At 39.6% G+C, this 144,179-nt stretch overlaps 2 protein-coding genes across 6 annotated transcripts; both read right to left on the minus strand.

Moving 5' to 3' along the window:
- Nucleotides 1–4,064: 4,064 nt before the first annotated feature.
- Nucleotides 4,065–22,690, minus strand: LOC127364092 (transmembrane protein 164). Of its 3 annotated transcripts, none has more exons than XM_051401252.1 (6): nucleotides 21,779–22,690; nucleotides 13,037–13,086; nucleotides 10,331–10,397; nucleotides 9,111–9,189; nucleotides 7,737–7,837; nucleotides 4,065–5,372 (listed from the first exon to the last, which is right to left on the minus strand). In XM_051401252.1, the coding sequence occupies exons 1-6, from the start codon at nucleotides 22,214–22,216 to the stop codon at nucleotides 5,166–5,168; spliced, it is 942 nt and encodes a 313-aa protein (XP_051257212.1). In that variant the 5' UTR covers nucleotides 22,217–22,690; the 3' UTR covers nucleotides 4,065–5,165. The 3 variants fall into 3 exon arrangements, with proteins under 3 accessions (XP_051257212.1, XP_051257213.1, XP_051257214.1); XM_051401253.1 differs by lacking the exon at nucleotides 21,779–22,690 and adding an exon at nucleotides 21,268–21,357; XM_051401254.1 differs by lacking the exon at nucleotides 21,779–22,690 and adding an exon at nucleotides 21,163–21,264.
- A 12,454-nt stretch (nucleotides 22,691–35,144) lies between these two features.
- gabra3 (gamma-aminobutyric acid type A receptor subunit alpha3) lies at nucleotides 35,145–120,556 on the minus strand. 3 transcript variants are annotated; one of them, XM_051401944.1, is made up of 11 exons: nucleotides 120,001–120,556; nucleotides 94,568–94,674; nucleotides 74,880–75,001; nucleotides 71,142–71,209; nucleotides 58,840–59,060; nucleotides 54,696–54,778; nucleotides 53,934–54,077; nucleotides 50,831–50,983; nucleotides 48,150–48,355; nucleotides 42,630–42,668; nucleotides 35,145–42,487 (listed from the first exon to the last, which is right to left on the minus strand). In XM_051401944.1, the coding sequence occupies exons 2-11, from the start codon at nucleotides 94,651–94,653 to the stop codon at nucleotides 42,167–42,169; spliced, it is 1,443 nt and encodes a 480-aa protein (XP_051257904.1). In that variant the 5' UTR covers nucleotides 94,654–94,674; nucleotides 120,001–120,556; the 3' UTR covers nucleotides 35,145–42,166. The 3 variants fall into 3 exon arrangements, with proteins under 3 accessions (XP_051257904.1, XP_051257905.1, XP_051257906.1); XM_051401945.1 differs by lacking the exon at nucleotides 120,001–120,556 and adding an exon at nucleotides 96,605–96,673; XM_051401946.1 differs by lacking the exon at nucleotides 42,630–42,668 and having other exon boundaries at nucleotides 120,001–120,554.
- Between the last annotated feature and the right edge of the window lie 23,623 nt (nucleotides 120,557–144,179).

Below are 144,179 nucleotides of genomic sequence, written 5' to 3' on the forward strand. Positions count from 1 at the left end.
ATGGGACCCTGCCACCCACCCTGGCCAGGTCCCTACTGCTAGTCCAAACATTACAAAAGCGTGTGATGCCAGAAGTCAGTTCACATTATGGTAGGAAGAGCACTGATACATCAATGCACAGTGTCAGACGGTGGCAGCAGGACTGAAACAGCCTCATCATATTTTAAGGGCTGACATACTTTCTCACTTATGCTGCATTCAGGCAGATGGTAGACGGCACCTTCCTCACAGCTCGGGAAAAACAACGTAACAGTCAGATGGAATGGTAGGACGACAAGATGGAGCATGCATGACAATATGTTGCCATAAATTTACTGAAATAAAAAACTGATAAAATACATTAACGGCCTCACCTAATTTTACCATCAACAAACATGGCGTCCGGTTTGCCTGACTCCAGTTATGTGCAGCACTATCCCTCCAGGTATCTAGGCATGCAGATGACTTTTTATTTGCCCAAGTTTTGAGATATCCATCTCCAACATAGCTGCCACTAACTCAACAGAAAATTAAAAAAAGGTTGTGCTGCTCAAAGCATTGGAAACGTACACAGCAGTGTGTCTCATGTATTCCTTTATAGTAGCCTTGCAACAAATGCTACATTTAAGAACAGCTCTTTTGGCCACTCTACCACGCTAGCTGCTAGTGGCAATATCTGTCCACCATCTTTGTCCAAATTGAAACATCTCAACAAAATATCGTCTTTGTTATGACAACTTGACATTAGCCACGAAAGTGTAAAATAAAATGGCCAAATCAATACGTATTTTACTTGATACACTCCACTATAAAGAAATATATGGTGAATGTAGACCTGACAGGCACATAATGGAGGGACAGGGCATGTTACTTTAGGAGAAGACAGTGTAACATTGAAGGGCTTGTATTAGTATGTATAATGCTCTGGGAGCTCAACCATGAATGTATAATAATACCTTATAATACATCCATGAGATCAACCTGTGGCTCAGCTCCAGTCCTGTATAGCATATAGCTTAGCTGTGGAGAACAGTGTAAAATAGACAGAGGTGTAAGTCATAACAGGAAATGATGTATAACTATAACACTGCACGACTGTTAAAAATAAAAGACATGCCGTATGAATATGCTTTTCTTTCTTTTCTTCATTAACGTTTTTTGTATTTTCTAGGCATGTGTTGTATTTTGCACATGGTGCCATGTCAAATGAATGTATTTATTTTATTTTATTACACGTATTACACTACATCTGACTCATCTCTGGGGACAGTTAGCTTACAAAGCTCCTGAAGTTAGCTGAACTCGCTAGCTGGAAGCAGACTACAGAGTCATCACCTAGCAACAAACACAGCAGCGCTTAGCAACTGTTGGGAAGGTTTAACTGAATCAGACAGATATTCGTCTTTATTAAGTAACATTGTGTTAAAATGTCAAAACAAATGCAGAGAGAGTCGGTGAGTCAGCGATATTCTGATATTTGAGTATGAGGAGAAACTTTCTGGTATAAAAGAAAATGGCCGACAACACAAGCTGCTGGCCGCTGTTTTCAACCCCAACGATCAGTCACACAGGACAGGTTGGTCCACTTTCATTGTTCACACCAATTTTATGTCAATTATCAACAGTTTAGTGTCAGTTACTCCAGCTAGCTAATTTTAGTAATTTAACATTTTGTAAGACTAAATTCACTTCTTTCTGTCTCTATGTTTTCTACAACAGCATGATTATATGTTAGCATGCTAACTAGGCTTGGGAAGTAATGGATTACATGCAACAGAGTTATGTAATCAGGATACAAAAAGGTAACTGTAATCCATCACAGCTACAGCTGATTAAAGTTACATTTAGTAAAAATGGGCATTATTAGCAGGATAACAATAAAAAAAACATTTAGAAATTAAAAAGTAAAGAATAAGTTACCGTGCACGTGCACAGTGTGCACACGTTACACCAGTCTGGTCTTCAGAGAAACTATTGCTAATCTTACCGATTCTTTGTTATCATGGCCTCTGGTGAAAGAAGTGCTTTCACTGGGTGGAAATTTCACCATTATTTTTCTTTATAGCAAAAAAAAAAAAAAACAATCAGGAGAGGGAGCAGCTTCAAGGGCTGGAGCAGGCTGACAAAACCAAGTTACCATTCACTCCTGTACCTGTGAAGAGTCAAGCTGATGAAGAGACACCTGAGGACTGTGGAGGATCAGAACCAACAAAGAACTTAGATCCACATAAACATTTACAACCAGATACAGATCCCTCTGAGACTGAAGTCAGTGTTGATGATTGGTAGAAACCTTTGTCAGGTTCTGAACCTGAGACAGGAGACTCTGACAGGGGTTGGAGGGTGACCATGGCACCTGAGTTAACTTTAAATGCTCCATGTAAGTGAAACGAGATGTAATCGTGGCAGGAAATCTCTCAGCTGATTTGGCTTGAAGGGCCACCTGCAAACACACACAGGAGTCCATACCGGAGAAAAGCCATTTAGTTGTGGTGTTTGTGGGGGAAAAAATTACACTTCAGCACAATCCCAAGAGACACATGAGCATCCATACTGCAGAGAAACCTTTTGGTTGTGGGAAACTATTTACAAAGCAGGAACATGTCAAGACACATACGAGTCCATACAGGAGAACAAACATTTAGTTTAAAATTACAAGGCAGGAACTTCAAAGGAGACACACACCAAAGAGAAACTGTAACGTTTGTTAGTGTTTGTTTGTTGTTGTTGTTTCTGGTTGAGCTGAACTGTCTAGCAGGAACAGTTTGTATGACGGTATAACACAGCAGTTTAGCTGGAACATTTGTGTTGTGGTTTAAAGTTTAACCCTATATTATTTTCTCTCATATTTGTATTTTGAAATGCCCTTGTGTTGCCCCTCAGTGATGAAGCAGGCAATGCCATGTTTTTTAGGGTAACTTACTGTGGATGATAGTTTATCTGCTGTTGATCATCCCTGCCTGGACTCTCAAAGAGATGCAAACAAGAAGGAGGCACAAAATGACCACAGAGAGATGGAAAACGACCAATAAGAGAAGCCAAAAAGAGTAAAAAACAAATGACAAAAGACATTTATTGTTATAGCACTGAATACTGAACAGAAAACCATACCATACTGAAAGCCACTGTGGAGATTTATAGTAGTAACCAGTGTGAATATGGGAAGGATCCTCACATGCTTGGCCTGCCTCTGTGCCAGTTCCTCCACCGAATCCACTCAGCACAACATCAGGAGAAGTCTGAGCAGGTGTATCTGAAAATACTTTGCTGCTTGTTACATGATATTCAGGACTGAGTGCTCGGACATAGCTGAATGGTTCATTTTGCTGCCTGTGTGTAACCACACATGAACCCAGTGCTGGCCTGAGATCACATCCAACCAGCACTTTACTTTCTCTCCTGAGTCCGCCTCTGGGCCTCCATCTGTCTGAATAAATGATACTGATGAGTGAATGGAATTAAAACTGGTGTTGTAAAAGCATTTCCATTCAATTCACTTCATTTCAACAGTTCACCATATCGTGCAAAAATGTGGGTGCCTTATCAATACCATTAGTACTATGCAGTGATTATGTGTGTTTTGAAGAGGGAGAGTGAGTGAAAAGATGATTTTCTGTTGCCTTTCCTCTACTTTGAAATAACAATAGAACCTAGTCAAGTTCATATTACCCAAGATTTCCTATATTCACTGCTGTTTCTGCATCTACAGCGAGCACTTGAGAAGAGCAGCATATTTTAACATATTTTCCCTCTTAATCTGCAATCACCTTGAGGCCTCTTTGCAGCCACTGTGGTGGTATTAGATCGACCTCCTCTTGACTGTCTGTAATGATGAAGTGCTACAGGCCTGTGAAAACTCCCTGCAGCCCACTTCAGTCAATACGCTGCACTTAAAGCTTTTCACCCTGTCTGGCCTTACAGGGAACAGTGAACCCAAACATACAGTGCAAAAGCCTGAGTTTTGTACGAGTCTGGCAGAAGCTTGGCATCAGTGTGGATTTGTGGTGTACTGTAAGTAAGTATTTAACACTATATCCTGAACATGGTTAGAAAGGAAAAAAATGCTAAATATACACAATCAGAACTTTGGTCAACTGAAATCACTTTTATTGTCAATACAGCACATACACTCAAATCCATAGAAATACAAAAGTTTGTCTTATCCCTTCTTTACAGTGAAGTACAGTATATGCTACAGTAATACACACGCCCCTCACACTTGAAATGATATGTACCATGACATTTTCCAATTATCAATGCTAGTTAATACTTTCTTTTGATTTGGTAGTCAATGATCTACTCTATCTTGGTAAATATCACATTCATCCCGTTTATACCTCACTGAATATGGTCTGATATTACAATAAAATAACAGACAGAAACATAACCTCCTTGGCAGAGGTAATAATAACATCCCAGTGTACATCCATAAATCCTCATTCATCACATCTCAGCACGTAATATACCCTTGTGTCCCCTGATTATCAGAAATGGAATGATCTCAACGGGCTGGAGACAGAAACGCCTAAGAGGCCACTTACAAATTATGTTTTCATAACCTATAGATGTGTGTAGAACAGAGGGACGCCATAAATAAGTTTCTATTTTTCAGTCATGACAACACTAAGACGCCTCTCAGTGTTGTCAAAAACCCTCCGACTATAAATGAGCAATAACTTTAACAACATTCACAATCTTTTTCAAAACGCACTTGAGACAATAAAATGGCAGCTTTACCTACTAACATATGATCTAGCAAAACTACCACATAAAGAACTGAAACTGTAACAACTGCAGATCAGTAGTGACATTTGGGTAACGCCTATTTTTCGATCCTTAAAATTTTACAAAAAGGCAGCTTGAGAAGTCTCCCACAAATTCACTTACATATTTCTGGAAATTATAAAAAAATAAAAAAGAGGTTAAATCTGTCCAACTCCACAACGCTAACCAGCCTTAAAATGCCTATTATGTTTGTGCATGCAAGTATGTATGCGAGCCAACTACAACACTAAAGAATGACACATTGATTCACTGGCCCTGAAATGCTCACTTGTTTCAGTAAAACAGATGGTAAGTCTCAAAAGATGCATTAAAATGCTGATATAAAATAAAAATAAAAATCTCCACGATGAGAGCAGGCATTAAGAATGAAAGGCTAGGTCTGTGCGCATCTTCTTGGACATTCAATCGACTTTCTTGCTCCGCAGTCGAAGCGTGTCCAGCAGGTATCTGCAGACGGAGCCCGTGTGTTGCGAGAGGAGTGTGAGGACCTTCCCGTGAAGGAGGGTCAGCAGGGTCTGGTGGCCCGTCGCCCAAACCCGGTACCAAGGCCCGTAAAAGGGATCGGACACGGCCGGGCACAGCATGTTGTTCAGGTTGACCTCAGTCGCCTGGAGGGGGAGAAGAGATGGACAAGCTGAGTAAGTCCTAATATGATGCTAAGGTCAATCAGAATAATAAGTACTGCCCAGTTGGATAATGAGGTTTTGGCAAGTGGCACGGTTGACTTCACCGTACATATCTTCTGCTCCAAAAAACTGTCACTAAATTGCCTGAAGGATGAGTTCATAGCCTGTAAATCCTCCTCGACTTATTATCTGACTGCATAAATAGCTGTGACTGCGGAATGACTCACTTCATTACATTACTGATGTTTGCATTCGGGACTCTCTACCTTAGTTAGACGTATATATGGATGTTTTTAGTGTTTTTCTGATTGTTTAATATCTGCAGACGGTGGGGAAAAATGACAAACACCTTCCGACATTATGCAACCCAATGCAGCGGCACTGCAGTAAATACTGACTCTGTGAAGCTTATAATGGTCACAATTCATACACCTTGTTTTGGGGAGAGTGACCATTGTTACTTTTTGCTAATGCATAGGTTTGATGTCTACTACCATGTGTAATTTTGCAATCACAAAACCAATATTTGGCCTCTTTTTTAATGTATTTTGTTTACCTCTATTAACCATCTATTAACTATTAACTCCCCTTTAGACTTCCAATCGGTATAGAACTCATTATGACTCACTTCTGCCTCTAATTTCAATGTACAGCAAACGGGGAAAAAAAGTAGTGTCACAAACATTCATTTTGAAGTAACTAATATGAATATAAATCAGGAGAATATACAGTGCTGCTCAAAGGTTTGTGAATCGTGAGTCTGCCTCACTTTTGTTTTCTTTTTTAGATAAACTGCTTTCCCCAGACAAATGTGCCGACGCTACCCTCTTCCTCACATCCTCTGAGATTGATTTTCCTCTCAGCTAGGGCGGCACAATATGGTAAAAACACCATACTACAATTATTTTGACAGACACTGCCATTGCGATATGATTCACGATTATTGTGGGAATGATCATTTTTGCATCACAAATTTAAATTTTCACTGAAAAAACTATTAAAGTCATGATGATGATGTGAAATGTGTTGTGGGGGTCTGCACCAAACAAACATGTTTTCTTACATCTGGGGAAAAAGATTTGCAGACCGGGACATCTCTGCAGTCATACTCTCGGCATGATTGACCTGCGTGGGTTCACTTCGGTAAGAATAAACTGACCTAGTTTGATCCGTTTCAATCAGTGCTGCCCAATTTCTTCCCTAAAGATCTCTCATTTCATTGGTTAATTTAGCCAACAATTTTGTGCCACCTGATAGTATTGACCTGCTCATTTTAAGCAACGCAGCTCAGGGTTCACTAACTTTTGTCCCAACAAAAGTTTACAAAGAAACATTTTCAATTTAGTCTCTTCACATACACCTGTTATTTCATATAAAAATACTGGTTCTGATTAAAGAAATGATGATAAAACAATCGAAAACTCCAAAATGCTCAGGAGATTCACATATCACTATCACTGTATCAGCAAAACAGGAAAACTGACTTAAGAGTCACTAGTCTCCAAATAGACCGAACAACACTGGTCTCTAATTGTATACCTAGAACTTGAATCAACATGTACAGTACAAACACATTGCAAAAAAATCTATTATAAAAATTCAAAAATAGATGCATTCCAGTAAAAAGGGATCAATCATTGAAACAAGATCTAAAATTGTGTAGTACAAAATTAAGAAATTCATAAGAATTGATGATCATCATGTTCTGTGTACGCAAACAATCTTGTTTGTTGTTCTAAATGGTAAATGGTGGCATATAGCGCTTTCATCCGAAGCGCAGTTCAATGTGTATTATGTGTGCTCGTCCTGATGCTGATATTGTGCCTCTGTGTATCACAGTGCACTACGCTTTATCACAGGTGATAAAATCCTCCCTCACCATTGTGTCTTATATAAAACGGCGTGCTGGTCCTCCTCAACCGATAACAGGGAGTCGTATTGTATGTTATTTATCTGTGAGGCTCTCCTACAAGAACTGCCTCGTTACCTCCGCTCTCATATAAACTCAAGTGTTTACAGTATATATAGTGCCACCTCACAGGCTACTTTAACATTAGTTGTACAACACGTTCAAACTGAGCTTAGAAGAATTTTTGTGTTTCGTGTCTGTCCAAACTCTATATATTTATTCTTCTCCCATGATCAATATATGTTCATTATAAGCTAATTGTATTATTTAAAGCACAGTAGTATTACACAGCTTTATATTTCACTGTATTCCTGATGACTGCATGAATAAATTACTTATTATTGTCCCTGGAAATGAAACTAGTGACACAAGTGATGGTGTGCTTACATGCATGTTGTCAAATATCACACAATGCCCACCAGAGGGCTCCATCTTACCAGGCCAAGGACTTGCAAGAAGATGAAGTGGTAGAGGAACAGGATGCCGGTGGAGAGCAGTGCCCACCACATGTCCCCCAGAGGTTCAGGCTTGTACACACCTGCAGAGAGAAGCGCTCTTAAAACCACTGAACCAGTTTGTGGGTTAGAGAGGGATCAAGCACGTATGATTTAACTTCTGTGCCAACCTGTTTACTACAGGCGGGTTCAAATTCTAAAGTACCAAATGCTACTTCTATTTACCTCCCTTATTTGTGACACATCCGTCTAGTCAACGGATGAAACAGCCTTCACAGTTAAACCAGTAACAGGATGTGGTGTCAAACTGGCTTTTCCTGTTTCCTCACTGCTGGCATTTGCTAGAGTAATTCCAGAGGAAGGCATAAATGTGTACCAGTCAGATCACTTTAAGGAGAGGAATGAAGACTTGCTTTTATGTGGCTCCAGTGTAATGTTACTAATGAACAATGAGGCACTGCAGGTTTGATAACTGAGCTACACCCAGATCTATCTGACATAAACCACAGGTACCAATTAAACATACTTTTTTAGAGAGCTCCAAACCTCGCGGATGTAACCGGTTATTGGAAACGTATCTGTCGTGTTTGTAGTTTGTCTTGTTTATGGTTTAGGTCTGTTTAATCTTTCTTTAATCATTCAGGAGCAAGTGGTTTCGTTTGCACCAAGTTCCTGCTTCACATTTACACCTTTCCATGCAGTTACACCTGGGAGCTGCCCGGTACAACTTCTGTCTTCTAACATTTGCCACCAAGTGACTCTAAAGGCATCTTGACAGTAATTTCTGAAGGAAATACTGTAAGTGCAGCTGCACAATCTGGTTCCTGCAGAAATGCCTTTGTGTTGTTACATGGCCCAGCAGTCTGAATTACGTACACAAAGGTGAAATTCTGCAGAGTTTGACGTGCTGTTGGTTATCTAAAGGTTAAGAAAGCTGCATTTTTTACTTGAGAAGTCAAAATCTTTGCACTGGCTCCTGCAGGTATACCCACAGGAGGAGTGGGATCCCTCCCTGACAAACAAAGTAATCTTTTGGAAGACCGTTGGAAAATAAACAATATATGGCTCTCTTCTCCCACTTAAACAGTGTTGATATTTGCTCTTCATGTAAATCTTTACAGCAAACGGTTAAAAACAATGAGGGCATTATACAAGAAACAGCAGCAGATGTTTGTTTAGAATAAACAAATGACTGTGTAGCTGAGTCAACACAGTTAAACAGACAAAAAGCAGGAACAGCAACACCAACTTTGTCAACAAAAAACAAAAAGAGACATTGTGGTATTATAACTTTGCATTGTCAGCATGTGAAAGTTATTTCACCGTGGATGTCAACGTGAATGGAATAAAACATACCTCCTTTCCTGAAAAGGTAAAGAGGCACCAGGTATAGCATGGAGTGCTGGATGTAGTAGATCTCCTTCTCAAACGGAAGCTGTGGAGAGACAGTGACATGCTTAGAGCCTCTTCTGCAGGCTCAAATTGAAATTTCATTATTTTAGAACCCAGCAAGTATTGTTTGGATGTTTTACTGTGCCAAAGATAACCTAGGATCAGCCACTTGGAGAAGAAAATGATCGAAATGTGCACAATATGGATAACACAATGAAAATAAAATGACAATGGACTATAGCAATTCCTCTACCTTTTTAATGGAAAAAGAAACACACCCTGCATGACTGGAGACAGTTATTAAGGGTGTAATTTTGAATATAAATTATTAAGAATTTTTGTCCACAACGTGTTTTTAATGAATAAATAAAATGTTTACATTAAAGATTTATGAGGACATGATGTAAATTGCCTCCTCAGTTGAGTTAGTTTAATGTTAAAACGGATTAGTGTGCATTCCTCACACTTCTGTTATGGTATATCTACTGTGAAAACTATTTTGGAGAGCAAGCTGCGCAATGACACAGTGCACAGTGACGCTATAAGCAGGCCCCTTGTTACACACCTCAAATGTTCTGTGAAGACATACTTCCTTTGTTTGCAAGTTCTTCGTCTAATAGGGAAATAGAGTTATGGCTGAGGCTTTACTTTGGTAAGACTCGTATTAGCATCATATTGGAATTTTCAACCTGTCAAATCTTGATGTCACTTAAACAAATCGAATTTAAAGTTGGAGCATTATTTACTGCATCTGGTCCTCGTCTGCAGCTGTTAGTGGAAGCCTTAAAAGCAGGCAGTGATGCTGGCCTCCCTCGGATTTCCTTCACTAAAACAGCAGATTTCCATCGTCAATCAAGCTAGTACTTTCTGCCACTTGGGTCCGACATTTTGTCTTCTGCATGCTGGAATTTAATTCTTCAGATTCAGGCTCTAGTAGAAGAACTACATTTATTCAGTCACCACATTCATATTAACGCCCCATTTTTGACAAGAAGGAGATAAAATGTCTGAATCATCTCGAAGCTAAGGGATAAAACTCGGTCTCCTGTTGAGCTGTGATAAAAAAAATTAAACACAAACAAGACATCGATCTATGTTAAGATCAGAGACAGAGCAAGAGTGTGCAAGATGAGAGCAGAAGCCTTTCTGACAGAGATCTTTGATGAAGATTACTGGTTACTTACCAGTCTAGTGTTGACTACAGGGAACATTAAAGCCAGTAACGCACCGTTCAACATGTGGACCTGCAGCCTGAAAACAGAGAAAATAACACATCTTCCATCACACCTGGCAGAGATTCCCAGGATCGTTTTAACAATCATTTCCCCACTGAATGCATCATTCACATATTAGTATGAATTGATTAGTGCTGATATAAGCCAGAGGAACAGGTGGAGGTTAGCGCGGATTATGTTGTATGTTGCTGAAAACCAATCAGGGTCCTCCCTGACACTGTTAGCAGCAGCTGTCTCTCATTCGCTGGCAGGGTGAGTTCCTAGCGGGCGTGTAGACTACCAGAAGTCAGGTCACTGATGGTTCAGGCAATTACCACCTTTCACCCTATGTGTATGTTGTACAGACTTCACATTTCTGATTAAGAAATCACACAAAGTTGCTGTCATGATTGTGACAAATCAGTAACTCTAGCTATTCATTCATAATTATTGTACGTTTAGAGAGAACCCAGTCTTTAGTTAGCACTGCTTCCATCTCACTCACCATTCAGTACACACACAGCCTGTCTGCTCCTGCAGACAGAGGGAGTTGTGATGCTTGTTCAATCAACTTCTGCACATCCAACATGAGGAGAAATGTTTCTTTTAACCAACAATTATTCTAAGAGCCACAGCACAGAAAAGCCCAAGAGCTTATGTGTCAAAGTGTGGACCTACATCTATATCCTCTGACTGCTCACTTTGTCAAATGAGCCAAAATAACTGTTGTGACAGCCAAGGTCACTGGGAAAACAGCAGTGCTGTAGGAATGTCAGTTCAAATGAGCCCAGCTGTCACTCTAGGGGCCTCCGGACCTTTTTGAAAACACAGTCTGCTTCATTCAAATTCATATTCACATTTATTGATCATTAGCAACACTTTGGTACATCTAAATGCCAGTCCTTGCCATATTTGTACATGTATCCACATGTTTCCATTTACTGTCTTCAATATTTACTTTAAGTTTGAGAGTTAAAGCCAGATGTACCTATAGACTTGAATGTATACATCTTAGACTGCATGAAGATAATGGTATTGGTTTGCTTCTCATGCAATGCTTCCCTAATGAACAAAAGGAGCTGAAACCCAGCAGAAGGGAGGCTCAAGACAGTGGTGGTCTCCCACTGTTGAATACAGATGCTGGTACTGTGTGTTGATTTCCATGATACGGTCACACTGAAATAAAAGCTGGAGCTGCATTTATGCATAAAGAGGAGGCAGAGATTATGAACTGAAATGCAAACAAATAAAGAGTTATCATGGTGATTTTATTTTCTTTTGACAGAATTGTTTTTTTCTTAAACTTATAATGCTTAAGACTGTCATGATATCAAAACCCATTTTTTATCATGTTTATGGTTCCTTTTTTGCAACAGCTATTCAATGTATTTACATTATCTCTCAATATAATAGTTTCCACTGCTTCTGGCGGGGTCCACCAATCCCACACAGGATATATCAAGATATATATCAGCCTCTGTTTACTGTTCACTTGTCTAATGCTGTATCCGGTAGCTGTATTAAGTTACTACTAATGCAAACCAAACTTTTTCTACTGCTGCTGCTTCACACTGAAAGTGTAAAGTGACTTTGTCATGTAATTTTTTGACAGCAGATCTGTTTTAAATATGGCAAGGAGAGACAGAACAATGTGGAGCAACCCTCCAACTTCTCAGCAAGGTTACCAACTCCTTTTACTGTGCCCTGCTGTTACGTGGAAAACGTGGTTCCTCATAGCATTATCGAATGAGGCAGATTATTGATCGACTCCTTTTTTAAAACATGACTTTGTGTGGGTGTGCTGTAAACAGATACAACAGTAGCCTGTTTCTGATTAAGTAGCTGCTCAAGGAGTGTTTGGTAACCACGGGTGTCGCCAACAAACTACAACTGCTAATCTCCTGAATCAGGATACAAATCAATAAAAGCATGTGTCGTGGGAAATCCTCATGAAATGGCCGGTAAGCTGATACAGTATTATGTAAACCAGTCTACTATGTGAATGGACATCATCTTTTTCAGAACTGACATACTTCAGTATTTTGTTTTTCCAAACAAGAGAGATCAGTTTCATAAAGCTCAGAATTTCATTTTTAGTTGGATACTTTACAGTCATTTCATGTACGACACGGCTACAGCGCCTCCATAAAACTGCTACCACTCACTGCAGCTGTTCACTGCAACTCCCATGGGCTGAGGCAACAGAAAGTGACCTTCTTTGTATTTATTTCTGAGTAAATTCAACTTTCTGTTCCCACTGGCAAAAACAGTCATTCCTCCTGAATAATTAACTGCCCAGACCAGAGCGGTTGTTGAGGAGAGAAGACTATAAACCCCAACAAATTCATTACAATAAAACATGCTGAAAACCCAATACACTCTGAAGAAGCCCACAAGTAATTACCAACAACGTGGCAATTGCTTTTATATAAAAATAAAATCCATGTTTAATTTGGGTCTGTTTGCCCAATCATGTTATATTACATTCAGGTACTTCCTTTGGCAGGTTGAAATGGAGGGCGGAAGACTTAATGATGCAAGAAACTGAGAGTCATAGCACTAAACACTTTAGCTCAACTAGAGATCTATATTGCCGAAATACATTGTTCCGTTTCACTGAATATAACAAGGGTAAAACACCAAAGATAGACATGAGCCAGGGGCAAATATACTCACCTAAATACAACCATTGCTGTTTTGCATGGCGGGCAGGCCAGCAGGAAGATCTGTTGAAGAAAGCACAGAGAACGATGAGAAATCACATAATCGCATTAAACTCGCAGTCATTACGGAACAGCTTGAACGCTTCAAGAGCTTCCAGCGCTCGGTGCTGTAAGTAAAGAAAATGAACATATTGCTTTAACAAGTTTTTATTAATATAATAAGAGCAGGAGCCGTGAACAGAGCATCCCACAGGCAACTGTAAAGTGCTTGCTTCAAATAAGAAAACAAACTGCAGAGGTACGATGGAGCCCAGGAGGATGGTCAAACAATTAGGGTAGACTTTTAAAGCATTCAATGGCTGTCAGGTACTGGCATTGATGTATTTTATTGCCTGATTTCAAACAGGACTGTTGACTGAAACAATCTACAACTAATTGCTCATGGAACGGGGGGGAAGAAAAATAATCAATTCTGATCAATTCTGTCAGAGAACAGCAGGGATTGTATCAGCTCTGGACTCAACACCCGCCAGGCGACAAGTGCGGGTACATTTTTGGCTTGGCAAAAAAAATCAATTGGGGTCACCATCCCAAATAATTTGGAATCACAGCATAGGGCCAGATATGGCTACTTCATCTGAGACTATTGTGACCCTCACTGTCCACCGTACCCATCGTGACATCAGCAGCTCAAATCAAAGAGCAGAATGTGTTAACAAAGCAACATCTGCGTTATGTTATTAGAGATGTGGCGACACATTCCCGGTGTACCCGTCGTGATGTCAGCGACTCAATTCAAAGCAGCATGTGCATTACGTTATTGGGAATGTGGCGACACATTCCTGTTGTTAAGCAACCAACAAACAAAACAAAACATGAAGACCTGGCTAAACTACGAAGCTCGAGGGGTCAGAAAGGTTTAAAACTTGAGGTACTTTTGTCAATCTTTCTGAACTTTATGATAATGAGTGTGTGACAAATGTAAACCTTGGATCACAAATGATTTACCAAAAGACTGCATACATTCACAGCTCCAAGCGAAGGCTGCTGATATTTGGTTGAATACACGTGAGAACAAAGGTGAAGACAGTTTAAAATGTGTCAATAGTAGTTAGATCTTAGAGAGGATGCGCATTCCCAGTATTTTGTGTCTGGTGCTAAACCAAAGTCTTAAGTTCCAGTGTTGAACCCAGGATGAACACCCAAAGGCATAAAAGGCAGCACACACAGATTTCCAGGAAAAAGTTGACTAATCTCAATTATACCAATTTATTTTGGCCATGTCAGAAAAACATGCCAACGTTATAGCCTCATGGCCTTCTTCAGAGCATTCATGTCAATGTTGGCTTTATAACTAAATGAGAGTATAGGCTACAATGTGGATTGTAATCCCAGTTATACATCTCAGCTATTCTCAGTGACTGTGCTATTAGGACCTGGAGGATACTGCAATTATAGATTGGTTCAAAACACCATCTGACACAAGAAAAGAGTTGGTTTGCCTGAAGGGCAAAGGCTGAAAACGGCATTACAAGAAAGCAATTTACTTGAGATCTGTTGTACAACTACCCACTGGCCAGGGGACATGTCTTCAGGATTGATCTGCTGTGCACCCATCAGCTCATAGTAACCTGCACTGTGAACACAACTGAAGTTTATTTCGTTTTGCTCCATTTGTAACAAACAAAGGGACAGGGCAGAAGTAATTAAATGTATAATCCTGAACTTCTGATAGATGAATACATTTTCCAGAAGAAACACATCTTAAATCTTTCTCAGACATTGTTTTCATTAGGTGTGTTTCCTTTGTCCAAGCAAACTCCTGCAAGCTTCCTCAAGCTAGAAAGCTTCAACAACTGCTACAACAGTTAGCCAGTTAGCTCCTGTTAGCTAGAGCAACAAAGTATTTCTACTCTTCTCTTAGATTCTTAAAAATAAACCACGCTCTCAACCTCACCTCACTAGTTAGCCAGCTAGGGAGGTAGCATGAGCAGCCCTGTTAAGCTAAATAAATAAAAGGAAATGTTAGTTTCTTAGACTGTGTACTGTGTTTTATTTAAAGCAACAGCTAGACAGTTCATTCAGAATGGCTTTGACATTGTTGGTGCCCTAGCTAGCAGGAGCTAATGGGCTAAATCTGGTAGCAGATGTTGAGCTTTGGTAAAGAGGCAGGGGCCACGTGGTTTGAAATGTGACATTACAACATAAAAGAAAGAGAAAAATGCCAGGCTAAAATTTAGCTAATTTTGAGCACTTTGGGGCTCTGTACAAAATAAGTGGATACTATTGCCTATGTTTCAATATGAACATAACCTGATATGCTGTTAAAACATTTTTTAGGTCATGTGTAAAACATATTCTAGTAATGGAAACGGTTGCATGTGAATGCATTTCTTTCTTGGAAGTGGTTACATGCTTTCCTGTTTATGGCCGCAATGCAAGTCCGGGCTCCAGCAGTAACATCACCTCGACTGTACACCAGAGAATACACACAGAAATGGATTTCATGCAAATTACTGAGCAAGTTGTTTCTGTCAATACAGACTGGTCTGTCGTGTGGTGTTTGTCAGTCCACAGTTTAACTGACCAAATAATCCATGTGTCACCATTGACACACTGTTGTCCTGGAACAACCAATATTTCTTTGAGACTGTGCTAAATCTAGACCTGTCCAGGAAAGCCAATTTGAGTTAATCACCACTTCAGTATAGAACTAGGATTAATCCCTATCTAGGATGCTGGCTCATGAAGTTCCGATCTTATTCATAGGTGAGAAGCACTACTTAACTATAATCCAGTGCTGTATATGTTAGAAAGACAGATTCTGGGCTTTCACTAAATAGATAAGACATCTCTTTGCATATTATATATGCAGGGAAGTGCTTGACACAGGCACTGTGTCAGCTAAAGGGATTTATCTAGTGTTTACGATATTAGAAATGTTAGTGTTATGTAACTGACAAGTCCTCCAAATGTTTGGATTACTTAAACCAAGCAACGTTCTGAGATGTTAACAATGTCTTGTGTAAGTGAATGCATCGTGTGTATGTGCTTTTATAGTTTGTTCCTCTTTAACTGCCAAACCGGGAAATATTGTTCTTCACTGTATATGTTTTTATTATGTGACTCTCTTGGGGTGCACTTTTACTGTCATCATTGTTAAAATGTGTAGTGTCTGCTAAACTTTACTTTCAACCAGCAATAAAAAATGGGTTTAAAAGGTACAGAAAACTAAAAACTGTGAATCTGTAGCTAAATATATGTTAATTGTGTGTATGTTTAAATTTGATCATCTTTATTTTCTCAGACTCAGACACTGGGTTTTAAAACTAACATCTCCTTTCATCAAACAGGAAACACCACTCCAACCTGGGCAACACCTTTAATGTGCAGTCATCAGGCTAGTTAGTGCTGACAGGAAGTAACTTCTGTGACGTGTTAAACACCGTAGAATGATTACAGGTGAAACGTGGACATTTGGTGGATTTTTCACCATAAAACTTTATTCCAAGTGAAAAAGAAAAAGCGTATTTGTGTGCAACACAGGTTTTGGCTGAACTGGAGACAAAACCAACAGCTGGTAAACAATTCAGCGTGGTCTGAAGTTTTTCATAATTAATGTAAGAGCCTGTTCTGTTATTCTTGGGGTTGTTGAATCGATTGGATGCATGTGAGGCATAAGCCGGTCTATTCCTCAGCTGCACTGATACTCTGCCAGGGTTCAACAAAAACTTTTAATTTGGTTTCTCGCTGGGTTAAACTTGGTGAAGCTGCTTGTTAGTATTTCCGCTCTTGTCATTAGGGGCTGTGGGATTCTTGCTACTTCTTGTTTGCACTGTGTGCCATGTTTGTATATTGCCATCAACCTACGCTATGTGGCTTTGTTGTTGATGCGGTCCCCTGATTTTATTTGCATCCAAGGGCTCCAGCATGCTTCATGCGGTGACCATGCAGGCAATCTCCTCTGAAGGTGTGTGCGCACAGTCCGCTACAAATTATGTTAACATGCTGCAGAGCTCTCGTATGTGTGCGAGTTGCCGTTGATCTGCTGTAGACCAATCTAAAGCAGGCTCATGTGAAGGTTGCTGTAGAAGAATAAATCAGGAAAAAATGAACATGGCGTCTTTTTTGTTAAAACTTTTTCAGCAACAGCATGTCACAGCATGTGCTATGTTACGCGACTCAAGAGGAGTCACCATTTCAATGGTCTACCAAATTCATCAATATCCAGCCTTGATACTGTTGTTATAGCATAAAAGACACAATTACCTCTATTGGTTGTTTCTCCTTATTAATTTACAAATGAAATAAAAATTTATCTGGAGGTACAACAGACTGAGGCATAATGCCATCATCTTACAGTTGACTGGGAAAATACGTGAAATACCAAGAGGACCTCTATTACATAATCTTACAGGTGGTATTATCGACTGATACTTATCGGCCCCAATATACACCATGCAGCCCTAAAAGACATTTTTCTAACTGAAATAACAGGGCTAGAGAAATATACTAGAAGATAAACAGTAAATGACTGGAACTGAAAATGCACACTTCAGTGTGATTGGTTTGATATGGTGGGTACTGTTGAGTATGTTTTGGTACCTGCTGGTTGCTCCCTGCACTTATGTCTGAATAAAAAACTGAAATTACCCTAAGGTGTTTAGCCACAATTAGTCACTGGTTAAGTTACTGTTTGTTTGAACGATAAATGCATCACTGCAAATGCAAATACTTATCTGTTTCCGACAACGATGGAAATGTACCTACACACATTGACATCACTATTATTTAGCCAAATAATCACAATCTCACTACAGAGACATTGTTTATTTGAAGTAAAAAAGGAACAATCAACAAAGGGAGGGAGAAGATCAAACAGTTCAAAGTATCTATTTACATATAAGCTAACTTAATTAAAATGATATATATTCCATGATGCATACACATAATCATTTTTCTCTACTGACCCAGACTATACTGCTGTTTCTACTGTCCCTGGGACAACGGGGCATCCTTCAGGTGTTGCTTGTATCGTTTATGTTCAATTTTAATTGAACAAAAACATTTTCCACATTGCTGCAGAGCACTTTCAAAGTAAAAGTACAGCTGTGTGAGTGTATAATGATCTTTCAAACTGTGAAGGAAAACTGTTGAAAAAAGATTAATAGCCATTTCACAGATTGACATAACTCATTACTGATAAGCCACACTTCCTTTTTACAAGTCTAGCCATTAAGTAATACAGTATAGGGCCTTCAGCGGAAACTGACCTGTTGTGCTGGGTGTTGGCTACAGCTGATAAATATGGCTATATTTGAAGATAATGCAAATACCATTGTCTGTTGTATAGATAGTGAATGTTTGTTGCCCACTTGTTAACAGCACTGTACTTCAAATTATAGGCAAGCTCTCAACCTATGGAGCAAAGACAAAGCACAAAGTCTTTATGTTTATTGCTGCAGTGTGCAACCAGGCAGTATTTTAAACTCCTATTAAACCCATTCAAAGGCGCTGCAGAAGTGCCAGAGGGCTGTTTTGAAGAGGGATGATTTATTGTTTCCTGGAGCCTGGACCGATATTTATCATCAGCCTGCCGAGTATCTGTCAGTGTTTTAAAATGATCCGCATGCTCGGTCACACCGGACCCTTGGCAAGATCTACAAGGGAAGAAAGTTCACTTGATAAGGGAGTTGTGTGCCTGACAAGAGCATGCCAATCATCATGTGTTAAAAGGGAACTCCTATCTCAGTGGAGAATCCTGTAGGACGCCACATGGACTGAAAAACTCAATTTCCCTAACCAATTCTATCATCCCGGAACATCCGCATCCACAATGTCGGGCAGCATTACAGTACACAGTACATACAGTAATGGTAAGTTTAACCATTCAAGATAGCAGAGTGAATCATGATTATGGTTAATTAATTATACCCATACAGAGCAATGCCAAGCCCACCATATCCTGATTTCCCCATCACGTCTATACTGCGTGGTATCTGCTTTTTCTTTGTTAATGGACCCATATCCACTGCACTCAAATGAAAATGCATGACAGTAAATTGATCACTCTGTGATTAGTCTGTCAGTGTAGCAGCGTGACTGCCCATGTTCCATGCGGACGAAAAACACAAGGGACATCTGTGTTGTCGGCTGTGCAGCATCAACTCATCAGACAGTGAACTCTTCACCCCCAGTGGGCTCTCTCACCTTGCTCTGACCGATGCTTGCTCGCCTGGTGTTTCTGATATCTGCGCAATCTCTGCAACATTGTACGCCACACAGAGCTAGGACAGCAGTTTTGCTTAAAAAGGTGCTGAAATTTCTTTCTATTCAACATTTATATTTTTGTACTTAACAGCAAGGTGCAAAACTGCACTGGTGCGATCTATGACAATTACTGTGCAAGTATGTATGTAGTAATACACTGTTCTTCAACCCACTACAGGGTATGGAGAATTTAAACAGGCTGCTGTATAATGACACTGCAGGACAAGTAACCTGCTGCAGCTTAGCAACACAGTCAAGTGGTTATATTGTTTTTAACAACACTCAGGTGAAGTAGATGCCTGTGCTGATTACTCAAGGACTGTGTAAACTTCAACAGCAACACTTGACTGTGTACATCTCAATAGGCACCATGGGAACTCTACGCAGCCTACATTTTTTAATCAGCCTATAAAATGTACTCATAGTTCTGGATTCTCACATTTCCAGATACGCTGGCACAGTTGCTGGGTTAACACGCTAACAGGAGAGAGGCCAGTTGAAGATATTTGCACTCCTTATTAGATGTTTTGATCTAACGAGGGATTAAAAAGGTACCACACCCCTACACAGTAAATCCACCAACTCTAATGACCCGGTGGGCGGAGTCAAATCATAAGATGAGTCAATGTAAGCACATTTAAAGCTGAAACCTTCACTGTATCTTGACAGTAGTACATGAGACAAATAATCTGTCTAATGCTCCTAAAGGCATCTGCAAGAGCTGAGAAAGTTGTTGAGTCTCATTCCCAGGGAGTCAAATAACGATGCTGGGAATGAGACTAAACAATCAACTATCTTCAAGCAGCTAGCCCATAGCGTCTGTTCTTCTTTCTCAGCTCTGATTGGCTGTTTTCATCCTGGCCCTGGGGATTCTTGTAAATGCCATTAGGAGCACAAGGAGGAGCCAGAATAACCTGTTTTTGTTACAGATTATCTGTCATGTGTAGTTCTGTCAGAATATAGTGAAAGTTTCTGAAAATATGACAAAATGTTATCTTTATAAAAATTAAATGTTTCAAATACAGCCAAACAAAGAAGGAGAAATCCCCACTACTAAGCTCTCAAACATTCAACAAATATTAAAATCTCCTTCCAGCTCTCTTGTTGAGAAATCCTAACAGCGGACCATCGAGCGCACAAACATCACCTTCAATAAAGTAAGAATGCATAACACACTTCCTGTTCAACCGATTTTCCTCATATCACACTGTCAAGCCCCCCGGCCCTATTTCACTGCAACAAATAAACTCCTAGAGGCAATCCCTGCAGAACCGTCCTGTTGATAGAAAAAACCTCCTTCCTGTTATCCTGTTTCAACAGTAGAATAGAGACATTACAACAAAACTGCCAACTTCCACCTACTCTCAGTGCACCTCTTCCTTTTTTAAATGCATTGCTTCTTTGCTTTGATTTCCTCTTCTGATCACACTCAAGTGTCCACAGGCATGAGGAATACCTACTGTATAACCTTTACCTTAGTCATCATACATCAAGGACATTTTGCTACCATCAGTCAATTCTTCATTACAGCAGGTCATTAATCAGTGTCCACTAGCTATCACACACTACCACCATGCAATCTGATATAATGACTACACATCAATATTACTGGTTCACCATAGTTCATGTGTATGACAAAGACATTACAACGCAGCAGGCAGTGACCTGTTACCATGACCCATGGTGTGCAATTATGTACCATGAAGGTCAGCCAACCACGAGGCGTATAATAATAACATGCAGGTAGTGTACAGTATGTTCTCATAGCAGAGAGAGCCGTGGCCTCTGATTCAAACTTCCTGAAATGCAACACAACATATACATCACCCGCTTTAAATACCACGTTACATCAATCAAACTCTCAACTACCTGCCTGTGCAGTTACAAATTCAGCTCCTCAGTAGCTTTCAAGCAGCCTCTTCTGGTCATAAACAGTCATATGAGAAGAGATGACGCCCAGCTCCTGTTGCATACCTCAAGGGCTGAACTTGAGACTACAGGTCTTATTTTACAGCAGCACCTCCTCTCCAACACAGATGAGTGTCCCATCAAGTCTCCAAAACAAGAACTCAAACTCGGATTTGTTAACTGGGCTTTCTCTTTTTTTTTTTTGGATTGTGAAGCATCTTTTCCTTCCTCTTTTTAATAATAGTAGTGCCATGATGTAAACACTGTACAAAGTGTGCACCCACATCCTATGTGTCCATCTCCAGGAAGTAAAAAGTACCTGGGTAACTGTTTCACCATACTGTAGATGGGTGAGGCCAATGCGTAGTTCATCAACATAGTGCAATCAAAGTCAGTTAACATGTTACAATACAGATCATAAACAGACAGTACACTATATATGTATAAAAAGTAGAACACAACTATGTCTCCCAGTACATTTGATGGGTGTTGCTTTCACGTTAGCAACCCACCCTGGGAGTGCACACAGATACACGTAGTCTTAACAGACACAACAGGCCCACAGTGTTATCCTTACCTGAACCATGGTCATAACATGGCAGGGATTCAGGAGGTAGATCACAGTTTTGGTCGCGAATTTGAACCCAACCTCCACTCCAAAAGTCATGCAAAGGGCAACCAGCAACAGGTTCTTGCCCAGACTATCCGCCTTTGTCCTTGAGCAGTCTTTACCAACCACTCTGAGGTCTCTGGAGAGGTTTATTTTCCTCAGCGCCACGCCAATCTCCACCAGGGAGATGAGGACGATGACCAGACTTTCCCCGATGCGCTGCTGGGGCGCGATGAAGGCGGCACACTCGGGCCCCCCGTTGCCCTCAAACTTAGGGTCCACCCCGCCGTAGATCCAGTCCAACAGGCTGTATATGTTATATCTGGACATATTCCTCTTCTCGTGTTGGAAAAGATACGAACAAGATGGAATAAAAGACGTCACACTGACTTCTTGGCGAAACATGAACTGCGAGCTTTCCCTTTCGTCGTCGGTCTCGCGGTTGAGAGGTAGACATGTATCCACCGCCTTGGTGTGTTTTAAGCTAACGTTAGCTAAATCGCCAAACTACCTCATCCACAGACGGAGGAGGAACTTCAGCTAGCAGCAGGAGGCGGCTGTAGTCAGGACCAAGTTACCCGTAGCAGCTGCTGCTGGTGGTGGTGGGTAGTGGCAAGCCTCTCTCCTCTTTCTTTCACGCCCCTCTTACCACTACAAACCAAGCTAGCTACCGTGGACAGTCAAACCGGCAACGGCATCCGGTGAAGCTAGTAAACGTGCCGGCTGGAAAGTAGCCTGCTGGCCGTTGGTTTGGCGTATGTTAGCAACCGTACAGACACCGGATAGGTAGCTGGCTTAGCTACCAAACCTTGAGGAACCGAAGTGGTGCCTACAGATATGATTTTATCCCGGGTTTAGCCTCTCAGGGTGAGAACAACTACCACGGTACATAGAAAGAGGGTGCTGCATTCAGGGACCGCTGGAAGTTATCATTCGTGTCAAACATTGGATAAATAAGTACAAAAACTAAGTAAAGGAGGCCAGTTTCTGCTGATTTCCCCCCTAATATAGGCTGTTACAATCATGTGCACACATTGAAATGGAGATATTAACTGTACAACAACTCATTTCATAAACGTGAGTATAATAGCACCACTGATATTCACAGATGGTATATAAATGCAACTTAACGGAGTAGATGTTTTTATTTTACTTCTGTGATTACTCCAGATCACTCTAACCTGCAGACTGTGCAGGCTATACCTAACACTCGTTGTAACCTGCCTGAGAGGCAAAGCGGAGGGCACAAAGTAACGCCGTGCTACCAAGCAGGGCACCCAACACACGTGATGCTGCGTTCAAGACAAATACGGAAATTATTGTTGCATCTGAGAAATGTGAATGCAGTGAATGCAGCCATGGTAATGTTTCTATTATAAACCTGCATTGCTTCATCACCATAGGGGCTCCTCAGCCAAATGAGTATTACTTTCATTTCACCACATGCTGGAGTACTGAGAAACTGTATAATAACAATAATTTCGTTAATAAGTTCCCTTCTCCACAGGGAAACATCTACAACAGTTATTCAGTCCATGTTAATCATGAAAAAGATTCTCAGTCGGTGTTCTTGGGATCTATTTTACAGCAAGAGGAGTTCTGTAGAATAATTTTCATCCTGTATTAGCTTCCCTCTCTTTATGAAGTTTATGTAAGTGAGCCAGTTACACTTATTTCAGAGCAATATTTATCAGCTGACGTTGCCACTACACAGTAAGAGCACAGTAAAACCTCCATGCTGCTGCACACAGGACACATACGCTACTGTACAGTAACAGTAAACTCTCCTAGCATTAGTGGGTCAACTAAAATCGAATAAATAAAGAATCAGTCCATCAGAATGACCCCCCATCTCTACCTAACAACACTACAGCTTTTGTTATCTGAACAGTCGAAGTTTCAGGGATGCATGGAGTTCAGACTTTGATAGGGACCTCAAAGCTCTTCCTTTTAATTATAGTCAGTATATGGTAATAGAATGAATAGTAAGTATAGCCAAGTAGGTACTGTAGCTAAATTAGAGAATAGAGTTACTCTTTAAACACAGCTTTAATCCCTTCACCAGCCGGCCAGTTTATCTTGAAAACTAATGAGTGGATCCGCATGGTATTTTCTGTGCACATTTATTCTCCCAAGAGCAGGAACCCTTTTAATGTTGGCAACCCTCTGGCCTTTCTTCAAGCACCGCCATCGGGCCAAATTCAAATCCATTGTTCCGAATTAAAAAACCAAATTGATTTTGGTGAGCCCATGAACCCCTTTTTCACAGTGCTGCCATCTTAATAAAAAATGTTAAAGTGAAAGTAAATTCATTTGAGTTAATGATTAGCCATTATGATTCTGGCGAGGTGTCACTAGAAAAGAAGAATGTTCTTTACTGAGGAATATATAATAAAAGAACTGCTAACTGTGGGACACCTTCATTACTGTCACACTTCATCAACAAGTCCCGGGACCCCCACTGACACTGACTCTTACACATCCCTTATTATACCTTGCACACTGCAATATCATTATGTGTCACACTGCTAACTTGCACATTCCCTGAACAATGCTTTGTGCATATTGTCTCTCTTTTTATACTTGTATATATAGTCTCTTATTATTGTCTCTATTTTATCTTTATTTACAGTTTTCTGTTTATTTTTATGCACCAATTTACCAGGAGACTAATTCCATGTATGTGAAAACGTACTTGGCAATAAACCCGATTCTGATTCTGATTCTGATCACTGTTGGAAGAAAGCAGTTCACACCTTCTCTAGTCTTTTCAACTGTCCTTACAAATGCATGACACCAAAAAGTAACTGTAGGCGATGACATTTATCTTCCTAACTGTGGACAAACATGATCAAGGGCCACAGTAATTGGTCAGTTGTATGATTTATATTATGTTGGGACCTTAATGTTTCCTTTGATATCACTTCATATGTGAGGAAAAGTCTGATTGAAGTTGAATCATAAAATACATACTTGCCAATATCAAAGTCCACAGAGAACTCATTTGTAAGCTGGTTTCAGCCATGCTCATTTGGCATTGTGTTTCCATCGTAGTCGGGGGTGGTGATGTACACGCTCCCCTCACTAATTGGGATTCACTTCAACTTGGCAAATATTTTACACAAACGCGCGAGGGGAGATGGAGTGGACTGAACGAGGGAGCAGGGAATGTACCCTGACGTGGGCTCGTGAGTGAAGAGAAAAGAGGAGAAGTGAAAAAGCTTTGGGAGGCATCTAATGTTTCTCCCACAGTGCCTGCTTTGGTTGGCCAATGCTCGCTTTTTGAAATAATCACACGCTGACATGACTCCATTAGTGTAGGGGTGTGTGTGTGGCACTCAGTGTGGTGCAGGGCCTGTTTGAAAGCAGGTTCAGCATTCTCAGTGCAAATGACTCTGTGCTAAAATGTTGTAATTATGGCCAAAGCATATGCACAGTGAGGGAATACATAGCAATCTGGTTTGGTTGTGCTCGTGGAATAGTGGTGAAACTGAGCTCGGGTGTGTAATCAGTGTCTATCTGTTTAAATTATGGCATAAATACGTTTTTACATCAAAAGATAATTTCTTAATGACAGAATTTACTGAGTGTGTAGAGAAGATTCATGAGGAGGAAAATAGAGGAGTTACAAATTATTTTATAGAAATATAAATAACAAGCATGGGCAGCAATGCACAGTACCATGAAATGATCCAGTAGACCTCAACACAAACATATTCCTGATCCCTTCATATATAGTATGAACAGGATTTCATGTGACTCATATTACCAATAGTTTCCATCTAAGACGCAGATGGACAAGTGTCTCGATAGTTCTGGGTGCCGTGGCTAGATCTGACCAACAAAAAGTGACCCCTTCAATTTCCTTTCTCGAGGCGCATATTTGCAAAAAAAAATGAACATTAATTAATTAACATAGTTATGCTGGAAGACTGCAAACAGGTTGCAGAGGTAATTTGGGCCTCCATTCAGGAGCTAGAGGGCCAGCTGTTTATTTGATAAGAAAACTCTTTGCTATCACTTGCTGCCCAGGAAAATAAAATGGACCCCATTTTTAACATTCTTAAAAGGGTAATACAGTTTGTTCTCCTGGCCCCATGAGGGAAAATACTCTGACTCAGTTTACAAGCCAATGCAGGACTATAAAGTCCAGGCTTCACTTCAGGATGCGGAGAGGAGCAGAGAGAAGGCTAAAGATCAACTGGCCTCACAGCTCTTGATCCTGAGGGATAAAGAGCGAGTCGGTCTCCTGGCTCGAGATGCTGAACTCCTCAAGTAAAAAACTGTCAGATAGCAGCAACGTAGTGGAATCAAGGCCCTTCAGGTCTGGTGGAAAAAAAGCCAATTAACTGAAGAGGAGAAAGAACAGCTGGACAGGGAAAAAAACAGAAGCACAGTTTCAGATACACAGGAAGAAAACCCGCATCAAGCTTCTTAATTCACGATACATTTATTCATATAGGTTCAAGGCTGCAGTGTTTGTTAGGAAACAGAGAAAGCAGAAAATCACTGCCTGTGTTTCTGACAGTTTTTCCCACCTAAAAGCTGTTGTTTTCAATATCAGCCTCAGTTTTCTGCAGTGAAGAATACATAGTTTTTGATATTATTCTCTAAAAAACAAGTGTAACTGTACCCATTTGCCAGGAACACTTTGTGATTGTACTACAGTATGCAAATTCTATATTTGTCACACTTTACATACTTATGTTAATAACTTTTTCTTTTACAATACCGACTACAGGATCTTCAAAACATTGCCCTAGTCCTCGTTGCTATGTCGACAGGCTCTGTATGTGTCATTTCTCCCCATGTTTCTTTAGTGTTGTAATAATATTAAAGTTAGGTTATTGACTGTCGATAGCTTTATTACTCTCCATAATAAAGACAAATTGTCCTCGATGAAAGTGTCAGTTTTTGAGCTCACACGCAGCTGCATGTCAGTTTTTAAGCTCTGAGTCAACCCAAAAGCATTAGGATTCAAAGCTGGTTTGACTCTGCAGCTCTCCATACTGCAAGAAATTATGAGCCAAGTGTTGTCACAACTGAATCAACCCCCTGTTCAAATATAAAATGGATTATGTCTGACACAAACACACACATAGAGAGATGCACAAAAATCCTGTATTTGTCAGTGCTGTCTTTAATGTCTGCGCTTTGCTGTTCTGAACACTGTAAGCTTATAGCTGGACTTGAGTGAAACCTAACACCAAACATACAATACCACTATCTTGGCAAAATTTATTTTAATTTAGAATTTGAATCATGCTGAAATCCAGTTCTCCCTCAAAAGGACAAGCCTTTTCTGAGTTAGTGCTGTTAGTGTCACCAGGGGGCGATATTACCATTTTTCCTCCCTGTGTGGATTTCTGCATTCATGCCACATGAGGCTTTTTGGAGGATATTTGAAGAAGCTCCACTTCATTGCAAATCACAACAATTGGCTCTGGCTCTTTTAGCTGTTTAATGTGCACTGATATTAAGGATTGCAAACAGCATTTTGATGCCATAGTCAGTATCATTTTCACATTGCAAATATAAAACAATAAGAAGCTAGCACTATGCAGCTGCTAGACCACATTTGGATACATAAATCAATGCAAGTCAACATAAGTGTTCATGTTGATTTTGTTTGTTTTGATTTTGTTTCCACTTATTTCATTATGCCTCTTATTATTGCTTTGAGTGGCTATCTTTAATGCTGATTTGTAAAGTTATATGGTTTTGTTTATTAAATATTGATTTAATCATGTTTACTGTGTGGGCTGCAGGGAGATTAGACAGCTACAGAAGACGAAGAAGAAGCTACTGCAGCTCCAACCCGATCAAATAGATAAATAAATAATAATTCTAAGCAATGTATTTCTGTATATTTTCATAATTCACATATTGTATAAATTTAAATAATTAACTCCTAAGTGGATAGAAAAAACAATAAATATCAGGCGGTGGACTCTATTTTGCAAACACAGGCGAAGGACAACCAGAGCTATTTTAAAAAAGCAGATGTGGACAGCTTGGCCCGAGGAGCATCTAAATGGACAACAAATAAAGCATTTTGTGGGTCTAGGAGGTTTATGTGTGTCAGAACGGTGCGAAAATCAATGGAGTCCTGAGGGGGCGGCAGTGCTCTGATAGGCCTACTCCTCTCCTCACCACGAAGCAGGAATCAGTCAAGGATATTAATCTAAACATCAGTCATGCATGGGGAACACCCCACAAGGAGAATAAGCCTGCTCATCCATGTATCTCCTGGGGGAGGTAGGGGGGCTTTGAGGAAGGGAGTTGAATGGGTAAGTACGTCAGGGTATCATCTATCAGGAGATGTGATGTGGGTTGACTTTAGGCACACAGACAATAAAACCCAAACTCAAGCAACCATCAAAACTGAAATTTGTGCATAGCTCACTGAGGCACTTTATAATCTGTATTACAATGTCAGAAAGAGCTGAGATAACCACGCAGTGACCAACAAAGAACAACACACATCTCCACTGTGGGAGAAGAAGAAAGCGATATTTCTGTGTTATATGTTAATGTGATTCATCTTATTGCTATCTAATCCTGCAGCCATTCTAATGAGCCACACAAGTAGCTGCAAGTATTAAAATTCAGTACCAGTCGGTTTTCTTATTACCTACAATATGCTGTATTTCATTTTCTCTCATCACCTTTATAAAATGTCAGCTCTGCCTCTCTCTTTCTCCTGCTCGTGCTGGGTTATCTTCCCAAGGACAAGTACAGCTGTCGAGTTGTTTCCTCCATGAAGATACCCCATACTGACTGCAGGGTATCTGAGCTTTCCACTCCACGGCTAATCTAATGTACCACGACTGTCAAGTGTGCTAGCAGCTACAGAAACATGCCAACACAGTCAATTTTAACCCGCTAATCGATGGCATAACCTAGGCTGAAAATCATGGGTGGAATTTGAAATTAAACATACAGCCAGGCTGAGAAGAGGCATATTTTAATCAATTCCATATTCAGCTATACTGCTACCACTGGATATGTTATAAGTCAGTGGTACTAAACCCAATACATTTGTTGAGAATGTTACATAGAGGTTTCAGTAGAGTCAATCCACATCTCCCAGTTTTGTTATGTCTCCTCCTCACTAGAGTATGAAAAGTAAACTTTTCTTCATGTAAAGTTTTCTTAAGGTCATATTTATTTCCAAACCCATTTGTTAGTCATCCATAGTCTGAAGCCATGGGGTCTTTGCTTGTCCCAGCAGCAGAGTGCAGCACCACGACTGAAAGGCAGACGAACAGCCTCATCGTACTGTTTAGACCAGCCAGTCTGCTTTTGTATGCTTGAGAAATCATCAACGATTATGAGGCAATTTCATCCCAGGCAGATAAAATGACAAAACATCAGACACAGTCATCTGAGAGAGGGCTTCATTCAAACGCAAACAATACTTTCTTTTCATAACGGTTGTTTTTTACTTTAAAGTGTACAGTGATACGAGACAGAGCGATGTAACAGCTAGACTTACCGCCCCGCAGTCAGTAAAGCTGCAGTTTACATCCCCGTCTGTCCAGACACAGGAATTATATAAAAGGGAGTAGTTTGGGCTAAATGGAAGTTATCATGTGTGTGTGAAATCTAGAATTAACTCTTAAATTACGGCAAAATACTTTTTTGAGGTCACAGTGACCTTTGACTGTTGAAAGTGAAACCAATTCAGTGTCCAACCAACTGTGAAATATGGTTACAATCTCTCCTTCTGTTCCTGAGTTATGGTGTTGACTAACAGCCAGAGAAGTGTTTTTCCAGGACACTGTGATGTCACAGTGTAGCTGACCTTTGACCTTTGACCACCAAAACCTAATCAGGTCATCCTTATGTCCAAGTGGACCTTATTTTGTTCCATGTTTGAATCCTCAGATTTTGTGTGCATAAGAGTGGGATGGATGGACACAGGGACGGACAGCCCGAAAACATAATGCCATTAAAGGTGCAATGAGTAAAATTAGACTCTTTAGTAAGATCTAGTTACAGCTGTAGGAAACTACAACAACATCAGCAAAAGCATATCCTCCACAATTTACAATACCTACACAAAGGCAGCCCCAAGAAGACTTTAAAGTTGGGATTTCACTAACAGACTTTAGGTTTACCAAATGTTAGTTGCTGTAACTGACACAGCACTGCAGATGAAAGACAGGGAACTGCATAAAGTATCCTAGTCATAATAACATTTTTACACTGGCGAGTACATTGTAGTAGAGTAGAGTAAACTTCACAGTCTTCGAGGGGAATTTGTCTTGGGCACAGTGCTACAATCTGCTGCTTCACAGGAAAACATCAGAACATGAAAGAGACATTTGACGATACTTTTAACACGGACAATATGGCGGCTTAAAAAGAGACAGTGAGAATTAAATGTGCTGGAAAGTCCGAATCAAGGTATGTATCCAGTAAATGTATCAAACCTTCAACTTTTTCAGTTGAGTCTTGTAGTTAATTAAGCATTGTGCACCACTTAAGGCACTAGAGGGCACAGCACACTTATAGTTTGTGAGTGTAGAGGTTTGAGTGACCCTGTAAGGCAATTTGATTGATTTGATTAATATTTATTAATTTTCCAGGAAATGCAAACCCTTTAACACTTCTGCATGTTGTAGAATGAGAGTATTTGCCAATAAGAAATGAATGGAGACAATTCAAATGTTATTTTCACAAGAACACAAAACAAGCAACCTAATTAACAACAACAAAGCCTGCCCCGACAAACCCTTCAGGCAAAGTGTCTGCCTGCAGGGCTCCAGTACCTGAACTAATCGCTGAAAAGCAGCGTACACCGGGGGCCAGCGGTATCTCGTTCGCTGAGAAACCACCGAGCTGAGCCGAGGTTCAGTAAAGCGCTAATATTACAAGGTGTCATCAAAGTGGAGGGGCCCTAGGGGGGGAAAGAAGTCAAAGTAAACATTGGGAATAGTCAGGTTTTACCCACACATTCAGATGGGCTGACAGCTTCCATAGAAAAGGACAAAGGAAAAAGACTTGACAATGACTTACACTGTTATTACTGTATTGTAGTTAGTAGTAGTTATTTAATAAGTGTTGGACAATTCCTACATTACTATTATTTCTATATCATACTGGTTAATTACTTTTAGTACCAATAATTACCTCATAATTATATAAGTCACTGTATATTTTATACATACCATATTATTGGGAAAGCACTACAAAGGACACTGTAATCTACAGCAGACACAGAGGACAGATGCTCTCTGGATAAGTAAAAGGTTATTTCACTTGTCTAAATGACAAGTGGCTGAAAGAATAATGTCAAGTCGTGCCGGGCATTATGCTCACAGTGGACACTGGGCCTGGAAGAGACTAAATTGTTGAAAAGGATCATGTACAAATTTGATCTCATTTGTATTCTGATGGAACAATTGGTAAGGATTCACCTGAATGGGCAGGCTGCAGTGGAAGAGTCGCAGTTGACACTGAGGAGGAACCGCTCCAAAGGCTTGAGGAGGCAGTGCGCTTCCTCACTCACTACATGGCTACGATTAAACACAATAATAGCCTTACTTGTGGTTGTCACAGACATCAGTAGGGAAAAAGGTCAGGCTTTTACAACTTGAAAGGTGATTGACTTATTAAATGTCAGTCCACATTGATGCATGTGATGCTGTTGTATCTCTTATGAACACCTCCACGTGCATTTCTAACCTGCCTGACGACATTGACAACTTCCAAGCCGTAAATCACTTTGATCTCATGGAGGGATCAGTGTTTTCGATCCCCAATAGTCTTTATTGAGAGTGTTTCAAAAGTCATTCCATTATTACATCATATTTTCTTATCATTATTCTCTCATTTGTTTCTGTAAACTCATGTGTATAAGCTATAGAAACAATACAAAATGAAATAATACTTACCGGTACATAAAGAAAAACAAAAGACAAGAACAACCAGGGGAAAAAAACACTTAAACAAACAATCAAAACAAAAATAAACAAGACAGAGAATGGAATAAAGATATCTTATTTACAAGACACACAAAGAAACATCACATTTATTGATCTCCATTAGGTGACAATGATGACAAGGTTATTTAGTCCATTATTTACACCCTTAAACAAATAAAATATTACTTAAATCTGCTTACTTGCAGCCTTAAAGGGAAGGTTAATTTCTCCATTACATAAATATCCTTGAAGTAACTTAACCATGTTAAAAACTTCCCATTCTATATACACTGTGTAGAACAAGTTTGCTATAGTCCCAGATTTTGGTCAGTGGCACTAAACTGCTAATGTTAAGAAAAAAGCTCTTTTAAAGTCTGTGGCGGTGATAGGTATGACCTATATACATACATTCTGAATTAACATTATAGCACATGGTTGGTCACATGGTGTGGATGTATTGTACATCCCATTTGGTTCGCCTGGAGAAGAGATCTTGTGAGCAGCTGTGATTGTTGGAGTGTCCTTTAATGGCTTGGACTAGTATGCTTCTGGCCATATTGGCGGGTGGTCGGTGCAGTAGTGTGCTGTTGAATGACGGGGTCAAATTAGACCATTTAGACTTTGAGTTGGGAATGTACATTATGATTTGCCTTTACATGACTCCTATATTAAAGTAAAAGTAGCAATACCACAGCTTAAAAATACTATTTCTTGCACTGGAAATTCTACTTGAGTAAAACTGTGTAAGAATTATCAGCTGTTCTCCCAAGATAAAGAGAAAATGAACCTCGTTATTGTGAGAGAACTACTCTGTTATCCTGAGATGACGAGTTAAATAACTTGTAATCTCGGGATAACAGGGTTACAAAATGATTGTAACCATGGCCACTATGGATTTCTGCAACCATCAGATAAAGTGGAGTGAAAAGTAAAACACTTCTGGCAGAAATATTATACAAGTCTAAATAAAAAGAATGTCAAATGAAAACAGGATTATATTTCATTAGTCTTATTGGGACATTTGAACAGAACAGAAACATCTTTAATGTTATTAGCCACCAGTGTTGGGTTAGTTACTCAAATAAATAATTTATAACTCATTACTCTTTTAAAAAGTAATATTATTACTTTACTTATTATATTACTTTACTTATTACTCCACATTAATTAGTTAAACTACTAGATATATGACTTTTCTGCCAGCCCCCCCACAAAATTGGTGACTGTGTCCCTTTTCCCCAAAATTCAGACTTATGGTGATTCAAATTCTGTTTTGTTTGTTAAAATCAAAGTAATGGAATATTTCCAGTTGCTGAATGTCCAAACTAGTTTCCTCCACAAAAATGAATCCAAGCAGCAGAGTGACAACAAAAGTAATATTGTAACTAATTACTTTTTGGAAGAGAAACTGTAATATTATTACTGAAATGTATTAGTTATTAGTTACACTACTACTACAAAGTAATATCATTACTGGTAATGAGTTACTGACCAACACTGTTAGCCACACCTGCCTCATCAGTTCCTACTGTGAGAGGTTCAAATGCCCACTGTGAATAAAGGACTTTTGTGTGAACCCTTAATGCTAGTTCAGGTGACAACTCTCAGCTGCTACACACTGGGTTTGCCGACACATATATCAAACGCACCCATTTTCAAAAGGTGGTCCATTTAAAGGTGGGGGACACACAGATTGAGGAGTCTCATTCCCAGGTCGTCAAATACAGAAGTTTTAGATTATGGGAATCAAACAAAGAGGCTCGAGCCACACAACATAACCCAACAGGTGGCGCTCGAGACAACAATCAACTATTCTTCTCATCTTCAAATATCAATTATCACCCACCTACTGTTTCGCTAGGCTACTATCACTATGCTAATGAGCAAATTAATGCTACAAACAGTTGCTGCTACCCCTGCTGCTTGTTACCTCCGACTGAAGATGTCTCCAGCACCACTTTATGGAGGAGTCTTCACCATTCAGAGAGTCTTCCTCACGCTGCACCTGTGACCTGTTGGCCTCAAACACAAACTTGAAGCTGGGTAAGCTTAGTATTTGGTACCTGTGCTAGCACGGTTACATACTGTGAGTGACTGTTGTCTTTTAGCCTCTTCAGTCTGTTTATGTGCTCAGCAACATGGCTGCTGCTCTCTTCAGAGCTGAGTGTGGTCACTTTCTGGACAGCCGCTAACTTTGAATTCTGCTACCATTTCATTTTAGTTGTGAATGAGTTCTAGTCGTGGTCTTTTTTTTTGTGGCTGATGCTTTCTTGCTATTTATTGTAAATACTAAATATTGGTGAATTACTGTATGAGCACTCCAGTGTAGGAAGTTGTGAATAGAATTGGTTTTGGAGCTATTTTACTCTTAGCTTTGTTGTTGTTGTTGTTGTTGTTGTTGTTATTTTGGGGGTCTTTGCTTTTGGTTCACTGGGAAATATCTCTAGTAGAGAGTAATACTGTAAGTTTTTAGCTTTCAGGATGTAAATGTGACTGCTGTTTTAATTCATTCACACAATTATTTCCTTGTAATGTTGACTGCATGGGAAGCAAGGCTTTTGTGGCACATTCAAATTTTCTTCATATATTATGCATACATATTTCAAAGTAATGGGTTAAGGTGGCTGCTGCCTTCTCCTAATTCTATTAATGACATCTGAAGTGGTGAGATTCTGTTTTATAGTTTATGCTGCTGCTGCACTTATTGCCAACTTAAACTCATATCCACATAGCTTATAAGGTCACCTGCTGCTCTACAACACTGCATAACATTACATAAGAAGAGATTGTCTACTTCAAGCCATATTTTCTTTGCAAGTTTAATATTCTTTAGTTAATACGTATTTGCTGCACAGGTGACATTTGCCTGTTGCTGCATTTCAGCCGGATTGATGAGATTTTTCCTTCTCAGTTCATTAGTTTATTCTCTGCAATGTTTGGACACCGTGCTTTGTTGGGTAAAGGCCACATGACAACTGGTGTCCTCACTAAGTGGATTCCATATAATCTGGTGTCAGGTTGTCTAATGTGATTGTGGTGTGGTGGAGTTTATTATTGTCTCCGTTACTTCTGCAGACTGACACCAAATGACGAGGCCATGGCTTAGATATGAAGTATCAACCTTGTACGTTCTGCATTCATATTAATCTGCTCCATGTGAGTTTTCCGACTGAATCGTTGAGATGCATTTCTGCACCTTTTGAACTACATCACGAGTGCCTGGCCAGCTGGCTGCAGTGTAATGGTGTTATCCTCTGTGCAGAACTGCAGGTCTGTGAGATTGAAGCCTCCCCCGGGTGGATTTTGGTGAGCCAGACATCTTTGGGCTGCTGTGTGCTGCTGTAATGATTTTCATAAACTTTTGTTGTGTGGTTTACCTAACAATCACATTAACAGACACATGAAAGCACTTAATCTTTATTCACTGTAGAACAGTAATTCCTGGACAAAAAAAGATGGAAACAGTTTATCAGTAGCCCCACAAATAAACCTCAGTAATAGAAAGGTGGACACTTTTAAAACGACGGTTAACAGAGGTTAAAAACAAATGGGAAGCATCTTTTATGTCTGACTGGACTGCCCAGCGCCACCCTCGTAAGTCAGTGGAGAGCAAATATCTGCTTCCTTCTTCCTTCTCAGCCTGGTTTGCACATCAGTGGGTCAGTGTACACACTATGGATTCCTTTCTACACAATACTGACTTCATGTCATGGAGAGAACCACATTAGCCCTATTTGCATGTGTGGCGTTAGCATCTATTGGCTTATCATAATAACTGAGGTCTTTAGTTTGTACAATTTGTACAAATTATACACATAAACAATTGCATTATACTTTTCTCATGCATGACTATATATGACTTATGATGGCAGCCTGTGATGACAGGTTGCTGCTTATGTGTTCACTTAATACAGCATATATAATGATAACACTTTTATTAGTTTTAGACACTGCTTCTTATTATTTCCTTTACTCCTGTAGTGTGTATATTTGTGGCATTGGCTTTTATGTTATGATTATGTCCATGTTGCCATCTTCTACCAACCAAACAATAATTCAGTGATTTGTATTGAAGGTTTGTGTCAGTACTCTAATTTTATCCTGCATGTTATTTAAGTAGAGCTATATCCCAGCAGAAGATGGCCTTTCACCTGACTAAAAATGAACGTGTACAGGTCATTAGTCTTATTGTGATCAATTTCTCAAATGTGTCTGCTTTTTCTATGTTTGACTTCAGGGAGATAAGCACAACAGTGGTGGTCACAAACACAAAGCACTGTATGGTCCTAGAGCTGGCATGAACCACAGCCTGTAAATGTATAATGGATTGTTTCATTTATCATAGCAAGCATAAGCAAGCAAACAACCTTATACGTCCATGTGGGGGGCTTTAGAGAGCTCATTTTTTCCCGGCGTGCTGAGAAAAATGAGGCGTTTTAGCTTTAGACATAATAGTGTTCCCGTGCAGTTGAAGGCACCTACAGGGCAGTCAGGACTGGACCACAGCCATACGGCAACAATAACCTTCAAAGTCTGTAGACAGCAGCACAGCCTTGTTTATTGAAAATACTCACTAATGTTCACATTGAAACCCCTCTGCTTTGTTCATTGCTCTGTACAGACTTTAGTAGATTTCATTTTTTGAGCTCTTTATATCTGTTCCATTGCAGTTTGGAAATCTCAGGATTAGATAGCGATAGTGTGGATATTATTAATGCTACAAAAACCAAAGCTCGTTGGGGATTTTTGGCAGTTTGCTCATAGAGAAGGGCTTTGAGGATTTGCGGTGCTAAATCATTTATGAAGTCAAATGGGTGAGTGAGTTGCTGCAGCACCTTCTGGCCAAAGTTCACGAGTGCAGCCTTAAAACATGTTTACATGTTGGGCAAAATACTACTTTCTGACTAACAACAGTATTCAAGATTTATAATAGGTTTCTACCAGCAGTTTTCTAGGGAAAACCCTGACCCTTAAAATACCTTTGGGATAAACATTTAATGCTGTCCTTAGAAACCGATTTGGACAATGAATTACTGATGGACAAGGATCAAATGTTAAGTGACTGTAATACCGAGGCACACCATAAGGGATATAAATGGTGAGCTTGTAAAAATGTGTACATGTTAAGGTATAGGTTGTGCCCTGGGTACTTCACTTCTTTTGTGTGCAATGTACAATAGTCCTAGATGTTGTGGGTTACATACGTTGATGCGTAACTTCACAGAAATATCACAAGACATTTCAATTGGCTGTGCTTTGATTTGAATGTTTTGTTCCCTGTAGGATGTCCTGTACCGCCTGATTTTTATCCAAAACAAATCACACCACAAACAAAACGACTTGCATGCACGGCCCCGACAATGACACAAAGAATCAGACAAAAACACTTTTAAAATGAGCCTCTAAAGGAACATCAGATGAGTCCACGGAGTTGAAAATGTGCACCTTTGAGGCTTGAATGTGACCAAGAAGGGCCTTTTTAACTCCAAGACAAAATACAACGTCCTTTTTAATCCGCATTTCCATTCGCTACATCTCATACAGTAAGAACACAAACGAGAGAGAGCAACATACAGAGTCCAGTCACTGAGCATATACTGTAGAGAGCAACTTCCCAACAAAAACACAAAGTCCACTATGTTCCCGGAGCTGTCTTTGTGGAGGAAGTCTTTGATCTCTCAAATGCGTAGGGACATGCAGTGAAATTGCTCGAGAGAGAACACAGTGTGTACAACTCTGCTTGCAGACAGCTGCTAATTCACAGTTAGGTTTGAAAAGTGCACACAAGGTACTGATCTTGTAAGTAGCTCGATTAATATTATCTCTACTGTACGTCTTTAAGATACCATAACACGTAGTGTTACAGAGCTCAATGTAAGACAGCGGTACTTATCAGATGTAAAAATAAATGACGTGACATATCAATATTCACAAAAACTATTGGAATTGATTTCACAATATCTACAAATTATAATATTCACAACTTGGTAACACTATTCTGAGCAATTAGAATTGTTGCCATTTAGTTTATAATAATTTATTCAGTTTATCTATTTGTCTACGGATCTCTACTCATCACTTGTATCAATGCTGTAGAGGTTATGTCGTATAAAACATATAATATTTAATGCTGTACTGAATAGCATAAATATACTCCTATAGTAATATACTCTTAATATACTATATGTTATAGGATGACATGTTTCTGCTGACGTTAACTCTGGCCCTGTGAGGAAAAGATTTACCACATGAATCACACAATCCTAACCCAACCTATATGGCAACAATACAGTAGAGTCCTGTTTATCAAAACCCATCAGGAATGATGACAGATGTTAAAAAAATCCTGAATTACCACAAACTCTGGACCTAATATGCCAGTTGTACATGCATATTCTTCAAACTATTATTGTTTTCTAACACTTTTTTCTTTTAAAGTCCATCAATCATCTCTTATTTTTGCACTTTTGCATGTTTTGTTTGCTATGGCTATCAGTCTGAGCAGTTTGGATGACTGAGATTCGACTGTAGATTCTACTTCAGCTGCAGAGTGCAGATGTTGTGATTGTGGTTGTCTGGAAGTGTTTTTTCCCCCTTTTTTTGCAACACACAGACACAAGATACATTATGTGAATAAAAAAGGTAATCCTGCATGTTGTGCTCAGCAAATATTCATTTTAAACAATTTTGACCAATCAGGAAATGGTCAAAGTGGTCGTCTGACACAAAGTCTTAAGTGTCAAAGACTTAATACACAGAAGGATTAAGTATAGATTACATTCAAGAGTAACATCACAAATGAAACGGACAAACTAAACGAATCTGCTGGTAAACAATCTTCTGAATGATGTACCCACTTGCCTTTCTATAAATATTTTGGTCTTATAACGTTTAAGGGGCACATTGCCAAGAATTGTTTAAACATGTAAAAGTATTGATTATATGTAATGAGTTACCCACAAGAATACGTTTCAATGTGGATGGGATGAAATTGGATTATTTTCAACTAACACCATGTGAATGTGTATTTGGTCACCACATTATACATGATACAGATCATGTCAGGCACACGAGAATATTGGTGATATTTCTGACTGAGAAGGTTGTGTCACTCAGAGGATGACTGTCTTTGAGGCAAGTAATTTCACAAAGGCTATTCAAATACTCGGCGTCTGCTGCTTCTCATAACTGCTTACCTACAGTACCTTGATCGCATTACTCAGAGGAATCATGCATAAATATTAGCGCTCTGTGTCATCAGATCCTGAATTAGCAGCAGCCAGCAGGCTGGATACACCCTCAGCTGATGTGTATCATGAATCAGTTTGTTTGAGACAGAATGATAAAAATCACATCTGAAAAAGAGACGGCGCCTCGCAGTAACAGTATATCAATTCATGAAGTATATTTGATTCAAAAACTACACTGTCACAAGTATGTCTGTTATTTTCCTATGGTGTGGTAATTATGAATTCCTCACAAATCTCATCCAGAGTTTATAGTGCCATGATTTATCATGTCAGTCTAGTCATTGTTCAAGTTTTTAATGTGTATTGTTTGAATATGGCAATAGTTTACCAGGAGATATTCAGTCAGGCTGAAGTGAACAGTGTGTCCTCTAAGGTCTCTATGGTCCACATATGCATGTGGGATGAAGACTGTGTGTTTTGAATGGATGTAATGGTTAAGTCATTCTGTCCTCGACAATGGATAATTTATGTCATAAAATCACAGCGAAAGTGGAGTAGGTGAGACAGATGCAAACTACCACAACACTGAATTGTAATGAAATGAATAAAAAATGTGATCTATTGTTCATTCTCTTTTAAAATCTATTTTTAAAGAATGACATGACAGTATAATTATCCTTCATTTTGTTATATCTAAGTTGGACCTGCAATTATTAGTTTGAAATGTGATCTGAATGTGTATGAAGGTTTGAATGTGTGTTGAAGATGGGAACTAAATGAAGAATTGCAGTTTGTGAGGCAATGCATCTTCCGAACTTGTAGGCAAACGGGCTTCTCTTTTCCTCATTTTGTATTTTAATGTTTCTAACAGAGATGGATGTAGAGCCAGCTCAGGTGTGTGTGTGTGTGTGTGTGTGTGTGTGTGTGTGTGTGTGTGTGTGTGTGTGTACACACTGAATTAAACCTAAAATCTGTGTGCTACCAATTGAGGGTAAAAACACTTTCAGAACTCTGTGCCAGCCGTAAATTATTAGCATCACATCAATATGCACAAATAATTGGAGTTTAAGTGTGTTTATGCAGATGTTGCTGAGGTTATGAGTAGGTAATTGATGAGTAACTGGGATGAACCACAGAAACATTGATACTAAGCCCTATTTCAGTGTGACAAACACCATTATTGGAGGTTGCAGACATACACGTGTACAGATTGTCATGCATTAACCTATGACCGATACATTGTACATGTTTTGTGTTATTAACACCTTTTTAAAGAGGCCACAACACAGTTCACTCATTCTCCTATTCTTACCACTGAAAATAACGTTTAAAGAGATCCACTGCATGTTGGCGTCTAAAGTACAGTGGTCTATACTTCAGTTAACGCAAAATATCCAGAGTGCATCCGGCAAAAAAGCAACAGAAATTGCTTTAAAATCATATAACATCTGTATAAACACGTACCAAATTCAACACGTAACAAAAATACAGATGTCACTTAACAAACGGAAAACAAAAGTTGGAGACAGTCACCACAGCTGGAGACAAATCTGATTTGCAACTTTGAAAGCATCACTTGCTGAAAAATAGTTAGTTTGCTCTTCAGTGTGATCACAACAATTAAATTAAGTTTATTATTTTATTGTTGGATAGATCAGACAGTCTTTTTTCTTATGGATTTTGGCAGCATTTTGCTGTATAATGGTCTCCAGTGATGATAGCGTCTCAGACATTTGTTATAAGTACTGTATGACTGTGACATATTGGCCTTTGTTGTCTACTTCAAAACACAAAAACAGTACGGCATATGTAGACAATCAAAATTAACACCAATATACTTTACACAATCAAGTATAAAAGGGCAAAAATACAACATGAATCAAAATCTTGCTTATGAGAAGGCAGAAATCATAATGGAGCCAAAAACAGCTACAGTGACCGATGCAGAGAAAAGAAAGAAATACAATATACTTAACGAGTGTCTAGTATGTATAAAACATCTAGTGTTATTTGCATTTCCATGGAAAACATGTAATAAACTGCGTTTCAGAATTCGACTTCAGTCTGAGGTAATGGTGGTAGTTTGTTTGGACTGCTCGGCTCATGGAGATGCCGCACCATGAGCCAAAACATAAATGCACATGATAACTGTTCTGGACTACGCTGGATCCTTTAATCTCTTGTTTCATTTTTTTCTCACGGGCAGAGAGGTCTGTTAACCTTCCACTCTAATGAGCAATTTTACACTGGGTGCTCATGCCCATGGGCCGTGGGGTGGGTGGGGCACAGCCACATACTGCGGTGCACGGAGCCTGTGGACACCAGTTTGCATGTAATATACACACAGACCGTTCTGCATATGTGTGCTGTAAATGCAAGTGTGGGGGCGTGTCAAAGCCTTTTTCCTTTTTATCATGTGTGTATTCACCAAGGCACATAGCTTCTCTGTCATTGAACATACTCAGCCAGTTAAAACAATAAGAGCCACTGGACTAGAAAATGTACAGGCAGCCCCATGGGACGCGAAAAGCAATTCCAGATGATACTGCATTGGGTCTGTTGAGATTCAGCGCGAGCTGAAGGCCAGACACTGACGATTATTAATGATGTTCCTATGGAACTATACAGGCTGCCCTCGGCTAACTGGGCACAGTAAAGCAACCGGCGAATGCATCACTGTGCGTCTGTGTGCGTGCGTGCATGCATGTTAACTCGATGGATGTGTCAAAACCTTATCATTGGTAATGAGCTACAATGAAAACTTCAAAGGCATGCTTGCTCTAACTTATTATAAGCAAAGCGCAAACATGTCAAAACATAGTGAAAACACAATTTGACTACTCTACAAAACAGCAAGCAATCAAGATACAGCAAAGGAACACTTGGTTACTCACAACAGGGAACAGGGCCAAAGCTAAGTGTGGAGGGGAGAAAAGAAATGCTACACAAACACAGCCTGATGTGAGAATCTGCTCCCTCCAAGGTCCACTATTATATGTCCACTAATCTACTGTATGTTAAGATTTGCCTTCCATCTATACAGACGTGCAAAATATCAAAAAACAGACACACAAAACACGCACACACACGCACACACACGCACACACACGCACACACACACACACACACACACACACACACACACACACACAATAAGATGTAATGGACTTGGCCTCTTGCAAACCTGTCTACCCTCCGAAACAAACCAGATCAAGCCTAGAATTTGGTCGAATTCAGTTTAGGTTGTTTGCCTTCATGATAGCGGGCTTTCTGTTGACATATGTGGCCCAGTAGCCTAAGTTGAAGATGAAGAACAGAACTGGGAAAATGATGCGCGATATCTTGTCCACTTTGCTGACACGGTTGTAGGACTTCCTGGCCTCCATGTAGGGGTCATCCATTTTGTGGAGATAGGGTAGTTTGGTTGATGCTCCGGCGGCACTCTTGGAGATGGTCGTTAAACCTTGGTCTTTAGCTACGTTGATGGCGTAGGTGGTTCCGACAATGTTGAAGGTGTTGTTTGCCTTTTTGGACAGAGTTGCAGATTCTCTTCTCTGAAAAGGAAGAAGGCAGTAAAGTAAAGGTTGTCAGGAGCGAAGCACCAGACTCAACAATACTTCCATTTGAACTCATAAAGAGGAAATAGAAGCAACACCACGAGACACGACACACACAAGAACAAAACAAAAGCCTAACCATATCTTTAATCCTGGCCATGTTAGCCTGAAACGGTTCCTGAAAAGAAAAGTAGAAAAGAAAAAAAGTTTACCAATTATATTAAAATTACCCAACTTACATACTCTATTCATCAGTATCTAGCTGGAAGTACTTTTGAACATTTTACACTATTAATATTGTCAATTCAAATCTGCATCATACAAATCTGGACTGCAGAAAAAATGTCATGATAAAAATTCATGACGAAAATGATCAGGCTGGTAAAATTAAGAGTGCGGAAATAGGAACAATTATATTTTGCGTCATTGCAGAACCAGGCTGGACTGGCGTCTGATACTGCTAACAGTAGCAGTAGCAGCACAGAGCAGGATTAGAAACAAAGCAAAAGAACGGTGCCTGAAAACATGTCTGACAAACTGTATCAGTGAGAGCAGCCAGGCCTCTTCAGGCAAACAGCTTGCAATAAAACAAACACGACAAAGGCTGTGTGTGATAAAGCTGGCTGGAGAAACTGCCTTCTTCCTTCTACTAGAGAGAAATCATTAGGCTGTCTTTCATATTGAAGTCGCACAGGGAGACAGGATTTTATTTGCTAAATTGGTGCACTCAAATAGCTAAACTTGCATCACCAGAGGATCCTGTCAGCCTTAAAGTGTACAGTGCAGTGCACGCGGTAAATGTGAGAGAACAAGTAGGGCACCAAGATTGATCACCGGGCAGAGTTTTAGTTTCCTGTGTGGCATGCGGCGTGTGAGTCTGTACGGGGGTCATTGTCTTCACACCATTCATCCCCACTGTGGCCACTTTAAGAAATAAAGCAGTGTGCGTCATGTAACAGCGTTTCACTTTCAGTGCTCCCTGTTTTCACTTTTGCTTTGAGCCCAGCTTTAATTTCTGCTCTACTTTTTCAGCTTCATTTAATTTTCCTTCCTTTTCCTTTGACTCCATCTTTTTAATTAGCATAACTAATGTCCCCTCTTTCCCCTCCTCTAAAATGCTTCACGGCGGATCTTCTTCCGCACACAGCTCGTCACCAAATGTTTTGTTTGGTCTTTATCCCCAATATTCACATCTCTTCACTCTCAAAATGGAAGCATAAAAACGTAACCACTTTTTAATGTCAAATGTGACCAGCAGTGGAATGATACTAGCAGTAGGTATCACACTGATTAAGTGGTTGATAAGCTTTAGACTATCTGTCCGAGGGGATGGAGGCAGAAGGATTGAGGAGGTAACACATTCAGTGTGATCAGTGTTTTTCCTCCTCAAGCGAGCTGGACAACAGGAGGACGATGATCCTTCAAGCTCCTCTGCAAAGACGGCAAGGGTTGTGGAGAGCTAACAAAGCTGGCAGACAGTTGATTGCATTAAACAGAGAAATGGTGAGCCGCTGCCTGAAGGGGTCTATCTCAAGTCAATTAGTATGGGGAGAGAAAGAGTCGCACTGATAGCCTCTGGATAACCAGATCCTTTCCCAGGATATCGATTGCTCCACATCTAACACCACCACAAGCCTCCTCTATCACAGCGATGGCTTACATCAGCAGGGAAAAGCCAATGACTGCTATAACGTGTCATATGACCTTAATAATAGCATGCTAAACTCTTAAGTCCTTGGCATTGAGGATGTTCTTTGGCCAGCAACCTGACAAACGGGCCAAGCAAAGTAATTTTCTATCACTTTTTAGCTGGGCTGTATTTTAGTATTTATATGGTCTAATTATTGGGAAACCGCATGTGGCATTGGGCTGTGTGCATGTTTTTAAACTAAATGTGAAACTCATGTGACACAGCACATAATTTGCTTCTGGCCAAAGATTTTTGCGCACTATTCAAAGTCATTTGGCTAGCTGCGGGCGCAAATACCCCCCCGAATACAGTGCATCTATTGACCTTGTCTTTGTTACTTCTGAAAATTGTTGCATCAGAATTTCTTTATGAGTGTGATTAAATGTCCTGGGGGTAATTGTGCCTCGCTGTGTCCTGCTGTTTGGAGCTCAGTGTGTGCATGTGTGCGTGTAACCGAACCTTGTGACAGTCTGTCCCTGTCTAAGATTGGAGATGAGGTGTTGGCATGTTTAATAGCCTCAAGTCTGTGAGCATGTGGGTGTATGAGCGTGCAGACCGCTGTTCCTGTTTGTGTGTGTGCCTTTTTTTTAAGTGGCACTAGCACTACCAAATTTCCTGTAAACCCGGTAGTGGTAGAGGCCTGAGATTGATCAGATAATTGCAGGTTGTGTTACAGGTTGCCTGTGAAATGAGTGTTAAACACATTTGTAATCCCGAATCAAAGGAAACACTGGTTCCTCTGAACACTTCTTCTTTCCTTGTACTTGTAGAGTTTATCTTTTTCATTTCCTCTTTTTCCCACTCAGACTTCCTAAAACAGCAGCAAACATATATCTGCTTTTCACCAGATCTCAAACAACCCCATTTGTTATACTGCAAATCTCTGCATCCAGGCTTGATGGTGCTAATACGCAATAGATTTCAGCTAGTTTAGGATCGTTAGTCAGATATAACCACTTCATCTTGCTGTATTACAAAGGTTATTCCTTGTCACAGCAGTTAGAGGAAACCAAATCAAACAACAAAGCCCTTGAAAACATGCCTCTAGAAATGGCAGCTATGGTTTGTTTTTTCCATCGGAGTACACAGAATTTCCATTCATAACTTGGCTCCAAAAAAGTTTTGTTTTGCTAGCAAACTTCGCCGTACAACTCCCTGTTGTTCAGTAAATTGAGCAGCAGTGTCATGCTGGAATGTGACTGCTAGGTATGATGATGATGACAGGCTGTGTCTCCACCATTTCCTAACAAACTATTGTATTGAAATGTCCGTAAATGTAGTCACTTGTGCTCCAGCAGTGAAGCCCACTGCGCAACGAGCCAGTGCTCCAGCCTCTGCTGATGAAACCAGCACATAATATCTTCCACAGTAGTGTCCAATCCTGTGTCATGGAGTGCCCAGAATATGCAGGCTTTCATTCCAACCAAACTCCCCACCGGCTAATTTCTGTAATAAGTACACCTTCAGCTGGCGGGGGGAGAGCTAATTAGGTAGATCGCTTGTCAAACAGAATGTTAGGCGACAAGAAAGGAAGAAAATGGCACAGAAGCTCCATAACCAGCAAGGTAAATTAGTGCACATTGACTCGTCTACTGCTCACCATTTCAGTCCTAAAAAAGATGGAGCCTGGGGGTGCTGAAGTCATCATTTGGTTCTGGTAAGAGTGGTGGCTGAAACCCTGCTTCTGATGAGTGGAGACGCTATTTTCAAAAAAAGGCATTCTGAGCTAAAACTTCTCTCTTGAAAGACACTCTGTCCTTATAGATTCTCTTCTTGTAGATCCTTTCATTTTATTGTAAATATGTTAAAAAGGGGTAAAAAAAAAAAAAAGCACGTGTAGTCTGCTTTCCAGTAGCTCATTCTGGCAGGGAGCGTGATGATGGGAGTGCATTGTCTCCCTCTGTGACCCCATTCTTTTTTATCTATCATGACAACTGCATGCTCAGCACAGCCCCCGAGAACGCAGCCCAGGCTGTTGCCATTAAGACGAGGCATCAAAAGAAAGCGGGGGGAGGGACCCAACCCTCCACTCTGCTGCAATGTAACGCTGCAAATTATCCCCACCGACTGAAAAGTTCTGTGGCAGCAATATGCATTTCTGCCAATCACTCAGAGGACCAAATGTCAAGCTATAAAAAAACTGGAAAGGCTGTACTGATTGTGTCAAACAGTTTGTACATTAGTAGCAGAAAATAGATTTGTTGCACTGTCTGTCGCAGCAGAGGAAATATGTTTTGCCCTATGTTGTGTCTGTGGCTGATGGAAGCATTCCAGCAATTCCTGTGCTTGCAGCAACATAACGGCTGTTACCTAGCTACTGTTTACCACACTGACTGTGGTTTTTACAAACTTAACACCCACAAGTCCAATTTTTTAAATTTAATATTACCTCGTATATATTGCCACTGTTCATATGTCAGTAATGAAGGTATACCTTTTCTTGCACTTCAGTTTCTAACATCTGAAGTGCAAATATATGGTGGTGTTTGCCGGCTCTCTTGCTGTCAGTAATCAGTGTGACTTTGTAAACCCCACATGTGGTTCTGCAAATTGTACACAAAATCTGATTTGATGCTATTCTTTGACATCTTCTCGACACCATGCGAGGATCTGCATCTGAGTTAACGGATCTTTAAAAAAAAAAACATCTGATCAAACCATTCATTATTAATTCATAGGTGTAAATATAAATATATATTTTTGACTGGAGCAAAACAGATTTCATAGTCAACTTCTCAGCACTGTCAAACCACAGTGGTTATCAACACCTGATTCTGTCAATCATGTGATCCATGACAAAAATAACACAAATAACTTGTTCCTGCGATTACTGGAACGAATTAGCCTCTTTGAAGCGATAGGCTAAATTAATTCAAGAGAAACATGAGTATTTCACACATTTAGCACAGGAGCAAGTGCTTTCATTTTCCTCATTGCTTCTCTTTGCCTGCTCTGATACTTTCTCTTGCCTCTAATCTATTTCATTTAATCAAACATCATAGAAATCATGGTCAATTTAAGCGCTGAGGTTATCATGTGGAACGTATTAGGTTTTATTTATGTGACTTCATCATAGCTTCAGAGAAAAAGCATCTTGTTAAGACCCCTGCACCGCTGAAGTAAAACCACACTCCTTAAATTCAAGTCAAGCCCCAAAAACGACTATGTGCCAAAGTACTCATCTATATTTCTTCTTTCCTACCTACCTTGATGCAAATTCACTCCCCGTCCTGTATTCTCATAAACAACAGCCCCCAGACTATTGACAAATTAAAAATCTGTAAGCTGTGATTTATTAATTTCATGCTTAAAAATAAAAATGTCAGCCTCAGGTGATTCATTTTAAATAATGCACACTCACTGTTTAATCAGTGTGTCTATAACATGCAGACTAGATGTAAGGATGCCATCTTTTCTGGAGAAAATGAGCCAACACTGACTTTAGGATGAGACTTGAACATATGCTGCCGTCATAAATCAGGGCCAGTGTCTCTGGGAGTTTACCTCAGCTTCTGCTCTCACTGTTCCGCCCCGCTGTCCCTGTTCCATTTGGCTGTTAATGAATAAATAAAATCTCTCTTTATAGTCTTTATAGAGTACTCCGGGCTGCTTTAAGGAGGGAACTTTCTATCAGTGTTTCCAAAGTGCAATTTGCCCTCATCCCTCCTCCGGTGTAAAATGGGGACTTACTGAGCAATTTGGAGCATTTTTTTAAAAAGGTTATCAAATCAAAAGATGTGGGGAAATTAATCTGGAATTTAATGAGCTGCATTTAAGTGGAGAGTGACTCCTTTCTGAAAAACTGTGTTGCATTTTGTTTTTTAGGATGATATGTTTGTGGAATGTTGATGCACGTGTGTCATATCCATTAATAAAAAAAATAAATAATAAAATTAAAAAAAAAAAAAAAAAAAAAAAAAAAAATATATATATATATATATATATATATATATATATATAATCACTCACCCTTATTTCCATGCCCTCTTTTTTCCCATCCCATGCCCAGCTGCGCTTGGTGAAGTAGTTGACTGTGGCAAACTCAATCAAGGCAGAGAAGACAAAGGCATAGCACACAGCCATGAACCAGTCCATGGCAGTGGCATAGGCCACCTTAGGAAGGGAGTTTCTAGCACTGATGCTCAAGGTGGTCATGGTTAGGACAGTGGTGACCCCTAAGGATGAAAGGAAAACATCAGTAAATAGACTATTTTTTGAACAAACACTTAAAACTTAATTTCTTTACAACAATTTTTTTGGGTGTTTTCAAACCAGCCTGGTGTATGTGTTTCATGGCATCAGATGCCTTTGTAAAGCTGTGTCTAGTGAAGTTGAAAGATTTTTAATATTTACAATAAAAAAACATTATAACCCAAGTTGTAAAAAAAAAAAAAATCTACATTTGCTTCCTTATACACAGAGATAGACTGTTGTCCTGTGTACATTTCATGCAAGCAATCTCAAGAGCACAATTATGTGCAAAAGTCGTCTACAATGAAGACTTGTTAAGTAAATAAATTGCAACACCTGTGAGTGAAAACAGACTTCCATCTACAAAAATTAATTCATCTGGAAGTGAATCCTTTGGTGTTTTATCTTATCTAACTTTTCGCTAATAATTTCAGTGCTGCTGGGAATTAAATGTGGTCAGACAATGGCCGTCCATCCAACCAGATAAAAGCAATCACACCATCTGTTCCAACCTATCTGATCTGATGAAAAATAGATACACGCTGGGCTCTAAAAATGAGTATTGTGTCGCAGAACAGGGAGGTCAACTCATTCCAGTTAGTCATGGGTTAGATATTAGAATTTGTGACAAAAAGATTGATGGCTAACTATTCACTTTTTTTAGGGACAGGGATTTATTTATGATTTAATTTCTGGTGCTGCATTTTGCATAACTTGACTATATTTCAACATTTGAACTGCGTGCTATGTTTCTATTTATCTCCTAACAGAGTGGAAATAGTCTTTATTAGCACAATATTTAAGAAAAAAACTACTGATAAATTGGGGGATAATTCGAGGACATAGAGATGCTTGTAATATTAATGAGGATGTCCTTAAGTAAAATACAGGTCATTAAATCTTGATATGACATAAAACCTGATAACCCCCCCAAAAAGTATTTAATCATGTCTACAGAATACAACCTGGCATCCTACCAGGGAGTAGAAACTGAGAAACTAATAGAAATTTAGCTGCTGATGACCTATACCGGCTAAGAACACAGTAGAAAGATGGCTAATTCAGCTGATCAATGCAACTGCGTAAACAAAAAATACAAATATATGTGAACGCTGCTGGAGACTGTGTCCTTCACAGACAGTGTTTAAATCATTCCACTGAGAAATGACACTGATTACAGCTCCTCTCCTCATGTGAAGGAAATTGTTCTCTAAAAATTGAATTTCTTGTGTGATCGAAATGATTTTTAGATGTCTGCTCAAAGAAAAATTATCTTGACTGTGTGTGTGTGTGTGTGTGTGTGTGTGTGTGTGTGTGTGTGTGTGTGTGTGGAACTGAAGGAGCTGTTATTATTCCGAAGAATCAATGAAAACAGGTAGCCGTACCAATTTTTATTTCCTCACCAACATGGTAATAACTGCCTCTTGTTTGGCATCCTATTCAACATACAGTGTACAGTGTGTGCTATGTGATGTACATGACGTGTGCTTCATTACCTAATCAAAATGCTAATTATTCAACAAAAACAGGTTAAGGGGCACTTTCATAGATTATGCAACATGACAACAATTGAAGGAAGGCGGGCAAATTACAAGTCATCTTTGAGAGTGTGATGATCTAAGCAGACACAATGTTCTTAACATGGACAGTGCTAGACGGACAAATTGAGTCTATTATTATTATTATTCACAGTACAAATTGAGGATAACACGGCCAAGTGTATGCAGCTTCCACCTTTTTAAGTATCTATTAACATTTTGTTATTTATTTACTGTAAGATATTCTTATAAAAGCATGGCTTCTTTATTAACAGTGACTAAACTGATGTGATCCTCTGCCATTTACATTAAAACCTAACTGTTCCACGAGTGCAAACGTGTGATTTGACCCTTACTAAGAGTCCATGGTAGCTTTGGTGGGATTATCTCTGTTTTTAGACTTGATGTGTCTGGTTCTTTCTAAATTACCTCGAGCCCAGTGAGTAATAACACTTCAGACCCGGCTGGCTGTTTATAGAGTTGACAAAGCAGCCGAACATCCTCTTCAAGAGCGGCAACACCTCGTCCATCACCTGCCACCCTTTTCCAATTTTATACTTTCCAACTTTGCTTTGACTTATCTTTGATTAATTAGTGTTTGCAGTTACAGAGGTAGGAGAAAGTCAATACTGTGATAAAAGCTTTGGAAAAAATAAATTACTCATTCATGCCTATGTGCACCTAAATGCACCTAAGCTATGTTTCATGCGTTATGTTAATTAGAACTTTTCAAGGGGAACCTTTTTTAAACCCTCTACTTGTTATGCAGTTTGCTGAATCATCTGATGATGTGAACAAATGCACCTCTGAACATTTTTTTTGCTCTTACCTCATACCTCAAAAAGCAAATTATCTAAACCATTCAATTAATCATTCAGTGCATTTCTTTGAGTTGGATTAAAAACACAAGATGCCACTCACCGAATACAGTGCGAGCAGGAACTGATTCTCGGTTTAGCCAGAAGGAGACTTGAGACAGTATGACAGTCATGATGCACGGGAGGTAGGTTTGAATCACAAAATAGCCAATTTTCCTTTTCAAATGGAAATATGTTGTCATCACTACATATTCTCCTGAGGGAGAGGAGAGAAACATAGAGAGACACACAGGGTTATAATTATTAATACAGCAATGCCCAGTTGGGAGCAACACAAGCTGAAATATTCAAAGTAACATTTATTAAAGTTAGAACATTAACATGTACGCTTCATCAAAGTAGCTCATAGGATTGTCTTCAATCCCTTAGATGATCCAAAAAAATGTCAGTTAAAAGATGTCATGTGTTTAGAAATATTCCAAAGAGCTTGTGATGTGCACTTTGTGTAAATAAAGTCACAAAGCTGACCTCAATTTCACTTCAGTTTAAACTAGGACTAGGAGGATGTGTATAGAAAAGCACAGAAGAGGAATTTTAAAGCGCAGAAACAAATTAAATGACAGATGGCATCACTGACTCCAATGTGTTGTGCAGATTTGATGATACAATTGTTGTTTCTGTGGAAGGAGTTAGAGGGTCATGGTAATGCAGCACCTGTGCTATTCCTCACATACTAGAAGACTATTTGGCAGTTGTGTGTCAGAGGAAACCTTGAGTTGAGGGCCAAATGTTAATCGAAAAAAGGAACTTGAGAAAGGTCTTGAAAATGAGGTTGCATAAAGTCACTCCTTTCAAAATTTCAACAAATCTCTCTGAATATCATCATAGTCAGAGAGTTACAATGCTGGCGTAAAATATAGCGCTCAAAACAAAACAAAAAATAGTAGGACTAGCACGATATGCTTATCTTCTGATTTGATACCTGGTACTTTTTATACCCCGGGTGCCGGTTTGACATATATATATATATTATATACTAAAATTAAAGTCTTTCTGACTTTAATTTTGGCAGTATCATTGCTATATTGCACTGTTTCACAAACTTATTATAGTCCCATAGCCCTTCAGACATTCAACCTCCATCTACGTACCCATTTTTTCCCTTTTACCCCAGTTTGGGCATAGTGGCTATACTGCATAAAAAGTGATACATGAAATACGTTTTAAAGTAAACTGCCACATTTAGCTGTTCCTGTTCATCAGCTTAGTGCCATAGGAAAATAAGAAAATAATATGTTAGGCCAGAATGAATAGAGCCCCTGAAAACTGTACACAGCACAAATGTGAGCCTTTAAATGACCATCCTTCACATATGAAAATGAACTTGGAAACTGTCCTTTCAAAACCCTGGCTACAACAGTACATTAAGGACACGGTAATCAGAGCCACCTGTCAAGCTAATGCCAAGCCTTCAAAGGACCAGTGTGTAGAATGTAGTGGTATAGCAGGGAAGTTGTAGTTTGCAGCCATTTTTGGACCTTTTAAATCTCAAATTATAGATTTTCAGTGGAGTATTCCTTTAAATACAGAGGTGTGAGGAACATCTGCCTGCGTCATTCCAACCCATGATATTCAACATTTCCATCAGCTTAGATTTTGTCACTGACGGCAGCAAATGGACAAATTCACAGTTCCCCTAAGCACCAGCTCTCATTGCCATGTCTGTAATCTGTGTTGCAAAGATATGAGAAAAACAGCCTCTCATTCCCCGAGGTGTCCCCCCCCCCTTTTTTTTCTGAGCAGAGTCTAACCAGAGCTGAACTGGCTCAAATCCTTCCATTCCCTCAGCTCACTGTAGTCCATTAGACTTAAAGTTTGAAAAAAAAAAATAGATTTCCACATCCACAAGCTGAACTAGTTTATGAAAGCAATCATGTTGACTCCACCTTGGATTTTTGCACTTATTTCCAGACTTTAGTTCAAAATACCTCTGCAATTTACTTGACTTAAGGTTAAACCACTGAACAGAACAACAATAAAGATGGGCTCAAGGAAAGTATCCTCTGTGGAGTTCTATGTGTGCTATTATTTCAACAGCTTTCCACACACTTTTTGTTTCCTAGGAAAACAGTGCCATGCAACAAAGAGGTTTCATAGCGGTTTAGTCTCCAAACACAAGTGAAGTCTGACAGATCTCTGCAACTCAGTAGCTCACCTCCTGAGAGCAAACGGCTCCACTGCAGAGGTTAAATCCCTCAAAATGGAAAGCCACTGTGGCTCAGTCGTAAGCTATGCACTCTTTCAGTAATTACCAACTGCCCCACTGAAGCAACCTTTTATCTATAGCTTTGCAGTAATCAGAACATCTGCACTTCATCCAGTCTTCTTGCACTGTTACCTAAAGCTGGTGATTGATGTTGAAAATGCTATGCTGATGTTATTTGCTTCTATAAAAATTACATGGCAACTTACAATTTCTGGTAAATTATAACTATTATAATAGCACTTCGTCTGAGGTGGTTGAACTCTAAATATAATATTAGCATGTAATTGCTGTGAATTGTCTTGTTTCAGCGTGTATCAGTACCCAGCCCTTGCCTTGTTATTTTTTCCCTTTATGTTAAAGTGCTACCATAAGCTTTAAGTCTCCCAGTGGGGAAATAAAGAGAAACTGATTTGATTGTGTGTGACTGATAAAAGGTTTCGGCAACAGTTTTGACCATCAAATGAATATGTAATCAACACTATGGGCTGGCAGATTTTGTTTTATTTAATGCTTATTCAAGTTGACTCTGGGATATAGCTCAAAAACAGAATGGGAATAAGACTTTCACCTCTGGCACACCTCTTCATATTATCTTTGTAAATATGCTGAATAGTTCCCCCCCCAAACCGAGTCAGTCATCATTTTCTCTCTGGACCAAAATAATTCAAGCTGAATCCAAAATGACAGAAACTGAAGAAAAGTGCAGACTGTTACTTTACGAAAACACACAAAAGAGTGCCAGTGTATGTCAACAGAAAAGTAGGATGGCGATTTAATTTACTTCAAATGTTATGCAGAAAACCTAATAAGAGTTTATGTTTCAAAGGTAGGAGTTTCATCCCACTAATTTTGTTTAACTGCTTGCAGTATCCTCCATCAAAATATTCGGTGTGTCCGCAACATCTGTCAAATTTGCTGTCTGGGCTGGCATGTAGTGTACCTGTGCTGGAGCTGATGGTTTCTTTGCCAATAACGTGTCCCAGTAGGTCATACTGGTTCAGCCTGGAGCCATCCTCTGCAACAGCAACGGACCTCTCATCTCCCTGGGTCCACAGATAGATCACCTCGTTATTGGTGTAGGCATCTGGGTAAAAGGGAAAAAGGAAATAAACAGTAGAAAATATGGATTAGGAATCAACAAGGCATCTTTTTTATGTTATTCTCATATCTGTCCACACTGTAGAACAGATTTGGTAAACACTTTCATGGTGCAGATGATGTATTTTGTGATTACTTTAAGTTTTCTTTTAAGGTCAAAAATTGTATTTGTCCAATACTTCTGTAAAACTGATGACATTACAATCAGCCTCAGGTGTACTTTGTGTTTACAGTCAGCAATTATCAATTGTTCGCATGCTAACATGCTACATTAAGATGGCTAGCATGGCAAACATTACCTGCATCCGTATGTTACTATTGTCTTTGTAAGCATGTTAGCTTTTAGCCCAAAGCACCACACTGCAAGGAATTTATCAAGGGAACTCTCCCTTCAAGCCAGTAGTTGACTCCTTTTGCTAGGTTGCTAAAAGAAACAACACTTATGACAGTTATCCCATTGTATCATATCTATAGTGGTGAGTGAAGTTTGAGTCTTCTGATGTTTGTCCAGTTGCTAACACCTGCAGAGAACAACTGGCACTTTTTATAGCAGTGCAATTTTATATAAAACTCTGTTTTGTTGTGACCATCTGGACTGACTTACAACTTCCAAATTTCAGGGGACAGGCATGCGCATCCATCGGGAAATCCTCAAGGTGCATGGGGCACTCGGCATGAATGGTCAACCTGAGTGGGGGGCAGAGAGAGACGGGGAGAGACGGGGGAGAGACAATACCTCACTGGTCAGACTGCAGTATGTATGAGGCGGCTGTTACAAATACATCATACCTACATCACAAGACACAAAACACAGAGTGCACTTTAAAGAAGAAAATCAATGTATTGTTTTTTACACGACACAGTGACCGCTTGCGTATCAGAGTACTCAAGTCATTTTAAATCCACAGTCTGTATATTTGAAGAAAAACGGGAGGGAGGGCAGACATTGCACTCTCTCCTCCCTCATATAGCCACCAGTGCTAATGAGTGCTCGGCTGACTGACAACAAAGAAAAAATCTCCAGAGAGCACCAGAGTTTATTTCATTTGGTCAGATGGGCCGAGCCACGAAACGCACTCTGTAAGTAAATAGGGAAATGGTGCATATTATCTCACTCATACATGTTTAATCATCATGGGGATTACATTTGCTGAGTTCAAACAAAACAGCAACCCATAAAACTGTCCTACAGTGGACTGAGTTACTCATAAAATGGACCACAAACTGGGTTATTGTAACTCAATTACAACATTTATAGTCCATGCATCAATCCAAAATTGGGTTATTTGAGCAACCAGGATAGGAACATCTGAGCAAGTAAATGTAGTTATGTGTAATTCTCATATGTCAGCTGTGAATATAACTTGATCCTTTCTACAGTTTCATGCTTGTATTTTTTTATTTTATTTGTTGTATTCCCTGGTAGCGTGTACAGATTTTACATGTAAACGTGTATACGTGTATACGTGTATACGTGTATATGATACGTAGTTTCATGAGTAGATTCATTTGGTCTCACCATTGTCAACACGGGTTCATGTTGCATGTTCCATTTATGAAGTTTGTTGCAGCCCCAGTATTAAAACTACTATTATGGGCCACTTCTACAGACAAACTTATTGTTCCTAATTAGCTCCTTGTTTTGCACTTGCAACAACTCTGTGATCCTTTTTATTACACCCTCTTGGCTGCTCTCTGGTGCTGCCTCATTACAGATAAGTGGCTCAGTAACTACGACAATGAATGCAATACAACATCAATCAAATGTGAGCAATGGACGCTGCATATTATACAGCACTTAAACCAGCAAATAATCGACGAAATTCATCTCATTCCTTAGCTGTTCGGACAATTCTGACAGAAACTAAACCAAAACATAAAATAAATAAGTCAAATAAAATAAAAGATTACAGATGACAGAATAAGAATTACCTTGATCAAAGACAACAAAGCAAGTTGTCTTTGTGCAATGGAAAAAGTTCACATTAAGTATATAGCAAGACCAAGAGTCTACACCACTGCTAGTGGCCTGTGAGGCTATGCTTTTAAGCGTGCTCAGTGTCAATGCTAGCTAGCTTATTTTTAGCAGGGATCGTTTTTTACCATGTTTATCATCCTACCTAACATTCGCTACTGAGCACTATACACAAAGTACAGCTCAGTAGTTTTGACCTTATGGTGATGCTAGATATAAAGTTACGGGATAAGCTAATTATTTGAATTAATCCTGAGGAGGACATGAATGTCTTTACCAAATTTCGTAGTAATTTCTGGAATAATTGCTGAAACATTGAGCTAAAAACCAAGTGTTGGTGTTCAGTTGGTGCTGCTGGATGAAAAGTGAGGGGATCACCAAAGTCTGTAAGATTCATTCTGGGGACCATGAATGTCTATACAAAATGTCACAGCCATCCATCCAATAATTGCTGAGATTTTTCATTCTGGACCAAAGTGGTATACTGACCAACATTGGCACCTGCTATGCCACGAGCATGGCTAAAAGGCAAGATATTGTGTGGATTATACAGTACAGATAGTATTTATTTATTTATTTTCGTATATACTAAATATAACATACGTTCTAAATCCAACAGTTTTTTATAAGTCTGTACTTTAAGGTAGCATTGCACCAACTGTACTTGCACAGCAGTGAGTGTTTAGTCGTACATCATTGCTCCAGTGGATCCTGATTTAAAAAAACTTTTCACTCTGAATGGATATCCCCAAATATGGCTGCACAGTTGTATTTGTTTTTGGTGATTCATAAGCTGTGAAGTCCAATTCAGGGATTTAAAAATAAATAAATACAAATAAATAAATAAATTATTGCAAGTTTGAACCACAAATATACACCACTGCCTTTGATGAGTACATTTAAAATTTTAATATTCTCTATCAGGGAAACATAATTGCTTTAGTAGCCACATAGAGTTTGAGTTAAATTGAGGTGAACTGAGAGTGAGTGATAAACGCTCTCACACACAAAAACGAGACTGCAGCAGCACAGGCAGACAATACCAGCTCCCTCAATTCAAAATAATGACGCAATCCTGCAGAGCGGAGGCCTTCGCAGCATTTGTCAGCTCAGATGCTGTAGACGTGCTGATTAAAGGGATTTAAGTGTAAATCAACACAAGGTACCACTGTAATGTACTTCAGACTAAACTTTCTTTAAGAACAGATGGATTTATTTTCTAAAGCCTAATACCTGTCAAGTGTGCTCAGGCAAATTTAAGTTATCAGTCTCTCCATTCCAGTGCTTCTAACAATACAGCCAAAGTTTAGTCATTTAGATCCCCTTCAACTAAACAGCCAATGCTCCATTATGAAGGTAAGGTAGCCCATGATTTGAAGACTTTTTTGCTCTAATACTCAATAAAAAACACAATGCATATTAACCATGGGATTTCTTATGACATTGTCCTGCTGTTAGTTAAAATAGAAATGGCCAGAAAGAAGACTTTTAATAGCATGAATAAACCACAGGTTTTGAATAAACCCCACTGCAAATGTAATACCTCCAGAAATTAAGTTTGAATTGGTAGCTTGAACATGAATACAAATGTGGTGAGAGATGGTTTATCATACTTTGCTTCATCATACTTCTTCATCATCTTACCACACATTTACTCAGTTGTGTAAACACGACAGAATTTGTAATACTCCATTTGAGCTCAGATGTCTTTTTGGCCTTGGCAGAACTGCAGCTGCATCAAATCTACTCATGTGGGACTACAAAATAAAATTCTTTCACTACTTCATTTTCACCCTTGGAAATCAATACTGACCTTGTGGACGAGCATCATAAAAATATTTCTTTTTTAAGTGATTCATGGCTTTGATGCAAAGCTGAAGGGAAGGCTGATTGACAGATTCAATGATTAAATGATTATTAAAAAAAAATGTACTGTAAATAATGATAACTGAGAGTGACTGTCATGGTAGTTGACGCAATTTACATTAACATCCACACAATGCCTACCTTTGATCAGCTCCCCACAACTTTATTTTAATCCCTTGACTGTTCATCTCGCACCACCATGACACTGACATGTGGTTTTAAGTGTCTCAACAACTATTGGATGAATTGCCATTATATTTTGCTGCAGGTATTCAGGATGAACTTTGGTCATCCTGACTTTAAATCCAGCACCATCAGCAGGTCAAAATCTCATTTTCATTGACTGTGTAGTTTGTTGACTTTCTTTCTGAACTATCCATGTTCAACACGTCACCCTTTGTTACATTGCTACGTTTGGCACTGTTCCTTCTGGCTGCCATAATTTCAATAGTAACTTAAGTTGAACTGTAGTTCAAGCTCTTGTGTTAATTTCAGTACACAGCTAGGCTTATACAAGCACTGTTTATAAGGTTAATGGCCCCCCAGCCAACTATTTGCACCGTATAACATCATTATTGTTTCTGTGGTGTTCGGCCTCTCACCAAGCTTTTAACCAGGCAGTAACATACTGTGAATCACAGCTGAGCTGACAGTGAGGAGCTCCGCTGCTAAAAGCTTCTGATTTGGTCAGTGACCATGGTGATTCAGTGAAGTCTATTCAGATGGAAAAGTCTGTGTTAGAAATTCATTTTTACATGTATGGAACACTGATGCCTGCCAGCCTCAGCCGGGTTTAGTCCTTATTAGCAAATATTAGCATGCTAAGACTCTTAGTCTAGTTAAAGTACAATATTCAACACAACAAAATGTCAGCATTGACTGGGGAGGAATTTCATAAGTGGCTCACCTCATTGTGTAGAGAAGTGTACCATTGTCGACTAGTCGTAGCAGTTTGTTAGGAGTCGTCATGTTGTGGGCCACAGATTTCTTTCCGTTGTGGAAAAAGGTATCAGGAGTCCAGATCTTACTGGCCAGGAGGTTGTTGAGGGGTAAAACTTGCATAGGTCCGTCAAACTTCAGCCTCTCGTCCCTCCAGCTCTGACGGAAGAAGACATCGATGGTGTACTCCTGAGGGGAAGAGAGTGCAGATTAGTTGGCAAGAGTTTACAGAGTTGGAACATGGCACTGGTTATATAGAGGAAATCCACATGGTTGGTATTTAACCCTTTAACATTAATAGACATTTTGACTTTAGACATTTGACCATTTAGGTAAGCCATGCTCAGTCACTGATTTACTTAATGGGATTCAGCCACTGTTATTAGTTATACCTGTTATCCTGCTTTCGATGAGAAAAAAAAGAAAGTTTTGTCAGAACTGGAGAGGTTTTCTTCAATACGCTGTTCCCCCGACTGGCTTCAGTAAGAGTTTGAATATGTTACATGATTCGTTGACCTGATTGGTTGAAGTACGCCCACCACAGACACTGATAGACAGTATGTTTTGAGAGTGCCTGCCCTTTCCCATACATTTTCCACCAACAACTTCCCCATCTGGTGCAGTCTGGGTACAGGTGTGTGCCATGCTTTACCATCTGTCAGTGTCAGACAGCTTTAACAGAAAAACAGAAATGTAATCTGTCCAGCACATGTATCCTCAGTGTACACACACAAATATAGATAATGTCACACCAATTATTGTCAAATATGTTGTATTTTTAAAATGATGTATTCCTGCACCATGTAATTACTACTCTGCTAACAATGCAGTGTTTATCTAGCCTAACCATGGATTGAGACACAAATGAGCCTCCACGAGAAACCTTGTAATACATCTGTTTCATGTTTTATTAATATGCAACAAAGTCTTTCTGTTTTGTCACCAACACATGACAAGTAAATAAAATAAAATGAATGCAGGAAGTAGCCAGTCAAAAGGAATTTATTTCACATTATTCATTCAATAGGACTTGGTGTCCTAGCAACAGACTTCCTCATCAGCTGCGTACAAAGGCTGTGCAGACTGAAATCAGCCGTCTTAACAGAGTGAGACTGAGGTAAGCTGTCTGTATCTCACGTAGCAGTACACATTATCGGTGATCAATAAAAGCACGCAGTTTGTGTCTCTCTTTCATCCTCTTTGTGCTTTTGCTTGTACAGTGAAAGGGTTTGCCTACTGTACTGCTCACCAGTGAGCTGTAACTGGCTTCTCCCTTTGCGACAAAACTCATAAAGCCATTTCTCAGTGGCTTTAACAACAGGAAGCCAGCATCCTCAGCAGGGGAGGTGTACAGCTTCCACTCAGCACATCAACAGGGCATCTCTAAACAGCGCAGGATGGACGTCTGTTAATTGATGTGATTGACCTCCTGGCGGCCTGCATACCTACAGTACCATGAAAAAAGTAATCACACTGCATCTGTGCTGGTGACAGTGCTGTTAATAAAGCCCGCAGAGAGCTTCGCAGACAGATGAAAGCTAGAGTGTGACAAACCCGTTTCCCTCAACCACTGTCTTCTTTTTCCTACCTATTGAGTTTTGTACCTCATTTAATTGCATTCTCTGCTCAGTAATGTCTACAACATCTACACCTCTAATAAAAAAAAACACAAAAAACCCTCAACTTTTAATGCTATTTATACCACATTGAGTTTGTTCATGAATTAGCCCAGTGCAGGCAACAAAGGACTCTCCAGGCCACAAGAAAGAGACTGATGAACACACACAGGCACTAGGACACATGCTATATGGTGATTTATCGTTCCGTGTTCCTGTGTATGTTTCACCAAAACTTTCCAGCAACACTACAAGAAAGTTTGTTATACGCTCACAGAGAAAGACTGGACCATTTAAATCTCCATTACCACAGTTATACACAGTGTATGCACTTTATTCTTCTTGCCCTTTCTTTACGAGAACCAACAACACTGCCAAATCTCATCCCAATCAGTGTAAAACCTCCAATGATGAAAAAATAGATACAAGTTTGCTTGGCCCAGCTGGGCGAAGCCATCATTTGTTTGTTCCCCTTGGACAGAAATCTTCTGTAAACACAGGGAATTAATTTAAAGATTGAAAGACAGGAATGAGGAAAAGCATAGTCAATCTCCACACAAGGCCAAATGGCACAATCAGTTCAAATGCCAGCTGGTGTTCCTCCAGGGACTGAGTGATTGATTTCTCCTTGACAGAGGAGACTGAGCGAAGCATCTACCCAACACTAGTTTTCAAATGTCTTTTTCTAATAGCATTGACGATCATGAATAGATTTACTATAGCAAACAACTGTAACTTAAATGGCACTTTAAAACACATTCATGGCACCTGAATGACAGTGTTACAAATAGATTCATGAGTACAAATTCACTCTTCACAAATAAAATGCAGATTTTTTTATGTATGCCTGTACATATTTCTGGCATCTTGCCTTTATTAGAAAGCACAAGATAGAGACTCAGCTTATGTGGGGCGAATAGCTTGCCACAACAGTTCCTTGAGGGATTGGAAGTGGGCCATTGGAGATAAGTTGTACATGTCTTTTGGCATCAAGACACCCCTACATACAGATTAAACAATTCTTTTAAATGTATCCAAAATCTATTAACTATTTGTATTTATATTGCAGATTACCTAAATATAATGAAATCCTGTATCTGACAAAAGGATAAAAACAATTAACTGTTAATAGCAATACAATGTAATTGTAGGGCTGCAAAATGATGATTTAATTATTAATTCATCAGTTTATTTTATTTAAAAATCAATTATTATGTAGTTCCTCTCAGTTTCAGCATTGCAGTGTCTTTCAGCTAATTGTTTTGGTTTTCTGGCCCACAGCGTACTGCTTTGGTTCAGCCTAGTCTGACCCACAGGAAGTAAGCTGCTGGAAGAAGCCTGCCATTGGCCCACTATTTTAGTCAGCATTCAAGTGGTTTTCAAAGTCCCTGATGCGAGGACAACAACCTCTGAGCTGCACTGTTGCATTCTGGGCTTAGCACCACCCAAGACAATTGTGATGGGCTTCAAGAAATGTTTTACCCCCTATACCAGAACGATAATGGTTTCATCCAGACCTTTTATCCAGTGTGAGACTAGGTTAAACCTCACATGCAACTTGGCTACCAGACATCCCAAGATAATTATGTTTTTTTTGATGGTGCGGTTACTTGTGCTCTCCGCAGACACATGTCAGTATGCTTTCACGTACTGGAAGCTTCACTACTGCTACAGTTAGGCTTTTGCCTGTTTCAGTATTACCTCTATCACTGAGGTGAAGAAGTCAAATCAGGTTACATTTAATGGAGTCATCTTAGTCGTTGCATATAAACAACATATATGAATACAACAGTCATGAATATTCTTGTAAACCGTGATTCTTACATACCTGATCTTTTCTGCCACATGCAGTGCAGAGCCCTATAAACTGAAATGAATTGGGTAAAACAATCTGTGTTTAATGGTGTAGAAATCACTGTCCTATATGCCATAACTAAATGTGTGTCTAATGTTTTCAAGTTGAGGTTAATTACTGAACACTTTCAGTGAATACCGTAGGATTGTCACAGCAGGGTTTCATATGAAGAGAAGAAGAATAAAAAAATAAAACAAGAGGCAGAACGAGCATGTCATGCACAAACAGAAATGTCTTCTTTGCTCACATGTGAGTGTCTCAGTGGAACAGGAGCAGTGGGGAGAAGCAGCCAATAGCAGGGCTTAAGTAGTGAGAAAATGATGAGAATGACAGGAAATGAGGAAAATGATAGGAAAGGCTGATAGGGTGGCAGTTAAGGTAGGATGTACAGCAGACTGGGCTAAATGAGTCTAGACGTTAAATAACGACAGTGTCTGGTTCTCTGATAATGGCAGGAAGGTTGTGTCTAATATCTGATAGAATATTAATGCAGCCTTTTATCTTAAATTAATGAGTTCATTAAATTCTAAACATTTAGTTATTAGATCACATTTTAGTAATGGCATCGTGTTTTAGTTTTAATTTGGTTTAACTCAACAGATATTTTTCTTTCTACGGCTTATTTCAGTCATTTGATCTGTTTTGGTTTTGCAGCCGATGTACAAGCTTTTTTCTTTGCACTTCATTGAATTATTGGGTTAATCAAACTACATATCTGCCAGTTTAAAGGCTACATTTTTTCCTTCCCTAAACATATTACAAAACCCAATTAATGATATATCTGAGCGTAGTTATCCAAACAAGTTGCATCCCGGAAAAAGACATTTTGGATTATTTCTGCACAGTGGCTCATTGTCCAGTGTTCGTACTTAGCTACAACGTGGCGTGCACATTTTGTTTACTTACATTAGCTGACTGGTTTGACAAGTTTGATTTAGTAACCCCTGACAAGATATATTTTTTGTGAGAGAGCCGTTTCCCCAATTAATGTGCAGGAATGTTACGTGTGATATATGTTATGTTGTCTTGTTTTTGACAGTCCACAGCAGACCAAAGATAACATTCTGATTAGATGGTGTGGTGATGACACAGACCACTTCCTGTAGGCATTGCATCCATTCGACCTGGCTCTTCTGAACTTCCCATTCTGTTCATTGTAATGATTAGTCAAAGATTTGATTAATGTCTTAATTACTAATCCATCTTGCTCTCGGGTTGTCAATTATCCTCTCTCGCTTCGCTTCTGGTGTGCTGTTCACCTTTCCCTGCTGGGAGTCTAACCTGTGTAAGACTTGCAATGAGCTGTGAATCCCATACCAACTCCAATTATCTTCTGTGTTCACCACCTTCTGCAGCTCTGAGGCGTAAACGTGTTTTAGCACTTGACTGTGCCACACAGTTCCGACAAATATAATCAGCCTAGAATGTTGAAGTGGTAAAGAAAGAAAGGATATGTAGCAGTGGACATGTTTATGCCAGTAAATACGCAATGCTTTTTTAAAAGAGACCATTAAATGACTGTTATTGTGGGCTGCTCTCAGGGAAAATAAGCTTAAGTGGCTCACATTCAAGAAGCTGCAAAAACAGCCGAACATGGATTGTGGTTTTATTTAAATACTGAAAAGGTAAACATGTCCCATCTTGTGTCACGTTCACTGAAGTGTTTTTGGTAATCACATTGCGATAACTGACTTTACACATTTTAATTGGCCTTTCTTCACAGCCAAAATGTACAACTCATACTGTGTGAAAATTAGTCTGGAGAAATCAATTCAGCTTTGATATTGGGCTTAATCTGCACAGTGTCTACCCGTGCCTGCTTTAAATGGCCTAAAAATAACACAAAAAAAAGAACCTTTAGTTGCCATTGCTGGAATTTTTAAGAGACAGGGTTGTCATGTGAATGATCATAACAATCTGATAGTAGTGAAAGTGAAAATGTAACAAACATTTGAAACATTTTTATTAAAACCTTGAAAAGATCTGTTGGTATGCTTTTTATTTTCAAGATAGAATAGAAGATAGAGAGACCACTGTAGAAGAGAATAAGTTATATAAATGTACTGAATTGTATGGTATTCATGTGTCGGAACATGTCAAAGTTAAAACGATGTAATCAGATGAAAAAATAATGAGCAGTAATAATGAGATACTGAATATAGCTGAGTTGATACAAGACCTGTTTTTCAGCACAAATTTCTATGGATTTTTACATGATATACACGTGTCAAACAACACGCCTTTCACAACATGAGGCTGCAATAGTGAACATGCTCCAGTCCAGTTGGATAATCTTCTTGGGGCTCAGAAAATGAATTTGTTGAATCTAGGGCCAATGAAATAGATTGCTCCTAATCTGAAATAAATAACTTCCCATCACTGGATTGTTTAATTTTCAGTGTACTTGAAAGTGTTAAAGTCTCGTGTTACCTGTGGCTGCCATTTAAAAATAAATAAATAAATAAAGAGAGTTAGTTAGAGTGTGAAAAGACTGTACCTGCTCTGCTTTTAAGTTGTTTCCACCCTGCTTATAAATCATATTGTGACACTGGGGAACATGATGACCCGTATGGTGAGTGAAATCAGCCCTTTTTTAAGAGTATAGTTATTTTTTCCTGTGTGTGTCTGTGAGACAAATTTATAATTATCATGAACAGGGACTAAAATGGGCTTGCAAGTCTTTGAACAAGGTCAACATGATTGATGCAGAATCCAAGAGTTCAACTTCAAATTTTAGTAACACAAATCTCCATCTGTTCTCCTCAAAAGACCTTGAACTGCTCAGATATTTTGGAGTTTTCCTGAATTTTAAGCACACGGCTGGGTGCTGAAAATCTCAGATACTCCCGAAATGTTTACTCCCAGAGATTGTGAAACCCTGGTGAGGTCAGGCCGTCACTGACTTCTTTGTTAAAGCAAGCTTCAGCACAGTACCTGTGACAGCCTCAATCGCTTCCCATTCCATCAGAGCCCACCTGTCAAATCCCACCATGAAACACGTCAATGTGGTGTGACATGACTGCATACATGTGACAGAGATGTGACTCCATAGACAGGAAAAAAGACGAGGAAAAATCAGAAGAGGAAATAAGAAAGGGGAGGCTTGAGGTAGGGAAACACCAACCTACTTACCAGAGATCAGCGTCAAGATCGTAAACCCACATTTGGGGTCTTTGTGTGACACACTGCAGAAATCTGCCGTGGTCAGACATGAATCTAAACAACGTGCCTTGTTATTGGCCTAATATTCGAGTTTCATTCCGATTATGCAGTTAGCTTCCTTCATGTGGCCACAGTGGGACACTAGAGGCAGATGTGGCGTATTGGGGTCCAAGTGAAGGCTGAACGAGGAGCCCTCAGGGTGAGCGAGAAGCAGACATTTCTGGGACACTTGATGTTACAGAGATGGGTAATTGGACCACTGGATGTACACGACTTAAAGTATGAGATGCCTAGGGTATAGAGTGTACTCTGTCAAGGAACATCTCAGTTTTAACAGTCTCTCATAGCTTTTATGCTCCATATTTTTAGCCATGCTAGCAGCGTAGCCCTAGGGATAGCGTTGTCTGTTGGTCTGTCCACCACATTGGTCCAGACTGAAATATCTTAACAATAGATGGATGGATTGCCATGAAATCAAGAGGATGAATCCCAGTATGTTTGCACACGTTAATGGCTCCTAGGCAATGTTTTCGACTGACTTTTGTGATCGTGCCACCAGCAGGTTTGACATTTGTGGTTTTGAATTAAATATACCTCGACAACTGTTTGATAGATTGTTCTCCTCAGGACGAGTGATTGTTGTCATAAACCAAAGTATTGGACGAACTGAAATACTGACCTGATAATGGCACTACATTTAAAATTCAGGGGATCGGGAAATACCTGCAAAACTAATGGCATTCCCAGCAGTCTCAGCTTTATTGCTTGATATTTGGCAAATATTAGCATGCTAACACACTAAACTAAGATGGTGACCATGTTCAACTATAAATTATATCTCATCAGCATGTTAGCATTGTCACTGGCACCAGCCTCTTAGTCTTGTTGGTAATTTATCAGTAATGCATTTCATGAAGTTAACTAAGTACTTAAGTCCAAACAGATGTTGAATTCAAGGTCACTTGAAGTTTATGTGGTGAATGTGCTCCAAGCTATTTAGAAAATGACACTTTTTCAAAGGTAGGTAACAAGAGCCTTTGCAGAAGAGTAGCACTCACTGACTTGGGTGATTTGGTATTAAGTGCCAAGCACAATCCAGCGCTATCTCAGTGTGCATGTGCTTCCTCTAGCCCTCTCCTCCACTCCCACAAAGCAATATGCTTATCTCCTTCCTTTTAATCCTTCAATGCTCTCCCATTCAATCTAAAACACAAGCCTTAAATACATTTCCTCATGTCTTTTTACAGCTTCAAGGTAACTAATTAATTCCAAAAATCAACATGGATAATCTGTGTTCACTTTCATTTCCACACTAATATAAAAGCTGATTTGAGTTTTTTACCTTTCTGAGTGTGTATTCTTACAGATATTCAACCAGCAGGGGTGAATCTGGGTTCAGTCTCCTGCATTGCATTAAAAGCAATGGTAGGTTTACAGGTTACAGAGTGGTATATTAGTTTATTGAGAGGAAGTACTTTGAATTTAATGTGTATTAAAGAATTAACAAGGTAAATGTAATGACTCATTAAACAAATCTGGAAGGAGACAAGTAGCTTTGACAAAACGACAACGCAGTAACACAATAACAAGAAGTAGACTAAGTTAAAATTAACTTTTTACATCCTTGGCGGCCTATAGCTGATTTTTCTGACTTTATTTTAATGATTAGACACTGGTGAATTGTCTACGATACAAAACTTTGGTGAACACATCAAGGAAATGTCTTAAAAAAAGCTTCTTTCCACCTCTGAAATACCTCCAGGATTAGTCATCTCCTCTTCTCTAACTGACCTAGAAAACTGGTCCATGCTTTTGTTTCCCAGAACTGTTTACTGCGATACTCAATACTCTGAGGCTGTCCCACTCCACACTCAAACAACACATCCGACTCATTCTGAACTCAGTAGCCTGGAAGCTCATGAACCAGAAAACTCGATCGCACGACCCTGACCTACTGTAGATTTGCCTTCTTTGGCTCTGAGCACCAGAACTCAAGAGTGTCCTCAAAGCCCAAATACAGTTTTTAAAAATCATGAAAATAACTCACCCCCTCAGTACATCACACATTTACATGAACTGTAAACCTGATCCAGCTCTCTGCTTTCTAGATGCAACAGTCTTTGTTATTCTCTGAACTTAAAAAAAACGAGCCACCATCTCACCCACTCACTCCCAGAGGGTGACCTCCCTTTTGGAAACGGGCACAGATTTCAGTAATTCAGACCCCTCATTATTAAAGTCCAGAGTCAAGACCTATTTATTTAGTGCAGCCTACTATCCACATTTGCTCACTGTACTGTATAATCGTTGGCCTTGTCGTCTCATTCCCCCCAGATCTCTCAGTGCTGATCTGTGAACAATGTTTTGTTCTTGTGGGTATCATGCAACCCCATATAATAGCTCTGCAACACATTATACCTATGTGAATGCAGAATTTGAGTGCACAAATTCATTTCCCACTTAAATTCACATGTTAAAATGCACAAAACTTAAGGTTGTTCACAGAATAACTGCCTACAACAGTGTGTAACGATACAGACAAAAAGGTGAAAAAAAGATTTTGCTTTATACACCACGTATATCACACAAATAAAAGATATACAATATAAAGATAAAGACATTGCAAAGAATGTGTGTTGTCTGTTCCATAGTGTGATGCTTCCTGAAAGCCAAGGTCTGATCATCTTTTGAGGCTAGACTGTAGAGCATCTTTAAAGGAAAAGCTTGGAGCCTTTATGCAGCGTTCATGTGCATATAGAGACAGAAAACACAGCGTAGCCTGGGGCTAGACTGAGCCTTGTCTGGGTAATGATCAGGAAAATCCTGAAATCATCCAAAACTGGCTAAGAAATGCAGATTGAAAAAAAAAAAATCAATATGTTGATGCTATGTTTGTGTGTGTGTGTGTGTGTGTGTGTGTGTGTGTGTGTGTGTGTGTGTGGACTATTTTGCCTTTGTCAGGAGGCAGAAAACACCTGCTGTGACCTCACTAACTTTTGCTCTGGTCAGATCACAGTACCACAAGTGGGTTGCTGTGTCCTATGCAGCCATCACGCGTGCCACTGACTGTACTCGGTGCCGTTTGCCGTTGATTCATGATGGTGCCAAGTGAAGCATGTGAGGAGAAAAAAAGATCGGGGCTTGAATTGAGCCCTTAGAGACCCTAAAGGTGATATCTGCTGAAAAAGATAAAGCACCGTCTATTGTAATATAGTAAGAGAGGTAACATTCTCTCACAATGCAAGTTCAACATACCTTGGTCAGCATACTGTACCTTCAAAATGGTCTCATAAGGGCAACTTTGGAATATGGGGATATTTGTACAAGGGATAGAAATGAAATCTAATTTAATCTATGAAATAACATCAAACAGCTGCTTTTTGTAACTCCAAATAGCACTGATCTGTACAATCATGGACAGATCATGACACAACCTAGAGGGGCTTGCACGCCCCTTCATGAAGGTGGAGGTCCAACCCAGAATATGTGTTTTTGAGTTGTAGAAACCACAAACAGCCAAGCTACTGATGAATTCAAGTACTATAAAGATAAACAAACTACATTAATGACTAAATATGAAATAAGTATTTGTCCCTTGTTGTAATGTACAGTCCAGACATATACAGTAAATCAACGAAGAAGTATAAGCACCGGTCGGCCACGTTACCCAGAGCTGGGCTTGTTTTACTTGACATAAGGCTCTTGAAGTTTGGTAGAGTAGTCGAGGCCATTTGATCTGCATGTAATCAGTCAGTTATGTTTTTATTGTGTCGTGCACATACAAGTGCCCAGTCCACATGGACTTAAAGACACCAGAGACATCACTGAGGGGGTGACACATTTGTTGGACAATTACCAACAAGACCGTTATTATCTGTCCCAAGTTCGACAAGTACAGTTTGCGTCAAATAGGGCGGTTATTGATTATTTTAGTTATCGAGTATTCCATCTTGATTCATTTCAACGACTAATCAGATAAAAAATACTTTTGCACACCCATAGCCTAACAGCACCTGTGTGTAACCGACTGAACCTTCCTCTTTAAGAAAGCTGGAGTCTAATGGCTTTGTAGTGAAAGTTTTTCCTGGTGTGTGAGGGGTAGTTCTGTTACTTCGGTCAGCTATACAATGCGTAGATAAGCTCATGTTGCAGTATAATAGTTACCGAAAGGCTGTGTTGTGTTTGTCCCCGTATATCGTCACTACAGTGTCTGTACCCTTCGCAGCAGAGTTGTCAGACTGTGAACAGCTAAGTGAGCTAATAGCTGAAACCAACGAAAAACAATGCTTTGCATCTGCTAAGTACCTTTTCACAGTAAAACACTGACGTTGTGCTATTGTGCAAGGCCAGTTCTATTTTACAACTGTACAGAGTTTTCTTTATTGTTTCAGCTTGAAATGATCCCAAACTTCGGATGCTTTTGTTTTTTTCTGGCCTGTTTCTTCTCTTTGTCCCTGACTATTTTCTCTCTCCAAAGCGCATTGTGTGACTAATAATCTGTGCAAAACACTATTTGTGCTCTGTATGGCTGTATATAGTTATATGGATTAAACAAAGCTTTGATGCAAATAATGAGATCTTTAGTAATCAAGTTACTTGAGGAATTGGTTCAGCCCGAGCCTCAAGTAAGGTAATCCATCAAAGGAACTCATCAGAAATGAATCACCTACATCACATAACAAAGCCTTTTATCTTCAGGGAGACCATCAGATCTGCCTCTTGCTATAGCAGCTCGTAATGCACCTGAACATGTCTGTAGAGAGAAGCACTTTACTTTCATTAATAGTGTAACAGACTTTTGCCTTCTACCCAGCCACTGTGGTTTTAAGACCACGAGGGCCTCGGCGACTCATGTAAAGTTTGAGTCGGACAGCCTGAACATAAACTACGCCAGAGAAGTTTATGTGTAGAGACTTGTTACACTATGAAGCAGCCCTCTAGTGAGACCAAAAAACTCAAGTTCTCCAAAACCCACTAATCGAGCTACGTCATACAGGCTGTCGAGCCCGCTCAGTGCTGAGCCGGAGAAACAACCCAGTGCTCAAGGCGGTCAATTAGAGCTGCATGATCAAATATGTCAAATGCTGCATAAGGTCCCAAGATAAAGCATGAACCATCTCCAGCATCTGCTGTTTAAAGGAGGTCATCCAAGGCCCGCAATGGAATTTCTCCAGAGTAGTTTAAAAAGAGAGAACTTTGAAATGGTTTCGGAGATTTTGGTTCATGATATAAATGTCATCTTTTCCTGCTGGTAAAGACTGCACTATAGTAGATTTTCTCCTAAAGTTATTTAACTCTTCTAGCTGAATAGTGGAGTTAACAATGTTAAACCTAATGGCTCAAACCTTTGTGACAAATACCAATATATCTATTGAAAATACCGTAAATTTGACTATTATGAACAAGCTGAATTCTTATACAATATATATACTTATTCAGACTCTAAATTACACATTCAAGATTATAATTTATGCAATGTTGAATTCTACTATTCTGCAAAAGGAGGTTCACATGTTGCAAAAGCACTTTTGTCAAAGTAAAGCAATTCCAAGTAAAGTGACTACAGATAACCTGCTTATATCTGATGACTCATAGTGATGGTTTAAAGTGAGGAGGAAGAAGAGAAGAAACACTTACCATGTCTGTATCTGATACTGGCCCAAAACTCGTCACATAGATGTTTGTCCTCACTTCTGTCACACTCTCTGAGGAAAGAGACAACAAGAACCGGAAAACATTACAGTGCAGTCTGTACACAAAAAGCTTTGCTGCAGCTCTGTCTTTGTTAAGTCGATTGTTTGTGTACATGACGGTAAGGTCTGTCTGTTGACATTTAACTAAGCCGCTTCACACAAAAATTCAACTGTAATCAAAGGTTAGAGGAACACTTCAAACTGAGGGAAAACTGATTTATGCACGCTCTGTGAAGAATTTGTGCCCCTGTGGACAGCTTAATACCTGGATTCCTACTGTCTTTGTGAATCATTTTGTCAAAATCATGTAAACTTTGTTGTGCTACAGATTGCAGGTTTAAGAATACAATGCTGGACCAATCATGTTAGACAGTTTCTAAAATGTAGACTCAAGCACTGCAAGACAGCATTGTTTATAGCACTCCTAACTATTCTGCTCAGGAGGGGTTTTTCTCAACCTCAATTTAAGGGCAAAAATGTTGCTGTGAGCAACTTCACAGACGGTTTGAAAGCCTTTAGTTCAGTAAAACTACCATTTGTTTGGCTCAAGCTAGTTTTGTCCACTACAGCATAAAATCTGCTTTGGGCCAGGCCCAAGTCTGTATATTTGGAGAGAAGACATCCCTTTTGACCCAAAATAATTTTAGTTAGCCTGCCCCAAAAACATTTAACAGTCCCTAAGGGACTACTGGCTCAGGAATAAAATGCAGCAGCTCAGCATTAACGATGCGGGTCTGTTTGTATTTCTAATTCAAATAATGGGCACACTTTGCTGCTATTACACAATTTTATGCGCACATTATAAGCACATTAGACATGATGTATGGATCTGGCATGACTCTTCCAAGGCTTTTCTATGGCCAATGTGGTTCTTAATTATAATTACATGTATCATTGCATGTTATGTTACATTGCAAACTCCATTATTGCTTCTGTTCTGTCACAATGATTTATAAATTATTCTTGATACTGTAACAGCGATCAGATTGATCATTATAGTAAATTAGTCAGGACTTTTAATTGTGATATTAATTATGAGCCGTGAAGTAATTGTTTCCAAAAACCTCAGAAATGATCTGAATAAAGCCTTACGTAGGACATGATATTAAAGTCGTGACAGATCAAAATTTGCCCTCTACAGTGTGGGCTGAATCAGCTCCTCTGGGCCAAATGTGTAAAGCAGGCTTTGGGGCCATTGGTGAGACAAATAGCTGCTCCCAGTGGTGCAACAACTAGAGAGTGATGAGGCTTTTCTCAAAAAGTGAATAGATCCTCGGCCGTAACTGTGTCCCAGATCTAAGCGACCACCCACAGGTGAAGTCTCCAATACTTTGGCAAAGGGCCCCCTTGAGAGAGGAGATCCACTTCCACATTAATCATGCCTGTGACACAAATAGCTCTCACAAATACGTGATTATCACAACACCAAGTCAGCAGTTTGCATAGCAGGCATAGGCGTGGGAACAGAATGAGTTGCCCCGTTTCTGTTTACCACAATGCACCAGAGCACAGGGCAAAGCTAATAGATACCACTGAAAATGAAATGTAATGTTCTCCAGTTTCTATCCAGTCTGTTTGTCTGAGAAGGTCCCAAATGACTGTTTCTCATTAGGACTGTGTGCGGTGGGGCATGACAGTGACCAACGGTAAGGCGGGGAATTGATTAGATTTTATTGATATCAGTACCATTATCGATTTTATTATTTATACACTTATTGGTCAGATTCTTTCCCTATTCCTGATTCTCCTATTGACTCCTGATTAGTTTTCTGTGTCTTTTTGGCCTCAATGCAACTTTCTTATTATTTCCAAGTCTGAACACAGTGTAGAAAAAGAGTAGACCTTTAATAATTTGAGTTTCTATGTGAAATGAGGCGCTCAACTGGAACTGGTTCTTAGTTTCCATTTCTGAACAGGATGAAGATTAACAGTCTTGCATGTGTACATGTAGAAGCCAATGGTGTTCTATTGTGTCTGTTTGGAGGGAGATGGTTTGACTGTTGAGGTCCAAGATCTAAACCATTAGCAGGGGTCTTTCGGTACTCTTGGATAAATGAAGTTTAAGAATCAACATTTTGTATTTTCACAATATATTTTGACAAATAGAATCATAGATGTATCATAGATGGACACAACAGTCTCTCGGTTTATTAAACTCTGCATTGTAGATCACCTGGAAAGTATGATCAGTAAGAGAGATACAGTGTTCTGCAATACTCTGGCATCTTACATACACAAGACAACACTCATATTCTATAAAATATAGACAAACAATTATCATTTATCATAATCTATGTTGAAATAAAAAATAGGACCAACTTGCTGTCTAATGAATGAAACAAACGTTTCAAATTTGGAGAAATTAAATAGGTCTGTAATACTAGTTTTAATAAAATTTTAATGAAATATGTCATATAGTGCTATATGTAACTACATAAATTCAAGTTAACACACTAAAAAAGGCATATCTACCCATAGTTTTAAATCTAAATCTTTTCAACCGATGAGACTCAATTGTTTTAGTTATAATTGTACCAGTGCTCATATCTCAGTGGGAATTTCCACTCCTGTATCTGCTTGCTCTTGTTTTTTTCCACTGGCCGGTTTTGCCTGTATATTGCCTGTATGTCTCATGGGCCTGGTAAAAGCCTGCTATGTTTCACTGCACCTCAGAGGTCCACACATTCAGTCACTGCACTCCAAAAGGAAGCCATCATGACTCTAAGTCCCTGAGTGGTGCAGGCCTCAACGCCATTTCCTTGCCCTTGGAAATGTGAACCTCCGCACAGAGGCTGAATATGACATTAACGTCTTGTGCCTGCTTCTTCTCTCTGGTTGCTGCCATGGAGTCCAGGTCATCCAGCCTGGTGGGCTTGCAGCCTGGTAGCCACGCTCGTGGCTTCAAGCAGCAAGCAGTAGAGCAGAAATGACCATTCCAGCTGGCTGGCTGAGAAATGGCAAAGGCTGCTTGAGCATGTGGGCTTGCTGTTATGCAGTTTGTTGTCCTTGGGGGGCGAATATTTGGATGAAATGGCATCAATTAGAGGGATTTCTACTGACATATGTGCTTATTTGCTATTTGGGCATGATTGAGCAGACTTCCACCCAAGGGAAACCAGATTTTCTGCCCAAAGTGACCTGACTTCAGTGTGATTCTGGAGTTGGTGTGCCATCTTTATGAGGTACCATGTGTCCATGTCCACAAGCAGTAGATGGGTTTACAGAGAGCCAGAGAGTGACTTTATAGATCCATGAGCCCCCAAACTACCACTGGAAATAAATAATTCAACCATAGCAGAATCAATATCGTGTTTGATAATTATTACAGTAAATAAAAATATAATATCCCAATTTTTACCTCTACCAATTCATCTTAACAATTAACTGCTAGTGTCAGTTGTTCTTTATTTATTAAAACACTAAACAACTTAAGTCAGCTGGAGAATAGTGATTTGCTTTGTCAATAAAAGCCCCTGAAAGATGTACATTAACCATTTAATATTCTGTGTTTATACTGTTTACAGCAGAATGTAGTATAAATATGCATGAAGACTTGGAGCAACTGATGCACATTTTCACATATGGTCCATATTTCAAGAGCTAAAACAGTGACACAGTGAGCCGTCTGAAAACATTTTCTCTGTAGGTGTCTGTGATTTATCTACCATGTAGTGTTGCTTACCTCCCAGCCCAGGACGTAGCCTGTTGTCATATCCATCCAAAAGCCTGTCTAGGATTCGAGTGAAAATGGTGATATTGTCTTTACTATCATCAGGTAGCGGCTCTCTGTGTCCAACTACTGCCCTGCAGGAAGAAACAGAGAAAGGGAGATGGAGTCAAAAGATGGAAAACAATGTAGTTGAGCTATAATAATATTGTTCCACTAAAGCACTGGAGACTGGCAAGTCACTCTATAATTAATATAATAATGATTTATTAATTGAGACGTTATGGATACAAACTTTCAGTGTAAGTGAATGATCTGAGAATTAATTATTTTTCACCATAATCAATTAATTGTTAATTAATTAATTTCGTTTTGAAATCTTACCACATTTTCTTTCAATATTTTCCACACAGTGAAAATCTCATGTCAATGATCAGCCTTGGGCTTGAATCAATATTTGAATAATAATGTCTGCTTGTGTTTGTTTTATTTGTCTTACAGGGTGTAACGTGCATATTTACTAAAAACAGTGAATTTATGTTAATGATTTCTTTCCCAAGACGGAAATACTCTGCAGCGTTTTGTTGGAGAATTCATCATATGCTATCAGCCACTGGTTATTAATTTACATGGCCCACAATCCCCTGCAGAACAATATTGTGGTGAGATGAAAGGGCCACTATACTGTAGGTGGAACACTGATGAGTTAATGAGTACTGTCTTTAATTAAACTTAAATTCCCTGAGGAGATGACCTATAATATCCAAGTAATCCCCATCAACAACCAGTCCATGTCCTGATGCACTATCAGACGCAGCATTGTGCTACTCGGTAAGGACGGAGCTTTAAGGTGTTTAGTGTTTGAAGAGTAACCAGAATTTTCCCTGAATGTTGCTTTAAGGGAAGCCTGAACTCTCAACAGCAAGTCTTTGCTAGCCCTCTTAGAATGGCTTTCTGTGGCTTAATCTGTTCTACAATAACTCAACGTAAGAGTCCATCTGAGCTACACCACCATTCATTAAAACACTAACTGGGTGAAGGTCACTACTTCAGATATATGCAATTGTAATTACTCTCAGTTTGGGGTGTTTGGGAGTTCAAAATGACATTTTTGCATGCTCTCAACACGAAACACGTCATTTTGAGGCATTTATGCAAATTACTTCAACCTAGCTAAGTGGCTATTACGTGGGCCTTTTGTGGGCAATAAATAAATATCAATTAAGCATCACAGCTTTCTCATGGTTCAGCGGTATAGGGTATAATAAACCGGGACATCAAGATTTATGAAGCCCAAATCAAGAATAAAAAAGGTTGTTTTTTTTTTTTTCATAGAGAGAACTACTAGCAGTATTATATAGCGTCATCAGCCATTCAGTGTATTTACATTCAGTAATTACTGCTCTTTGGAATGTAAAGAAAATGATGATGTTATCCAACGTAATTTTATCTTGAATGTCCTCAGGTTTTATGCTTCACTCTCTTTACACCGTGTCAGACCTGTATGAATCTCTATTTCTGCTGCTGTTTCACATTAAAATAATTTAACTGGCTTTTATTGTGAAGCAGCCACAGGAAACACAGGAAAGATTATTATTCAAAAATGACTCTACTAAACGAGACACGTCATTTTTGGAATTTTTGACCTCTGACAGTGGATCTGCTCCTGGAATGTTTGCTGCAGTATTAAAACAAGTTCTTTGTCCCCATGGTAACCATTGGTGTTGCCAAATCAACCAGCACTAAAATCTTAAGAATTACAACTTTAAGAAGAAAATACTAATGATCATACCGATGATGTCAGATATCTGCACTCCGCTGAGACTGAGCCTTTTAACACTAAGCTCACAATTTGCACCTCATTGAGTGGGGCACGGTTTGATATATTCTGGTTGACATAACCAATTGTATAATTAAATTGTGCCAAAAATATTTTAAAATATGACAGAGTAACGGTAAACTCATAAATATTTGGAAATATGAATTGTAAATAAAAATTTCTGGCTTTTCATTCATGCAGCTTATCAAAAAATGGCAGGCGTGCGGGTTTGAGGCAGCTCAGACACACCGAAAACCACCAAATACAAAACGCTTTAGAAATGGCTGGGACGAGTTTAACTGCAATAGGTAGTATCTTACTTAACATGAATCATATATCAAACAAAGAGCCTCTGTGGCTTCTCCGACGGTACCAGTGGAAACTCAAAAATTAATGAGAAACCTTTAGTCCCCGAGAAACCATTCTAACAATGTCTGCTCCACACTAAAATATCCACTTCAGAAAAACAAAGTGCTTGTGTGGTGTGCAGCATCTGTGCGCTTTACTGAAGCACAGACACTTTCTCTGACACACATATGCACACACGCACACACACACACACACACACACACACACACACACACACACACACACACACACACACACACACACACCTTCCAGTATTAGCCAGCTGTTTATATTCCCTGATGAGGACAAAGAAATGGGACATTCCCTCTGAATTTGACATCATTTTTATTAAAACACACAAGTTTTATAATCGTGCCAGTCGCTTGTTTGACTTTCTCGGTCCCCTTCGTTATTCACACTGTCTCAATACGCGGATATAAATATCTAATAAGAAAAGAACATACATTCATTATATTCCTGAACTATTCACAACTAAAGGAAAATAGAACAAACTCTGCGTCAACAATTGACACTGAATTGAATGTTTTTGAACATGTTTTTGAATTTTGCCTGAAGGAGAACAAGTTGCATAAGGAGAAGATAAAGGTACTGTAGGTGTAAACATTGAAGATGTAAAGACCAGCACCTACAATGTTTCACAAAGCCCACCACTATTGCTCTGTATATTTACTCTCATTTCAGTGCGATGCAACTTCGACACATCCTGCATTTATTAAATATTTATATTGGTCATGGGTTTAGCATATAAATAATGTTCATTGTTGTGCCATGCTGTCGGATTGCATTATTCTCTGCGGTAGTTGTGAAGTTGAAGTTTGATGGTTAAAAGTGAATTGTGAGTATTTGATCATGCAATGTGTGATATTCAACACTGCTGTGTGAGGCAAGCCTGGAAAACTGTATTGGTAAAAGGCCACAAAAACACAAAAAATGGGAAGAAATGATCCACTCCAAAACTGCACATATGGTTGTAAAAGCGTATAGCTATAGGAAGGTTTCATTGCACCAGTTACAGTCGGACAACTAACACCTTTATGATTACGATTCTGTTTTTACAGCAAACATTTAAGCGTAGTTGTAGCTCATAACATTAATAATACAATGGCTGCATTCCATTCAGATGTGCCAGTTCCAGGGTCCTGATATTGTTCATGCTGCCTCATTGTTACTGAATGGCTTACTGAGACACTTCATATCAATAATGTAAGTGTCTGCAGTCTACTAGTGCATGGAATTTGGCTGTACCCAACTTCAACCTGAGCAGAGGTTTAATTGGTCAGTGAAAAGCCTTTAAGTTATTAGTGGATAACAATCACAATGTTCTTTCTACTGAGGGGCTTACGCATGTACACTTACTGCAAATCTGTACAGTTAAGACGTGGGTGTCAAGATGGTGGCTACTAGTAGCAGTTTTAAAGTCTGCCTGATTACATACTGATTTGAAATGAAACTGAATTAGCTGCTCCGTTTCATATTTATTTGACTTGTGAAGTCAATAGGAAGTCCAGCCAGTATATGTTGCTCGGCCACATCATCTGACAGACCTTTAAAGGGTCTGTCGGACTAATCTGTAAATTAATCTGTCAGTCACACTGACTAAATCATGCCTGCACAATCGACTACCAAAATATATAAAAATATCAGTAGCTTAATAATTAATTAAACATTTCTTTGCTAAACAACTGTATCACACCTTCTGCCTAAGTGGATGCTGAGTGGCAACTGGAAGGAAACAAACTTGCACAGACTTCTCCACACCTTTTATCCTTTGCTTTATTCACAGCACAAGCAGACTGCCGCAGAGACTGACCAAAGTCTGACATTTCACAGTACCAAAATTGACAACTCATGCTTCACTATTTGTGACAAGAAAATTGCTGCCACATCCAACAACACCTCAGACTTAATGGAGCAGTGAATAGTGCACAACGTTAAGCTCAGGCAGGTTGGACTGGAGGACAAACAAAAATGGATTTTTGTTGTTGGCATAGGTCTCTCTATTTAAACTTTTAACTCTAAAGGAGAACTCTTATATCGATACATCAAATGGTACATCCTCTGCAGTCTGACATCACATATTTTGAGTAATTATTATTGCATAAAAAGTTTTAACTTGGGATTTAAAAGTACCATTTTGTTAGGAGTATCACAGTAATGGTAGCAGTATAAAGCAGAAGCACATTAAACACAGCTGTCAGGTCAAGGATATTTTACATCCTGGAGCATATGGACAATTGAATAACTTCATACTGTGTGTGCAAACAGACTTTTAACTTTACTGGAAATGTATTCCCTCAGAAGTAGAGACATTCTGGATTGAAATGTTACCCTGCAAAAATGAAGTTTCTTAATTGGCCATCTTCTGTAGAAGTCATCTATTTAATTATTACTTAGTCCCATTGCACCGGATTTGCAACGTTCTTCTGCTGAAATAAAGGGGACTCTTTCAAAGATGAGAGACAGAAGATATTTTAGAGATTGTAATATAATAAAGTCATGTGCAAATGTACCATTTATTTATTAGTGCATACAAATTTACAGGGTCCAAAAACCACTGCAGGTACACACAAAAGCCTTTGATGAATACCTCCATGTTCGTGGATGTTGCAGATCATAAAAGTACCAGTTTCTACTGTGGAGGTAGTGCAGTGTCCTGTGTGGGGGGTGACTGGCAAAGTGAGACAGCCTTTTTAGGCTGGTGGGAACGAATGTGTGTGGGCCGAGCAGTCTGAGTTAGTGGAACGGGCATTTACTGAGTGAGCGGACTGGATATGATCCAAGGTTAGTGCACTGAACCAGTCTGACAGGTGAAGGATTGCAGACTTGGTCGGGGAAAAGATGTAGTGGTGGTTTCTGAGGGCACAAGGGTGCCTGCTGCCAGCCAGGAGGTGTGTGGAGGAGGAGTGAGTGGGGAAGCTGGAGGGAAGTAAACTGTAATGAGAGCTGTTCGGGTGGCAGTGTGAGATGAAGGCGCTTCATGAGCAGACAGAGTGATGGCAAATAGACTCGAGTGAGGAGGAGTAATTTTACAGTTCAAGTGTGTGTTCTATTCAGTGACTGATTTGACTTGTTTCCTGAGGTCAGTTATTTTATCCTACATCCTGCTGGATGTTGAGTATTTGAAGCAGTTTGAAACAATTTGATTAAATCCTCTCTGTACCCACAGCAGGGCACACATTTCATTATGAGCTAAAGTAAAGAGCTCTGAGGGGGCACCAAGAGAAGCCAGCAGAAAGGTCGACCAATTAAGACCTGAGTGAAAAACCTTGGTTAAGATGGTAAATGTACTCCTACTCTGTCACCTGCACAGTGTAGCGACAGCCGACTTAAAAGCTCCCTAATGGACTTAGGCGGTTTTATTCGATAGAATGGAAATAAAGGTCTGAGTGTTGTAAAATGTGCAATGTCTTGGATTTCCACCAGAAGGCGGAAAAATGTTGTCCGGAAAAAAACAAGTTGAACCTGGCTCAACTTTTGCTACAACACGACATCCAACCATCCAGCGCTTTGTTGGCCAACACATTCCTGGTGGATACATCTGTAAGATAAACACTGTATTTCTACTGTTTATAATGATCACTTGAGTCTGTGTCAGTTGGGTCAGAGAACTACAAGTTTAAAAATGAAAAAATATTGAAACAAGTGGGCTTACCAGACCTCTGTAACCCACTATACATCTCTGCTTGAGGCTAGCAGCTCAAGGCTATATTAGCACTACTAGCACAACACATCTAAATCTCTCACCCAACTGAAAGCGGTTTAGTTGCATTGTGGGTGATGTAGGCGCCACTTTTTTTACAAGGAAGAAGAATACATGAAATAAAAAAAGATTTATTTTTCTGCTGCACTGATTTTGATACTCTTTTCACTATTGTTTAATCTGACAATGTTATTGGAGTGCCATGATAAATCAATGGAGTACTTTTTAAATGTAGCTTGGGAAGGAGAACATTGTTCTCTCTTTCTTACCTATCTCTTATCAAACTGTCTCTCTGATTCACTCCCTTTCCAACAAACACTTGGCTGCTGCTGCTGTTGCCACGCATCTTGAATTCAAAGTGGGCACTTCAGGAAATGCCCTGGCATCCTCACCCAAATACCTCATGTCTGTCCCTCGTGCGCCACCCCTTCTGGAGGGATGTGTGAGCTGCGGATGACCGATAAGAATCCTGATGTTCATCCAGCACCAAAGTGCCCAGACGACGCACTCGCTGAACTGTCTTGTTGCCGAGCACCGGGGGCCACCAAAATCAAATGGAGGGGATTAGCGAGGCTGCTCGGAGCTTGTGGAGAAGATATATTGGAACCCGATGACTTTTCTTGACAGTGGTTATGGGGGCACTGGTTTATTTATTAAATGTATGTATGTGGCAACAAATATTTAATTCCATTGTCCTGTCATCGAAATCCCACAATGTGTGTGTGTGTGTGTGTGTGTGTGTGTGTGTGTGGGGGGGGGTCTAATTAGCACATTCCTGATTAATAAATAGTAAATTCCAAGCTTGAATTCATGCATGAGTTAACCTTTACAACATAACTAATCTTCCTCACCAGATCCTCCCACTCACATTCTCTCCAAGTCTACCAACAATATATTGATAATGTTATGCAGCAGCGCATTATGCAGCATATTGTCTCTTACCAACGGATGCCTCGTATCAATCAAAGCTTTTACAATATGAATGATTTTTCTTTGTTTGCTTCTTTCTTCTGTCTTCCACTTGCCTGTTTTGAGCAGATAATATGTACAGGAGAAAAAGTGAAGCGGGAATGTAATAGCTGCTAACATACAACAAGCTTTGCCTGACTCCAGGGACAACTGTCTGCCATATCTACAGACGTTCATCATGACAAGTTTCCTCATGTTACTTCTTTCATCCACTTTGGTTCATGTTCATGAGAAGAGCTACACTAAGAACTTGTCTGTGGTGACTGCACTTAAAATTTTAACATTTAGATTAACAGACTGGTTTTAACATACAGTATTTGGCATGCTAGTGTTGGTCCGTCCACCACTAAAATACAACTATTGGATGCACTACCTTGAAGTTCTGTACATACTTTCACGGTGCCCAGAAGAGAAATCCTAATGATTTTGGTGATCCCAGGACTTTTCCTCTACTGCCACTATGCGCCTGCCTTTTTGGTTTAGACTGAAATGTATCGGCAACTTTTGGGTGGATTTCCATGAATACAATGGCCATAGACTCTTAGTCTTGTTAAATTTCAAATATCCAAGCTTTTTCCACAATATCCACTGCAGAGCTGTAAAGCTGTAGTTGTACAAAGTCCACCCATCCATCCATCTTTCCTCAGTAACTTCCTCCTCTCTTCCCTGTGGGATCCCCAGGAACTCCCCTGCCAGCTGGGCTGGAGTCCCTCCAGCAGGTTCTGGGTCGGCCCCCAGGCCTTTTCCCAGTTGGCCATTCCTGGCACACCTCTTAAAGCAGGCACCTGGGGGACATTTTTAGCAAATACTGAAACCACATCCACGAACACACTTTGTACAGTAATGTGTGTTTGGAGTAGATGCCAACTTAGGTTTTGTGTCCACTGGGAACATTTCTTCAGAGTGCGGATTGCTTTTACCCATTGTATTGACTTGAGAGAACAAACTATTACACATTTCAGAAGGTGCCAAGAGATTCGCATTGGCTTTCTTGCTCAGAGCCCAGGACTACTAAAACTATTTCAGCTTGGGAAAAGGTTTTCAATAATGGTTCAGCAATAATGACAGCCATGGCCAGCACTTCGTCCTCAGCATCTGTTTAACACTTGCAGTGAAAGCAAGAGGTGGAGGCCAATTTGGGGCCTTTTCGGCCCATTGATCACCATTAGAATCCAAAAGTTGCAGACTGTGTTTTAACAAGCAAAATGTGTTCAGACAGTGGAACAAGAGGAAGAAAATAAAATCAAATGGAAAATGTTAATTTCCAGCTGGTACTACCAACAAATCACCCAACACTTCTGTTCTATACCCTGTTCTTGATGATGTCGAGAAAAAAATGCTGTCTGTGACTGTTTGTGGAAGTTGGCTCAATAATTTTGAGTAGCACAGTCTCAGCTCTGCACTGTGGTTACAGTGTGTGTGTGTGTGTGTGTGTGTGTGTGTGTATGTATACTTATTTGTCATCCACTGAGAAATCACACATATTTACAAGTATTCTATTATTACGCAGATAAATCTACTCAAAAGTTGGTTGTTTTTAAATGTACAGTATCATTTGGTGCATGTTCTTGTCTTTAGTTAAACAGTGGTCCATCCTTTCTAGCACTGTGCTCCTTTTTCCACTCAGTGGACTCAAACATTCATGCTCCTCCCACACACAGTCTCAATTCCCCAGTCCATAGCTGTAAAAGCCTCTGCCTTACTTGATCTTGGATTTTAACAGTTTTTGCCTCTGTTGTTGTCCTTGATCTTTAACTAGCTTTAATTCACTGCCATGACAACCAAGGTCAGAGACCGGGCACAGAAACGTCTTCACGGTGTCTGTTCAGGCTGCAAAACGAAAGCTCAACAGTCATCTGAAAGGTTTAGGGTGCACACAAATAGAAAAACTGGAGATATTTTACTTCAAAAATAATGAAAGCTAGGTCGGCTAAGTTCAGTATTCCCATTATAACATTGTAAACAGTTTTTGAAAGTGCAGTCCAGGCTCAATGTGGAGATCCACAGCAAGGTGCTACTTCTTACTTTTAAATTAAATGTTAAATGAATTAATTGCAGCATTTATTTGTAAATACAGCGCCACAAATCAAATATGCCGGACCTTTTACTACAGCAGCAGGAAATTACCTAACATAAAGATATGATCTGAAACACGAGATATCAACATTTGTGACACCAACCTACGTTCCTAGGCGTTTTTAGAAGATAGCCGGGGCCCTATGTGTCACATGCAGCACTGATATAGGGATTGGAAAAGCACAATCGCCTGCATCAACAGCAATAAAGAGATCATTTATAACTGCAAGCATGCTCCATAGCACTCCATACTATGCAGTGCTGAAAAGCCTGACTCTTTAAAAGAAGTGGTTATTTTTCATGGAGGAGGACAGGACCAGTAGACGAGTTCATATGGTAAATAATTTCCTATAAAGCCCCAGGAAAGCTAGATTAAAAACAACTCAAGAGCTGATGATGTTGAGGCTGACATTTCCCCCTTTTTTTTAATTCAAAATCTCATTACAATTTCCAAGGAATACAGTGTTATTACAGCTACAGGAGAGGGGACAAACAGAATCCAATACATCAAATAGGACCGGGCTGAGTTTATTGCAAAAGGCCTACACATAAATCCTGGCTACACAGGCTATACCACACTCCATGTAATTCCCAACTGGGGACTGTGCGTATATTTCTTTTTATATTACCTAAATTGCTTTGATTTAGTGATCGTGAAGGCACAGGTAAAGGACACATACAACTGTGTGTCGCAGGTTTTACAGCTAACATATGCATCCCCATCTGGCTGGGCCGGGGCATGTCATAGTGTTTGCCTCTGTGAAACAAGAGGCTGAAAATATTGGAGCTCCTCTTTCTGATTACTCGCATCCTTGACAGCAGTGTTATTCTTTCATTGTTTTCCATCTCAGTAACACATGTTCTCTTTCCTCATCTCTGATCGCTATGCTTCTTTCAACTTGATTTCTCTCTCTATTTCTTATGTTGCTGACACCGACAGAAAATGACTATATTTCTAAACCATTAGGAGATCTAAATGTTACTCACTCTATTGAACTAGTGCATATTACTCACAGGTGTTGTGTGGTGTATTACATACATCTATGGTGTGCTTCTCGATGTATAAATGCATCCTTTCACAGTAAACATTTACTAGTTTACATTAAATTTTAAATCCTTCATTGTGACGTGTTTCCAGAATAGCTGCAGTGAAAGCTTATCTGTGGCAGCCTGTGTCAGTCACATTCAACATGCCGACCACACTGCGACATTAAGGACATTCAGATGACCTTCCATTCACATAGCCACATTACTACAGGACTCAGACCAAGTCAGGGAATAGATTTAGCATCATGAAGTCTTAGTTTAATATGAGAAAAGTGGTCTGTGTGCTAAAAATCTGCAAATTTGAGATGAGGTTGATATTTGGTGGGAGAACAGGATGTGAATGTACAGTATATAGATGTTATGGCTGCAGCATTGTCAACTTCATCTTTTGATCTATAAAATGTCAGAAAATACTAAAGTTGGAACTATAGAATATTTGGCATTTTTGCTTGAAAAACCAAATTAATCAAAATAGTTGCCAGTTAATTTTCTGCTGATTGACAAATCGATTGAGCTCTAGTAGAAATGGCTGAATGCTAGACGTAATAGTAGGTTCGTTCTTTAAAAGAATCATTTTATGGACAGTTAAAAGACAAAAGGATCAAAATCAATGCAGCAGAACCAGAGATAGTCTTTTTTATTCCACACATTCTTCTTTCTTGTCAAAACTTGGCACCCTACATTAACCACAGTGCCATCCACTGCCCACTGTCCAGTCAGAGGTTCGGGTGCATTGTGTTAATGTAGCCTCAAGCTTCTAGCCTCAGATGAGGAGCAGGCTACACAGGTCTGGTAAGCTGACTTCTTTCTAACTCGAACCTTTTAAGTTATTATCATTTTCAGACTTGGAGACTTGAACCCCAACTGACCCTGATTGAAATGACATCACTTATCATAGTTCACGCAGGTCTCTCCAGAGCCAGTAAGGAAGGTAGGGGCCTAGAGGCTTGTAACCCAAGAAAACTGCTGTGTTAACTATTTCAGAGAGACACCTAAGCGGTATTCACACATGCACTGCTACCCTGAACCTTTCCAGACATTTCCCGGATGAGCTGTATGTGTGAATGTAATTTTTCAAATCAGTTGGACCGGACATTAAACAGATTTTAACCTGCCAGCTGCCCAGTTCGAAGTCCTTGTAATGTCCGTTTGAGGCCATGTGGGAAGAACAGGTAATTGTCAGGAAAGATTAACAGCGAGCATGTGGGCGTGTTGATGACGTTTGTGATGTTTCACCGAATGTAGCTGCTTCATACTCTCTTCTGTTGCATATATATTGCCTTCAGCTCTTTGGGCATATCAATCGCAATATTGACCAAATACATGTAGCATTGATATCAATGTGAAAACGGTTATCATTACGGATCAGTCTGCCCCCTCTTTCTGCATGCTCTACCCATGTGTCACCATATGATAATTCGGTGGCACACATCACACCTCCACTTGTGACACCTCAGAAGAAGGTGCTTGAGCTACAGGTACAACAAAAACTGTGAAGGAAGCGCTATCACAGTGCGATGTAACAGCTGCACTGCTGGTACCCATTAGTCAGTAACAGGTAGTAGGCCTAAAGAACAATAGCTTTCGCTGTACTGCTTGAAGAGTTAAGCATATATGAACACACTTGGCCTAAGTCAAAGTACACCAAATGAAAAAAATGCTGAGGCCATAATGTAGATATTAAACTGTTTATCTTGCCAATTTATACAGTTGTTAAGTAATTTTAAAAGCAATCCATAAAAGACAAATATTCACCCATAGCTAATTACTGGACTGCTGCCAACTGTAGAACCAAAATGACTCAAGCTCCCAGATTTTATGTCTGCTGCATCATCTTTTGTCCTTGGTCGATGGGTTTAAGTGCCAAGAATGTCCCAAAACCAGTGTAATGAATCTTTTCCTACTAGTGTTCTGCCATTATGATAACATGACATTATTAAATGTTACAGTCACTGATTTAACAGGCTGGGCATTGAAACCATCCAGAGTTTATGTTTGGAAGATTGTACATTCATAAAAGTTAATTCATAAAATTAAACGTTATTTGGATAAACATAATATGAATGATTGAAACATTCTTTTTGTCTTTGTCTTTTAGGACATTGTGCAGTATGTTTTCATGCAGTCTGTGAGGGGGATAACAAATAAATACCTTGTGATTTCTCTTTTTCCTCTGAGACTATCCTGGCATACTGAAGAATGGATTAGTAATAAAAAAAGAGGAGTAATGCCAGATACATTGTATTTTGCCTTGAATGCTTTACTTTTACGCTTAAGGAGCATTGTGTAAAATTTGTTGTTTCAGATTGCAACTACCTCACTTCACCCTCCGGTTCCAAGCACTCTTCCTCCTGCCTCCTCGAATAAAGTCTCCAGTTAGTTAAAATATTTGGCTGAAAGTTGCCAGTTAACAGGATCACTCGCAAGCCACGGGATCCTCCCATGTATTTTGATCGCGGTTTTTGAAAGGTGTTGAAGGTGTTGGACGTGGTGGCCATGGAGTCTTTTATTTTTAACGCTACAATAGTATAGGTAATGCTAGATGTAACAATGTAAGGTTTTGTGCAGCTTCTTATGTTATTTTCAGAATGGAAGAATTGGGGGAAAGTGATGCCTTTTCTCTGCTCGCTGTGCCTTCATATTGATTACCATCTCTCAAAATTCAGGGGAAGACTGCAATAATAAATAAACCACAATTTAGTGATTTTATCCAACATACTCCTGTCGGCTTGTTTCGTCTAGTATAAGATTTAAGGATGAAGTGGTCTTTTGTGCAGTTTCTATATGCCTATTGTATTTAACCTGCTCATACAATGTGGGGGTAAATAATACATTTTTAAGTTAAACAAATCTTTAAATTGATGCATCTAATCATTCAAATTGACAACATTTTCTTCTGGAACCCCCTTTTACCCTTAACCTGTTTGCATCCCTGACGAATATTCCCAGTTTATTCCTAACAAAGTCTTGAATAAAAAAATGCTTTATCACAAGGCTGCCTCATTAAGCTTACTTTGTGTTAGCCTTGTGCCAGACTTTGCTCCGCTTTTCTCTCTTTAACCGCCGCTGTGCAGTATTTACAGTAACACAAATTAACAAAGGTACTTATTAGTCAGCTATTACCAGTTTAACATCATTGATACTGTAAGGTTTAATCTGTGAACAGTTGCACAGCTATGATCTATTAAACAATCAAAATATTAAAGGGATACACTAGCTGATAAACATTTGCAGATAAAATGATAATCAGCTTAACTACAAGCAATTCATTTAAGTGCACAGCTACTGTGGTTATCTTGATTCTGCGGTTTAGTTTCCTAGAGAGAAATGTCTATCCTGACTCTGCCCAACATATGATTTCTAAAAGCTCAAGCTGGAGAATCATAACCATCCAGGAATTATTAAATAGTCTGTTCCCCGAAAAGCTATTTGATAAACTGCCAAAGAAGTCGGACACATTTTTGAGTTGTTAAATATTCAGTAGAGCTGGTTTGTGTGATATTGTATTCTTTATTACTGCACAGTTTCTGTGTTTTTATTTAATGATTTCACTTTTGGCCACCGTTGCTTTTCAGTCTATGACTTCTAGCAAGTTCTGAGCAAAAAAAACAAGTTCATGCAGTCAGCATTAGAAGGAACTGCTCGCCTGCTTTGAGTTTTCAGCAATAGGAAAGGTGTGTAAGATATGCAATTAGTTATGATTTAAATAAAACTAATCACAATTGAGTGTTAATTTGCCAACAGCAACACAGAAGTGTATATATATTTCACTATAAAACAACCTTTTAAAAACGAATGCCCCCATAAATCAGATGGAAAAGTATATTTATTTTCCTTGTTTGATTGTACACCTACACTTTCCATGGAAAGCCATTACAAACCCTTTGTTCTCTCCACTTTGAGTCAGTCTCGGCAACATTTTCAAAGGCACAGCTAGGTGTATGGATTTTCATCTGTATTGAATGGACTGTTTATCCATATCACAGATTCAACTTCAGAAGGAGTCGGGGGTGGATGTTGCTGTTGGCGATATAGGGATGAACTGAAATCACAGTTTCATAGACAGTGCTTCATGGAAAGTGAGTCAGAGCGATTTCCTCGAGAAAAACAACCCCCTGTCCCAAAACAACAACACAAAAACATCAAAACAACATACAAAAAATACTGCTTGAGCTATGTCAGAACAATAAAAACACAATTGAATTGAACATTTTTATGGATTGATAATATCTGGATGCTCCATTGTGAGAGGCCTCAGACATTAGTTCAGCATTTTGTGTATTTCCAGGACTGAGTGGTCTGCGTTCAGTGTGCAGCTGTGCAGACACCTTCTGGGAAATCCATTCCAGCCTCAGTTTGATTCATGCCTGCTGGGGTTGTCCGTTAATTGGTCACTTTGAAGATCATTGGCCAGATGCTCACTGTATCAATAGAAAATGGACTGAAACTCAAAAGTAATTAGGACACGGATCAATGACATTTTTACTGAATTTTGGATGTCAGGACACGACGCTACTGTTGCTACAAGCATAGCTTTGTCTGCACTTTCTCTAGGCAGTCAAGCTCTTCTATCAGTCACTATGTGAATACAATATTGACAGGAAGTCAAGGTAATTAGAAAACAGATCAATAAAACCTAACAATACTGGGAAGGGATTAAACTTGAAGAAATAAATCTGTTTTCATTAATTCCTTTATTAATGAATCTAGGTTATACTTTCAAGGTTTTAGACATCATTCCCATCAGCTGAGATAATTTTATTCACAAGCTTAATAGCTGAGATTGATGGGGCTTGCAGACACTACACCCCAGCAAACACGAACTATCAGACGGGTTAAACAAATCCAATCTTACCCTTTTATATAAACCACTTATTAATAAATGAAAACCAAGGTCAAGGTTGAATTAATTACGCTGACCATCCATTTTAAAGAGCAACTTGCAGGTTAATTTCTTTTACTGAAAAAATGAATACAGGAGTTTGTTTTACAACAGCCATTCTCAACCAGTGCACCGCAGTCCAATTATTATAAATCAAGGCAAAGTCAGATCAGTCCTATAATTCATATTTATATTATCCTCAGCCAAAGAGATACTGCTAAGGTAGATTTTGATGAAATCTCTTTTCCCTGTTTACTTATGCTTATTTTGCTCGGGTGAAAAAATGATGGTCTCTGTGTATTTTGATGTAGAGCCAGTTGATCATTAAAACATCTTCTATCAATAAAATATCGAGGATTGTACTGCTTTATACTCTCTGAGGGCTTTATAGTTTTAATGGGTCAACTGGTATTTTGTTCTTTTGACCATATACATTTGTTACATGCACATACTAAGTTGGGTTAAATTTCTTATGTTTTGTATTGAATGTGCCTTACTGTCTTGACTGCAATTCATAAATATAAGAACACATTCATTGTTTGCATTTATATAGGACATGTTTGTTATCAGTCTTGCTGCTGAAGCATGCACGGCTAACCGATATTAATACCCTCTTCTTCTGGACACACAACACATGCTTCCTAATGTGCTTACCCAGAATGCCTTAGGCCCAGCAAACAACCTGTCTGTAAGCTGTATAGCTATGCTGCCTGTGGATAGGGACACAATATCCACAGTTACTCATTTCTGTCATTATTTTGTCATAAATATAAGCAAGTAGGATATAAATATAAGTCAGTGGTGTGTCATTTGCACAAAATTTACAACCTCAAGTGTGAAAACCAGCATTGAGTTCCATTCATTTCTTATTGTTAAACTTTACCGCTCTACCTATCTACCTACCTTATGTTATGTCAGTACCGGTTCTCTTACAAGTTGCTGTAGTGTGTATATTTGTATACGTATACATTTTTGAAAAAAATCTAGTTTCTACATAATTTCTCTACACAATGACTCATTGGGGTCTGCAGCCTGTAAGTTGCTCTTTAGGCATCCATTAGATATTACAGAGCTAGTTTCTGGTACCACTGTGACCTACTGTATTTCACTAATTGTTTGAGCATGCAATTCTCCAATGCTATTTATCAATATAACAGATACATGGCCTGTCTTGTTGTTCTGTGCCCATGGACTCAATTGGAAAGATGATTTGAGTCCACTGTGGCCCGCACCAGTAAAAGGATACAACACCGGACGGGCCAACTAATAAAATAAAATCCTCTTGAAAAAAAAAAAGATTTTTTATTAAATGAAAAAATGGCTGCATAAAATTGTTGTTGTTGTCAGTAAACTAAAGCGGGAAGCATACATTTACTGACAATTTTGGATCTAACATTACTTGCACCCAGTGGACCTTTGACTTTCTTTTCTTTTGAAACTGTGTGTCTGGTCATTCAATCAGCAAAGTGGCTCAGCCATGAATACATTACCTTTGTCCAGACCTGTGACACATTAACCTTGACAACACTACCGAAACAGAATGTTATCTGTTGACCAGGTCACATCTGAAAGTGATGCCCTTCTCTGCCATGCTGTGAATAATTCATGCGAGGCGGGGTGAGGAAAGCGAGCAGAGGCTGGGCAACTTCAGTGCCAATCCATAGGCAAAGTGTACATATAGCACTCTCATCCTTACAGCTATTGATTATGTGCCACGTTAGCCGGCAGCTTGGCAATAGATTACAAACAAAATAGACAACAAGACGGCCTGAGTGTCCACACTTGTTAACTGTAGAAGGGGGGGTGTTGGAAGCGAGGCGAGCTGATGGAATGAAAGACCTTCGCAGTAAGGAAATAAACACAGCCTTCTCATTCATATGTAATACCTGGATTTCTGGGAATAATAGCTTAATCAGCCCCGTCTTTCAGTGTGCGGGAAATGAGGAAATTTGGTGATGTGCAGAATGACAGACCCTTATATAGAGGATTTGTCTGTTACACCTTAATCCATTAGGAAAGTCTTCTGCCTCAACTGTAGTAAAGCCGATTTGGAGCCTGCCGATAGCATCAGTGGCCATCAGGGGAGGTGGCAGCTCTCAGAGAGGAACAGCTCTGCTGATACGCAAATATTCTGCTAGCATGTGCCCCACTGATGTTCTGAGGATTATTTCTAAACTCTAGAAACTTGAAATTTGATGGACAATTAATATATACTTTAACTTAAAGATGCAAATTTCAAGAGAAATTCCATTTTCAGGTTTGGATTTCTTCAGAGGCAACATGTCTTCCCTCAAATGGACTAAGGTAAAGCCTCATTGAGTACAAGTTCAACTGAATAAAATGTGTTAAGTAAAGACTGCTGTGCGAGGACTTTGCATATGTGCACTACATCATGTCTCAAGTAATTGCAGAAAGATTAACATTTGTGAAAATCCTTGTCACGTGCTGTGTTAGGTCCATGCATAATGAATTTGCGATGACTGCTTAGGCCCTGCTAGAACGGGTGTGATGACAGTTTTCTGTCCCTGAATATGTCAACACTTCAGACATTTCCATCATTAACCTCCTGTGCTCATAACATTTAATGATTTTCCATATTTTTATTTATTAACATCTTGAATACTAATGCCAATGATTCTATCTATAACCTTGTTTTTATGGCCTCACACTGTATAATCAGTGAAATCAAGGTCAGGCTTCCAGACCAGTACTTATCCAATTTTATACTAATTAATTAACTATGAGTATATTCATTATCGATTCACGTTTTGTTCTAGTTATCAAGGTGAAAGTCAAGGTTTTGACAGGGGTTTGTCCCTTATGACTAGGGTCATTTGAAACATGATTGAAATTGAAATATAGCCAAGTGCAATATCCAAAGAGCAGAAGCTGTACTTTTTTGATAAAAAGGTAAAATGTGTGACGAACCGCATTATAATGAAGAACAATAAATAAAATAAATAAACAATGTTCTCCAGATGTAAGAAAACATGTTTTAGAACCCAACAAATGTTACATTATCATTATTTAAATAGTTTCTTCAGTGAAACAAAAAATTTGGATGCAAGAATGATCCCTCCTATTAACTGTGAATCATATTGCAACCATGATATCTGTCAAAATAATCCCAATATAACTTTCTTTAGATTTTGCAGCCCTTCTTATGACTAGAAACTAAATTTAGGGTGAATTGTAAGATTGAGTCTACTACAACTTGAGCCATGTATTTTTAATCCCATATTTGTTTACATTTTGGCAATTTGGCCATTAAAAGTATGCTAAATCAGCTATTAGCTGTTCCTGTACAGAATAAATGTCACTGGATAACTAGAAAACTTAATGATGCTCAGGCATGTTCTGGAGTTATGAGGACCATATTTTTTTCTATGACTGCTAAGCAGATTTAGCAGAGATAATGATATCCTCGGTGTGTGTATGACACACTGAATTTAAAAATATGTATGTCATGTCTGTGTGTTTAGATTTGACTGGGTTATGAGTCCAAGAGGGAGGACTAATTTTGACGCAAATTGACAGCTCTACGTCTCCCCCTCCACTCTGTCCACTCCACTAAATATCACTAAAATATCACTGTATACTGTAGCATTGAGAGTTCCCTTCATTGAGGTCTAGCCCAAACCATAAAAAACTGCCCCAGGACCAGGGGTACACAAGATTACTGTATGTCTACTGGGTTTACAGCAGCAGGTTTGTTCCAGGTGAACCACATACATTTTGTCCTTGAGTGGAAAAGGCCAAAACACATATTGTTGTAAAAGATCTCTTGCCAGGTTTGGCTGCCACCTTCTCCTGGCCGCACATTTGTATTTAATATATGTAATTACAAGCGCTGTGTGCTCCTAATAAGCAAGGAGAGCCAAGTGGCACAATGACAAAGCAAACTGGGCTAATCCCTGTCACACTGTTCTGATTTCTTTCCCCAGCCTGCTTTCTTCCAGGTTCGGTGAGCCTTTCCTAGCGTGCAAAATCTTAAAGTGATTTACACTCTGCTGCGTCTCCCTGCCATAACATCCTACCTTATCAACAATGCTAACATGGCAACCTGCGCAATCTTTTCGTTTGAAATTACAAGGAGTGTGATTAGAATGACTCCTAGACATCCTGGAGCCTCTCTCTCTCTTTTTTTTTTTTTTTGCTGACTCTTAGCACTCAAACTGGAAAATGTGCCCAGGATGCAGGAGTGAAAATGCTGTGAATGGACAATCATAGCTGTGGTGCTGCTGCACAATGCAAATTAATTCACCAGTCAGTGAAATTCAGACCAGTGCAGAGGAGATGCTACATTTGTGATGAGAGGATAAGCTCACTTCATGTTTTGCTCTTCTAATTTAGGACAAGGTGGCACTGGGTCTATTTTTAATCCTCGTCCAAAAATGTTAAAGTCACAGTTGAGTCCTTGAGTGCAAAAAGTATCTACGGGCGCAGGAGAACAAATGGAAAACATACTCTGTCCTTGATCATTCAATGCTTAAAGTTTTCCCTGGCAGTTATTTGTTCAACACCATTATAGAGGTCTGGTTATTTCATTTACCAAACTGACAGTCACAGCTGAGACCATCTCACTGTGTAATAACAAAAACACATTTCCTGCTTTTTCTCTGCTTACAATATAGATGAACCTCTGCTTCTAATGGTGTTGGTTTGATTACAATGTCTACTGCAGCAGTGAGCCTGATTAATACAGGTATTATACAAAACACATCACCAGGACAACAGGAGAAACGGAGTCGGGGGTGAAACGGGTCGAGAGGCAGGAAGACGGTAAATAGCAAACAGAGGAAGAGGGAGGCTGAGGGGTGAAATAAGGTGTGTTGTTGTACCTGGCTGCAGGGAGGAGGTTGAGGAGCAGGAGGAAGATCCACAAGCCCAGGTCCAGTGATTTAGCCTTCCAAAGTGCAGCAGCCATGTCAGATTAAACAATAGACTCCTGAAACGACAGAGGATGGAGAAGGAGATTATGTCACGGTGAAGCTGCAGTAGTAACAGACTGGCACACAGCTCAAAATGACTTGAGAGAATGTAGAAATGTTTATAGCCTAACAGGTAAATGCAGAAGTGACGTCAAATGATCAACAAATAATCATCCATTTAAGCCCCAATTATACAACCGCGTCCCGCTCAACCCGCCAACTCCTGACTGGTTTATATTTTTAAATGATTGATGATACTCTGACATTTATATACCTAGCAGCATGTAGCTAACAGCATCATATTGTGAGACCGTTTTATTAAGTGACATAAATCAAAATGTGATTGAAAAGTTTATGAGAAGGGGGGGGCTGTGTTACTAATATGATCTCTACTCAGCACCGTCGTGCCTTTTTCTTCCAATAAAGAAAGTTGCAGGGAGACATAGAGCCGATCCATAGCTCTGACCCCAGTACGGGCAGCCCCCTACTCAATGCATAGACCACGTCAAGAAAATCCACATCTCTTTCTGGTGACGGTGCGGGTTGCTTCACCCAAACAGAGGACAGAGAGAGAGAGGAGCGTGCACGTGTCCCCATGGAGTGCCAGTGTAATGGCTCACGCACAGGACAACTGTCACGGATGGCGGAGAGAGAGAGGTCGACCCAGAGTAATCATGAGGATAAAGCGCTGAGGTCATTCGAAGGCAGCTGTAGTACAGAATTGCCCCTGACATTATGCATGAATGAAGAGATCAAAAATTTCCCCCCGCTTTCATGCTGCATTCTGTTAACAGGTCGACAGGCACTGCCATCAACAAACAGCGGGCCTCATGCAAGTATGCTAAATAATTAACCGTCAAGTCCCCCTGCATCGACTTATCAAAACATACTGGAGTGAGAGATACATGCTAAAATTCTTACATCGATCGTCAGCTGTATTTTGGCCCCTGCAATCCACAAATATAATTTTGAATTATGTGACTGCTGTTGGCTGGGTTGTATAGTTTTTGTGCCAAACGTGCCTGTCGCCACGAGTCGTATCACCCTCGTTTTTTGTTGACCGTTTAAAAAAGACCCGTGCCTTCAAGATGTTGCTGAGAGCTCTGATTCAAGGTCGTAATCTGTTGGATGAAGGCATGTATCACTCTCCGCATATCACCAAATCACCTTGTGCATAAAACAAGAGCCCACACAGCTGTTCTCCTCTCTCCTGCATATCAGTGAGCAGTAGACTTAAACCATTTTCAGACAATAATTAGCTTGGGTAATGGTATTTTCCGGTGCGCTGTTTGGCACACCTGTCTGGAAGTCCTCTCTCAGTTTCTGGCTGCTGATCCAAAACACACCTGGTTAACGTGCCTGGTTATGCGACTCAGAATCTCTTAATTGGTCTATTTGTGATGAAGAGTCAAACAACTAATCTCGCATCAGGCACAACATCAGAGGTATAGCCCCCTTCCTCACACCAATATTTTTTGTACAGTCTTACCTATACCTATAACTATTACCATCACAGATCTGGACCTAAATAATTAAGTCTAACTCAAACTGAATACATTAAATATGAAATAACCCAGCTACACATCTCTAGATTAATTTAAACTGCATATATGTACTGTTGCATTCATTGTGGGTGCTTTTGTCGGCGCTCACACCCACAGGACCCTGGGTAATCATGAGACGTGACGCAGTTTACAAGCTCCAAGACTTTGGTCAAACTGTGTACTACTCAAACACTACCAGGATAACACATCACATAAAACCTTGGAACAAACACATTATACAGCATTACAGTCTCCTCCTTATATCGCCACTCTCTAGATGTTGCATAGCGACTGCTCTGCTAAAACTGTAATTATTGGTCATTATTACGACAAGGTTGCAGCCTGGCAATTTACAGAAAGATTAAATGACCTCTCATTAAAAATACATGCGCTCAGAAATTACCGTGCCTGCCATTGAACGGAGCCTAAAAATCACCAGGAAGATGAGGGAAAGGAAGCCAAACGTCTGCAAATGACTGAGGTACTTCAGTTACACAGCCACTCCAGCATACACACGTGTAGCAGCTGTGTCGTATTTAAAAGGCTTTCATTGTGCTTTTGTGAGATTCAGCCCCCTTTTATTGTTGCCGTACAGAGAGAAGATCAAACGCTTTCCCGGGGGGGGGATCAGTGTTCTCTGTGTTACTGTAGAGCACTGATCATTACAAGAGAAGTAAACAAATGAATGGATGTAAAGATACACTTCAGGTTAGTGCTCAAATAAGAAGCTGCATTAATAATGCTACAACCTGTGACCATACTTCTACACTACGCTTGTGATGGGTCTGAGGTGAAGCCACTTTAAAGGAGCTGTCTCTGCATTGATTGTAGCTGAGCGCCAAGTTGAGTCAAGATCCACATCCAGTAAGTCTTTATACTGGCAGGGACGCTTGCGAGCCAAAGAACTCTGAATAACCAGCCAGTTATTTTAAAATTTCTTAGATTTGTGAGGAATTAACATGCCTGATTTCTTGGCAGTTTGTGACCCAAACTATGAGATATTTTTAGGTATAAATTTTATTTTAACAAATCATGTGATTGTGCTTGTGGCCTTTTGGATCAACACAAGCCATTGTGCACCAGATTAAACAGCTACCGACTGCTGCATGCTCTGTAAAACTGCAATGAACAATGGTTTGAAGAGGAGGAAATAAAGCTCAGAAAGCCACAAGGACAAAATGATCTGATTTGACAATAACCTGAAATCAAGAATTGAAAAAATAATGTTTCTCTTGCTCCTACTGGAGAAGTGGCCACTGGGTATTGTGTGCACTCACAGACAAACCAGGATTATAGAAAATGTAATTCAGAAATTATTTATTCTCTGTTCAGCTTCTTTGTTTTATTAATGTATTAAACATGTTGACAATTTCAATCAATGCAACTAGAGAGGATTTGACAAGAATCAATACACACTGACATTCTGCTTCATAAACACAAGAGCCATGAGGTGTTATTGATGCAAAGTTATTTACAGTCATCATTATTAACCTGTAACTGTGTGTCCTTGTTGCCATAAATAAAGCCTCCATCCATCTACTTTCTATCATCCCTCTTTGGCTGGAAAATATGACACTGGGTTACTTCTGTAACATGAGACAGAAATCATGACGATCCCAGTGAGTAAAATGTGTGATCTGAATGCTTCTCAAGCAAACAAGTGAGCCTGAATACGAGAGTATCCGAGTTATTTTACATGCATTCACTCAAAAGTGAGTTACTTGAGTAGCCACTTTGGGAAAAAAAATTTGAATATAGCCAATTAAACACAGTACGGCTCATGCAAATGAGCTGAAATGTTATTTTTCATAATTTCCGCCCTCATCTCGCTTTCAGCAAATGTCAAGCTCAAGGGCAGGCCAGGTCCCAGACAGTGTCAAATTAAACCGATCTCGTGTTGCTTGACAAATGCTAGTTAAAAAGAAAACTGCAGGCAGCTGATTTCCTACTTTTTTGACACATCATATTAGCCATCATTGTTTTCCACCTCTCCCTCTTTCCTTTCCTTTCTCTCTGTACATTTTGCAAACCGAGTTTATGTTAAAACTAATTCTGGATCGTTATCCATTAAAGATTTTATGTTCCCCATAAAAACTACAGGATGCCCTCTGGAGTCAGAGGTATCATTTCCTTGTCTTATAATGTCTGTCTGAAAATTGCAATGCTAATTTCCTGACATATATTGCCACCTATTGAAGTCACTTCCACTCACTGGGGATCATCTTTGCGTATGTGTCATCTTTAACACTCTAAATGTCCCGGATGAATAAATCTTTTGAAAATACATTGATTTCTCTATGCCTTGAGGTTCAGTCATAACCCAGTGTAGTTTCATCACTGAGGGTCATTATAGTTTGTAGCAGTTGAAAGGGAGGATGAGTTCTCATTAAAGAGACAAAGAACAGATACTGGTAACTCTAATAATGTGCTCAGTAAACAAAAAGAGTAAAGATAAAAACAGTAAAGATTTAATTATTCTCATTAGTCAGTCCATAAACTCCATCATCTATCACATTTCCTATAGGATCTCTGTTCTATTTATTCCGTTCATGTCTCCTCAACACAACACCAATTAGAGCTGCAGTGAAAAATCTGCTAGACAGCAACTCTTACAAGTGTCAACAAAACCTTTCTATAAGAATGAGACAAACCAGCATTAAAAGACTGGCTGCTGGCCGCTGTCTACAATTCTGCTCCCGATTTACCAATACCTGTCATGCAGATGAGGGGCTCAGCGGTCCCTGGGGCTCAGATCGTGCTTGAAACAGAGAATATGAAGGAAGGAAGGGAAAAAAGACATGGTGCTTTTGTTGGCAAATTAAAAATAGCTTGCCTAAGGTGACAGTAGAGCTAAAGCACTCAACGTTTCCCAGCCTTTTAACATTTGTTTTCAATTCTACTGTCAGTTTTTTTTTTTTTTTTCTTCAGGAAAAAAAGCATATGCAATGAGTTAAGTAATCACATTTGACAGAATTAAAAGGCTATAAATGCCTCTAATGCAAATTAGCTGAGTAATCTGACTGGACGACTATGCAGAGTGATTTGTTGAACAATAAAGATAATCAGTGGTAAAATAAGAAGTGGCAGGGCCTAGTTTCCTCCTAGAAGAATGTCAGTCGGGGACAATTTGGTCTTTCATTTATTTTTATAGTCTGGCTGTCATGACCTAAAGGAAACTGAAATATTCAAAAGTTCATGTTGTGTTTTCTATGCAAAGAAATACCCCCTGGTGCAGTTGGTGCACAGGATGTCAAAGAACAGCTAACATTAAAAACAAAAAGAACCCTCATCAGCCAATAAACACTGTCGACTGCAGTAATTGTTGAATTTAGGACACAGCTCTATAGCCATGTAATCCAAGTGGCTGTTCAACTAAAAATAGCCTTAAATCCTGTCACATTTGGTTTGATGTGACGGTCATGCACTGAGCATCTACCAGTGATCTTTGTGGTCTATAATTTAACTACATACCTGAAAAAAATGTCAAACTGCTCACACTATTGTTTTGAAATATTGGTGGGAAGCACTTTATTGTATTGTATGTCATTTTTTCGCATTAACATAACAGTAAAAGAAAATCCTTTTTTTATAATTGAAGCAGAAGGAATTAGAAGCTTCATTGTGTATCACAACTTTTAATTGTGTCGAAACACAGATTAAAAAGCAGAATATATTTAAAAAACAGGTACTACTTAGAGCTTCTGCTTAATTGAAACCATCAGTCAGCAAATAAGAGCACTAACAAAAGCTGGAGTTGAATTAAAAAGTGACTAGTAGATGAGTGATTCCCAAACAGGGATAAAACAAGTTATGGATAAGGAGTTGAAATGGTTAGGTAATGGATAAACAGTTGATATAGTTAGCTAAAAGTAATGGGTGGAATGGAAACAGATTACAGTTGAGTTGACAGATTTGAGTTCTTGTGACAGTCGGATGGGCACGTCTGACAAAAAATGTCAGGAACCATTGTTGTAGATGATGCTCTACACAAGGAACACAGGTGGATCTAATGAGTGAGGACAATTTCTGCGTTTTGGGACTGTGGGCATGCGTTATTATGATCATTAGGCCTCATCACTGCCAAATGATCAATGTATTGGGCTGCCAGGCAAAAATTGTTTCCACTGGGGCCCATCACTATTATGTTTCGCCAGTGATAATTTGTCAAGATTTAGGTTTGTTCCTCACAGACATGTAATGAGAGTACAGTGGTCCATTATGAATACAGCGCCACATGACAATGAGCCTCTGTTGCTGTTTTTAGGGCAGAAGAAAGATAAATTCTATGCTGTCACTGTCATCTTGCTGTGCCAAGGTTTGGCTGACTAATGTTGAGTGTAAGTATACCGTTCACAGGTGCTGAAAGGAACTATAAAACTGTAGAATGAAACAGCCCAACTGGCCCTGATGGTCCAGTTTAATCAAAGCTAAACATATTTAATCTCCACTGAATTTAAGGTGAAGTGGCTTGATAAATGTTTCTATTAGTGCTAAACTTGGCAGGAATCTAAGGAATAAGGTCCAATCGCTTGCTGGTTTCGCCAAGATCTGCTTCGAAAAAGCTTACTCTCCTTTTGACTGCACGTTTACAGGGGTGGAAAACTGTACGACATCCTAAAATGCACAGGAATCCTTTATTAGCATAAAGAAATTAATAAAAAAATTATTCCAGATGGAGTTATTTTTACAGAGATAGATTTAGAGTTTTCATGCTGCATGCGTAATGTACATGACAGTACAGAGGGAATAACAGAAATCTTGTTTCCAAAATGAGGCCAAAGTGGTTAAAAGCAAAACACTGTCACAGCCCTTAAACATTTGTGATTTGATGTTCTAAGGGAGCTCAAACCTTTCCGAAAATAACATGTAAACTGCAAACACGAGAATGTGGTCTAGGTGGTGACAATACAGTGCATGTGACAGTAAATATGACTTGGTATTTGACAAGGCGAGGCTTTTCAAGGGCTTAAGCCCTCGTCAAGGCTGCGCAACGACTGATAAAACAATAACCCAAACAGCAGAGAAGTGCAAATTCCTGTAAGTGCTTGCAGGTACTACAATGTTTAAACCCAGCAACATGCCTGCCTTGGCTTCCATTAAATCATGATGGCTTGCTGCTGAGGGAATGGCCTCATATAAGACTGCTCCCTGGCCTGCATTATCTATTTCAACCCATTATTCCTTCTACCTTTCACATGTAAAAGAGAGGTTGTATTGTTAGATGGGTCGAACAGTCCCCTCTGTGCCTGAATAAAGCCGATTTGGATAACACCTTGATTCAATATTACTGTAAGCCATCAACAGTTCTCACCTGTCAAGTTGCTAATGGGTAAGATCTATAATGCTTACTCAGTTGAGCATGTTTGCACACACGGAGCACAGCTGGATAATTCTCTATAGTGCTGAATCTACAATATTTGATATGCATTTATCAAATCTTTAGAGTATACAATATAGAAATGAATGGAGTGTGTTCCCAGACACTGATATCAGTGGAGCTCAATGAACAGTGTTGGCACAATAACCCTTACTATTAAAAAAAGACCATACTTTATAGGGAGCATACTATTATTTCCTCTGCCAAGGAGGATATATTTTCAATACAGTTTATGGAAAAACTACTTGCCCAATTTTCATGAAAGTTGGTGGAAGGGTGTAGCATGGGCCAAAGAAGAGCCCATTAAAATCTGGAGCAAGTCTGAATCACAGGGTGGATACATAAATTATTTTTTACTTTTGTTTAATTTGCGAGATAGGTCAATTGTAACACCTGTGTATATGGCAAAATGTGTCGTGCATGCACGAACCTGCCATGATTAAAAGTGAATGGGTGGTTGCTGAGACAAAACAGCAGCTGTAGCCTGGACTTGTTCTCGAGACATTTTTTCTATTGTCTCAGACTTGTTTTGGACTTGTTAGTATTTGCACTCGGACTTGGCCGTTGGTCTCGCCAAATATCCTTGAATATCTCGGCTGAGTCCAGCAATATGGGTTTTTTTCTGAAGTAACTTTCTCCTTAATAAAAACCCACTGATGAAGCACACTTGTTCAGAAAACAGGTATTGGATTAATTCAAAACCCATCTATCACCATCAGTCACTTCTATTACTGTAGTTGTTGCTACTGTTGTTGCTGTGCACCTTTGTCTCTGTCCTTCTGTCTTTACCCCTCTCCCTCTTCCTAACTGCCCAAGGCAGACGGCCACCCACCTAGACCCGGGCTCTGTCTGAGGTTTCTGCCTCTTAAAAGGAAGTTTTTCCTTGCCGCCGTCGCCAAGTGCTTGCTCATGGTGGGAACTATTGGGTCTCTGTCAATAATTTTATAAGGAGTACAGTCTAGACCTGCTCTATTTGAAAAGTGTCCTGAGATAACTTCTGTTATGAATTGGCGCAATATAAATAAAAGTGAATTGAATTGAATCTAGAATGGGCATTGATATTGGTCAGTCATTGGCAATGGCAAAAGCATTTTTTTTTTTCTGTCTCAATATTGACTCTGTCTCTCTCATTTGGACTCGTCCTTGACTGGGTCTTGACTAGCCCTGGTCTTGGACAAACAGAACACCTTGGTGGAGGTGTGCACCAAAAGCCCTTCAAGTTCACAGAATATTTTCAATGGCAGATCACAATCAGTTCTCAAATTAATTGTAATAGAGTGCAACTGAGAAATTACCTCAGATATGTTTCCATACTGAAATCACAAATTATTATTATAAACGTAATGTAATAAGGCAATTGTCCCTGAAATAACATTCATTAAGCCACTGGGAGGAAGATCTGATCAGATAAATGGAATAATCATGTAAATCAGTGTGACTCTTACAATTAGAGTCAGAGAACACAAAACTAGTGCAGATCTGCATACAAGTCACTACAGGCATAATTAATAAAAAAAAAGACAACAACTGGAAAGCAGCTGTTTAGCCGGGGACAGGGTGTCTGCCTTGTAGGTGAAATCTGTCAGGGTTCATCAAGGATTCCCAGTGAAGAGCAATACCTTTTCTAGCACTCACCACCTGTGCTCATGTATTACCTCAGGCCTTGTTACGCTGTTTGCAGCTCAATGCCTGCACAATTCAGACTGCAGATCTTCCCTGTTGATTCCTAACATTATGTTAGCCCTTTTCAGTGACAAAGCTGATCCTGGTTTATAATAACATTTCAGAAAACAGTATTCCACATAATGGAAGTAAAGGAAATAGGGCACATACTGTATGGACAATAAATATAAGAAAGATAAGTCTTCTTTTATGCTGTTGTCGGGGGTTACAAAATGTCATGTGGAAATGGGAGAAAAACATGATTAGAGGAAAAACTGTGTCAGGCTCAAGTAATTCTCTGCTAATGCAGTTTTTGCATCATCATTAAATAAACAGCCCTAGAACCACTGCTAATAATGTCACTGTGCTTTGTCTAAGATACATTGTAACCTTAAGGGCTAGGAGCAAGAAAATAAGTCATTGTTTTCTCAAGAAAACAGGATGAGAAGAAGAAATAATAAACAATACAATCACAATACAATTAATGTTGCTTATTGTAAGGGCCCAGTGGTTCATATTCAAAAAGCAGCATTCACATCCTCGAGGTTTAAACTCAACTGTATTGCAGACAAAACAATTCTGCTGTTTCCACTCACTATCCTCAGAAAAATACATATATCAAGTGTTAAAAATGTTTGCCTTTGTGTTAATGTATGAACATGAACATTATCTATTTTTCACTTATATCTGTCACCCATACATTTAACACAGTGACACCGACAGAGGCATCTAAGCTAAAGATAGTTGCTCTCTGCTGTAATGCGTTCTGCAGTTCCCTTCCTGCGCCACCAGTGCAAATAGTCTAAGCAAGAAAATAGATGTCAAACAGAACGTTTGTAAAGGGCTTAACCAGACAAGATTCCTTCAAAGCTGATAGCATTACATGGCCAGCAGAGCAGGGCCCCACATGGAGGGGAAATTAATATCTCTGTTCAGTCTGTGACAAGTTCTGCATCTCCTCAATGGATTATGATTACAGCTGGAACAAAGTCTTTGCCCATTAGGAGGGGTAACCAAACTGGCTTACAATGAGAGGAAGTTGGCACCAGAAGGAAGGGATTGATCGTTTTGTTGAATTTTTCACTAGATCTTTTTTTTCACATTTTGAATTGAATTGTAATTTCACATTTGCAATTGGCATGTACTGTATGTATACAATGTGTCTGCAAGTATTCGTGTTCTTGGTACTTCCCTATACTAGCTGAGAACAACCCTATGGGTGTATAGTGGGGAGGATGCATCAGTGCTGAGAGTATGTATCAATGCATTGTAGTGGACCAAAAGGAGACATGTCATTGACCTATGTTTATTTTATGTTAGAGATTTGCACAAATAAATAAGCAAATGTTGCATGCAACTCTATAACCAGTTTCATCATTTTTCTTCTCAAAATTTAAAGCTGATCCACTCACAAAAATGTAGAACCCAGTTTTATTATGTCATATCTTTGACTGTTAACATTTCTACAGCTGAAAGTAAGAAAGTATGAACTAGTTTTATAAAGTATTATAAAGTAGAACAGTCAATTATCACTCTGCAGTAAAGGAGAGTGATTCCTATCTTTTAGATGAACATAAGAACAGGGCTGTTGAAGTTAGATTATACTTAATATGACAGTGAAGAAGCACAAAGCTGTCTTCCTTCTAGTAGCCTGCATGGACACATGTTTAGCCAATCACCTCACAGTGACGTTGACACAGCTTAGTTGTGCGCAGGGAATGATATTGCGGGTCAGAATAGTAGCCTACTGCTATGAGGATGCTATGGGAATACAAATGAGTGTGGCATGGCAAAGCATGCAATGGATACAGCATGCAATACTGTGCTGCTGGAGAAAGAACATAGGAATTTGCTGTGGACCATATGGTGCTCTAGATGCACTGAAGCGGGTAGACCAGGTATATGAGATAATACAGTACTCTTAGGGGCTTGAACCAGCAGATGAAAATGAACAATGAGGTCCCATAAGGGCTCATGGAGCCAGGCCACACTGGCCCCTGTGCTAAACTGCATTATCCCTTCAGCTTATGTCAAAATCAGGCTGGTGGTGTCTAATTTATCACCTGAGAAATCGCATTTGAAGTGATGATGCATCCCTGCTAATTGGCCCCGGGGCTGACGGTATTATTCATGGTTAACAGCATGTTCACTTGTTTGCATGGCAGTAATTGTTATATGATTAACCTGCTGATTGCTCACTTGATTCATTTTCTAAACCACTTTTAGCCACCTCACTGGTGTCTGATTGTTGGAACAATTACGTTTTTGAAATGCTTGGTGGGCTGCTTTAGGCCAGGATGGTCTGCTTGTTGTTGAGTTGAAGTTTTAGTATGGGAGTGTCTTAACATAAAATTCAGGAGAAAATCAATTTAAAATATGCAATTTGCCTTAAATATGCTGTGAAAAGTCTGGTTGACCTGAACCGTGATTGCAATCAAAAAAGTTGGATTTCACAGTAGTCTCAACAGCTGGAGCAATGAGCTGAAATGGAAACTTTTAATACGGAAAAAATTTCACCAAAAGGAATTTCACTATGAAACAGACGCATTTTGTATTAAAATCCATCATAACGACCAGAAATAAAAAAGGATGCTAACAAATAATCCAAATTATCATAATTAATTATTTAAAAGTCATGATGACGTCATGCGCTCCAACTTATTATACGTAAAGTCATTTATGGAGAGAAAATATATCCATCACTCGAGTACAAACAAACTGTTGTCCACTATGCGAGACGATGAGTCACCGCTCCATCAAATTTGTCTCCCAAAGGAACACAGGCTCCATGCCAGGAAGCAATAAATTATGAGCATCACTTTGTACAGATAGGTTACATTCTTGTTCATTTTTTATGTTTAGTATCCTATAAAGTATATTGCTAACAAGACATTTCAAGACAAACCCAGAAGCAACAGCAGCTCTGCTATTAAAACTTTCACACTGTCTAGTTTTGTTAATGAGCTGAACCCTCCATGTCACATTGGGGTTTTTAGGGGCTATGAAAAAATACTCTTTCAAACTACTCTGAAATCTACATCTTATACTAATGAACCACTAACTTAATGTACTGCACATGACATCTCTCGAGCATCTGGGGTCTCAGATCTTTTCTTTTATACGGCTGATAGATTGGCTTTGCTAATCGGTGAAGGACTGAATGGCACCCACTGCCTGGTTGGTCCAAAAACAGGTAAAAAGCTGTACAATGAAATGAGACGAGACAAGTTTATTTCCACTGAAACCAACATGAGTTATACTGTGCCACGCAGGAAAATTAAATACATCACCAGCATCATTTAATTGCTGGTCCATTAACCTAGTCCACCTTGACTTAAATCACAGCTTTCCAGATCATAAAGTGGGTCTGAAAAATGTAGCATCATTAATACTGTGTACTAATAAAGTCTATTCACAAAATGGGCAGATAGTCCTAGAAACATATAAAAGAAACAGGGTAAGAAACAAATTAGCATCCACTATAAGCACTTTGATACTTACATTGAATAGCTGTTTTCAGTCTGCCTATGTTTACTGTATCTGTCCCTATCAAATAAACCATAAATAACGCGAAGAGGGCACATGGCAAACATCAATCTAGCATCGTCTTGTCCTTTTTAGTCATGTGGTTTCACTAGGATTTAAGACGCACCAGTGCAAGAACACGAGATGGGCTGTGTATTCTATGGTATGACAGCCTTGTCATTGCCGTCAATCAGTGCACCATATATCACTTCGTGTCACTACTGTAATAAAGATGCTCTGCACATGAACATGTCAGACCTTTGTTCACTGTCCCTCCCTGTACATCATTTTCAGGCATGCTAGTGATGTGGTTTTGGACATGGGTCGGTCAGTCCACCATTTCGGTACAGACTGAAATATCTCATTAACCATTGGCTGGATTGCAAAGATATTCCTGATCCCCAGAGGATGAAGCCTATTGATTTTGGTAAACCCTAGTCATTTACTCTAGCACCCTGGCAGGCCAAAGCATCTATTTGATGGACATTTATGATCCACAGACAATGAATCCTAATTATTTTGGTGATCTCCTAACAGTCCCTAAATCCCCGCAGGATGAATTTTTATCACTTTGGTCCCTTGACTTTTCCTAAAGCTACCTCAGCTCAAAATGTTCAGCATCTGCATTCAGCATCTGCATGGCTGTATACTCTTAATGTTATTGGAGGACTGCAGCCATCAGTATCAGTAAAGGGATTGCTGATCTTGTAAAGGCTGTTAAAGGATGAGCATGTCTAAAAATGTTAATATAGTGCCACAAAATTAAAACTGAGACCACTTAATCAAGCAATGGCATCGTCCCAAATGATTTCATGAAATATTTTTGAATCTTAAACTCTGATCCTGTAAAGTTAAACTTCAAGTAAAGCTACAGTACAGCAGAGCTGATCGTGTCCTGAATCCTTTTATCGAATGGTCATATATTCCTTCAGGCTGTGGGTCAATCACATATTGGCTCATACTTCAAGATAAATGTTGACTATTGTGGTTAACCTTGGTATGCACATTAGAAAACCAATTCAAAACATCCATAGCACAATTAATTTACACAAAACATCCTGCTCATTTTTTGTAGGAGTGAAGTGGGTCTTTATACAACATCACTGCATCTATCCAACTTAAGAGTGCGTCTCTGAAGTGGCTTGATCACTAGCTATCGATCACACTAACAGGCGAAGTATTCATGGACAGGGTGGCGATTCAGTGTAAGTAGAAGCTATAGTCATTACTAACGTGACTGACAGCTATATAGCCTAACTGTAATTGGAATGCAAGGTTTCGCTCTCAGGTAATAGCCATACAAAGAGCAGTAGAGTTCAGCACACGCACTAGACTGGCCCAATAGAATAATTTAAAGCATAAATCAAACATCCATGCTGTGGTTCACCTTGACGCTCTGTAGGCTTGTCTTTGCCACTTAGCAGGAAATTGTAATGAATGTGTGTTCTTGTTTTCTTATCCTATCCAAACAAGGATATACTGAAAGGGTTCAAGGATGCATATATATAACAACATGAGCTTATAAGGTGCAACTTTAAGATGAATGGGGCTCGTTTCTAAAGCAACAAGCTTGTTTCATTTCTGGAAATCTATTTAATCTGATCTGTAGCTATCGTAAAATCCCAAATTCAGATGTGCTTTATCATTGTACTTCATTTTACTTTTATCAGTTTTATGAAAGAAAATGTTCGGAAAGTGTGACAGGTGTGTCCGAGGACAGAGCAACTTCCAGACTGAAACAATGTATTAAACAAATATTAAATAAAAAAAGGAAGCAAGATTCCACTTATAAGTTTTATAAATTACCTTTTCATGTGCGTTTGCAGAAATATGCAGTCTATCTTGAACTTGGAATGAAATTCAAAGATTTATGCTGAAATATGGAGTATCGGCATAATCAGGGGCATGTGTTATTGTTGAACAAATACTGTAATTTGACTGTATTTTAAATAGGCAATTCATATTTTAACTTCTCCTCATTCACCCAGATATCTAGGCGGGTATGCCATAGGCAAGGGTTGGCCACCCATTTTACCATATGACACAAAGGGATAAAACTGATGGTGTTCCTCCCTGAAATACATTAGGCTTGCAAGAAATATTTAATCTTATCTGAAGAGCAGATACTATGCATCAAAAAAGACCTTACGCTGCAAATGTGAATTCCACAAATATAGGCTCACACATCAAGTTTCATTACCTTCTTATTACACCACAGAGACGGATAGAAGACATATTTAAATTTGATCCGCCAACAAGCGTACATAAATAAATTCATGGCTTTTCCAGCATCCCCCACCATTGTAAGTTACCTTTCCCCGGTCTAGATAATAATCAGCTTTCCCTCCAGTGGAATGGGGCGAGTGTGACTCTGAACGGGGCTGTGATCAGCTTTGGGTCCTGCTGTGAGTCTCTGTGGATGAGATGTTTACTGGGGCTTTTTGTGTGGCCAGTAGGATCCCACTTAGTGTGAATGATGGCAGCTGTGAGGGTGCCTCTGGCAAGTGTGACTCCAACTATGGCTGCTTGGTTTCACGTAGCGTATAGCGCCAGCTGCTCAGGCTGTGTAGCACTCCAGTGAGCATGACTGATTGTGGCTGAGGTAAGCACGTCTTTGGCGAGAATAATGCTGAATGCAGCAAGTGGGAGTGCAACTCTGGCTACAACTGTGGCAGATCACAGGCAAACAGCAGCTGGCTACTTGGACTGTGGCCGCATCAGCCCGACTGTGGCAAGTGTGACTGAGTATCTGTGACGAGCAAAATTCTGGATGCCCTGTGTGGGCTGCCGCTGCACAGGCGGACAGGCTGTGGTGAGAGTGAATCTGGTGATCAAAGCAGCTTTGACTGCTGGTGCAGCAAGTTATCACTCTGGTAGAGTTTGCTGGTTGGGCAGAAGCCGTGATGAACACAACTACAACAAGTGTGACTGACTGCAGCTGGAGTGAGCAAGACTCAGTTAAGCATTGTTCATGCCACTGTGTTTCTAGCAGCAGTGGAGTGTGGGGCTGATAAGCTCCAGTACTCCTCCAATCTGGACACACACTGGTGAGTGTGTTTCAGGCTACAAATCTGGCCAGCGACACACACGTTTTTTGTGGCACAATCAGAGGTAAATGAGACTATGGCAAGGTAGACCAGACTATGATTTTAGAGGGAAAGGGCATGTGTGAGCTCATTCAAATGGGTAACTGAATTAGGCCTATGACTATAATATCTGCACAGGGATTAACATTACATTATAGCTACCTCAGCACTGATTGGACCTCAGCATCACACTGACAGTACACTGGCACAGCTATCTTCAACCTCAGCTTAAATCACACCAATAGATTTGCAGGACAAGTGACTCATTAGTTTGAAAAGACTGATTCAACTGTGAATTGACTGTAACAAACAACGCTGAGACAGCTTGCTTATTGACTCAAAATCACAATTAACAACAGGCTTAACTGATGCTCGACACTGCTGTTGTGAAAAGAACATGCTCCAAAATTATATGCATGGATAGAAATGATCAATTTGAGCCATTTTTCCATTGTTTTATGATTGATTCTTATGAACATGACATTGTGAGTTAATGGATATAGTACCAGCCTCAAGCTAAATTGTCATTTTACTTACATTACCTGCCCAAGGTGACTACGTATTTTACAAAATTAGTCTTAATTAAAAGTAACCAATTAGGCTTCTTTCAAGGAACCCACTCAAAACCATGTCTTTAAAATGTGTCTCAAGATGAAGTCTTGACTTGGACAGAAGCCATCTTAGTGCACCTAGTGTTTGCTTTTTTTTATCATCTGCCTCTCAAAGGCAAGGTAGCTTTCATTTATTTTGGTACTGCTCATATACAGTAAACTAGTAAGATCACAGTCTGGTCTCAAAATAAACGGCAGCCAATGCTCTCAACAAAGTGGCGAGTACTTTCAATCCCCGAGGCACAGCTCACAGTGAATATTATGTTCTTATCATTCTCTCCTGCGAGTTCAAAGACGTGAATGTTCCTGTGTTCTTTGGTTGTGCCAAAAAACATGCAGTGCTGCTGCGATCTACATAGTAAAAACACCAATATTTTAAATATTATAGAATATGATAGCAGTATGAAGTACAAGTCCTTCTGACAGCGCCACACATTGACAATATGTGCTGGAGTATTGAGCCATGAGTAGGTCAATAAAGGCACTGTATTGTAAAGAAAGACTGTCTTCCCTTTGTGCTTTTTCAGGGGACTCTGGAGGTTATTGTTAAATCTTTCATGGCCCACCAGCCTGTATTATGTTGCAATTGAAAGTACTGGCAATGTCAAGCCACGGTGCTTTCATCTTTTCAAAACTAACTCCTTATCGCAAAAAAACTCCACTTCAAATACCAAGAAATAACTTACTGTAAAACACACAAAATGGCCGTTACCAATCAATAGAAAACTGTCTGTCTGATGCGACTGCAGCAGAAAACAACTGATTAATCAATTAATCAATAGGCAGAGAGTAATGGATAGAATTTTAATAATTGATTCATTGCTTTGTTAATTATTGGCCATTTTCAGGACAGACGTTGGACTGTGAACTGATGTGCATTTCTTGGGGACAAACTGTTTATTTTTACGCACTTTGTTTGATGCAACTTCAAGGCCAGTAAAACTCCCGGCAATAGCTTCCATGGAGTCTGTACTCACGAAGGCTGTCCTGCTTTTTTCTTTCCTTTCTTCATTCATAATTGAAAACTGGCAAACTTACTTCTTGAAAACCCTGACCGTTACTCGACACACAACACTAAACACAGAGCACTGAGTCAATCGAGTTCAGGGAGTGTGTGTGTGTGTGTGTGTGTGTGTGTATGTGTGTGTGTGTGTGTGTGTGTGTGTGTGTGTGTGCGCGCCCGGTAGGTAATATTCAAGTCTGCAATCACACAAAGACAGCCAACAGAAACTGTAATATTAACACCGAAACTTTCACTTTTGTATGGTAATTAAGCTTCATATCCCACTTGGTCCTGAACTTTTAGAAGGCCGTTACATGGATACTGGATATATGAAAAACATACACAAACAAACTCCTGCACAACACGACTATAGTGCATTAATAGTCGATATGATGTGGCTGAAAATGTCTGAAATTTGAAGGTAAATTTAACATTTTAGGAATTTATAATAAAGAAATATATACATTCTGATTTGATATACAGCTAGCTATACGGGTAGAGAGGGACAGAAACTGATCAGAAAAAGCCAATCATTGATCGAATGATGTTAATGATTGACCAGATGACTTGTAATAGCTAGTGAAGATGAAAGTGACTGACCAGAAGTAGTCAGCTATGGGGATATCCTAGCATGGGTGGAAATGGTCCAATGGACAATCAGAAACATCCAGAGGTCAATAATGAAGAGAAAAAGTAATGAAATGGTATAAAATAATCTTCATAATACTCAGTCGGGGGCAGCTGTGGCTTAAGAGGTTGAGTGAGTCGTCCACTCATCGGAAGATTGGCGGTTCAAGATACCGAAATTGCTCCCAAAGGCTGTGCCGTCAGACTGTGAATGTGTGTGTGAATGAGCATTAGTTTCTGTTTCTGATGACCCTTTATGGCACTCTTATATTTACATGTAGCGAGTAGTCAGAAGATCATATAAATGCAGTCTTACCATTTTATTGCCTTTTGTACAGTATCACCTCTAATATTAACACTAATCACATTTAACTACACAGCAATGTTAATTGTAATCCAGACAAAACTGAAGCTGCAACGATTGGTCGTTTGAAAGTGAATAAAGTAGCAGCTGCTTTGATAAACACCACCATGTTCTCCAAGGTAACCTGTGACAGGTTTCACAGGAGGACACAGTCACTGCTGCAAGTCATCCTGTCCTCACAGAGAACTGTGTTCGCATTCTTGGCATGAAGTCAAACTCGTTCAAGGTGGGTGTCGGAGTCCGACAAAGTTGTCTGCTCTCCTATTCGTGATGTTCATGGATATGCATCAAGGCAAAGCCAAGGTCTGACTGTCAAACTCAACAGCATTACAGTAGGATAGCATGCCTGCTGATTGCAGAGAAATGTCACCCTTTCTGCCTTTTGTCTGAATATTTGTTGCTGTGGTGTAGTTTGCATTTACATCAAATTACTAAAGATGTAGTTACACATACTGTTTATTATAAAGATCAGCTTCCATGCTCCTCTTTAACATGCACTGTTGAGCAGACAGAGGAACAAACTGACACTGCACTGACAGCAGTGACATTTGTTTGCAGAATACATTTATTTTCATTTGAGGTGAATTTGCACAGCCCCAGTTTTAGGATTACCTAAGGACTGAATCAGTATTCAAAGGTATGCCCCATAGCTCTTGTAAAGGTCTTATCCGGATGTTTTTAGTGCGTTAGGAACTGCAGTTCATGTCTGTTGTGTGCATTTTCAGGCAGGATGCACTATAATGTTAATAAAAGCTCTTCTAGCGGGCCGGCACAAACCAGGTAAACCCTTAGATGTATGAATGATATTTTGTTGAGGTATATTGCGTCTACAGTGCACTTTCATGGTCTATCAGATGTAATAAAGTAGCACTGTCTCTTGATAAAAGTGCTTTCGGGGGTCAGAAAATGAGAGAGAACCATGTTTTATTATTACCTCTCCGTTAGTTGTGAATATTTCATGGTTGAGATAAAAAAAATACAGTAAATGATCTTTAAATGATATCTTAATAGCATTCCAGGCGCTCACAATGACTGCTTTATCTGTCTTAACCATGAAGCTGCTCCAGTGTGCTCAGAAATGCTGCAGCGAGGCTTTTAACTAAAGCAAACAGGACCACATCTCTCCTGTTGTAGCATCTTGTCACTGGATGCCTGTTTCTCTTTGATTTTAAGAACTGGTAATGTTTTTTTTATTCTTTGAATGACCTGATCCCAACTTGTCTGAACTAAAGATTCCTTATGACCCTGTGTGCAGCCGGAAATCCTAAGACAAGACAGGAACCTCCTGACAGTTCCTGTGTCAAGGTTAAAGATTAAAGGTGACCATGCTGTAGCCGTCAGGCCTCAGAGCTTATGAACAAGCTTCCAGCATTGTGGCATTGCAATTAAGGCCTTTTTTTAAAATCATATTTGATGTTTATTCTTCTTGCATCCCTGCTGCCTTGTCAGATCTGAGCATTTTGCATTCGTTATCCCCCTGACTCCCTCTGTTTATTGAGGCATTTAGGTTAGTCAGCCATTATAACCTTGACTAACACATTTCCTGTAGCAAATGCAGAAAATCTGATAGTCATTGTTCTTGACAGGAACAATTTATGCTATAATTTAAACTGTAAAATCCCCTTGTGCATTTAAAAGATATATTTCAGCAGCTATCATCACACCTACACCACGTTTTGAGCATGGCAATGCAATAGTGATGTAAAGTAATCTCTGTGAAAGAAATGTCTGTATGCTATACCTGCTGCAAGAAAGAGTAGGTTGAGACAGCATGAGGGTGGCCAAAAGCTACACACATTAAAATGCACACAATCATCTGGCAGCCTGTGATAAAAAACAATAATACTATGGCATCAGTAGTGAGCTTACGTATGAAAAAGGGAACTGCTGATTCTGTGCAGAAATGTATTTTGAGTTACAGTAAGATGTGTCTGCGTAGAACAATGTATGCTCAACTAAAGTGCTAAACATGGCTCAAACTACGGACCTCCCGCTGCACAGGCAGGAGCTCACATTACTGTCCACTGTGGCTGCAACTACCAATTATTATGTCCGATCAATTCTTGATTAATCGCTTGAGCTTTAAAGTTGTCAAAAAAATACAGGAAATGCCAGTTATCATTTCCCAAAGCCCAGGAGGACATCTTCAAATTGCTTGTTTTGTCCAACCAACAGTCCAACACCCAAAGATATTCGATTTTCTATCACAGAAGTTAAACAAAAGCACAAGTGAAAAGCAGGGACCTGGGTTAGTGTGCAAGCTCTACTGTCCAGCCCTACTGCCTCCCATACTATTTGACATTACAAGGTTTTCAAGTGTTATCTTAAGGCCAGTGGCATCCCTTGAGGTAAACACAAGTTCGATAAAATGCCTTGGATAATTTGCGTATCCACATTTTTTCTGAGAAATAATAGGAAGCTGGCCAAATCAGTTAACAGCACAAACACAAGAGGCACTATGTACATGAGAGTGCCTTGTAATATTCCTGCTGTTGCATGTTTGATTATCTTGCTTTCATTATATATGTTTGCATTCATTGCACACTGCCAAAGCAGGATCACACACACCAGATTCACAGTTTTTCTGGCCTAAATATTGTGCAGCGAGCACCCCGCTGTCACAGAATGACAACAAAAACTTCACACTGGTTTGGTTATATCTTGACGCTTTAGTTGTTGCAGTAAAATTAATCAGTGCTGAAGATGGTGACACCCCCTGGACACTCCTGACACACACAATTTACTTAGGTCCATTAAAAAAAAAAAAAAAATTGGAAGACAATTAAAGCTCCTCTCTCCTCTTGACATCACAGAAACCCCTCAGGGGCATTGGTTCCTGATAATCCCCCTCTCCGTATCTTCAGCCAAAAACACCGGGTTACCGAGGCAACAGCTGTGTGCATCGTCTCTTTTCTCTGTGTTTGTGACAAAAGTAGAGTCTGAAGAATCAGCAGTCGAGGTAGACCTGTGACTCAGATGGTCAACATGATGTGCAGATTACTGGCTGTTTATCTGTGTTGGTTAAATTTCATAGAGAGAGACTTTCTGAACAAGAATTCTAGAGAAAAAAAGAGTTCTAGAGAAAAATAACTTTTTTGGATTGTGTACAGGTTATGCAACCATGTGAGGGTTTAAGTCTCTTCCTGTGTGCCTGCAGGCTCGAAAACACCAGAAGTGCATCGCAACTCCCTCTGCACACATCACACTTGACTGCAATTTGTGCCACGCACCTGAATTAACCAATATGCACCTGCTGTCTTTGCCAATAACCTTCAAGCACTTTCTCAACTTATCTGGATCAGGAACAAGATCGGACATTGTCTGTTACTTGAAAGGCCTAAAATACCTCTTAATTCTCTGCCAGCTTCAATCAAAAGTCCAACATTTAATGCTCTGCTTCCTTTTTTTGTGCCAGTTGATCAAATTAATGCCTGACTGGGGCAATTCTTCACTGGACAAATGATGTTTTAAAATACAGCATTTATCTTTCTTCAGCACCGTCGCAGGTCTGAGAATGTGGATAATACAGTCTCAGACATTTTAAGAGCTTTTCGGGGGCCCGCAGACTCTTGCCTCTCCAATATAGCCAAGTCCTCCTGATATTGAGCTTTAAGTTCCTGGAAGATTCTGACATTTGAGAGATTTTGACTGTCAACCTTAAAGGTCACAGCAAACCCTGAAAGACATATGCAGTTAGAGAGAGTAGGTGATAATAAGCGATAGCAAGGTAGAATTATATTTTCTACAACACAAAGTAACATCGATTTTATCGCTTTGATAAAAAACCCCGTATGAATCAAAATAGAGTGGTTTTCTTCCAACATTACCCACAGTACATACATGCAGATTTCATGGTGGCTCAATGTGAAAAGCTTCATTTAAATGCCTGTTGGATCAGTGATTTCTTGCTTTTTTGTTTGTCAAACATGATTCTGTGATGCTGATTTCCTCCCCCCTTCCTTTCTACGTGCTGCAAGAAACGTGGAGTGCGAGAAACAAAAGGTGAACATCTGCAGTGACAATGAATTGCACAATGGAAGGTGTTGTCAAAGGATGAATGTTCATGAATTCATTAGGAGGCAAGTGTGCTAAATTGTGCAAAAGTAAAATGTCTCTTTCTTCCCCCACAAATATATAACTGCTTTTGACAAGCAAGATACAGCTAAATAGAAAAATATACTTTTAAATAACAAATCTGTCACAATGATTATCTACAAGATCGACTTGAACGGCTTAACTGTGCAACTGTGGCACAAGCTTCAACAGTCTTTCATCAAACAATAGTCTGTGATTTGCTCTGCACATAATGTACTTGTTGGAAAATATTGCATGCAGTTTTGGCAAGCAGTTTCAGTCCCTAAATTACTGGGATGTGCATTCACATGTGATCGCTCTTGTCAGGAGTCCTCTGTCTCTGCCAAAATACTGTAATACAAGTGTTTGTGGAATTTTTATGTAACAAAATTACAGATGTGGCAGAAAATTTGTGCAGGATTAAGATCAGTGACAATCACAGAAATGATCATGAATCAGTGGGTGTCTGGAGGTAACATTATTCCTATCTGAATGGAGCTTCAGTGATTAATCTGACTTCTCTTGCACATAAATGGGGAAATGATGGGAGCTCACCCGACACAGAATGAATGAGGTAAGTAACATTTTTGGAAGCAGTGAATACGTTGAGAAATTCACAGTAATGCAAAAGCACTCCACAACCTTAAGATATTCTATTTCTTCACTTCATCCTATGAATTATGTTTGCTTGTGCCGGATAAGTGCAGGGTGTGTATCCATTTCTGCCTGTCTGTATTAACCCAGCATGGCCTTCTCATTGTCCCGCTTTGTTCCACTTCTCATCGTCTTTGCCCCTGTGGAGCCAAGCTGTAAATTTCCCCTCAAAGCCTCTTGGTCATGACTGACATGATCATGGCGGAGGCTTCAAAATACTTAGAGGGCTCTCGTGATTACCTCCTGTCAGCTGTTATCATTATCATCATCAGACAGTAGCTTTATTCCACAGTCCCATCTCCACTTGAGCTGCGTGGTGGATCTCAGTACATATTGACATCTCCAAAACAAGCTTCTCTGTAGGGAAATGTATGTGTGTGTCTGGGCTTTTTAAACTGCAAACACGGAACAGTAGTGGAGGGGTAACCCTATTATTTAGCATACTGAATCGTTTCCAAAACATGTTGTAAACATTAACTTTAATTTATGGGCAGAATATTTGACTCCTGCAACAAAACAAAGGCAGTGCTTTCCCGTAACACTCTGGGAGACATTACCCTCATTTATTTTGTAATCACTGGAGATACTTTGCATTTTACCGCATCATGCCTTACTGTGCCTCCAGGAACAATATAGAAATGCTAATCCCAACAATCTGCCTCTTATCTTTGCTACACGTTTTATTTGACTGCATCTGCATGCAGAATCCAGAGAATAGCAATTACAAACAGATCCTCTAATCACAGCACTTTGAATGTAGCAGGTCCAGAAGTGCAACATATCCATCTGCAACTTTCAGAAAAGATTACACCTTCTCCCTCAAAATTTGCTCTCCCTGACACGTTCCCTGCTGGACAATAAATCCGAGTTTGCTCCCCTTCTACCACGCGGCCATTTACTGTGAAAAAGGGGCTCTGTGCTCTGTATGTCTCAACAGATGAAGAAACTGGCTGAGAAAAGTCATTTACTTGTGGTCACACTCATGAGTCCAGGGAGTCATCGCATTATGAGCCATGTAGCGTGCAGACGGAGGGGATGGCAGGCAGGGGGGGAAAGGCTGCGAGGAGCTACAGATGACTGTGCATTACATCAAATGAGAGGTGTGGTAAAAAACATGAATATGTGATGTTAAGGAGGAGCTCCTTAAAATGTGGCAGGCAAAAGGACAGAGCAGTCAGCGGAAAAATCATCCAGTGAAGGATGTCTTATAACCTTGATCTGGATGATGTCCAGTAATTAAGACCAGAGCTTGGCTTCTGACATAGGCAGGTTTAAAAGCATGAAATGATGAAGCTAAATACTAATGAAATATTAAATTTCTTCTTTATGTGAAGTATCTTCGTGTCGAGCCTTTTTAACCTGTGCACACATATCTTTCTACCTTTCCACTTTAAATATGCAGGACCGACAGGTTCGTTTGTTACATACATCTTGTCTGGCCGGGCGCCACATCTTGCACACAGATGCATCAAAAATAATCACTTTTAGGAGCTCTGTTAGAGACCTTCTCCAACATTACTCCAGGGTGGAAACCATTGGTGGGCCATTTGTTTGACTGTGGTTCTTCTTGGGCAGCAAACAGCCAACATAAGGGGGGGATGTGTATGTTCTTCTGCAAGGGGTGAGATGTTTCTGGAAGATTTGAATAATTTAAGCTGTTGGGTCTGATGTAATAGAAACATCATTCCTGTTGTACATTGCTCAGCATGTGGCTATGGACACAATACATACCATGCATGGTCACCACAGAGAGGAGGGGTGAGGGGACAGAGAGAGAGAGAGAGAGAGAGAGAGAGAGAGAGAGAGAAGAAGGGATTGTGTTTTTTAAATGAAGCAGGCTTATGTCTCCCTCATCGCTACAGCAAAACACACAACTACACTGACTTTAAATAATAAAGGGAAGCAAGTCCCTTAAGGGAAAAACGCGTGGCAACATGGAAATGTTAGTTTTTTTCCCCCTGTCGTCACCAAGTCTGTTTTTTTGCGTCAGTTAAATTGATCAGTTCGGAAAGATGTAACACAAACACGGCACCACTGGCATTCGTTTCACTGCCAGTGTTGTGGGGAGAGGGTGAGGAGGGTGAGGAGGAGGGGGCAGATAGCTGCCAGACCCTTCGCTGTACCGGGGGTTTTTATTCAAGGTTAAGTTAGCCTCTGCTCAACAGTGTTGTCACTGGTTGCGGTAGCTCGTTCCCAGCACGCTGGGTCAACGCACGAGACTGGAGTTTACAGTGCAGGTGCGGGATTTATTAGCAGAAACGTCACGCGCGCCGTTGTTTAATTGCCCATTAACGGAAAGTAACAATTAATGGCTCGAGCCGCGGTGTCGCATTGTGTTGCCGTTCGACTGTCCCGAAGAGTCAAGCTGGAGGAAGAAGAAAAAAACAATTTAACACCGCCATTGTCTGAACGCTGAATTCCCCACAAATAAAGAGAAAAAAACCCACACATTTGTTGCTTACAGCTGCCCGAACAACACTTTAAAAACACCCTGACCAAATGTTTTTTTATTATTTTTTTTTATCGTAGCGGGAAACAGTGTAGCATGCAGCGCCGCAACCCCACATCAGCATCATCCCCACTTGAACACGCGAGGGAGACCTGTTAAACCATCAATTATACTGCGGTAGACACACAAACAGCAGTTGTTGCATGTGAATGAAACATTGCCACTGAGCACATTTGCGACCACGTCCGGCTATTACCCTGACACCGACATGTGCCAAACCTAACAAATCACGTTACATGAAACACACCATAGGTAATGACTAGCATTTTAAAAAAAAAAAAACAACAACCAACAAGAATAATCTCACCAGCAGCTGTACGGGTTGTGCTCCTGCTGTTTCTTCTCTCTCCCGACTGGGTTTCCTTGGAGTTAATGAGGTTCTGACGTTTGGTCCGACTGATGTCTCCCTCAACTGTTAGTGTCCACTGGGTTTGGAATTCTTTTTATTTATTTATTTCTTTTTTCCAGCGGTGAAATAATAGGGAAATCGGCGTCCTCTCGCAAAGCTCTGCCCTCTTCAAACTAACCTTCCCGCCCCCTCCTTCTACCCATCTCAGATTGGTGCTGGCCAGGAGGGGCAAACCCTGAACTGGAGGGCTGCTTTAGCGGCGGCTGTCTGTCACGCGGATCAATGCCCACATGGACATGCGGGTGGACGTTTGCGGGAAGGCTCACTGTTAACCGACCAGCTTGTCAGTGATGCTCTCGGCAGCTGGAAGGGACTCTTTTTTTGTGTGTGTTTTTTTTCTTCTTCTTTTCCTCCCCTCCTCGTGCGTTATTGCACAACAACCTCCCAGGCGAGGGAAAGCAGTGAGTGGGCCCCCTCATTCAGCGGGCTCCGGCGCTCGGAGCGGTACTGACGCAGGTGCCCAAGGTCCAACCGCGGCTGACAGCGATGCCAAAGCCTTTGAGCTGCTGCTGACAGTGATATAGCAATCTTCATCTGAGTCATTGCAGTAGTAGGAACAGGGGAGGGGGGCAGATCAGTAACACTCTGTGACCTTGGGGGTGGTGTGGTCTGATCGGTGAGAGGAGCTGGAACAAAATCTGGCCATGGGGGAGAGACAAATGAGACGTTTTCACCTTATTCTCAAAGATGTGCTCAAGGTGCCCTTGTGCAAGGCATGCAATGCCACCTCTAACCCTTGCTCATGCAGCAGCAAATAGTACAAGACTGCACTTGTACTGTGCCAAATCCCAGGTGTGTTTGTGTGAATGTTTGTGCCAGCCAGCAGTCTCTGACCTGATTTTGTTCTGTGCCACAGGATCGAATACATTGCAACTGGCAAAAAATAGAAAAAAACTGACACGATTGACCTGTCAGTCAGCTCTGAGCTTGCATTTGAATAAATGTTACAGCTCTGTGGATCTGATAATTGCTGCAGTCAATTGGCACCATGAATATCTTTTGGATTTATTTTAAAGGCTAATTCTAACTTCTTTTCTTTTCTATCCATGCACCCCGATATATACCCTGCTGTGTTTTCTACATGTTTTTACTTTGTTGTCGGATTGAAAAAATGTTGCTTTCATGTATTTCTTCAGTCAAATAAACAGAAAACAGAGATTTCCTCTTACAACGTAAAGTGAAATGGCACTTTAATGCTGCATGCTTCATTTTGTGCTTCACAATTTACAATAGTTGTCATGTTCTGTCAAATCCCTCATCTCTGATAAACAACATTACAATATTACTCTTTACAATGGTGTTCAGACTGCCCTTAAATATACATTATTACTGCTAACAGTAATATCTACAGTTGGCGCTCTTGATGCTCATGCACTCAGGCTGCAGTAGCGAGTGGTAAACTAAATGAATACTTAACATTCATGAGTAATAAATGAGAATTTTTTGCAGACAAAGCCCTCTGAGATAGGTTATCATTTTAGCTCAGATGATGCCCGAACCTTCGGGAGACCTTTTAACTGTAAAGACCTTAGACCACGACGGACCTCCCTTTTGAAAATGAAATGCTCAGTACTCTCTATATTTCTACCAATAAAAAGAGATTGTGCTTTCTGTCACATTTTATTCATCTTGGATACATCTGTGCCAATAACAAAGAGCTGTGACTCTTTCCCCACCTATTGCCTGGCTTTTCTGAAAGGGAAACAGGAACACAGGATTTCTCATGTGAGGTCCACCCCAAGGTTTCTTAGATCCATAATTAAGTTGCTGTGGAAGGGTTTCCCCTCGTTGTTGCTAAGGGTCTAAGGTTGGGGTGCCATTTCCATTTATCATTTTCATTTATTTTTTCATTGTGAAGTCCTTTGAGACTGTAATTGTAATTAGAGGCTGTAATAAACTTGATTTGCTGTGGGCCCCTGCGGGCTGGGAGAGGGAGAGGTGCCGGCCAGTTCTGCCAAGGAGGATGTGAGCCACAAATAGAGACATAGTATGGGTGTTTGACAGTAGGTCCTGTGTGCCTATTTAAGGGTGAAATTCATCCATGCACCCCGAAGCTAAAGGGTTCCCTTCCTATATCACCAATACCACCTGCTGTGTAAGCTTATTTCTTTATTCTCTGTCCTTTGTTTTTGTGTGTGACCTCCCATGGTGTAAAGGATCTACTAGGACTTCTTATAAAGAAATTGTGACCAGTTGAAAGCATGACATTTAACACCTATTACACATTTTATTCACTTGTATATCTTCTTTAATATATGTGGCTAAGCCCAGTGTGCCATTACCACTCTTTCTGCAGTTACCAAGGGCCTTATAGTTTGCTTCCTTTCAATAATTCCTTGAGCTGGCATAATCATGCCCTCTGGCTAATAATTATAAACTCTGGAAAGTGACACTGAGATATGTGTATGTCTCGGCTGCTTTTGTTAATTAGTCCAAGCCTGTGGACAAAGATGTATTGGCTTTTGGAAAAACTGTACGCAGGGAAAAATGTGATTTGTTTAAAACTGGACTTGACAAATATTGTACTGTAGAAACTGTACAACATAAGGGAAAGATTTATTGGGTAGATATTTGATAAGTGCATTTTTTGATAATTATAGCTTTACAAATTTATTTGGTAGTCATCAGCTCATAAATCTGACCATCACTGCAATTCCAGGTCCAAACACTGTAATCCCTGTAGAGCCTAAATTGTTCGAGAAGCAGACTTGAGACTCAAGGATTGTCAACGCCTGGTCAAGTTCAGTTTGGACTTGAATGAGAAATTCTTATCACTCGATAACAACTACTTCTGGGGGTCACTTTGAGTGAAACACTTAGGCCTCGAGAGGTGCTGCTGTGCTGCCCAAACGGTTGCTCCCGGTGGCTCCGAGCTGTGAAAATGTGTATCCGAATGTCATGTTGGCAAGCAATCTCATTGTTAGATACCAACCTTCTTGTTTTCTTCTTTTCTCTGCGCCTAATGAGTGTGACCTTTTCGACTTTTTTTTTTTGTATTCCTGAAAATGAGGCTGCTGTTTTTCCTACATTCATTATCGTATATTGAAAAGGGGGAGCTCTGGCTGTTGTGTATGTGCCCAGGTCTGAACCACAGGTGCAAGGGTTGTCAGGGCTGATAAATAAATGCAAGATTTGAAGACTTGATGCATTTTCTGTTATGAAGACGGAGCAGCGAGTTAGATTCTTACAGATGGGCGCATTATGTCGTCACATGAGATAAATCAGTGATTGACTACCCACTGTAGAGCCGCCTTGTGGAAGCCCCAAATAGCTGCTTAAATGAATGAACAATCAATCCCATCACTACGCGTAAAACAATGTTGATGATGTGTAAAATGTGACAATGTATATATTTACAGACAAGTTGAGAAGAACACAAGTTATGCGTGCCACATCAGCTCGCCATCAGCTGATCCCAATTAGCTAATTACTGTGAGCATTTAACGCCAGGCAGTCATTGAAGCTGTCAGCTCTTCATTTAAGCCATCAGCTCTTCTGTCATTCACTGCTCATTGTGTGGATTCACCACCCCAGCCTCTTCCTGTTCTGGTTCCCTCGTAATCAGGTACACTCGCAGTGGTATGTTTCTGCAGGCCTGTCCCTCGTAATGATGTGCATTCCACATCTCAGCGTTTTGTATTTGCAGGTCAGTTCACCACCGGGGCGATCACATCATGAGCTGTGTAGATTTTGACAGGGAGAACCGCCAAGTGTCTGTGTTGCCAAATACCAAGTGCGTAAACATTTTTACAATAATAGTTTTCACTTCATGACAGGAATGTTTCTGATTTAAATGTGCACAATTCACTACGGAGCCCAACTTTGCATTTAAATGTTGTATATTGCTTTAGGAGGAAGTGCTGTGATCGTCACATAAAAATCAAGCAACACAAATCATTGTCAACCGTATAATTAATCACCAAATGCAATGGGACTCAGCTCATAAACACTGTCATGGTCCAAAACAGAAACTTGATGCTAATTGCTTTTGAAAAATATTGTTGCTTGTTAACAAGTCCTCCCTCCATCCATCAATCTATCCTCTCTCTGTAACGGTTGTACTGTCTCCCAGAGTCTTCACTCTTGGACTAAACGTGGTGACATAATGACCCAAGGTCATTCAGTTCACCATCAGGAGTAAAAGAAGTAGCCTGTTAAGTAATAAAGTACGTCCATCCACAATTCCAACCACCAGCCACTGACTTTTCACAGCACTATAAGACTGTTGCGCTACTTCCTGTCAGGCACAGATTATATCACCCAGCTGCCATGTAAATCTAATTTATCTGGGAGTTTTTTGTACATATTTATTTATTTTTTCATTTAGATTTCATTTAATTTGTAATTTTGGAGGGATGCTTCTTAAACTTATAAGATGATGACTTCCACATGGTCTCATGCTGCTCAAATAAAATCCCCTCAAAGACTCAGCAGCAATCTGAATTCAGACCTTTTGAGCTCAAAATAATCCCAGATGGGACTCTGGCATTTCACACACAAGATGTGCAGCCGCATCGAGGACAAGAGGTGCTCATGGCCAAACTCGATGCTCTGCAGCAGTGCTTCTCAGTTCTGGTTCTTGGCACTCGGGTATTGCTGGTTTTCTATACCATCACCTCATTAATTAAAGCTCATTGTATTCTGCTGCTTAATGAGTCCTTGATTAGATGACTAAAATTAAGGCCAAGAACGCATTTAAACTGAAAGTCCTTTTAACAGTCGTCCCTAGATGTATATATACAGCAGGCCTTGTGAGACTAGATGAGTGCTGCATGTCCCAGAAGTGCTATAGCCTATCTAGCTGTTGAGCACAGAGCACAAGTTTACATTTGTTCTGAAAGCTAGTTCTCTGGAGATTGCACAGGTTTGTGCTTCTGGATCAGACTGACTTAAGTTCCCTGTTGTGCATTTGTGCTGTTTATTTCACAAAGTACAGCTTTTCTAACTTGGCAAAATACTGCAATACACTCTATATACTGTATGTATATGCATGAATGTGCATATTTTACAAGGTAGTCATGCACTAATACAAGCAGTTATTCACCAACTATACTCTATACTCTATACTATACAAGAGTATACTTGGTGAAACTGGAATTGTTCTGAATAAGAATACATAGAGATGAGTACTATGCTGTTGGCAAGTTGTAATGTCATACAGACATACTGTATTGCTTAATATAGCCATTACATTCAGAAGCTGTACTGTATCTATATCTATATCTTCTCTCAAATGTTATTATGGTAACACACATTACTAACACACAGAAGCTGTGTCACTCCAACCATTTTACAGTTGAACAGTATCATTAGGAGTAAAATAAAACAAAATAATAACGAACAATAAAACTAAATGCAGGTTTTTATTTGGTAAGCAATAATTAAAGAAAAACTACTCAAGAGCAGGCATAAAGATTGTGTTTCCTGTTTTGTCTTCACATCTAACAGAATACCAATCAGGTAATTAAATTCTACGTCTAGTTTATATAAATAAAAACCATCCAATTGAAGCTTTAATAAATTCAGCTCAGTCTTGTCCTTCGATTAGCCTTATGGTGGTCTGAGCTGCAGGAAGATGCACCAACACTGCAAGAGGGGTCTGGATGTTGGCTGTCAATTAGGAGTTCTTTATGCTAATGTGATACCTGAAAGCTAATACATGCAAACACATTTTTACACTGTTAGATGTAAGAAGACTTCTTCCAAAACTGTACATAACCCCCATTAACACACATGCTACTTAAAATCATCATTATATCATGTGACATGACTGGCCATTTCTGCTGCCCGCTGCTAATGTCTGCCACTATTTGAAGTCTCAACGGTCCGCCATTAAAGTCAATGAAGATGTCGCCACTTTGACTTTATCCCTTTGAATCGACTGATCCTGAGCTAAGTGTTCTCTTTCCACTCTAATGTCTCAGCTGTTGAGTGCCCACATATTTTTTACAAACTACAAAGCTGTGATTGGGGGATCACAACATGTGCCCAAAGCCAAAACAAAATCTAGTTAAAGGTCCAGTGTGTAACATTTAGGAGGATCTATTGACAGGAATGGAATATAATATTCATAGGTATGTTTTCATTAGTGTATAAACACCTGAATGTAGGAAACGTTGCATTTTCATTACCTTAGAATGAGCCGATGGTGCAGGTCACATTCCGTGGCAGCCACCATGTTGTACTGCCATGTTTCTACAGTAGCCCAGAATGGACAAACCAAACACTGGCTGTAGATAGAACTGTTTGCTCTTTTCGTGCATTTCGTGGCCTTCATAATTTCTCACTCGCGCTTGGAAAAGAGGGTGAAACAAGTCACAATCGGCAACTACACCGCTAGATGCCACTAAATCCTGCACACTGGTCCTGTGTGGGAGAGCTCACAGTGAGATGATGGATCATGGATTAACAACAATAACTTAATATTGTATTTTATTTATTTAAGAAATTGTATTGAAATTCCTAGAAAGCATAGTAACTCTTGAGAATTTTCTTAAAATGTCACCACAAGCACAAACTGTTAGTACAAAGAATCTTTAGAATTGGACCCCTGGGGGTAAAACCGTATAATTCTGTAGTTTTAACCAAGAACTCTTTGTGTGAAGTTACATCAATCTCTGCTGAAGTTAAATAGAATAATAAGGACGTAATGAATAATGCACAATTAATGTTAATATTAAAGGAAAGAAATTCAGCTAAAGCTTGGCTCTGTAAAAATGCAATGGTAATGGTAATACAATGCTATTGACAGTGCTCATGAAATTCTAATAATGTTGGAAGGAGAACTACATTATAAATGCCTCTTTTGTAATCCAAGAGAGAATTGAGACACATTTCTTATATTCTAATAATGTGATTATAGAGTAGCTGGGTGATGGAAAAGATTTTAAATTCTTGCTTATTGTTTATTTTTTAATTGCCGTTTTTGTCTCCAGCATGCGGACCAAAGCAGGAAAAGATTAGCAGGATGACAGCAAAGGTCCAATGAGAACATTTTGCAAGGTACACACAGGCCAGTTACTTACTTAACAATGAGGGCAGACACAGGCTGTATATAGGTTTTCATGTAGCTTTTCTTCAGGAAGAGCATGTTCAATTCGAACCCTTTTTTAACATAAGGTTTAATGTTTCATCAAGTAAAAATAAAAGTTCACATAGTGTCCATTTCTTAGATGTACATCTTCAGACAGGCCCTGGTGATTTGAGCTACATGCACCATCACTGAAAAAAACCTGGCTGCCAGTGAGCTCTATAGGCTTCAAAGAGTTTGCAGTTGTGATGTGGATTTTATGAAGCAGAAACTATTCTTTCAAGATTTTCGAGATGGAGAATACCCGAAAGAAAGACTTCTGCCAGGGAATGTTTCCTGCAGCACTCACACAGACATGACACCCTTAGATCCTTGAATTCAGCTGTGAGCTGAAATCCCCCTTAAATTACACATAATTTAACTAGCTATGCCTTGCACGTCTAACTACATTATGTGCACATACATTTTTATTTGCGTAAAAGTACATACAATCCTGTGTCACTTAGACCTCTGTTCATTTCTGCCTTCCAGTTAAGTAGAGTTTTTATTGAACAAAAATCTATGTTTTTGGAAATCTCTTGTTGTAGACAAGGTTCCTAATGTTAATCAGAGAGATGTGATGAATTCAGGAGATGAAGAGGGAAAGAAGCTTATCTAGAGAGGAGAGACACAGCAGCCCTTGCAATATATCCTAAGAGGATGCAAACTTAGTCTTTCTGTAGATATAGTTGGCACTGGCAGCATAGCATTGCTGCAGTGCATGGAAGTAGTAATTTAAAGTAAACCAACAGCTATTAATTATTGATGTGTTATGAGAGACAACCATACATCATTATGGCATTTTAGGTGCAAAGAAAATAAGAAAGAATTATTGAGTAGGCAGCAGTTAGGTCAGCCTGAGTAAACAAGGGAATGGGAAATGCAAGCATACAAAAATCAACTTGCTGATGTGCTAAAGAAACAAATACCATCCTGGAAGACCTGACCTTCTGCAAAGGTCCATCATTCAGCTTTCTGTTTACTTTGGAGAGCTCACTGTGCCACAGGAAGATGCAGTAAATGCTTTACATTAGGCATAGGGAAGTGAGAAGCATAACTACAGCGGAAACACCCTGAGCCTGCAGCCAAGGCTGAATAGTGAACACTTTAAAGCTTGAAAAAAATGTGGCCAGGGCTTTCATCAACAGCCAAAGGCAGCTTCAGAGGCAGATAAAAAAAGAGGAGTGAGCATCTGTGGTGGAAGAGAAACGACTTCACTGTATCTGGGACCCAAAGTGGGAAAATTCATGTCAAGGGATAGGTGGCTTACAGTAATTTATCATATACAGTAATGACAGGTTTTAGTTAATAAAATGCATTTGCTGAAAGTCTAAGACAGCCATTTTAATCTGATCCCCTCCACCTCCCTATTTATAGGTGAGGCTGGAATCTGATTCTGGTTAACATAAATCACCACTGGGTCTTTGGTTCCTCAGAAATTAAAAAAATGATCGATTATATCCCATTTTCTGACAATCAATAAAGCCTGCCTAGTGACTGGAATTGATCAACATGGTGGCAGAAAGAGGCTGACAATCAGGGTCATGAACTTTACTACCACCGTAGGAGGTATGGTAATGAAAGGCTCTGAAGCAATTATCTCGTCAACCCTGGGATTGTGCATTTGATCAATGGACCAATATGGCCTCATGTTTACAGTCACCTTAAGTCTTCAGAAGCCTTTGCGAATGTGTTGGACCTGTCAAAGAGCAATAATCAACACTGTGGAGTTTGTGTGACTTTAAGCCCCAGTTCAAATGTCACAACTCAAAGCACATCAGCACAGCTCTGGAACATCTTAAAGGACATGTTCTGCAGCTGTGTTTTTTTTTTCTTTTCTTTTTTGTTTTGTGGTCAGCACACATACGAGATCACAAACAAGTGCTGGTTCAAGAAATGTGTGTTTGTGCTACAGAGGTATGCGTAGGTTTGACAGTAGCTAGAGTGTCCATGTGCAGTCAAGACAGCAGCAAGGCTTCCAGTGAAGCATATTAAATCAACAAAAGCAACTCTGTGGTTGGTCTTAGTCATCCTGTGGTTTCTATCAGAACAGAAAGCAGAGTTATACTTGTGAACAGTGGTCGTTGTCACTCAAAATAATTCCCCTACCCCGGTGTTCTGCACCTGTTTCTCTGGGTTTTGAGTTTTATTGAGAGGTATTTTTAATGTGCTACTTTTTTCTTCATTATGATTAAGTTGTTGATAGTAGTTTATAAATTGTGAAAAATAGTAAAAAAAACCAACAACACCTAAGATAAGATTGAAATAGCTTGTTAGGTCCAACCAACAGTCCAAAAGCAGCACATCCTCACATTTGAAATGCTGAAACCATTTAAATATTTGTCAGTTTTACATCTATTATTAAAACCTTCACCGATTCATTTTCTGTGAATCAACTAATTATTGCAGCAAGTACAAGCGTCACAAAGCCAGGATTGAATGTGCTGGATTACTTAAAATTGTACAGGTACGCAAAACTGGAAACTTAGAGTTAGATGAGATGATTGATACCACTCACATGTCTGTACACTAAGTAGGAAGTAGAGCCGTGCGTGGGGCTGTTTTCTTAATCCCGTTGCTGTAACACTTGTCCACTCCCACCTGCTCCCGCAAACATTGTGACCATACAAGAGAGATTGTGTGTCTCTTCCTGTCCCACAGGTGAAAAAATGTTATTTTACTGTTTCAGTCACTGACAAATGTCTCCAAAAGCCTGGCCATGCATTTGTTTTGTAAAAATCTTATACTTCATGTTTTCGCTCCGTCTCCATCCTTCTGGTGGCGCAAGCTTAATCTCGGGACCCCCAGTTTTTTTTGGGTTGGGTCATGTGAGATCCCTGCCCAAATGCAGTCCTCTAGTGTAAAGCTAACAAAAGTTGACAGCTAAATTAGCTTAGCATTGAGACTGGGAATTTTTTATTTTTTATTTTTTTGGGTACTTTTGGACGTAGCAGGGCAGAAGAGAATGGTATCGATCTTCTTTCAAGCAATGTGAAGCAAATTCCAACAATACGTTCTTAAAGCTTGCTGTTCAACATGTTGTAATAATATTTCTTTGTTTAAAGACCTACTATAAAGAACTTGATAGAAAAGCTGTATACAAAGCTCCACATTGTTGCTGGAATTTTACACATTTTGGTCTGATCTGAGTGCTTCTTTTTGTTTTAGTACATCACAACATTTTAATTTCTCTGATTACAGTACTTCACAGCGTGGAGATGTTCTGTTTACTGAGTAGAGAGCTGGTAGCTAATAACACTGTCTGGTTCCAACAAAGCTCACTGGAACCATTATTCCTCTTTATACGCTCCCACAAGAGACAATTACCAGAAAACAGTGTCAGGTTTCCACAGTTACTCAGTTGACGCTGTGCTCATGGACCGACATTTAAGGACTCTCTTTCCTCTGAATTTGATAAATTAATATTTTGATAATGAGGTGGCTGTGCCATCACACTGTAGGACACTATTTTGAATAACACATTTCAAATTGAACAAACTAACTCCGTTTGCTCTGGGTACAGAATGGGAAAGTACTGTAGCAAGCTAGTTTGCCATTAATTTAATCCCCTGCCACTGGGGCCATGGAGCTGTAATATCAAGGTGAGAAGTGCAGACTGGAACCTCGAAGACAACCACTACTAATGATCAGCTTTTCCTGGAAAATATGTGTGGAGGAGGGGATAAGTAACAGTCTACCCTAGAGGTATCACAGCGGGGACCCTCTTTCTGTGGCATGCAGTCATGCAGTTAAGACTGGACCTATTAACCCCACACTGGGGTTAATCATTATTTGGTGAACAAGAGAAAACAGAAATGGAAGAATGGCTGCCAGTAATGTCTTCCACTTCTACCTGGCACTGTAGACTTTTTTTGTTTTTACACCCTGTGATGTTGTCACGAGTGGTTTTCAGCTTTACTTTTCAGCTTCACCCAGTGTGCTGCTGACACCTCTCACATTCGGACACTTTTGGGCTATGCTATGATGTCAATCCAAATGCAATTTACTGTGTCTATTGTTGGTGTAATTCAAGAAAAATGACCACAATTTAACAACTGATTATTATAATCAAATAGTGGTATTGGTTACCATGCCATTAGTTTCAGGTCACAGTGTTTTGCCACCTGGTTAGTCCAGACTGCAATATCTCATTGATTGCCATGAAATTTGGAACAGACATTTTTCATCATCATCAGGTCAAAATATTCATTTGTTTTTGGATTAGCTAATGTTTTTATTTGTTGATGATTTATTCTCTTGGAGAGAGTCATTAGACATGCCATTATAAAGTTCAGAGCATATTAACAGCAGATTTTTCTTTTTTCTTTTTTGGGGGGGTGACAAACAGCCACAGGTCGAACCCGAACCCATGGCCACTGCAGCAGCAGCCTTGCTACATTGGTTGCCAGCTCCAGGTAAGCTATCAGGACGCCCAATAAACAGCAGAATTGTGTGATTTTAAACAGCTGTCAGTGGAGATTACACACCATTAAGCACGCCAGAAGAAAAAAAATAGACTTGAAGTGGAAGAAACATGGGGGGTCCTGGGGTGGCACTTGTCTTGGAGTCAGTGTGGTTTGAAACATTAGATAAAGTGCCAGTGTATCTGTTCTGAGTGATGGAAAACCACTATAAAGACACTTTATATGTAGATTCCCCTTAAGTCTCATTTTTTAAACTTGATTGTCTGCTTTGCCTGTCCCTCAGGCAATCCCATAGTTGGTGTCTTTCTATCCTCAAGCTATAGTGTGGAAGAGAAGATATCAGAGTTCCCACGCGTTCTTGAAAACCTGGAAATTGTTTTTCCAGTTATGGAAACACCTGAAAATGTATTAAAATGACCAAACATCCTGGAAATGAACTATGTTGTATAATAATTTTAATTGAAATTTTGCCACTCACTCAGATGACATAAACCTGTGTATTTATTTTTTTATTTTTTATTTATTTATTTAGTTTGACACTCAACCGTTGGTCGGATAAAGTGCGTGCTATGACACTCCAAAGCAAGCCAACAGACTCAAAGCAGAAGGGAAAAAAAGCTCCTTTTTCATTCTTTTTTTCATAGACACTGACCACCATTGTGAGCAAGTGCTGTCCTGTATTGTCCTGATATTAGGATTTCTTAACCCTGGATATTTGCCTCACCATGGAGCTCGTATGGTTGTTATATGCCTTTTTATTAAATGTCGCTGTCTTGTGTGCAGTTATACTAACAAAGACTTTCAAAACAAAAGATCAGTACTACCCTGTTTTTCAAATTGGACATTTGTAAGGCCATGCATAAGTGTCCATCAGCTGAGCATTTTATCATTTTTCCAGAAGAGCTGCCTAAGGGGCTTAAATAAAACACAGAGGGCATGGGATGCTCAGAAACATCATTTCTGTTTACTACGGGATAAAATATGTAAAGTTAAAAAAAATAGATGGATAGATATAACAGAATCACGGCCCCACTCTTATACTATATTCTGTACATAATCTTTCTCTTGTTGAGAGTAAGAACTGACATGTTGCAGTGCATTTCATTTGACAACATAAGTGCACTAACCTTGTCAGTGATGCTTCCACAGCAGTGCACATGGTGGAACAAGGTATAAATTGTGTGAGCTTGTCAGGGATCTTGCCACAAACAGCAGCACAGTTAGTGTGGCAGGGTATAAATGTAGATGGTGTGCATTGATTGTTAGCTGTGGGGGAGCTGTCTGTAATTCTGGATCCAGTCACGGTCACACATTTGAATTATTAACAATTAATTACAGCAAATTTGGTTGGTAGGTTAAAGAGGGATTGTGATTTTCTGTCAAACTTACTGTATTTCAATATATTTTGGACATTATTTCGCTTTATTTTGTAGCTTAAAGTGGCTGACAGGATGGATTGAGAGAAGAAGGAGGTTGGCATGCAACAATGGTCCCAGGCTGGATTTGACCCAGGGATGCTGCTTTCATGGTGAACGCTTTAGTGAGCTAAGCCACCAGGACACCCATTCCAATCTCTGTTTTAATGATCAAGTGAAGAGAGTGCTTTGGTCTTTCTCTTTCTCCTTTATTATCTCTGCTGACCTCAAGAAAGCTATCCTCGCTTTCATCTCTTCTTGTGTAGATTAGGTGATTAGTTTATTATAGGCTCTCCTCCGCTCTCAGCCACAATTCACTCCACCTTCTGCAATTAGCACAAGATTCAGCCACTGTACTTTCAACCAACCGAGAGAGTCAAGATCATGGCCATGTAAGCTTCAGAAAGTATAGATCTACTAGGTGGAGACCCCAGGGTGCTCTGAAGTCTAGTGTTAAGTTTGAGTTCTTCTTTAGTTTTTCTCTTCAAGGTCACTTTGATAATCAGTAATTTTATTGTTTTATATTCTATTCTGTGTCGACATTGCAAAGGTGACATCTTCATATACCGTATACGCATGGTATATACGAGGAGATGTGTAGCCTAACCTAACAAGAACAACTAAACACATTGTTTAAATCTTATGAATGTGATGTAAAGGAACAACAATCGGCAAATAAGACATAAAACACTAATTGTCAACATTGATGATTTGGGAAATGCTGTGGACTTATAGAATCTGAGATATTCTGCCACATCAGCATCAGCAGGTCAGCGTGGCTCCCTATGTAGACAGTCTGGAAGTAGCCTGTTGTCTCAGTCAGGCTCCTGTTTCTATCCAAATGCACACACACCTGAAAGTCTGTATTAGAGCTTATTTTGAAAAAGTAACAAAATGGATTATGTACAATGATAACCTGGTCAGTTCACTGCAACAGAGTTTAGTGACAAATAAGCTACAGACCCACTTTTTAAAAGTGATCATTCATCAGATCATCCTCCAGACAAATAAAATAGACTTGAAGTGGAAAAAACATGGGGGGTCCTGGGGTGGCACGTGTCTTGGAGTCGGTGTGGTTTGATACATTTGATAAAATGGCAGTGTATCTGTTCTGAATGATGGAAAACCACTATAAAGACACTTTATATGTAGATTCACCTTAAGCCTCATTTTCTAAACTTGATTGTCTGCTTTGCCTGTCCCTCAGGCAATCCCATAGTTGGTGTCTCTCTATGCTCAAGCAATAGTGTGGCAAAGAAGCCACCAAAAACCTGGACATTTAGAGACTTGTTTTCCAGTTATGGAAACACCTGAACATTTATTAAAATGACCAACCATCCTGGAAATGAACTATGTTGTATAATAATTCTAATTGAAATTTTGTCTCAGTCAGGCTCCTGTTTCTGTCCAAATGCACACACACCTGAAAGTCTGTATTAGAGTTTATTTTGAAAAAGTAACCAAATGGATTATGTACAATGATAACCTCTTCAGTTCACTGCAACAGAGTTGAGTGACAAATAAGCTACAGACCCAGTTTTTAAAAGTGATCACTCATCAGATCATCCTCCAGACACTGAAAAACAGATGAGTTCATTAAGAGCAGTAACACTGGTCTGTATGTAATATAAGCGGGCTGTTACTTGTGTAGACATGCAGGTGATCAACTCGTGTATCAAAGATCAGTTCATGGCTTGCAGAGGATACAGAACAACCAAAGGACTTTGGCATGCATTCACGAGCTGCTCACACAGCTGTCATGCTCAGTGTTGGTTGACATTAAGGCCAACATGAAGCAGGAGTTCAGTGTACACATCCAGTGCCTGTTGGAGTCAGTTTAACATTGAACATTTCATTCAGCTTGTGCAGGATATGATGATACGTAAAAATATTGGTGGAAGAAATGTACATATTGCCTTTATGGAAGGGAAGTGACAACCTTCCTGACTCCCTGAATTTGTGTGTCCATGTATTAATATATATATATATATATATATAATCAAAAATGATTATCATTTGTCTGTTGTTTATTCCTGCAGCTCATGGAAACTACTGCTTCAGCATTGCACTCCTCTAATATTGTTGGACAGGATTGACAGGTTCAGAATCAATATAGCAGAGATGTTGTCTTTTCTATTTCACACATCATCTTCCTTGGCAAAAGCTCAACATTGCCAACAATAGAATCGACACTTTGGTTGGAGATTCTGTGCGTTATACTACTGTAGTAGTGTTTAATGTAACCCCGAGCCGCGAACCTCAAGCAGGGATGGGAAGCGGGCTGCAGAGGTCGGGTAAGCTTATTCTTTCTAACTCTCCAGTCTCAGATATTTTTCATTTTCAAACTACCCTACTTCTAACTAGCCCCAACCAACATTGACAGAATTGATCAGACTCAACGCAGCTCTCTCTGGATCCGCAACCTTTATACAGTATAACTTATGTACAGTGTGTAACATATGCAGTGGTACTCCCCATCACTTGTAAACACACTTTGATGTGTAAGATAAGTAATTTGGTTGAGGTGAGTGGAAGGCTCTAATCAGTGAACATGTGATAATGTGTCGCTGATCACTAGTGAGACAGGATGCAAACACAGAACACTTGCGTAAGAACCAAGTTTTGAAAAAAGGGTTGATAACCCAAGGTCTGAACTCACACTAAAATATTTACCTCTCGATTTCTACTTTCCAGTAAGCACTGTGGAGCTGTTGAGCATTGACTTGCTCATCTGGAGTCCCACCACGGTCGGATGTCTTCCCAGGAACAGTGAGCACAGCTTGATATGTCAGGAAGAGGCTGCTCTGAATCAGATTCTGACACAACAGTGTGTATCTGCAACATGATCACGTAAAGTGTGTTTTTATTTTAAAAAATCCCATAGTTTACATCACAAGGCTGGCTTAGACCCAGCTGTGCATGCATGACTCTCCCAGCAGCATTATCGAAGCACCTGCCAAATGTTTCATCACAGCTGATTGTAAGAATACATGTTGGGCATTTCTTTTTATCTAACTGGAACAACCCCTCAGCTTGACAACAGCTGAACTCAGGAGAGGGGCTTGTTTTTGCTGAAAATAAACATTGATGCTGTGAATGTCCATCAGATGAATTACAAGAGAAATCTATGGCAATAATCAATATTGATGATAATAATTGATTATTGATAATCAATTAGATAGATAGATAGATAGATAGACTTTATTAATCCCCGGAGGGAAATTGGGATGTCATAGCAGCCAAAAAATAGGGATTTAATTCAGTTAACACAGGTGTGATGACAGGGAAATACAACTGATGGTATTAAAAAATGCATTTGTATGTACTAGCAAGAAGATTTGACAGTCTCTGAAGTCACACATGCACTTTTAAAGAAGACTAATAATCTGTAGCCATGCTAGCTTCAGAGTGCCGTGTTCACGTCATGTCATTCAACTGTATTCATGAGGAACAGAGTGTGAAAAAAAACCCACTCACATTAGCCTCTGAGTTCTTTTTCTCAGTCGGAAATATCCAGAATTTCTGACAGCGAAGATATTTTTCACTTGGTGAAATGAGCTACAGAATGGCCGACAACCAGTAAGCTGTTGGCAGTTATATCTAAATCAATTCCAATATTAACACTAATAAAATCAATTCATATCAGTTCAAAGCAGCCACACTGTTTGTTTGTGTCTGGTTTCACTTTCACTAAATATGCAACACAACAAAAATACACTTCCAAGACATTTTCCTGTTCTTTTCATTCTGCTGACACTGGGCCTCATGCAGCAACTTTCTCTTAAACTTTTTTTTTTTTTCTGTTAAAAGAAAATATCAGAGAAGTCAGGTCCAGATGCAGCAAATGTTCTGAACTATATAATACATATAATCTAATCTGATACTATGCAAAGATATAGTTGAGTAATGGCGTCCTGAGCATAGAATGACATCACACTCCCTTTGTGTGCTTCTGTGTTCCTGGCTGTGAGATGTAAGTTAGTACATGAGTTCCTTTGTGTAAAAATGTTGGCTTTGAGGAGAGCGACTGAAGCAGCTGTTTGTTTTTCTCCTCCTCTGAATTAAGGATTTATTTAAATCAAACCAGAGTTGATGATTGTTGGAACAGTGGAAAGAATAACAAACGTGGTTTTGGTGAGTTTTATGTTTTTTCTGTCGACTTTGAATGAAGTTATGATGTCATGATGATCTGCTAGGTAAAATGACCATCTTTTTCAGTGGACTTTGGTTGAGAGCGAGATGGACTGTTTCTGTTTCTGTAGGAATCCTTTTTCGCGATGTTGTCATATAATTACAATAACAATCTTCTTTCAGTAGCAAAACAAGAACTTTTAGTAGATGTAGGATTATGTTGCCGCCATTGCAGCCTGATTCGGAGAGCCAGAAAATGTTCACGTCTAACTCAGTGAATTAAAGGTAAGGTCAGTCACTCTGGAGAAAGATAGGTAATTAAACAGTCTCATTCCCAGGTCGTGAAATACCGGTGCTTTCGGTTATGGTAAATAGGAAACAAGACACAACTCAACAGGTTGTCAGATACTGATGCTAGTAACCCAAAGTACCCAGTGACCCGGAATGAAACTTAACAATCAACCATCTTTCTCAGAATGAGTGACTCTACCTTTCAGGGTTTATATCGACCAAACCAGTGCTAGTGACTGTAAGAACAGTGGTCTAACAAAGATTATCTACAAGGTAAAATTACTGGTTTTATCAGTTTGTTTTCTGAGCTGCTGTTGCTCCAGTGCGACATCTAGTGGCAGTGAATTTTGTATATATAACCCTGAAGTCCTTTGTATTGCAATCTTTCATGAACGATTATGTATCAAATAATGTTTGAATTGATTTGAGTTATAAGGCTTTGTCCAGGTTTTGGTCACCCACCAAAATATGAATATTCAGCCTGAAGTGCTTAAAGAATTAGTTTCAGGGGTTCCCGTAAGCTGAAGATTTTACCATGTTTAAAGATTTACAGGTCTGTAGATGTAAGAAACACAGAATGACAAAGGTTAAATTAGGAAATAACATTATTTTTATGACTTGTCATAGTTACGTTACGCAATTACTCCAGCACCCTCTAATAATATGCTGAGCTGTAATGTTGGGGATTAGCCTTGCCCTATTTTTGCTTCTCACACTACAGTACAGAAGCTCTTCTACTCTTTCACATGTCTCCCTTTTCCATCCTGTTCCTTTTTCACTCTTTATTACAGTATCAACAACCCTCAATGATCTTGCAGGAGCCCAACACACATGATAATTTAATTGTGTGCTGGTGCAGCTTTAATACTAAGCCGTGATGGGAGGCACTGCAAAGCGGCAAAGCTGTAGGTATTTTGGTGTGTGTGCGCGGGCTCTTCTTTCACTGCTAGTTTTCAAGTCCTTAACCATTTTTCCAGCCCTTTATTATGTTGATATTTTCTGTTCACACAAACCAGTGTCTTCTTGCTTTCAACACTGTATGTAATGGAGAGGTGAGTTTTCCTTTTACTCACTGTAAAGCTCTCACTCATCATCGAACCGTGTCCACTCAGGTTGATTGGCCTGTCCTGTTCGCTCAGGCACTTTTTCATTGGTACACTTTAATCTGCGGTGGCATTCTGGGTCTGTTGCCTTGTTTTTTGTGCTCCTGTAGCACCAGAGCACTCGGTGAAATCACTGCCCATAGCAACGGTAATTGTTTTTGCTATCAGCACCTAACATCCAAAATGAATTAGGGAAACAGCTTTTGTGTCTGCTCCCTCTCTCTTTTTACATGGACAGCTGATGTGACAGCAACTTTTTGTACTGTCTTTCTATCATTTCTGAGACGGCAGTATGATGGATGTTCTTAAGCTTTGTTCATTGTTATGATACATTCACCAATACTGTACTGAGGAAACGGTGACCTTATTGGTGGAAGACATTTTGAAATGTCACAGTAAGAAAGTTGTTGAATAGAAAAAAATTGCATCCTTATTTGAGTGTATGTGATTAATGTTAGGAGTCGGTTATTATATTGTTGTTGTCACCTTTGCTTGTGATGGGGTTTTTGATGGGAATTTTCTCACCATTCACTGGCATTTTATAGACTAAACATTTAATAGATGAGTTGTGAAAATAATTGGCAGATTAATCAATCAGTTTTGCTTGCTAACCCACCTGCGTGAGTGAACATCACATTTCCTGCTACACATCACCTGCTGAGGTACATCACACCTACCGGTAGATGAGCACAGTGTCTCAACAGTCTTGCTTTGTGCCCAGAAGGTGAGAGAAATGTGTTTTCACACCATAAAAGGGAATCTACGGAAGATGGAAAACTAGAGACAGCCAGTGTAATGGCATTGAACTTGTGGTTTCGCCTCATGCCGACAGATGGCTGTATACGTTAGCCTTTAATTGACTCTGGTGAACTATTTCTCTTCTATTTACTCCCTCCACAACAATGTTGGCAAACCACAAATTATGAACCATGTTCTTTTATTTATTAGACTAAGAGCGGAATTAAGACTGACAGAGTAGTCTAAAATATCTTTGTGAAAGGTCATGGTGGATGCATTTAATCTTAAAATCTATGACACATAATCTATACTTGAGAGTGTCTTACTCATGGAATGGCTCATTTTTAGCTTTTGATTTTTGCTCAGCTGTGGTAATGTAATAACTCCAACTAATATCTCTTATTCCAGTGGTCACATCTGTAACTGTTTGCTGCTTTTAAATATCAGAGTTACGTAAGACTGTCATAAAATGTAAAGTAGTTATTTTATACTCTGTGTGAGGAATGCTTTTCAGTTATGCAGACTGACTCTCTGGTCTGACATGTATGTCACGTACTTTGTATACTCAGACGGCGTGGAGCCTCTGTTCTTCTTCATGGACAAAGGGCAAAACGAAAGACTCCTTAATGTTAACAGCCAATGCCTCATGAGCAAGACTGGACAGACTATCTTTTGGATTCGGCTACAAAGTGACCTTGGCTATGTCTGGAATGGTGATACGGAAGGGGAGAACTGACAGTGAATGTAAATCACGTACTCCGTTAGCTGATTAGAGTGCCATATGCAGTCTAACAGGACAAAATATGGAGGACCACCCCAGTCCTAGGGTGCAAAAAGTGCCACAAATAATGCATCTGCCTACCAAGAACAGGTCTCAAGAGAGGCTGACAGGTTTATGCACTGATTTTAAATGGTATGTGTCCTTCGTAAAGAGAGCAAGCACAGAGTGCACTCCGAGTGACTTGCCATCATAACCAATATGACAAACTGAGGCTGCAGCTGGGAATACCAAATGGTAGAAAAGGACAGGCTTTTATCACAGACATACTGTAGAAATGTGAGGAAACAAACGATGGCAGGAGAAGTGTTTGGATGGGTGTACTGTATGCGTGTTGCTTGTACCCATCTCTAAAAACTTCCTCATACATAAAGGCCCCAGGGAAATTAGAGTGATGAGAGAAGCTACGAGGTGGCTTTTTGCAGTGTAAGCTGCGGGAGATGTTGTGTGAATAGTTGCATTCTCTGAGACGAGGGCGCCGTCGTGAATCTGGCTGTATTGAGGCAGTTATTTAGTCTAACTCTTCACTATGAAATGTAATTCTGTGAGTGGTAATGAGGGAGCTTTTTTCACATTCATGATCAATTGTAGAGACAGCAAGTTGGAGACTACAACCAATATGTGTAATACTGTTGCTACTCTTTGTGGATCTGCCTAAAGAAACCACAGTTTAAATGAAAGTTTCCCCCAAAATGTGGCCCAGTTGCAAGGGCTCTTTAACCATAACCCAGGAGGTCTCTGCAAAGTGAAGAATAGTTTACAACCCATATTTATTTCCCCTGAAGCCAGCTGAGTAAAACCATGAATCACAATCACTATTCAAATCAGAGGTTTCATTGTCTCCACTGTTCTGTCTCCAGTCACTGCACAAAATAAGTTTCCGGAGTAAATCGTATCTTAGACAAAGGGTATTCTCAGGTTTAAGATCCTTGGAATAACACCAACAGCTCAGTGAAGGTGTCTTTGTTACATCTTCGGCCTTGAGTTGACTTTGCTCGTTATTCATTTGGATTCATATTTGTTAAACCCTTGAAGCTCAAATGTTTAGTATTTGTAAAAAGGAAGGCCAGCAATCTTGCAACAAAAGCTTTTTTGCCTTTGATGGACAGAGGCAGTTGAAAACAAAGGGTCGCAAGTTGGAACTGAACCCAGGCTGCTTTGGTATGGAGCTTTGGTACATGGGGCGCATGCTCTAGCAGGTGAGCTACCACGGCCCCCCTGCAGTTTAACAGTTTGAACACACATTTGCTGTAATTTGCAGCCAACTTACGTGTTGATTAGGGCACAGTGTAGTTAAGCACATTCATCCACTGTAAGTACAATTGTGAGGTACTAGATACTATGTCTACTTTACTTAAATATTTCTGTTTTTATCTACTGTATACTTCTATGATGTATTATCATAGATTCATACCTAGCAGTATATAAAGTAGTTGAAATTAGCTCTGCCTTTACCAGCTGCAACATTACACATTAACATTAATTCATATATTATTTTTAATTGGTCTATTCTGCATAATGAGTGCTTTTTTTGGTACTTTTTTAGATTTTAAATACAGGACTTTTACTCATAACAGAGTATTTACGTGAAGTAAATTACTACTTTTACCGAAGTAAAATATCTGAGTACTGTCTGAGTATTTATCATACTGTATAGAAATGATTAAACTAAGAAGGTAACAAATGTCAGCAGGAGAGTAAATAAACCTTAAACCCATCAGCCTTTTATCTATCTGACAGATCATACTGATATTTACATACTGAAACATACTTATGCTTCAGCTGTCCTAGGGCACTGTATTCAAATGCAGTTTAAAGGTACTTGCACTTTACTTGAGTATTTCCATCTTTATTTTTTGCATCATCTTAGACAAATTGCGTAAATGAACCCAATCCAAACTTAATTCAATGCTTTCTCTTTGATACGTCAGTGGTGGTTTGGCCTTTAGCACGGGACAGAAGGTTTTCTTGTCTGATTTCTAAGAACGGGATCAAAGTTTGTTTTTGGTATAAAAAAGCCGTAACCTTCTTTTTTTATTTGTAGGGTTACGCAGAAGGCCAAGCAATGCTAATTTTATCTAGCCGAAAATAAAGATGAAAGAGATCACATTGTTACAAGCGCAGCCTCTGTCTCTGATATCATGAAGGAATAGGGCAAAACCTTGACATACTGATGATGAGAACATGGGTTATTAGGTTAGCAAAGTGCTACACTTAACTCTGTGTAATCTAATAATAACAGCTGTGCTCTATAATTACAAAGCTCTGACATTATCTCTCACACTCTTTAACTGTAATACTGTCAAACCTGACCCACAAATGATCTCTAAGTGACGCAGGGGACATCTTTTAAAAATATAGTTCAACTTTGGTCATCAACTTCATTTCGTCACCGATAAAATAATATATTTTCTTAATTTTATATGAGAATGAATGCATTCTGTCCTCCCATCTAATTTACGTAAACTAATGCACCGCAGACGAGACATTCTTTAATGTGTTAAAGCCCCAGAAAACTTGGTTTCAAAATGTTTCTATAACATGAAATATGTTTGGCTAAATGAGTAAAGTTTTTAGTGGTTAGAAAAATAGCATTTTATTATTTATTTAACAGTCAGAACTTCTTTAGTCAAGCTAATCTGCTTCGTCAGAGCTGTGTGGGTGTGGTTTGATCAGTCATCTGGCAATATTAGAAAACAATCCCTCAACTGTGATAACATTTTTTAGATGTTTTTCTAACTGAGCCTCGCTCACTTCAAACCAGAGACAAAAAACAGAAATATCTGCAATATCTATAATATGTGGAATAACCAAAACGGTTCCAACTTTGGCAGAAAATGTTGTGTTCATGAGGGAACACATTACTCATAGAAAATAATAATAATGAAGAAACATAAAGTTTGCTGTAGTGCAGTCTCAATACTTGCCTTTACTTCCTCAGTCTTTATAATACAATAACTTTTGAACAGAATATACATTTTTCATCTACACTTGTATATAAAATAACTGCCACACTTTAAGTGTCTTCAAGCCTCAGTTACTTCTATAATATCACACTGTGTCAGTCGGCATATCTCCCCCTCTCAGAGAGGTCAGGGTCTGCTACAAAAGTTTCATGTATCAGCTGGTAGCTTTCAGTTTGCAATGTGAAATAGGAAACTGACAGTGAAAATGCTTGAATTTAAAGAGCTATGTATGGATTATTTGTACACACACAATAGAGCTTTTTCTTTTTACATGCTGAGTTGATCTTTGCTAGAATATTTTAAGAATAACTCAAAATTCAAAATGGAAACACACTTCATACTGTTGCTTCGAGCTAAACATATTTGTTGTGGCGGAATGAACAAGCTTTAATCAGAGCTCCGGGTGAAACAGTAACAGGGGCCATGTGAGTGCCAACACAAATCCTTTAGGGAGGGGTTCCTCCATTTGAGAGTAATATTTTTAGGAGGGACTGTGCCAATAATAAAGCAGAAAAGTATAAGAATTCTCATGTTGGCTGTCTGTGTGTGGGTTGTGAAATCCCCCAGACCGTCATTGAGGAGGAAGGACACAGGATTGAGACACCATCCAGAGGATCAGAGTGGTATTACAGGTAGGGAGCAAACACATGAAGAGCAGGGGTTGAATTTCTTTTCCCTCATTCATCTGCGAGAAGGCATCTTGAATCACAGCAGTGGTCACCAGATGGTGCTGCAAAGGCAGGTTTGATCCATGTGTTGCTGGTCCAGGCAGGAGGATGAAGGAATGAGGAAGTGGAGGGGCACTCGCATCAAGATAATCATCATAACTCTGGTGTCTTGTGTGCAGACAAGTGACTGATGGCCGCTATAAATCCGGCACAAGAGAAAAGAAGCTATTATATATGCTGTTGAGGAGAGTGATGCTTGGCACTTTACAAATGAGAGGTCCAGTGGGACAAAGCTTCTTATTTCTGAATGGAAAAGCCATATCATCACAACTCTTGCTATACTTGTCAGTTTGAGCCCCAGATGAATGTTAGTTGTTGGATGAATAGGCTGCTGCTGGGACCATATCTAAGATGGATGCGTTTCAAATGTCATGAAAATCCTACTTTTAAATTATTGTTAAAGGCAATTAACATAGTAATCTAAGAGGAAAAAC

Source organism: Dicentrarchus labrax, unplaced genomic scaffold (assembly GCF_905237075.1).
Source record: "Dicentrarchus labrax unplaced genomic scaffold, dlabrax2021, whole genome shotgun sequence".
In the NCBI taxonomy this organism is placed as follows: Eukaryota; Metazoa; Chordata; class Actinopteri; family Moronidae; genus Dicentrarchus; species Dicentrarchus labrax.

Coding starts and splice junctions, on each gene's coding strand:
- LOC127364092 (XM_051401252.1), bottom strand. CDS start 22,216: ATGTTTCGCCAAGAAGTCAGTGTGACGTCTTTTATTCCATCTTGTTCG. Junction 9,190..10,330: donor CTGTAGTCAACACTAGACTG/GTAAGTAACCAG, acceptor GTCTCTCCACAG/CTTCCGTTTGAGAAGGAGAT. Junction 7,838..9,110: donor TTACCTTTTCAGGAAAGGAG/GTATGTTTTATT, acceptor TTCTCTCTGCAG/GTGTGTACAAGCCTGAACCT.
- gabra3 (XM_051401944.1), bottom strand. CDS start 94,653: ATGGCTGCTGCACTTTGGAAGGCTAAATCACTGGACCTGGGCTTGTGG. Junction 54,078..54,695: donor TCCCCTGAAATTTGGAAGTT/GTAAGTCAGTCC, acceptor CCTTTTACCCAG/ATGCCTACACCAATAACGAG. Junction 50,984..53,933: donor AACCATCAGCTCCAGCACAG/GTACACTACATG, acceptor CCTCTCCCTCAG/GAGAATATGTAGTGATGACA.